A 144179-nucleotide genomic window follows, 5' to 3' on the forward strand; every position below is an offset into this window, starting at 1 on the left:
TTCAGTTCTTCCTCAAGGGTAGTTGTTCCAAGAGTAGTTGTAGATTTATTGTGTCTGTGGAAGGAGGTGAGTGCAGAGTCTCTTATACTGCCATCTTGACACCACTTAACCACTATATTTAGCATGTTCTTAAAAGCCAAATGTTTGAATGGTGAATAAATGAATAAAAACAAACAATAATCTTCCAGAACTCCAAGAACTACATGAAGCCAAATAATCAGTAATTATAAATCTTATGTTGCTTTTTTAGATTTTCCAACTTTCACCTGGAGCTGATGTCAGCACCTGTTAAATGGGAAATAAAAACAACATGATAAAATTCATTCTTTTGGGTCTTTCAGAGAACCCAGAGCTGCATAAAATACTCTCTGGTGTGTTTCTAATATATATGTGTCCACAGTTTTCAGAAACCTACTCGTTATGATCACTATGATCACAAGTCAGAGTTTGAGATCACCTATGTATTTTTTCCCTTATTTCTTTGTCAATTTTGGATGACACATATTTTCTGTCATCACTCCCAAGATTATGTGGATTCCTTCTCTGAGAGCACTACCACATCTCCCTCAAGGATCATTGCTTTGGTGGTGTGGGGCTCATTTTACTTATTGTGATGGCCTGTGACCACTATGTAGCCATCTGTAGGCCCCTGCACTACTTCACCATCATTAGCCCTCAGATGTGCTGCCTGCTAGTGGTGAGGGTCCTGGCTGGGAGGATTTATCTATGCAGTAATATAGCTTCTGTTCATAAATCAAACAACTTTCTGTGGCCCCAATGTCACTGATCACTTTAAATGTGATTTGTTTCCATTGCTGAAACTGGCCTGCATGGACACTGACTTCCTGGGTCTCTTAGTCATCCTCAACAGTAGGGTGATATGTGTGACCATCTTTCATGCCCTCATCTCCTCCTATGTGATCATCCCCTGCTCACTGAAGTCTTGTGGCTCAAAAGGGTAGCATAAAGCTCTCTCCATCTGTGACTCCCATTGCACAGTGGTCATCTTGTTCTTTGTGCCACACATTTCCTTGTATGTGAGGCCAGTGGCCACTTACCTCATAGAAAAGGCAATGACCATGTCTGATTCCATCATCAACCCCATGTTAAATCCATGATCTACAGCCTGAGGAAGGCAGAGGTAAAAAATGCCATGAGGAAACTGTGGGTGAAACAAGAGACTTTGGTTGGCAAGTGACTGCCATGTTGAGAATATCATGTTTTCCATAGAGGCAAGCCATTCTTTCATAAATGTGTGAGAGATAATCATCATATAAAATTGTATTACTTTCAGTTATAAAACATAATGATTTGATATTTGTATATATTGTGAAATGATCACCACAATAATCTGGTTAACATCTGTCACCACATATAGTTATAGAAAAATAATTTTAAAAATACCTCAATTTAAAAATAACACAAAATAAATAAAATTTTTAAAAAATTAAAAAATAAATATGTGAGAAATAAAACTGTCCATTCTCTACTAGTCGCCAGAGGCACCTCTTAAAAATGTAAATCTGATTTATGACTTAGGGTATTTAAAATTTAGGGATTGTTATACTCTAATGTTTTATATCCCTCCTTGGCTTCCCATTGCCTTTACAAACACATTGTCTTGCCCTAAAATTCCCTAATTGATCTTTCTAACACCTCTAACTCTCCAACCACATCTTGAGGGTCTTACCTCTTCCCTCACTATGCATTAGCCATGCTGGGCTTTTTCACTTGCCCTTACAGCTATGCAAGAGTTTTCTCACCTCAGTGCTTTGGCTTCTCTCTCTCTGAAAACAAGCCCTCATCCTGTTCAGGTGGCTGTTTCTCTCTAACTTCTGGCCTTATATTGGGAGATTGTCATTTCCTCAGAGAGTTACCATCATAACGCTATTCAATGATTCTTCCACTCCTGCCATTATTCTCCGTGTCAGGGTATTAATTTTATTAGCAACAATGATAAAAAGTATAACTATTTTGTATAATTATCATATGATTTTTGTTACTTTCCATCTCTCTCTAGACTTTACATTTGTGTGAGAAGGATTTTTGTTTTGTTTATGCTTGGCACCTATTAAGTTTTCAAAAAGTATTTGTTGAGTGACTATAGAACTTAAGAGTCTTGTTTTCCAAATACCCAAATTCAGATGGTTAGGGAAGAAAAAGAGACCTTAAATACTAACTAAAAATAAACAAAACGAAAGTCAGAGAGTGATCCTTACAAAAGAGTTAATGGAAAGAGAAGACTATGATTATTTCATGGAGCTTCCATCATATTGGGTGGTCAGAGAAGGATTCTATTAGCAGTAAAATTTCAGCTGATTTTGAATTCTGTTGAGATGTCCTTAGGAAAAGTGATGAAATATATTAATCAATATGTTTAATAATGCTAAGCACCAATTATTGACAAGAATGATCAGAAGGAAACAGCCATATGAGGATTACAGGGATGAATATTCTAGAGAAAGAAAATGAATGCAGGAAGTACCATGGTATTTTTAAGGAATCGTAAAAGATCAGAGTGAATGGAACACAGTGGTCCAGGTAGAGAATGGTAAGAAGCAGATTCAGAAATGTACACAGTAGTTAGATCCCATAGTGCTGATGTAGCTAGTGTTCCTAAATCCCCAAAGAGAATGAAGTTTGTTTTTATATCTTAAAAATGAGCCAAAGTCACAACTGTTTCAGAATACAGATGGACTCTCACTTCTGTGCTATAGAGGACTTGGGCAACATGGTGTGGAATGCTTTTCTAACCAGCTTCTATTAGCCCTTTAATTTTAAATTGTGGAAGAAACTTCACAATACCCTTTTTAAATATTCTACAGTAAAATACTCCTTTTAACTCTATATTTCTTTATTTGTTGCATATATCATCATATAAGAAAAAATCCATAAAACTGTGATTACTCGTGTCTTTGGAAAAACTTTTGGATGATTTTTTAAAAATTCTTTATTTAAAGTTTGGCCCTGAGCTAACATCTGTTACCAATCTTTTCTTTTTTCCTTCTTCTCCCCAAAGTCACCCTGTAAATAGCCGTGTATATTGTAGTTGTAGGTACTTCTGGTCCTGCTATGTGGGGAGCTGCTTCAGCATGGCTTGCGGTGCCAGGTCTGTGCCAAGGATCTGAACTGGCAAAATCCTGGGCCACATAAGTGGAGGGCCCAAAATGAACCACTCAGACATGGACCCGGCCCCGGATGATCTTTATATCATGTAGAGAAAATACTGGGAAGGACCTTGAAGTGAGGTTCTTTATTTTGTATTTGCGTGAAATATGAGGGTTAATAATTTCATGAATGTCAAACAAAGAAAGAGTGTAATTCTAGTTTTAGTTTTATGTTTTGTATCATTTTGATGAGATTATTTTGTGAGTATATCATCCTGTAATTTAGCGTCACTTGTCAGTTTCTTTGCATCTTTGTTTTTATAAATGACTAAAATTAGTTCTCATAAAATAGGGTGCCTTTATTTCTCATTAAATGAATTTTGTCAAGAAAGGCCTGGGAATTTGTTATATACTGTTTTCTGAAACAAGCTTTGGTTCACTGATTTATGTTACTAGGACTTTCCGTTAATAAAATTATATTGTTTTTAAAAAAGGATATTTCCTAAGACACCAAAATGGGATTTGATAAAATTTAGTTTTAACTATGATTAAAATGCAGCAAACTAAAAGTAAAATGAAATTATTTAATTTTTTAACTTGGTCAAAGGATATGTTCCAGAAACCTACTTGTAAATTAACTGAATTAAATTAACTGACTTGGAAATTTATGGATTAATTTCCGTTAAATTCAGCAATAAGACAAAGCCACTTTTTACACTGCTATTATTATATATTTCACTGATGGTCATAATGCAGAGTTCTTAATCTCATGTAACTACTGTGGCAAGAAAGACAAAACAAGTGATAAAAGCCAAATTGTGCAAAACATTTAAGAGATTTTCAACCTCTGGAAAAGAAGCAAACCCTGCCCCCAAAAGGCTGTGCCATGACGTAGCTCTAGTCTCTTCTTGCCTTGTTGGGAGTGTTTCCAAATTTAACTCAGATTTCAAGAGAAATCAGCATCCATATTTTATATGAAATTTAATGATTTTAATATGTTGATGTCTAATTATGTTTTTAAAACACTATGATAAGTACAAGTTTTGGATCAAACAAACTTACAAGTTTCCAGTGCAGTTTGGTCCAGGGGTTGTCTCTTTGGAAATTCTTTGTCAACCAATGAAATAATGGTAAAAAGAAATAATAATCAAAACTGAAAATGAGATAACAATGCAATATTGGCTGACATGTTCATATACTTAGAAAAACCAAGACAATCAATTGATGAATTTTAATGTTTATTTAAAAAAATTTAGTCAAAAATGGGCATGATGACACTTTCAAATACAATTACAATAAATAGTTATGAAATAAAATATCTGCTCCATAGTAACAATATTGCTACAAAGAACATAGGAAAAGTGTGTGCAGTCTTTATGAGGAATACTAAACATCTTCTCAAAAGGCACACAACTTAATAAAGACTTATAGAATTCATCATGGAAAGATACCATATTTTAAAGTCGTTAACTTTCCTAATTAATAAACAAATTGAGTGAAATCACAATAAAAATTTCAACAAGATTTTTTTTCATGGAAACTAAGAAAATGATTCTAAACTCCACATAGTTGAATATGTTATATGTGAATAATCAAAACCTCTTTTTTCATTTGTGGAGGAGGAGGAAGAAGAAGCAAGAACAAATACATCATAAAGCCATGGTAATTTTGAAACAGGATATACCCACAGAATAGGCAAATATGTTAATACTACAGAGTATTGAGCCTAGAAATTCAGCCACGTCTATTTGGCAATACAATATATGATGAAGCTGGAAGTTTTATCAATGTGCAAATAAAATTTATTATGATAAATGACTATCAATTTGAAAACAAATCTTGGAAGCTATCTCACAAAGTTGATAGAAAAACATTTTGTGACAGAATTTTATGCGTATGGGATACATGAAAAACAAAGAGAGAAAGGATGCAGAATAAGCTAAAAATATCTCTAAAATCCAATTACAATGAGAGTGGGGACACAGGAGATGGTGATGCAAGTAGAAGTGACGTTTAAAGTTGATTATGTACTCACTTGTAATGTTTTCACTTTTTAAGTAAGGAAAGTGCATTAATTTTCATTTCTGTAATTAATTAACATTTATAAATAATATAAAGTAGACGATATATATGTATTTGAAGAAAACATAGTGCTTAACATTTCTGGACATAATGGAGTAACTGGATTTTCCTATTGCTGTAAGTAACTAAAATCTTGACAAAATATGTGAAACAATGCTTTTCAATATTGGCCAACAGGCAATATAGTACTGGGATCCCTTAGGGAAAGGAAACAAATCCAGTGGGCTCTGGGGTAAACACAGGCTTCTGCTAGATATCATTCTGGACCAAGGAGCAGGAAAGGAGACTCCCAGCAAGGCACCCACAGTTATCACTGAGATGAAGATGAAGATCAGAGTTCAGGGTGACTTAAAAGGCTGTTCTCTGTGAAGGAGAGCACTGGAGCAGAAGGAGCTATGCAGAGAAAAAAAATCCAGCTGTCTTCAAAGAGCCCTGTGCAATCTTAGCCAGTAGTTCAATACTAAGAATACTAAGATGTGGTGGGGGGAGTGCAACTCCACAAGAAAGAGTACAGAAATCACAGAGTTGTTTTTCTGACAAGAGCAATGGTTTCAGGGACAGGGACTTTATCCAAATAGAATGCAATCTCAGTGTGTGCCTTTGTTGGAATTACTGGGTAAAACGTCCTTTCTATCCTGAGGGAGTTATTAAGTAGGCGTTTTTATTTTTTATTTTTTTATCTTTTTAAGGAATTAAAGAGTTATTTATAATGTGACAGTGATAATATATAAAGAGTTTTTACAAATCAATAAAAAGAACACTCCAATAGAAAAATGGACAAAGGACACAAAATCAATTGAGAAATATATAAATGGTCAATAAACATTTTAAAAATCATTTTTACACATTTAAAAATCAACCTCAATAATAATTAATTAATGCAAATTAAGACAAGGAAATGCCGTTTTAATACTGATGTCAGGCTAGAAGACCAGGGTACACTTAGGACACAGGACACTAGTATTATTCCTTAGCTAGGCTGTACTTATATGAACACCATCATTCTAGTTTCTGCGATTGGGGTGGGATGCAGAAAGGAGGAGGGAGAGAGATCTCTGCGGTATCCCACAGAATCTATTATTGGCTTCATCTGCTAGGGTCCTACACAGCCTCTTAGTCAGCCAGCTTTTGAAGTGACTGGTGCCAAAATTACTTCAACACTAAACCCATTGTCTGTTGACAGCCTAGTGATGATTTTCTTTAGGATCCTAGAGGTTCTCCGGTATAAGAAGCCTCACACCTCAGTACAAAGATAGAAGAACTGAAAATGGCTCCCTTCACTGCAGAAATCATAAAATTATTTTAGAAGGCTTTCTTAGATGTTTTATGAAGTTACTTTGTAATTTTTATTTCCTGAACCAAAGATTAATTTTCACACTTCCTTTCCTTCCTCTTCCTTTCCCTTTCTGTCACCACTCCTTCCTAAAGTCAGTCTCTGCCCAATTCCCTTTGAAATTTTCTCTGTTTACAGATAGAGTTTAATGGTACAAACTTATCTCCATAAAATTTATCTCTTATGTGAGTGAAGGAAAATGTTTCTCAAATTGGAATAATGTACCATGCCCACCTAAATGAAAATAGATTCTGTTGAAGTCCAGTGTTAATACAAATTATTTATGAATTAACATTTCTTATGTAAAAAGTTGTTAAAACTGAAACGTTGACCAGGCACAAGAGATGTGAGATGGCAAAGTGTGTCTGAATCACCTATGCCTAACTCTAAACCAAAGGAAATGATAAAGGTAAGTCTCCCACAATTATATAAAGGATATAAACCTGGTCAGAGTATAAAGTGGGAGAGTGTTTTGTGAGAACAGTTTTGTGGAAATTACTGTAGAGATATGTCTGCCCCTCACCCCAAACTTAATGTGTGTGTGTGTGTGTGTGTGTGCATGTGTGTGTGTCCATAATGGAGGGGGACTTCAGAGCATTATTCTGAGAACTTGGAATGAGACCTTCTATATTGGTGGGCTCAAGGGACTGAGATCAGAAGGTCTAGGCAAGAAGAGAGACTAGCTCACTTACTGGTGGAATCAGGCGAGGGTGCCTGGTCAAGATCAGCCCACATTAACAGTGTTTCTACATTAATAACATTTCTTAGGGGCAGAGATTCATAGGTGTTTCTCCATGGACAGCCACAGAGGAGTCATAAGATGATTTTCTAGGGGCCATTCCAATAAGGTCAGTTGGAAGGGTGGACAATTTTTAAGGTAACCACTGGCTTTCTGAGGTCTAAGTAAGCAGTCACCACTGAGCACAAGGTATAGACATTTCCTCCTACATCAAAGATGCCAGAATTAGAGGGCCTACAAAGACCCTCTAAAGGAAGCAAAATAAAAACCCTGCCAAGCTGAGAGACAGTAAGGCAGCTTGTTAAGACTTCTGTTCAACTAAGACCTTTCTGTTCCCTGACAGCTTCTCTGATCTTCTCTAATTGAGTTCTTATCTAAAATCTAAGGGATAGTGGGCTCTGTACTATCTAAAAATGAAAAGAAAATTCGTGAAACTTTCTGAGTCTTCATTCAGTACAAAACAGATTTTTCTCCCACTGTATTTAATTTGAAGGAGCAACAAGAGATAAGAATTAAAGTTTTATTTTGTTTATGTTTTGGGAACTTAAGAGCCAATTATACTTCATTTTATAATCTTCATGGGACTAGATTCAAAGCTTTAAAAATAGAACTGTAAAGTATAAAGTTAGGAGTGTTTATTTGGAGGGAGTGTGAAACAAAACTACCACTTGTGAATAGGGTACTGAGAGCTCTGGAAAATGTCTTCTTTGTGTTTTAAACATTTATTCTGCCACCACTTGATTGTATTGGAACTATTGGAAATCTTAGATGTGACATAACAACATTTTGTCTTCAGTTAATGGAAATGCTTCACATATTTATGAAGTTTGTTGTGTTCTTTTCTCAGTAGCCTACAAGACTTAAAGTAATGCTTCTTTCTGCCAGTTTGACGGGAATTATAAACTTGGATACTGAAACAGCATTACAGTACTTGACTGTGATATTTTGAAGTGGTGGTGGTAGCAGTGGGTGTGCATTACACATACAGATTAAATTGTCTTCAAAATGGAAATCTACATTTTAAAATATTACCATATAAAACTAAAAGACCAAACTTGAGAAGCACTAGAGCTGACTTTTCTCCCAAGATAACTGAATTTTGGGCTTTGAGATGCTATTAGGAGCAGCAAAATATATATATGCTTCTTTCCTAATACCAAAATAAACATAACAGCCAAGGAAGCTAAGCCATACTATTTCAATGATATAGGAATATCATTGAAACTTAATGTTTTTCTGCAAATGTTCATATACCCAAAAGTGAATCTCAAAATATAACGAAGATAAAGCTCCTTCCATCCCAACTGAGTAAAATTACCACTTTTCTTCCATCTTTTCTCTCTCTTCATCATGCAGTTATCTGTTCTCCTTTCTTCCCTTTATCCCTTCTGCTGTGTACATCTGCTGCCAAAATCTCTTACAGCCTCTTCCCTCTCCTTTGTTAAGAGCGCTGTGAAAGATCCCAACTGTTTGGTGATATTGCCAATCACAACTAAACATGAGACTCTTTCCTCCCTCACTATTCAGAGAATTTTGGACAGGTTTTCCAGTGAAAGTCTGGGTTTTCACTAATATTTCCAGCTCTTATTGGAGTTTGAGTGTCCATCAATCTAGATCCCCCCCCCAGTGAGGCAGGCTCGGGCACACATTTACAGAGCAGCATTTTCTCAGAGCACCTTCTCTCATTCTCAGGTTGTGAAGACAGCAACCTTGATTCTGTAAGTGTCCAGAGCCATATGGGTTAGCACTTATGACCACATTCATAAGGACTAGAATAAAATCTAAGAAAATAATTGGTGTGGGTGCACACACACTCACATTCTGTCATTTGTTATTGCATTTCTTTCTGAAGAAAAATATGTAAGCAAGATATATTACCATGTGAATATGGCCAAATGTTGATAGAATTCAAGTAAGGGTCATCATAGGTTGTTCAAAATGATTATGGACTTTAAGTAATCATATTCTAATGCAATCACCACAGAATAAGGATAATATATATTATATATTACACACATTTTTATAATATATATTTATATACACCCAGATTTATTAATTATTTGGCACCCAGCAAGAATATTTTATCTTTTCTGCATATGAAACAAAATTAAGGTGTTAGGAAAGTGTACATTAGAATCCCTATTTATCAAATGAAGTCGTACTGTGCTACATCATAACTTTTTCATGGCATTTTTCACTTCTGCAGTCCTCAGTGAATGGATCCAAGGGTTGAGCAAGGGTGTCCCAATTGTATAAAACATAGCCACCATTTTGTCTATTGGAAATGTGGTTGGTGGTCATATGTATCTGAACATACATGGACCAAAAATATGAGAACAACAACAACAAAATGGGAGGTGCATGTGGAAAGGGCTTTCACTTTCCCTCTGCACTATGATTTCTCAGAAAGTATAAGATGACAACATAAGAGATAAGCAGAATTTTGAAACTTGTCATGCATATGGCCCGGCTATTAGAATCTAGTAAACTTATCACGTAAGTGTCCATGCAAGCAAGTTTCAAAAAGGGCTGCAAGCCACAGAAATAGTGGTCCATCACATTAGGGTCACAGAAGGGCAATCTCAAAGCCAGTAAAATCTGTGCTGAACAATGGATACAAGATCCTGCCCAGGCTAGGTCACCAATACACCATAGACTCACCAGCTGGTGATGGTTGCATCTGACAAGGGCTTACAAATTGCCATGAGACCTAAGGCCATGAGGCTGAGCACAGTGATTCCCATGTAACCAAAGAAATGGGCTCCAAAGAACTGAGTCATGCGCTCCTTGTAGGGAATGGTCTTCTGAGAAAGGTCATCCACAATCAATCTGGGAGCTGTGGTTTTAGAGAAGGAGGCATCACCAAAGGACAGAGAGATAGGAAGAAGTACATGAGACTCCCAAGGGCCCTGCTTGTTCTAATAGTCACTACAATGAGAAAGTTCCCCAACAGAGCCATACGCACAAACACACACATATTTTATGTATTATTCATCTTATCTGTGTGCTTTGAAATCTGAACAACACTATTGCAATATAATTAAACACTAATATTGCTGGAGAATCTCACCTGGAGAAAATATTCTCAGTTCAGTTGATTGATTTTTGTGTCCATTATCCCTTGGATGAAATATGCTTTGATTTGACAATGCTTTACCTATGCCTCTTGTGTTTAAGGTCCAGCTTCACTGATGGTCATGATATAACAAATATCTGGATAATATTTGGAGTTTATCATAATTTGAGAAACTAGTTTTTATGTCTTTACTGTACTCTTGAGCTTATCCCATTAGAAGATTGAGCCTCTCACCTATGAATTGGACCTGGTATAAAATTTCCATGTCTATAATGTAAGTAGTGTCTTTTCTCATATATATCCTTCTTTACCCTAAATTCCCCAAGATACTTCTTCTAAAACATCCCATAAGTCCAATGTATACTTTTATCAATTTTCTATTTCACATCCTTGTTCATAGCATATATAGTTTACGTGACTGAAATCATCATGTGATATCATTTTGTTTTCTGATTTTGACTTAGAATTCTTGTAATAGTTCTCCTGTTATACTTTCAATACTTTAATTATCAATTTAATGGTCTGATAATGTATACATTTTTATAAAAGGTATTTAATTAGCCATTTGACCATTGAGATATACTCTTCCAATTTTCATTCTCATAAACAATAATTCTATATATAACTTTGGAATAATTTCTAAAGCGCAATATTGCTGCACCAAATGCTAGAGATTACCATTGTAAGCGATAGGTATTAAAAGGTTTTTCAATATTTGTACCCTTTTATTAACTATATTTTTATTATAGAATGCATCATGATCATCATACAATATTCAAAGTAAACAGAAGGTTGTGACAAGTAAAATTAAAATATCTGTCCCAATTCTTTGAACCTATAAATCTACTGTCTAGAAATAATTACTTTTAGTTTCTTTTTTAAAGATTTTATTTATCCTTTTTCTCCCCAAAGCTCCCCAGTACATAGTTGTATATTTTTACTTGTGGGTCCTTCTAGTTGTGGTATGTGGGACGCCACCTCAGTGTGCCTTGATGAGTGGTCCCATGTCTGTGCCCAGGATCTGAACAGCTGAACTGGTGAAAACTTGGGCTGCCAAAGCGGAGCACATGAACATAAGCACTTGGTCATGGGGCTGGCCCCCTACTTTTAGTTTCTTGTATGTCCTTCCAGAAATGTTCTATAAGTATGTTTGCATATGTGTGTATCTCTATATCAATTTTTTGGCCAGTATATCAGGGATGATGATTTTGTAGAAAAGCCTGATGAACAGCCAAATAAACAAACAAAGATTATCTTAAGACATTATCTTATTATCTCATTTAGTTAATAGGGAAAATTGCATTTTTATTATATGCATATAAGTTTTTATTACCAACCAAGTTTCACATTTTTACTAAACTTTTAATTAAAATATTTCCCTTCTGAGAATATTTTATCTTTTATCAGCTCATATTTTGGAATGTTGGTATTTTATCCAAGATGGATTTTAATCTAGCAAGATAATTACATCTCTTGGCTAAGAATAATGTTGTTGGGGCCAGCCTGGTGTCATACTGGTTAAATTTGTGTGTCCTGCTTCAGAGGCCTGGATTTCACAGCTTTGGATCCCAGGCATGGTCCTACACCCTGCTCATTAAACCATGCTGTGGTGGCGTCCCATATACAAAATAGATTGGCACAGGTGTTAGCTCAGGACCAATATTCCTCAAGCAAAAGTAGGAAGATTGGCAGCATATGTTAGCTCAGGGCCAATCTTCCTCACAAAAAAAAGAATACAGTTGTGAGAGTCAGATGGCCTGAGTTCAAATCCCAGTTCCAGTAGTTACTAGCTGCAATGTCATGGGAAAATCACTTTAGACATAATCACGGTTACTACTCAGATAAAATTAGAAAAGATTTGGCTCATAATAATTAAGAACTATACAAGCTTCAGCCTTTGTTATTTCCACAAACTTTCCTCAATTTTACATATTCCAAGTTATGAATTTCCCCATTTTAATTTAGTCTGAAAATATTTTAAAGTCATGGTATTTATTTATCTCTCCTCCATAATTCCATAATTATCTTTCATTTTAAATATTGAATCAAAGTTATCTGGAGTTATTGTGAGGAATGAGGGAAACACTTCCTGTTCTTAACAATTTAATATGAATTTTAAGATGAATGCAGATAAGATCATTAATTATATGTCACCATGTGATTGGTAGTAGACAAGTAGAAACTGTCTGCAGAGAGGAATAAAAATTCCTAAAGGACAGGTAGTGGTGAAAAATTCAGAATTATATTAACAGATGAAATATAAAGGTAAAAGAAGAGGCAGGTTCTAAACCAGGTTCTTTGAGATGCAAATATTCACAAGCAGAGCTGAGAGGTGGGTTGGCACAGAGATTAGTGCATAAAATTGGAAGCCACACTGAATAGATTCACACACACCCAACTGCCAATCAGGGTGTGATATTCAACAAGTCCTTTGACATCTTTGTGTGTCATTTTCTTCACTTGTAAACATAAATAATAAAAGAATGTACCTTTTAGAGTTGCTTTGAATGTTATGGAATTCATTACGTACAAAGCATCTAGAAGATGCAGATGTGCAGCACCTGCACGTGGAGTGGTTACTTTCATTATGGTTATTAGTATTGGCTTTTCAAGAAGTACTTTTTATTTTTGAAAAATATTAAATTGTTCATTTATCTGTAATAAGGTGGCACAGCTGTTTTAACACCTTAGGTTCCTTTGCCGAGTGGCTGAAATTTTACCAGAACTGTGGATCATATTAGTTTTCTCCTGGTGATCAGAAGCTGGGAATGACAATTCCAAATATCTTTAATAATATTTAAAAGCAAATAAAAAGTGTAAAACAGCTTCAAAATATGGAGCTCATGACGAGAGGAAAGTAGAAATAAAATAGGTCCATGGCTGTGAAAAAGTGTGGTACCCAGATATATTAAAATCAGAGGAGTGAGGACATTTTGGATGAGAGAAATAAAATCAAAGATTTAATGGTGAAGATGGGGCAAATGCTTTATCAGGCTAATAAAGAGAAGATCAATATGAAACTTTTAGTTTAGACAGACTAAAACGTCACAATAGAAGAGCTTGTAAAAGTACATTGTCCTCCTGGCTGAAGACCATGATAACTAGGTTATGAAGTTTTAATATAATGCTATTGGTGAAATATAAAATTTGGAGGCATAAAAACCATGAGAATAACTTTTATTAATATTTCTTCAGTACCTTAGAACAAAAATCACTCAAAGCAGTTTAACAAAATGTAGTCTTTTTTTTTACTAAATTTACTTTAATTGAACTTTGAGGATATCTGTAATGAAGAGCCTACCCACCACCTTCAAAGTGTCAGAATTCCACTGAAGACAACTGTCTTTACATTCTCTGCACTTAGAAACACAGTGGAAAGCGTACAAGTGGATTCACTGTGGCCCCAATCAAATGAAGACTGGGCTTGCAGGCATCCCAAATATGACTCAGTGATGACTTCAGAGTTGTTATTTCCTTTATTAGAGAAGATTGTAGGTGTTCACTCTCAATTAAACTCTGTGAAAAATAGCAAACTTAAGTAACTCTCCTCAGCTTTAAAAGGATCCTTTGTTATTGTGGTTGTTTTTAAAACTTTTTTTGGGGGGGAGTTTTAGATTTGTAGCAAAATGAAGAGACAGGTACACCTACCCTTACACATGCATAACCACTCCCATTATCAACATTACCCCCACCCCAATGTGCTGAATTTGTTATAATTGATGAACCTATATTGACACATCAGAATCAGCCAAAGTCCTCAGTTTACCTGAGGGTTCACTCTTGGTGATCTATTGGTTTGGATAAATATGTAATGACACATATCTATCATTATAATATCACACAGAGTATTTTCACTGTCCTAAGAATGGGATCATTTTTATATAACCAAAATGTACAAGGGAATAATTTCTTTTACACAGTATTTAATGCTCATTAAATTGTAAATAGAATGTCTCACACAATTTAGTGGAAGAAAAATAAGACTTTGGAGTGACATCAGCATAATGGCAGAGTTATTTCCTTTGTCTCTCCCATCTAAGTTACAGCTAAAGGGACATCCATTAACCAGGAGAGGATTCCCTACACAGCACAACAGGACATCTGAGAGATCTATGAATCTATACATCTGAAGGAATGGACTGGACTCTTGGCAAGCTGTGGAACTAGGGGAGTGGCATCCTCCCTCTCTCCAGTGGCAGTCCAGGCATGGATCCTCACAGTGTGGCCAGCATGACTGTTAGTGGAGGCAGGGACAGCCTGGCCCATATGAATGCTTGAAGAGTGAAGGTAGCTAGGCTTGCAGGGGCACCCATCATGCAGCAGTGGCCCCACCTGTGCAAAGCTCCACATCAAGTGGTGGCAGCTCAGCTCACATGAATATGCCCTGCCGGGGTGGAAGCCCTGCTCATGCAAGTACAGCTCACTTGCTGAGCATGGTGGGCCAGCCCACATGAACACAGAGTGACGACCAGCAAAACTATGAGCAGTTGTGTGGGAACAGAAAAAACAACTCCTGCCCCTCCCAACAGTGGCAGGAGGAATTTGTGACCAGAAGCAACAGGAACCACAGAAGAACCAGTTACCCAGCACACAGTAGTGGCACCTCTGATACCAGCTCCACCAGCAGCAGGACTGCATACAAGTCCCCAGGCTCCAAACCCCCCACTAGTGACAGTGACACCCCTGAAGCTGACATTACTGGTATCAGTGCAACCAGCACCCCAAGACAACCCAAGAACAGTAGTGCAGGTGGTGCACGTTACAGCAGCATCTGAGCTCATGGAGAGCCAGTGGAGTAACATGAGACCAGGTGACCAGAACCAAAGTAACAAAAGCTGTACCCAAGTAAGAGAAGGTGATTACTACCAAAATGCACCAGCAGAGGATCAATTCATCAAACAACATGAAGAATTACAGTAACACTGTGGAACAGAAGGAAAACAAAAACTCTCTGCCCAAACCTGATGTCACAGAGGACTACAATCTAACTGACAGAGAATTCAAAATAGGTGTCATAAAGAAACTCAACGAAGTATAAAAAAAAATGGAAAGACAGCTCAATGAGCTCAAGAATAAAATTAATGAAAAGAAGAAATGTTTCACCAGAGATTGAAGCTCCATAAAACAATCCAAACAGAAATTCTGGATATGAAGAATACAATTAATGAGATAAAAAATAATGTAAAAGGACTAAAACATATAGTAGATCTTATGGAGCAGAGAATTAGTGGTCCCAAAGAGAGAAACCTAGAAATGCTTCAGGTGGAGGAGGAGAGAGAGCTAAGATTTCATTTTTAAGATTATATTTTTTTCCTTTTTCTCCCCAAAGCCCCCTGGTACATAGTTGCATATTCTTCATTGTGGGTCCTTCTAGTTGTGGCATGAGGGATGCTGCCTCAGCATGGTTTGATGAGCAGTGTCATGTCTGCACCCAGGATTTGAACCAACAAAACACTTGGCCACCTGCAGTGGAGCGCACAAACTTAACCATTCGGCCATGGGGCCAGCCCCAGGGAGAGCTAAGATTTTTTTAAAAATGAAGAAATTATTTGAGAAATATCCAACTCTATTAGGAAAAGCAATATAAGGATTATAGGTATCCCAGAGGGAGAAGAGAGGGGGAGAGGCGCAGAGAGCTTGTTCAAAGAAATAATAGCTGAGAAGTTCCCAAACCTAGGGAAAAAACTGGAAGTACAACAGCATAAAGGTAATAAAACTCTAATTTAACTCAATGCAAAAAGATCTCCAAGCCATATAATATTAAAACCATCAGAAGTCAATGACAAATAAAAATTATTAAAGGCAGCAAGAGAAAAGAAGATAATCTACAAAGGAGTCACCATCAGACTTTCTCAAGAAAAACATTACAGGCTAGGAAATAATGGAATGAAATATTCAAAATATTGAAAGATAAAACCTATCAGGCAAGAATACTCTATCCAGTGAAATCATCCTTCAGATATGATTGAGAAATAAAAGCTTTACTAGATAAACAAAAGCTCAGGAAGTTCATCACCCCTAGACTGTTCTTATAAGAAATGATGCAGAAAGTCCTTCTACCTGAGACAAAAATGCAAAGGTTTACAAAACTTTGAGCAAGGAGATAAATAGATAGACAAAATCAGAAAATGGAAGCTCTCTATCAGAATAGGCTAGTGAACATTGAATTATAGCAAAAAAGATAAAGGTAATGAAAGCACCAAAAATAACTACAGATGCTTTAATTTAGTTACAAAGTCACAACACAACAAAGAATAACTTGTGACAACAAAATCACAGAAAGGGAAGAGGAGAGGGATGTAACCCACTTAGGCTAAACGAGGTAAGAGGCTATCAGTACAAAGTACTATCTCATCTATGAGATCATTTATACAAATGATCTCATATGGTTACTTCATGGTAACCCTAAAACAAAATATCAGAGCAGAGTCACAAATCATACAGAGGAAATTGAGAAAACCATCACAGAAAACCACTAAACTGAAATGGCAGTCAGAAGTACAAGGGGAAAGATAGAATGTAATTACAGAAAAAACAGAAAACGAGAAAAAATGGCAGTATAAGCCTTCACATATCACTAATCAATGTAAATATAAATGAACCGAATTCACCAATCAAAATACATGAATGGCTGGATGTCTTAGAAATAAGATTCAACAATATGCTGCCTCCAGGAAACATATCTCTGCTCTACAGACAAACATAGGCTCAGAGTGAAGGGATGAAAGACAATACTCCAAGAAATACGCAAGCGAAAAAGCAGATGTAGCCATACTCATATCAGACAGAGTAGTGTTTGAGATAAAAAAGTTAATGAGCGATAAGAATGGGCATTGTATAATGATAAAAGGGACATTCACCTAAAATTACATAATGCTTATTAATATATGTGCACCTAACACAGGGGCACAAAATTATATAAAGCAACTATTAACTAGTAAAGAAATAAAGGGAGAAATTGGCAGCAACACAATAATGGTAGCGGACTTCAACATCTCTCTTACATCAATAGATAAATCATTGAGACAGAATATCAACAACGAAACAGTGACCTTAAGTGAAACAGTGGACCAGATAGACTTAATAGATATATACGCAATATTCGATCTCAGAACAGCAGAACAAGCATTCTTCTCAAGTGCACATAGAACATTCTCAAAGATAGATCATATGTTTGGAAACAAGGCAAGCTTCAGTAAATTTAAGAAGACTGAAATCATTTCAAGCATGTTTTTGGACTGTCCACATGCTTTGAAACTGGAAACCAACTGCAATAAAAAAGCTAAGAAATTCACAAACATGTGGAGATCAAACGACATGCTACTGAACAACAATTGGATCAATGAAGAAATCAAAGGAGAAATGAAAAACTGCCTGGAAATATACCAAGTCTTATTGGATGCAGCAAAAGTAGTACTAAGAGGGAAATGTATAGCAATAAAGACCTGCTTCAACAAAAAAGAAAAATCCCAAATGAGAAATCTTAAACTACACTTAAGAGAACTATGAAAAGGACAAAGCCCAAAGTCAGTAGAAAGAGGAAAATAGTAAAAATCAGAGCAGATGTAAAAGAAATAAAGACTAAAAAAACAGCAGAAATGATCAATGAAACTAAGAGATGGTTCTTAGAGAAGATAAACAACTTGACCAACTGTTAGCCAGACTCACTAAGAAAAAAAGAGAGAAGACTCAAGTAAATAAAATTAGAAATGAAAGAGGAGAAATTACACTGAATACCAGAGAAACGCATAGGATTATGGGAGAATACTATGAGAAGCTATATGCCAACACATTAGATAACCTAGAAGAAGTGGATAAATTCTTAGAATCATACAACCTCCCAAAACTGAATAAACAAAAATGAGAGAATCTGAATAAATGAATCACAAGAAATTGAAACAGTAATAAAAAAACCTCCCCAAAAAAAGAAGTCCAGGACCAGATGGCTTTTCTGGTGAATTATACCAAAGATTCAAAGAAGATTTAATACCTATCCTTCTTGGAATATACTGAAATGTTGAAGAAGACGAGCTGCTTTGTAACTCATACCGTGAAGCCAACATTGCCCTGATACCAAAACCAGACAAGGACAACAGAAAAAAGAAAAAATTTCAGGACATTGTCATTGTTGAACATAGATTGCAAAATTCTCAACAAAATATTAGCAAACTGAATACAACAATGATCATACACCATGATCAAGGAGGGAATATTCCAGCGGTGCAGGATGGGTCTACATTCACAAACCAATCAATGTGATGGACCGCATTAACAAAATGTGTAACAAAAATCACATGACTATCTTAATAGATGCAGAGAAAGCATTTGACAAGATCCAACGTGAATTTTTGACAAAACTCTAAACAAAATGTGTATAGAAGGAAATTATCTCAACATAATAAAGTCCACATATGACAAACCCACAGCCAACATCATAGTTAACTGTGAAAAACTGAAAGCCATTCCTCTGAGCACAGGAAAAAGACAAGGGTGTCCTCTCTTGCCACTCTTATTCAAAATAGCACTGGAAGTTTGGCCAGAGCTCTTAGGCAAGAAATGAAATAAAAGGCATCCAAACTGGAAAGGAAGAAGTAAAATGATCACTGTTGCAGGTGACATGATTCTATACATAGAAAATTCTGTTAAAGCCACCAGAAAACTATGAGAAATCATCAAGTACAGCAAAGTTGCAGGGTACAAAATCAACATACAAAAATCACTTGTATTTCTATACACAAATAATGAACTAGCAGGAAGAGACAAGAATGCAATGCCTTTTGTAATCACACACACAAAAAAATAGAGTACCTAGGAATAAATTTAACCAAGGAGGTGAAATACCTACACACTGAAAACTATAAGACATTACTGAAAAAAATCAAAGAAGATGTAAAGAAATGGAATGATGTTCTACACTCACAGATTAGAAGAATAAACATAGTTAAAATATTCTCATTAACTAAAACAATCTACAGATTCAATGCAATCCCAATCAGATTTACAATGACATTCTTCATGGACATACAAGAAAGAATCCTAAAATCTGTATGGAATGACAAAAGATCCTGAATAACAAAAGATATCCTGAGAAAAAAGAACAATGCTGGAGTTATCACAATCCCTGATTTCAAAATATACCTCAAAGCTATAGTAATCCAAACAGCATAGTACTCACAGAAAAACAGACATGCAGATCAAATGAATAGAATTGAAAGCCCAGAAGTAAAACCACACATCAGTGGACAGGTAACTACACAACAGGACAGCCACATACAAAAGAATGAAAATAGGCCGTTATCTTACACCACACACAAAAATTAACTCAAAATTGATTAAAGACTTGAATGTAAGACCTGAAACCATAAAACTCCTAGAATAAAATATAGGCAGTATGCTGTTTGACGTTGATCTTAGCAGCATCTTTTCAAATACCATGTCTATTCAGGCAAGGGAAACAAAAGCAGACAAAAGGGCCTACATCACACTAAAAAGCTTCTGCAAGGCAAATGAAACCATGAGAAAACAAAAAGACAACCCACCAAATGGGAGAAAATATTTGCAAATCATATATCCGACAAGTATAAATAATTCATACAACTCAACAGCAGAAAAACAGATAATCCAATTAAAACCTGGGCAGAAGATTTCAATAGACACTTTTCCAGATATTTAGATATACAGATATACAGATGGCCAACAGGTACATGAGATGTTCAACCTCATTAATTACTAGGGAAATGCAAATCAAAACTACAATGAGATATCACTTTACACCCATCAAAATGGCTATAATTAACAAGACAAAAATAACAAATGTTGGAGAGGATGTAGATAAAAGGGAACCCTCATAAACTGCTGGTGGAAATGCAAAGTGGTACAGCCACTATGGAAAACAATTTGGAGATTCCTCAGAAAATTAGAAATATCATATGATGTAGCTATATCACTGCTGGATATTTGTCCAAAGAACATGAAATGAATAATTCAAAGATTTTATGCACCCCTTTGTTCATTGCAGCATTATTCACAATAGCCAAGATGTGGAAGCAAAGCAAATGTCCAACAACTCATGAATGGATAAAGAAGACATTGTATATCTATACCATGAAATACTACTCAGCCATAAAAAAGAAAAAAGTTGTGTTGTTTGCAACAACATGGTTGGAACTTGAGGGTATTATGCTAAGTAAAATAAGCCAGGCAGAAAAAGACAAATCCCATATGATTTCACTCATATGTGGAAGATAAACATATGGATAAGGAGAACAACTCAGTGGTTACCAGAGGCAAAGAGGATTGAGAAGTGGGCATAAGGGGTAAAGGGACACATATGTATGGTGACAGATAAAAACTAGACTATTGGTGTAAAAACTAAGCAAGCTGAACGGAAAGTGATAAGTAATAATATGCACCTGAAATTTACACAATATTTTAAGCTAATATGTCCTCAATAAAGTAATTTTTAAATTAATGATAACACTTTGAATGAGATACTTATGTGAGTTTTCCTTATAAGAATTATTATTTCATACATACCACAACATCAGGCTGATATTTTATAAACATCAGTATTACAAATGCTCAATCCTAGAATTCTTAATGTGGATTCCCACAGGCCTATTCTATGTTTCTAAAGAGAAAGGAAAGACAAAATTTCAGATATGCCCTCTTCTCACTCTTTCTGTGTTCTCTCTCTCTTTTTACCTCCTTGCTAGCACTTGAAAAGGAAAAGTGGCCATTTAAAAAATATGATGAATCATAAATATAATAAAATGCTTATGACGGTTTTCAAATGCAAATTCTGAAATACTCACCATGGCTTCCAAAGTCTTCGAACTCTGTGCCATCATTTTGTTTTTCACGTTTTCTTCCCAGTGCTTCTGCTTATGCATGTTCCAACCAAGCCTTACACTATTGTCCCTCATAAATGCACCCAGACCATCTCATACTCTGAATTTCCCATATTTTTTAGTGGCTAAATGACCTTCCTCTGGTATCCATTTCTACCTGTGTATAGAGTAGCCAGTTCAAATGCAGTCTCCTCAGCAAAGCTTTTCATGTTTTCCCAGCCAAATAACTTTCTTGCTAATGGCCTTCCACAGTTAAAGGGTGTGTGTCTGTGCACACGCATGTGTGTATACTGAATCATGCAATCCCTAATTATAGACTTCTCTCATTTTGCTTTACTAGCTGTTGTTCATTTGATTTTGGTCATTTGATATCTCATAAGGCAAGTTCTTGTTGTTCTATTTTGTGCACTTCAGTCGAAGGTGGGAGGCAAAGTTTAACAGAAAGTAGTCATAGAGGAACCAGAAGCAGAACCCAAGCCTTCATGCTCCATGGTGATCTCTCTCTAATGCTCGAGCCGACAGTGTCATGCAAAGCATCAGTCTCCAACCGTCTGGGCAGAGCCAGTATAATGCCAAGAAACCATAAATAGAGAAAATAGGAGACACTGACATGTTCAGTATATGTCCTGACTATCAAATGGATGCAAACTTCAGGATGGGTCAAATGAAGAGATCAGGATTTTACACGTATTTTTGAAAGATAATAATGATGAGGAGAAGATAGAGAAGTTAGGGAATCATGGCAGGTTTCATAACCAAAGGGAAAAATTTGATTTTGAGGAAAAGCCAGATAGGAAGAAGAATCAGGGGATGAGAGAGGGAAAAACCCACAGTGTAAGGGTGAGCAAAGGGCCATGTAAGGGATAAAGAGTAGTTTGAGGATTTCACAAGGGAGTTTTGCTTCTCTCCCCTCTGCTCCTATTATCCCTTACTCCAACCCCAGAAACAGAATTTAATGTTTGTTGTTAGCGTGGGTGACAGTAGGTCCCGGACAGCCAACATTAGCATCGTTAACTTCAGGACCATCAGTATCATAGAAGCATTGTATCATCAGTATGCATCCGTATCCTTCTCCTGCCCTTAAGCCTTGCTAATGAGAAATCTGCAGGTATAGGATCCTATATCCTTGCTCCCTTCAATGCACCCCCTTTTTTGATAAGAATTGTTCCTGAAAAGGGGCTGTGTCAAACAGAGGTCAGGAAAAGCTGTGAACTCTGAAACCTCAGAATCTTTTCATCACTGTGGGAAGTATGTTCCTGGAATTTAAGGCTTCTTAGGAGACAGACTGGATGAGAGCAACTGCCCTAAAATCCAGTCCCAAGAGAGAGGCAAGAAGAAGAAAACAGTTCAGTGGGGCTTGAAAACTTACCTTTTTTTCTTGTAAGAAAGAGAAGATATCTGAAAGAGAGCTCATGGCTTTTGCTCTTTCAATTCTGATTTACTTTGCACATGAATCAGGTGCAGTGTGTTTGCAACATGTAAATTGTACTTCAAACAGATCCATTCTCCTTTCAAAGACTGATATGAAGCTCCCAGTTTGCAAACTGTCTTATACTCACAGTAAATTCTTACTAAATATTACCTATTGATTTGATGGTTTTAATTTTGCTCTTTCTGAATTTTTGACAGTTCACGGCATCAGAAGTGGAATCTGAAGAACCTCAAGGTCTCTGAGGCCAGTGAGGAACCAGGTCCTGGGGCCCTCAGAGCCCTGTGAGCTCACTGCCTTCTCAGTGACTTCAGAGTTTGAGTCTCTCTTGGATCCAAGCTCTGCTATCCTTGCATTTTGAACTCCCTGACTTTTTTGTGCATCCCTGTATTTTGTTTGATAAAGTGTCTTGTTAGGTCACCCTTCTATCGGGAAGGGGAGAAACTCATGATTCCCTGGGTATTAGGCAGGAGTAGAATTATTGGGCTCTCCGTAGATTATTTTCAGGGAATCTAAAGGCTGATATGTGTTCCACCTAGTCAAAATCTCTTTTTCCTCCTCCCCTAATTACTCCTGCCTCTTATATGTATACCCACTGTGGACCAGGATCATTTGCCTCTCTAAAAAAATAAGTGAACTTTTGGATAATTTGGAATTGTAGCAGGCACTTAGGGAAACTTTTATTTAGATAAGGTAGTGTAACTTAAAGGGCCGCCCTGAAAAGAGGATCTCAAACTTCTTGGAGACAACAGAATGCATTCTTTGCTGGGTATGCAGAAGCTTCTAAAAGACTGAATGAATCCAAAAATAGCTTCTTTAAAAGAATCCTTATAGAGCACAAATAAAAAATCTTAAAAACTTGGGCCATCTGACATAGTGACCTTAATTAGTCTACCTGCCAGAAACAAAATTTGGACCCAGGTATTCTTTTGAGTTTCATATTATTATAACCTAGACATGGCTAAAATTCTAAAATAAAAGCTATAAGATTGCTATTTGTGTCTATCTATATGTTTGTGTATATCTATGTATTTATGCATATTATGCATATGTGATATTTTTAAACAGTTCTACTTAATTAGGTTAAAGAAAAATAAGTACTTATATAAATTAAGTATTCCTAAAACTCTCAGGAATATATAATCAAACCCAATGTTTCTCAAGTTCATATGATCAGGATAATCTTTGATAAATAAAAGCTAGTTTAAGTTTGTTAGCTTAATAAAAGCAAGCATATCTTCAGAATTGTTAATATTCTGATGCAAACATATTACTTTACTTACCTGGGTTTACTAGACAAATAAGCTCATGCTATCTCTATGTTACAAAATGTGTCACCAAGAAAAATATCTTAAGGTAATGGTTAGTTATTTGATGCTTAATCTAAAGCATACTCGATAAAATAAACAATTTAAGTAAATATAAACAAGTTAAAAGTTTATATGAAGTTAAACTAAATAAGGGATACTCACTGAATCTCTAGATAATTTGCAAATAAAATAATATACTGACATATTGATTGCTAACCATAAGTTTAAATTTATCTACTTTTGGCTTCTTAATTTTTTATAGAGAGATAAAAGATATTTGGGTCAATTAATAAATATGTATTTCAACACATTAAAGTATTGTACTATGGAAAACTTTTCTCTAAATATGTTTTATAATTATATACTTATAAATTTACCTTTATACTACAGAATGCTAATATGTGATAGTTCACAATTGCCTGCTTCCTAGTTTTCACTGGAAAGTAAAGATTACTAATAGTTAAAATTTATAAGCAATATGTAAAAATAGAGCTACTGGAAATACTAAGAAGGAAAGGGAACAACTTCATATAAAAAGTATGGGAATAAAATTGTATGTATTTTTATATGAAGACTATACAAGGAATATAGGATGTAATTTTTTTAAGAAAAGAAAGTAAAATTGTCTAAAATAAAATGACCAGTTGTTCCAGAATAAGAAAGGAAAAAGAATAAGAGAAAACCTAAATAGATACAGAAAGTAGAGGAGGTTTGAGGAAAAGAAATTCTGTGTTATGAGGTCAACACTGGCTAAAATTGAATAGATTTTTTAGGAGGGTTTTATAATGAGCTCAATAATATACTGATAGAAAATTAGAGTTTAATTTTCTGTTATAACCACAAAATTTCTTAGATTATTGGTCTGGTCTTAATAAAAGACTGTTATTATACGAAAGGTGAAACCTGAATCTGATTATAACCCAATTAAGTTATTTATTTGGTTAAATGTTGGCTTCCAGGATTCTCTGCTCTGGTAAATTTTTCAGTCCTTGACTATTTTTCTCCTTATAGTCATCATATCAATCTCTCTAGAGCATTGTATCCTCGCAAGGGTTTTAAATGCCTTTTGCAGCCACTCACACATCAAATGATGTCCATCAGGATTAGACAACTTAAAGAAGTCAATGCTCTGACCACCCATGTCCATGATGACGATGCAACTGTTGATAACAGTCACCTCATGACCATCCCTCCTGACTACTCAACTAGCAGAATCAACAAGGATATGATTCTTCATCCTGGCTTCATCAACAGTGGTAACCCAGGGTAACAGTATACTATTTGGTCACACTCTCAGGTTGCTGAGACAATCGCCAAAAGAAGGAAATTGTTAAAAGTAAGTGCAAAATGGATACAGCAATTGAGAATTCCCTGAGCAGACAATACCTTTTAAGCCACATAAGCAAGACTAAGTCTAGCTTATTTCATGAATGTAAGTGAAGCTCAACTTAGGTTATTTCTTGTAAGTGCTTCTGAAAATCTTAAAAGAAACTTAAGTCATGTTCCTAAGAATGATATGACATAATCACTTTTAACCTATCTCCTGCCATCTGGAAACATCCATTGTAATAACCAATCATTGTAAAGGTTAACGACTTCCCAATTTTCACTTTATAAACCATCCTATAACTTCATGCTCCTGAGCTTCATATCACTCTGAATTTGGAGTCGCCCAGTTTGTGAACTGTCTTATATGCATAATAAACTCTTACTAATACTATTTATTGATTTAAAGGAGATTTAAAATGTAAATTTTAAAAGTTATCATTAAAAAATCACCAGTCTTTAGTTTAAGAAGCATTCATGCAATCTCTTCAAATCCTGTGAACTCAAGTGGTGGTTTTCATTTTGCTATTTCTAATTTCGACACCACTTACTATGTGCCAGGTGCTATTCTAGGCACTGGGGATTTAACAGTAAAATATCTTTAAAAAGACACAAATCCCTACCTTATGTAAATTGTATTCTAGTATATATACAAAACTAAATAGATAACTAAATTGTATGACATGTCAGAGAATGGTAAGTGCTAAGGAGCAAAATTAAGCAGAGATGTAAGAATAGGAGATACAGAATGTTGGTGGGAGTTGCATTTCTATGAAGTAGTCAGAAAAGTCATTATTGAGAAGACACATTTTAATAATAAACCAAAGGAAGTGAGGGGGTAAGCCATGCATATATCTGAATGAAGAATAATGAAGACACAGAAAACAACCTGTGTGAAGGTCCTTAGGCAGGAGTATGCCTGATGTCATGCAAAAAGTTGGCAGGAACAAAGGTATATGTGTTACAGTGGGGTAAAGGGATTGTTAAAGTTTGCAATTAGAAATAAGCTGGAAGGCCTGGCCCCATGGCCTAGTGTTTAAGTTTGGGATTCTCCACTTTGGCAGCCCAGGCTCAGTTCCTACACCACTCATCAGCAGCCATGCTATGTTAGTGACCCACATAAAAAATAGAGGGAGATTGGCACAGATGTTAGCTCAGGGTGAATCTTCTTCAGCAAAAAAAAAAAAAAAAGAAAAGAAAGAAAGAAAGAAAGAGCAAGAAATAGAAGCTGGAAATAATAATAAGATGGTTTGAAAATTTGTGAGTCAAAATTGAGATTTTAGAACGTTTTAAATTATTCGTAATTACAGAGTCTAAGGTATGACTATGGGCGTGAACAACTGAGATACATTAAAGGACAAGATTCCTGGGGGAGAAAATGGTCAATTGGTAGGTTTAGAAGCCAGCATATTGGAAGGATCATCTTTGTGCGTGTTGGTGCAAAGATCCTAGAAGCAGTAGATGACTTTTATAAAAAAAAAAAAAAGTGGCTTATAGCATCATCTGATGGAGATTGAAAGCTAAGAATAATCATGGATTAAAGAGGGAGTAGAAACTAGAAGTAGCAATGATAGGTAATCATAACAAAATCTCATCTCCAGGCCTTTGACGTGAGAGATGTGGGAAAAGACACAATCTTTACATAACTGGAAATGCATATAGAGAGAAGAGCTAGGAAAGCAAGAAAATATTCACATAAGAGATTGAACATGTAGGAGATTCTGCTTGTTGTTGACCTAACATACAGAAGATTTAATGAAGGGAGATTCAGTGTTATGTGAGTTTTGATGTAAAAAGGGAGTTTATAGTGCTGTAGGAGATTTAAAATGTAAATTTTAAAAGTTATCATTAAAAAATCACCAGTCTTTAGTTTAAGAAAAATTCATGCAATCTCTTCAAATCCTGTGAAATCAAAACTCCTGGACTTGCTATTGGGCTTTTTGAAATAGCATAATCCACAAGAACATGAGCTGTGAAGACAGGGATTTTCTTTTTTTTCACTGCTACCTAGAATAGTACTGGGCAATAATAGGAAGTCACAAAATATTTGTCACATCAAATTAAATTTTCAGTAAAAAATGTTTCTGTGGATGTGCCAGGTGCCAAGTGCCTGTGGTAGAGGCTGGTATTTGTCCACCAAAACCCATTCTCCCTTCTTCTGCAGTAACAGAGGGCACCTGTGTTCATGGCGACCTGAGCACAGCTGACATTCTCCAGCCCCTTTGCATCTAGGTGCAGCTCTGTGACTATGTTTTTGTCAATTGGATGTGAGGAGAAAGGATATGTTAATTTCTAGGCAGAAATCTAAATATTGGACTGTACTCCTCAAGTAGATTTCCCCTTTTTGACATGTGAAACTAAGCTGGTGGTGTCACAACTGTAGATAACAGTGCTCTATGGCAATGCTTCTCAACCTATAATCTGCATATGAAACTCCTAGAGTTAAATTCAAATCATGATTCTTCAGGTGTAGGATGAACTTTAGGATTCTGCATTTCTAACAAGCTCCCAGTGATACTAATATCTGCATCATATTTTGAACATGAAGACCTTAGGAGATGACCAATCAGCTGCTTGGGAGGAACCTCACTTTCTGAATAAAAAGGAGGAGATGCACCCCTCTGCCAACCTGGACCATCTATCTGCAATTGCTATATCAAATAGAATAAACTTCCTATATTTTAAAGCACTGGGTCTCTCTTTTATAAAAATCTATCCTTATTCAATATATAGGAAGAAAATCTCAAAGAGTACCTGCTAGAGTTGCATTTTCTTTTCTTGTTGTTGTTCCAGCATTATTGAGATATATACTTGACAGATAACATTGAGTAAGTTTAACGTGTACAATGTGATGATTAGATCCAGGTATACATTATGAAATATATACCACAACGTCAGTTAACACATCCGTCACCCTACTCTGGAGCAGCTATTTGTCAGGGTCTGACTTTTAGACTTACAGGCAACACTGAACTCTGTTAACACCCAGAGATGGGCAGGCTCTCATGGACTGGCTCATTTTGATCAAACACAAAAGTGCTTGTGATGTGAAGCAGAATGTGAGTTTAAGAATTTCCTCAAGCTCACCTCTGCTCACTTCTTAGCCTTCAGTCACAATGTAGCAGTATCTGGGGCCACCATAACAGTAATCACACTCTGGCATGGAAATTGTGTGGTTACAACTGTATATAAGTTGGTCATAAGATGACCCAGAGTATACTCACATGAGTTTCAAAATTATCATTTAAATGAAAACGCGAAGTGAAGCATTCTTATAGAAACCAGCAAGTCTTAGTATTAGGATCTCTGGTTTAAACTCATCAAGTTCTAAGCACTCAATTACAACAACTACCCCAAATACATGATGAATTTCTGCTATGATTAAAGCGCTCTACAACTGGCTTGGTATATAATCCTAATAAAATGGACAAAAATCCATGCCTTCTTGGAGCTTACATTCTAGTGGGGACAGACAAGAGACAATGAATACAAGTGAGTTCAGTAGTATGTTAGATGATAAATGCTATTAAGAAGGAAAAAAAATAGAGTAAGATAAGAGATCAGGAACACTGATGGGAGTGCTGTGTTTACTATGGCATAAGGGAAGCCTTATTGAGGAGAAACTAGAATAATGCCATAAGCAAGTGAAGCTGTTCACCAAGCACCTTACTGGAAAAGAATTCTAAACAAAGAAAACAGCTGAGGCCAATGCCCAAAAGTGAAGCCTGCCTAATGTGGTCAAGGTTGCAAGGAAGCCAGGGTGGCTGGAATCAAGGGAGCAACTGTGGAAGTACCAGAAGAGGCCAAGGAGGCAAGAGAAGGCTAAATAATTGTGAAGATTTTTCCCTTTTCTCTGAGTGAAATGGGACCACTGCAGAGTGTTAAGCAGAGAAGTCCTGATTTGCCTCTAGTTTCAAAAGGAGTGTCAGTCTGCTGTGCTGGAAGTGGACTCAGCAGAACAAGAGTAGAAGTAGTCAGCATTATTAGAGTTTATGGCTGTGGTCTTAGTGAGAGAGAGTGGCCACTCAGGCCAGGATGACAGGAGAATTAATGGGAAAATATATCATATACTGCAAATAGTTTAAAGGCAAACTTTTTTTTCTAATAGGTTAAGTTTGAGCTCTGATGTCAACTTTTGTGACCATTTTTTTTGCCTGGGAAACTGAAAAGATGGAATTTCCTGGGGAAGGCTACAGGTAGAGTATATTTAGGTTGAAAACAGTCATTAAATGTGAAAATATCTATTAGATATATAAAGAAAGATGTCAATCAAGTAGTTGAGTATACAAGTCTGGCATTCAAGTGAGAAGTGTGAGATGGAGATATAAATGTGAAAGTCATCAGCATAATGATGGTATTTAAAGTCACAACAACCCTTGATTTTATTTTAGAGTTTTAATATAACATTTTAATGAAACTTCTCTGAGCTTTGGTGTCCTAAACACATGCATCTTCAGAGAAATCTCAGCGAATCACAATTAATGGAAAAAGAAAAAAGCTTCCTCATAACCAACGACCTTCCACAAACACTTTTACCGAGAGTATTTGGGCAAAACTCAAAATGAAAAGCTTTCTCCCCTCCATAACCTCATCTCCATTACTACTTCCCCTTTCTCCTTTGCTCTTTTCTTCTTTTCTGTTTATATAAGGTTAAACAATAGCAATTAATAGCAATGCTAAATTTGTGGCAAAACTGGCAAGGCAAGTAGCTTATCAATGCCTTATGTTACAATTCAGGAAAATCCTGCTTCATCATTTGCAGGACTTACACTTGAGAGAGTCTCCAGTAAAGAGTAAGAGATATAAATAAATCTTCCAAACTTGTATTATCAGAGTGTGAAGGTCCATCAATGTCATTATCCCCATGAGAGGTGCTCATACAAAATTTCTCAGAGAGGCATTATATGAGTTCATTTGCCACAATTTAGGGTCCAGTCTTCAGATATGTAGAAAAATAAACATGATTATATTTATTCTCAGAGATAGATCCATCAGTCACTCCCTCAGGCTCCTGTTCTCCATATTCATTGGTTAACATAACCTGAACAGGAATGTAAATTTAATGAGATACACTAAAATGTATAAATCAAAACACCAAAGTGCTTATCCCAGTCACTGGTCAATATCTTTCTCTCCAGGAAGGGAAATCTCCATAGGAAGCCCAGTTTGACATACAAAGTTTGCTTGATAAAGCTAGAACTTAAGTAGTCGTAGCCTGAGACATTTCTTCTAACCCAGAAGTGTACCTGCCGGGCAACTGGCCAGTCCTACACACAAGTCAGTGAAACACTTCTCTACACTAGGACTATATCTGATAACTAATGAGGGATTTTGCTTCCTTAATATATTGTTCTCTGTATTTCCAAGCTGGAAAACTCACTTCTGTGGACATCTTCTCCTTTTGGATGGATTATTATGACATTAGCTCTATTTTTTTATGTCAGTTGTTGCCTTTTTTATATACATGATCTCATCCATGAGGTGTTGGATAGATAATTCTCAAATTGTTGCCAGTCCATCAATCAAAGTTTAAGGAAGTTTCCACAGACTTAAATTACAAAAATAGGTATGTATATAAAACTAAATAGTATGCACAAAAAATAATTAACATGATAAACAGAAAATTTTGTTACAGTACATGAAGAAAAATTATGAATCAATACAATGCATATATTTGTTATAACTAGAATTGTCCTTATTTGAATAGAAGACCATGAATTATCTCCTCGTACGTGTTCAACAGGCAAAGGAAAGGCCAGTTTTTACGGCTGTTACAGAGGGAAGACAAGCATCAATTAGGGACTTAATTAGCTGATATATATGCTCCCTTGGGATCATAAGTTTCTGGGCTATTCACCGTTAAGCTGGAAAAGATAAGATCCAGATTTAGTAGATTCCGGAACTGATTCACCAACAAAATGAATGTCAAAATTGGGATCAATTTTTCAACTTAGATCAGAAACATGGAGAAAAGAAACACAAACCAGAATAACATACAGAGGGAGGTAAAGCCATAGATACAACAGGATCTGGCCCATAAGCTGCAATGCAGAGATCAGAAGTGAGGAGTGGGTTGATCCTCCCACAAATACTGCTCTTCTCAATATGCTGACACTCTTTGTGATATTGACTCAAAATGAAATGTGTCTGTGCTCTGTGATAATTTTTCCTATTTCTCAAAACATCCCCCTGGAAGAGGATTAGATTGCCCACAATGGAATGACAACATTTTCTCTTTTCTATTAATCCAATTTTATTTAAACTTTTACATAATAGTCAATTGGAGTCTTCTGTTTTTGCCACCTAGAGTCAGTTTTTGCACCATAACTTTCTCTCAGCATTTTTAACTTCTTCATTCCTCAGAATGTAAATGAGGGGCTTCAGTAAAGATGCCCCAATAGTGTAAAGCACAGCCACCACTTTTTCCACTGGAAATGTGGTTAGAGGGTGAGAGTATGTGAATATACATGGCGTGAAGAACAAGATGACAACAATAATGTGGTAGGTGCAAGTGGAGAGGGCTTTCCTTCTTCCGTATTCACCGTGGTTACTCAGAGAATATAAGATATAAATATAGGAAATAAGCAGGATCACAAAAGTCACCATGCATATAGCCACACTATTAAACACTATGTTGATTGATGACATGCAAATTTCAACAAACGTTGCATATCACAGAAATACTTATTGTAACATTGGGGCCACAGAAGTGTAATTTCCAAGCCAAGAGACTATGTTCTGAGGAATGGATACAAGACCCCACCCAGGCCAGGTTCATCAATGCACCACAGACACGCTGGCTCATGATAGTTGTGTATCACAGGGCTTAGAAATGGCCACATAGTAATCAAAGGACATGAAGATGAGCACCAAGATCTGCATGCACCCGAAGAAGCGAACTGCAAAGATCTGGGTCATGCAGTCATTGGAGGAGATGACTTCCTTCTCAGACACAGAATCTATAAGCAGCCTAGGAGTGGCAGTTGGTAGGAAACACATATCAGCAAAGGATAAGTAGAAAAGGAAGAAGTGCATGGGCCTTCCAAGCATCTGGCGATGTCTTGGTCATCACAATAACTAAATTGACTGACAGAATTGTGAGGTAGAGAAACAAGAAGACCACAAACATTATTTTCTCCTTTAGTACCTCCTGTGTTAACCCAAGCAGAATGAACTCATTCAGACTATTTCAGCTCCATGGTTACAGTGAACATAGAAAGGACGCAGATGAGAAATTGTTCATCTGCAGAGAACATGAGGAAAATGGTGACTTGGCAATAGCAATGGACTTGGACTCTGAATTCCAACTTTACAGTTCTAATTCCATTAACACATATAACTCAGTGGTCCTCAAAGTTTTTCATGCATTATAATTGCTTGGGAAACTTTTCTTTTTAATGCTGATGTCCATGCTTTAACCATGGGTATTTATTCAAGGTTTTCCTATGTGGATCATGATTTTTTGGGGAAAATAATAAGCCTACAAGTGATTGTGCCCTCTGCCAAAGTCTGAGGACTAATGACTGTGCTGCATGATCTTGATCAAATCACTTTATATTCTTAAAACTTTTTCTTCATATGAAAATTAGAAATTCTAATAGACATTTTATTAAGTATATGTATATGATGTATATGCACATATAATATGTATATACACATCTCAATTACTGAAAAATAACATCCCTATATATTTTTAAAATAATTCATTTAGAGAATCCCTCTTGACAAAACACATTTCTTGGTTTGGACACCAATTTGCATCCACTATTCCTGACTCTTAAATATCTTGGGTGGATTATTCTTTAAGAGGAAATTATTCCTCCAAGTTTAGGCTTTTAGTGGCCATAATTTTTCCTTCAGTGTCAGTCATGGCACATAAGATATTTGAGTAAATCACTGAGGTGGGCATTATTGAGGAAAATTACTATATATTTGACATAACATATTACTCATATAGGATGCATGGTATCAAGTTCCACATCCCATGGATCCAGGGTGATGTGCCACTTGTTATATTTCTATAAATTGAACAATGTCTTTACTCATATATGATTCCCCTGCTACTATATTTCAGAGATTTGTATTCTTCCAATTTTTATCTCTCTGAAAACATAATTCAAAAACTGTTTCAAAATTTTAACACACAGATATTTCCCAGTATTCTACTGTATTCTTTGTTTATATGCATACATATCTATAGAATTTCAATCGTCCTGTAATATTATACTTTTTATTGTCATTTTTGATTGTTAAAAGTCTTTCTGCATGCAGTTAAAGAGTATCTGTAACACAATTGTCCATTTTAGCAACTGTAAGTTAACATATCAACATTTCATAATATAAATTTTGTAATTTATTTTTATGTTACTTGTTTTCAAATGTCCACTCTAATAAAAAGCTTTTGAATAAGCCTCTTCTCATTTATAACCTTTGCTTATTTTTAATATTTTTTTCAGAATAAATTTCCAGGAGGGTGCTGACATGTAGTATGAAAATTCTCATAATTATTAATGGCCTTTTTATTTGATTGTTTCAATATTTATTAGAGAAATTTTAATTATAAAACAAAAATATTTTCATAATAAAATATCCAAAGTTAACAGTAGATTATAGGGTAAAAAAAGGGCCCTTGAAAAATGTATAATTAACCAATTCCATACCTCACAATTAACTTACTTTCTTACCCATTCTTCCAGGTTTCTCAGTGTTATACTTGTCTGGTTAAATATCCCCTCTTATGTAAAGACTGGATCATTTTCTATTGTTTCAAAGATTATAAAAATATGGAATAGATTCCTAATAAAAATTTGACTTGGGGCATTATCTTATTTACTTGGTTAATAGCATTAAAATTATGCTATATATTTCTTTGATTAATGATATGGTATAACACTTTATATATTTTTATGTCTTGTATTTCATCTTTTCTGAATTATATATATCCTTTGTAGTTTTTTTTCTTCTTTTTTTGCCAAGGAAGAGTCACCCTGAGCTAACATCTGTTGCCAGTCTTCCTCTTTTTGCTTGAGGAAGATTGTCCTTGGGCTAAGATCTGTGCCAACCTTCTATTTTTTGTATGCAGGTTGCTGCCACAGCATGCCTGATGAATGGCATAGGTCTGCACCAGGGATCTGAAACCATGAACCTGGGCTGGCAAAGTGGAGCACTCCAGACCCAACTGCTGTGCTATGGAGCAAGCCCCTGTAGTTAAGTTTTTGATATCTTTACATTTTGAACTCTCTAGTTTTTGTTTCATTTTTATATAGTCAATCTATCAACTTTTCTCTCCTTTCCAGTTTAGTCTATTACTTCAGTTGGGGAGTTATCATCTTTACTCTGTCTGATAATATTTCTATAACTTTTTAAAAATACTAATGACAAATGATATAGAATTTATTTTAGCATGCATTTCGAGAAACTCTTCCTCCTTCTCATTAATCACCAACCCATCAATGAATTAGTAACACCATCAAGTCATCATATATGCACTAAGAACCTACTCACATCTACAGTCACTGTAGTGCATCATGGAAAGATGTCCTCAACCTCTTTACATTCAAGTTGGAAGAGTAACATGCCTCTAGATAAGATAATTACTTGCATAAGAATTACACACAACTGTATGATAATACCAAATCAGTTTTGATTCCAAAGGTAGAAAGATCCCTAGAGAATAACCTGATTGGTCAGTGAAGATTCAAAAGTGAGAAAGAAGTGGAATTATAGCTTCAAATGTGTTAAACTGTAGTTTCCAATGAGTTTCTCTGAAACTCAAGTATTCAATAAACGTAAGCTAGGTTTCTTTATGTAGAATTTCAATAGTATTTTTGAATATTAGATTTTCAATATTAGAAATTCAAATTGTCAATTTACTTCTAATAAACACAAACATCTAAACAAAACTTTAAGTTTCTTCACAATTCAGCGGAAACAATATTACTTTGGTGTGATAAACTAGAGATATTATAAAACTACAAGCTCTGATGGGCAGCTCCAATCATCTCTCACAACTGCGAAAGGGAAAATGAATTAATGATTACTTAGTTTCAATATATTAGGTTCATACAGTGGGGTAAAGACAAAAGGGAGGGAGGTTTTTGTTCTTAAGAGAGGAGAAATTGGGTGAGAAGAGTGAGTAAAAAAAATCATAAGAAGGGGAGAAGCAGTCATTGCTTCAGGTAAACATAAAGATGATCTCTGTAAAACAACTCTCATTAAATTAAAGTTGTAGGAGGTATATTTGTGGGCAGATAATGGACAAACATGAAAGTGAGATCACGTAATTCTATTTTGTTTTATTTTAAATAAGTAAAGAGAAAGCATTTGGGGACGTGAGTACAGAGAAGCAGCACTTGACAAAGTGTATGCATTAAGTCAGATCAACCCCACCTCAGAATCTGATCATTCAATTCAGTTATTATATCCTAACAGTCCTGGACAAGCCTACCTCTCTGATTTTGGGGTCATCAGAGTAGTGGAGCATGCTGGTTTCCCTGCTTTATTCCTTATTTTTGTCTTTTACCTTCTGAAATGTTAACCAGTTCACTTATATTTTGTACCACAGTTCTTCTCTTTCTTTTCTCATAAATAGATGTCTGGTTCTATCTCCTATGCTCCTATACTGCTATATGCTTTATTAAACATATACATTTCATTCAAAAAGACAACTCTAGATTATATATTATTCTTGTTCTATAACCTAATCTTTTAAACCAATTTTCATTTTTTTAATTTCATTTGATCTGTGCATTTTCTGACAAAATAAGTCTGGCTATTTGCCTTGGTTTTTGTCTGTGTACAGAGTTTGAGCTCTGATATGGAAAGTTTTACCTGGTACAGTTAGGCTACAACTTGAGTGAGATGCTACTGGATAGCATCTCTCTCTAGCATTCACCTTCTATGTCATATAAAACATCAAATCCCAGTCATCATGTAGATTGCATCCCAGAAAAGACAAATTCCAAGCCATCAGAGAAAGATGCCAAATGACACCTTACCCTGTTCTGACTCCAAATCAAGTTCTGTAAACTTCATGATGAGACAAACATCAAAGCAGAAAACTAGACTAAAATTATTAGAAAAGTTAGTTTGACCCAAGCTTTCATCCCAGAATTCAGCTTCTTTCTCCCTTAACACTGCACTATCACTTGCCCCCAAACCAGAGAGGGGGTGCAGTTGTGGGTCACGAGAAAGCGTTGTCAAGGATCTTGAAAGCCCAGGTGTGCATGAAGTGCAGCTCTATGTTATCCTCTGTCCCACAAATATCAGCACTGACCTTAAACTCTTCAAATGATTGGACCCCCGAGAAAGAAACTTCTGCCACGTGGTCCTCAGGGCCATGGTGCTGTTTGGTGCAACCTTTGTGAGCAGAGATGCTTTTGAGAGGTAGTGTAGCTTTGTGCTGAGGCCGGGGAAGGATTAGGAGCCCTGGACCAAGATAACACTTCATTGGGGGAAATACTCTCCAGTACCCCCACCATTTGTTGGAAGACACACTGAGAATAGATTCCATCAGGTTAGTCTAAAGGAAGCACATAAAGAAAATATTTCAGACGGACGAAAAACTTACCTCTTTTCTTATAAGCAAAGAGATGACTTGCAATAAAGTATATTTTTCATATCTACCACTTTAATTTACTTAGACGGTGAATTATATGAAGCCTGAATGAAACATGCAACCTATACTTTATTGAGATTTACAATGCTTTCTATCCTAGAGGTTATGGGGTGTAGGGAGTTTATGGGGAAAGGGGCTGCTGCATGTGGCTGTGCTTCACATGGTTCCTGAGCAGATGCACTAGGTTAGACAAAACCACACTTCTACTGGAGCAGGGGAGAGCGTCATGAAAAACAGGGGAAGTTGCTTAATTTGGTTCTTGGAAAGTTTTGGAGAAAACTGTCCCTGCGCTTTGAGAGAGAAATGCCTCTGAAGAGCTAGCTTCCCACAGTTTCTCTTTTGGAAAAACATGAGTTGTGTTTTCTTTATACTGCACTGGATATTTATAGTAATTCCCACAAAAGTTTGCAAATGCCTAAGGCAGGCTCTTAGCCTCAGGAGCTCCAAGGAAACCATTACTCCCAACTTTGTCCCAAAGGATGTCCAATGAGATACTTAGCTCAGACAGTCCAAGGGCAACAGTAGACTTTGGGAACAATTAGTTAATATATAGTCAACTCACTATAACTTGCAGATGAGGAACCTCTGTTTGCTTCTCCATGTGATTTGTTCAGCCCATCTCTTCTAGAGGCATGGAAGTCCCTGAGATCAGGTACGGCTAGATAAATGAAATATGTAAGGTAGACATGAGTCTGGGCCTCACTACTTATCTGCTTGTGAATTTAAGCGTTTCTCAACCTCTTTAAATTCATATTTTCTCTTTATAAAAAGCTACAAGTAATAATCTTTATTTATTTATTTTAACATTTTTAATGTTCTGTTCTCCCATTTCTAATCCTATCTATGCTTATCAATCAGTGTATAGAGGAAGACAGGAAAGAAGGAAAAGGGAAAATAATCCTTGAATACTTGTCTTACATTTTTTCTTTTTTGTTTTAAAGATGTATGCACTTCCACTTACAGGAAAGACCGGTGTTTGCTTTTAAATAGTTGCAACCTATTAAAGATTGGAAAGATTACATTACAAAATTACTTTGTTACCTGGCAAACCATGTTACTACCCAGCCCTCTGGTGTAAGAATAACCTGCAAGATATGACATTACAAGCCAGGTGCCTTAAATGAAGATGAAGTGAGAGGTCCAGAGTAGGCATGGAAGGAGAAAGATGGGCGATGGAAATTGAGGTGGAAGAATGCCATGAATAGATGCTACCTTGCTCTGCACTTTGCTGAAGTGTCTAGTGGCAAGCAACAAGCCCATGTGTCTCAGAGAAAATCACATCCCAACATCTGGCCTTTTTAGTTACAAATGGACTAGAAGAATCCTGAGGAAGGTGTTTAGGATGTTGCTTAAAGTCTTTGAGCCTCAGATTCTCCATCAATTAAATGAGAATATGAAAACCTACTTTCATATATATATATATATATATATATATATATATTGCTGAGGAAGATTTGCCCTGAGCTAACATGTGTTGCAGTCTTCCTCTATTTTATAGGTGAGGCACCATCGCAGCATGGCCACTGATAGATGAGTGGTGTAGGTCTACACCTCAGAACTGAACCTCAGCCACTGAAGTGGAGTGCACGGAACTGAACCAGTAGGCCATTGGGGCTGACCCTGAAGATCTACTTTAAAAAAAGACTCTATAAATACTGAAATATATAACATATGAAAGGAAAGAATCCTTGGCTCAGAGAAAGTGCAGAGGAAATATTTCTGCTTTTGTTAACCTTCCTTAGACACAAGAAGCTGAAGACTAAAGAAATGAAATAACTCGCCTAAGGTCATGTTGCTAATTAGTAACAGAACTGAGCCTAGAATCCAAATCTCTTAAGTACAAGTCCAACTCACTTTTTATTTTAATAAGACATACAGTAATGCCATAAGATTTCTTGGCCTGGAAAACAAGAACAGTCAAAGAATGAGTCCATGCATTAAACTTCCCAGTCAAAAAGCCCTAACTTAACTCCATATGTTTGAGGGAATAATTAGGCTTCCTAGTTCTTGTGAAAACACTTTGCAGAAGCTAGTTTCAAAGGAGACCATTAAACTGGCCAAAGGCAAGAAGCTGAGTCACTGATCTCTTGATGTTCCTTCCAGCTCTGAAGTGAACTGACCCTGAGGGCTCATTAAAATTCACTGTAGACTGAATGACTGGATTACCTAACTGTACTCCATGTTCTGTCAAATCAATGCCAGGGTTTTACTGAAGGCAGTTGACTACAGTCATTCATTCCTTGAGAGATATGTGGATATGGAATTATCTGTAGTAGCACTATTATAGCGTCGAAATTACTATATCATTGTAGATTAAAAAATCATTGTTTTCTTGGAATGCTTCTGGAGACAGGGGGCTTAATCCCTGAGCAACCTTTCTTGATTTCACCTCCCCTTCCCTGAGCAAATCATCAGCGTCACCCTCAGCACCAGCACCAAAACCATCCTTGTAGGCAGAGCCATGCACAAATAATGTTTGTGCTTTTGTCTGGGGAAACATGAAGTATCATTAACTAATCAAAACAGAGAGAAAATACTACATGCTTTCTTTCTCAAAAGTGATTAGTAGAAAAATAAAGGTTAAAGGAAACTAGTACAAGAGGAAAGCAGAAACATTTAGATGCAATGCATATGTATAATACACACACACAAAAATGTTGCATGAAAAAAGGGAAATAGAAATCTCTCTGAAACTCTCCTAGACACGCCAGAGAGTCCCATTCCTCCCGGTCCTAAGGGAACATCTCTGAAACATAAACACAGTGTTTTATTTGCAAATCTCATGATCTGGAGAGAGGCCAAAAGGTAGACATCTACATTTTGATAATTTGTCAAAAGAAATTAAAGGAAAAGAAGCTAAAAATTGTTGTTAACTGAAAGCTCTCCATTCTGAGAGCACAATTTGTGTATACAGATAAAATAGGTGAACTACTGACATTTTATGTATAATATAATTATGCACATGTAGGTGATTCAGTTATTTCAATGATTTCAAAATAGTAGTTTAAATTAAAAGAACATGTTTAATACTCAAGTTTTTAAAGTCACCTGCAAAACTCAGTCTGATGACTTTTCCGTGACCTCCAAAAGCCGGTTACCTGACGGTCCCAGGAAGTAGAAGGTGGATATTGCGTAAGTAAAGTTTCTGGGATCAGCAGGGTCACCAAAACTCTGGCCCCATCCAAGATGTACTCACATGGACTTTTATCTTCAAAAGAGCAGGAAATCATGACACATTAGAGTTTCAACGTAGCAAATCCAAGTGTGGAGGCAAGAAGAACTGCACTGGAAAGAAATCATCCAACCAGTCACTGGGAAGTAATTTTAATAGGACTAGAGTTTCTATTGATTTTAAGGAGAGATTTAAAACACATGCTCTAAGTATTCAAGGACTTAAATAGAACACAACCCTTGTGGTTGGCAAAGGAATTTAAATGCCATCAAAATAAGGAAGGTTGCTAAAAAAGACAGCCACTAAGCTGTTTACAAAATCATTCACAGAACTGTTTCTGCCATTTGGCTGCACTTGGAGCTTAATTTGTAAACATTTCCCAATCCACATTTTAGAAGAAGAATAATAAGGCATTCCCCTTTGGGTAATAGACCTGAGCCAAAAGAGGACAGAGTGCCATTTTCAAATGACACAGAATTTCAAAGTGTGCATCATTTTGTCCAACTGCATCCTTTTGAGGCTGTGTCTCTACTGACTGAGGAGCTAATCACCATACCAGTGAATTCCCACCTACCCCTGCAATGATCCACTTTTCCCAGGCACAGAACATCACTGGAGCTTGGAGAAGGTGATGCACCACAAACACAAAACCAGATCATGGTATTCACCATTCAATTATTTGCTCCACAGCTAAGCTCTCTCCTTCAGTAACAGAATGGCCACACAATGCTCCAACTGCCCTGATAATATAGATGAAGAAAAGTCAATAGGATTTATTGCCACCTAGCAAGCAGCAGGTCCAAATTTTTCTATCAACTAATCGGAGACTCTTTCATCTTTTTTTTTTCCCTAAGGATTGCCACCTGAGCTAACAGCTGTTGCCAATGTTCTTTTTTTTTTCTTCTTCTTTTGTCTCCCCAAAGCCCCCCAGTACATAGCTGTACATTTTTAGTTGTGGGTCCTTCTAGTTGTGGCATGTGGGACACCACCACCACACGGCCTGATGAGCAGTGCTATGTCCATGACCAGGATCCGAACCAGTGAAACCCTGGGCCGCAGAAGTGGAGCACGCAAACTTAACCACTCAGCCACGGGGCTGGCCCCAAGCTCTTTCATATTTTGAGACTATTATTAAAATTGTGTCACATCTAACTGAAGGACAGTTGCTATTACTAAGTATTAAAAAATGTACTTCAGCCAGAAAACATAAGGACAAAATTTTTTCTCATTCCTTAACAATTAGTTTTCTCAAATGACAAGTTTTCAATTCAGAAACGTTTGGAGTTATAGTCTTCATTTCTTTTTCCACCTTTAATAGTAAAAAATATCAATATCCTACATATGCAATGTATTTTGGAGATTATAACTGGTTCATTAACGTATTTGACCATATACCTGGGAAGTCTCCTGAGAAGAAAAAAGCCTCTCGATTTTCCCAGATATGATCCTCACAGGTGATGGCCCAACATCTGTGCTTGGATTGTCTTTACCAACGTGCTGACATCACACCATGTTCTTATCTAACCATGGGCTAGGCAGTGCTCCTCAATCTTTTCTTGTCATTATTGCCCCCTTAAGCCTCTTTTTTAGACATTTCGTTCCTGTAATCACCCACCCTAAATTTTTAACATCATAGATTTTTATTTATGTACTTAATGCATTTCTGTGATTTATATATTAAAAATTGTCATATTTTCATCTCTCAAGAAAGTGTTTTTACCTACCAGGGAGAGATAGCATCCCCATTGCAAATGCATGTGTTAGAGTAATTTACTCGTAAAAAGAAAGGCGGGTAAACAATTAAGTTATGTAAACTTGGGCCTAACTAAAATTCTAGCTGTACTTCAAACAACTACACAATTCTTCTCTTCTGTATCACCCCCTTGATTAAACATGTTTATCATCCTTATTAGTAACACAGTTACATTTTTCATTTGTCACCTTACTTATTATCCACATATTCCCCACTGGAATTTAAGTTTCATAAAAATGCAACCCTAGCCTGTAGTATTCAACATTGCATTCCCAGTCCCCAGAACTTTCTAGTACATTGTAGGAATTGAACAATATTTTTTAGATAAATGGAATCAGTGAAAATCTCCTGAACTTAAATGACCGCGGAGCCAGTTTTCAAGTAATAAATATTGACACTATGGGAAAACAATGGGAAAGGCCCTATAGAAACAACATTTAGCTCTTTAGGGTGCTACCCTCCTGCCCAAACAGAGTATCACTCTCCTGAGTGACTGAGCTATTTATTCTTTCCCCAAACATCTCTCTCACTCCTGTGTCACTTTCTTTGAAATTCATCCAATTTAATTTCATTTCTTTAGCTCATTGCATCACACTTCACATGATGCACATAAAAGGGAATACATCTGTGGAAATGAGATCATCAGATGGCTTTTCTCCAGCATAAGAAGAATCAAGAGAGTGCAAGTAACCTAGGAAGCAGAAGTAGAGGGACAGATGAAGGGAAGAAAGTGGTCCCCCAAAATGAGGGAAGAATGCCTCAAGGGCAGTCTGTACAATGTGGCCAACATTGGTTCTGTGTTTTGATATTTTCACATCCTACTAGCAAGGAGTATTGCAAAGTGAGAAGAGTAGAGAAGGCAGAGTCTAAAAGATTTGATATTGTTGCTTAACCTCATTGTCTAATTTTCTTCTTGTATAAAATGGAGTAAAGTCCTTTCTAATAAAGAAAGTAAAGCCTCTTACTTTCTAATAAAACTTCTTGCTACACTGAGAGTGTTAAAGCATGTAGAGAATCTAGCAAAATGTGTACCTCATAGTTGGCCTTCAACAAGCATTAGCTCACTCCCATCCCTTAATGCCTAATATTTTCATTGAATGAAAATGTCATAAAAACCAAAGTGTCCTCATACAATAGATCTAAATATTATTTATCTTATTATTTTTGTATTAAATATACTCATTTCCTCATATGTTGTTTTAAGTATCAGAAAAAATCAGATAGCAGTTGGCTTTCATGAGAGAGTCCTGATGATGAGTGCAAAGAAACATCTTAACATTTCCTTAAAACTGTTCATAAACCAGCAAGATTCCACCTACTGAGAATATAAAACTGCCTCACATTTCGTCCTTCAGTTCTTACACCTTCTGGGTTTGCCTTGACAATTTATAATTTGTGTCTTGTTAATCTTATCACCCCTCCACTGAGCACTCACAGTCACGCCTAAGACAAATCATTGGCCTTAGTTTCCTCTTCAAGTCATCTCTTTTGTCTTAGAGTAGAAATGACACTTTTTCCTATCATTACACCTGGCTTACATTCCTCTCCTGACAGTCAAAATGAACCACATCATTTAATCTAGGTTCTGTTGAAATGTTTAATTTTCATCAAAAATTGCGAACTTGATCATTTTGAATAGATTAAGTGCTGTTTATATTATCTTCTAGGCTTAGACTTTGTGAGAAAATGTTCTATATCTTATGAACTTTAGACAGTCAGGTATAAGTTAGAACACACAATCACCCCAAAGAACAGGTATAATATGCGCTGGCATCACTGTATAGTCAAATTACATAGCTCCGTATGACTAGTGAATTTGAAAAAGGACATTTGTGAGAAGTAACACAAGTTGGAGTGTTATAGTTACAGAAGCTTTGATTTATAACATATTATATAGTAATGTAAAATGACCTGACATGTTCCATATGCATAGAGCAGCATTACCACTTAAAGATATTGCTACATTTGACATAAGGCTACAACAAATTTTACACCATCTTTCTTGAAGGATAAAGTGAATCATTAAGACTGCAGAAAAGTTCCTTTCCTATATACAGCAACATACCACAGACAACTGTGCTTTATGTGAAAGAAAGTAGGACTGAGATTTAGAAGACTTGGAATCAAATTTTGTAGTTGAAACTCCTGGATGTGTGACTTGGGGCAAGTAAATTAGTAAATCTCTCTCGACTTCAATTTGCTACTCTGTAAAATGGGGATAGTAATAATGGGACTACCAATTTGCTACATGCATAAGTCACCTAAACGAAGTGAATATGCCTGATAGATAATAAAGTGCTCATTTAATGTAAATATATGTATCACATCTACAAAGCGATAGCTTTGGATCCTGGCCATATGCCTCTTTGCTCAGATTAAGTAAAAGAATGTTTATCTTTCTTCCTTCAAATGGCTTCTCAAGTCTTGGTAAGGGAAAAAAAAACTTCTTCTATATTCAAGAAAAACTGTGAGTCATAAGGATATTTAAGAAAATAGGACCAAATTAAGAGTAATTTCAAAATTTATGGCTTAATTTTTGTGCCAAGGAAAAATAGCAGAGATCCATTATAAATTACCCTTCTTCCTTTTGTGTGGCCCTCTTTTTGCTTTTGATAAATTCATAGTGTCAAAAAAAATCTTCAGTGATTCCTTCACTCCCCAGCAGTCTCTGCCCCGTACAGAGTAGTAGATATCAAAGAATATCTATCCTCTTTCTTGCTTTACCAAAGGCTAAGCCAAAAGAAAAGAAGTTCTGAGATCAAGATTCTATGGAAAAGCCAACTCCATCCCAGTCGCATACATGTGAACATTCCGTAAAGGAGCAGCGAGCCTGGAGGAAGCATCCTCTAGGATCATCACACTCTGTGTTTATGGTTGTTCTTCTGTTACATCGCCTGAACCTATGCACATGAGCATTGGTGCCATGGTAACGTACCTGTCAGAGCACCTGTCAGAGGGCTTGGCCACTATTAATTACTCAATGAACATTAGTATCTGGGACTTCTTTTTCTGTCACTGATCTTTAAAATTTGTTGATTTTCTTGCACAGTTCATGACAGATATAATCCTCCCTATTTATATACATCATCACCTTCTTGGGGTGAACAGCCTAAGATATTCTCATCTTCAACAAAGTCCTTGGGACATTTTTTTTTTTTGCCTTAAAACAATACAAATTTATTCTCTTATAGTTCTCTTTAGAAATCAGAAATGAGTCTTATGGGGCTAAAATCAAGACATTGACAGAGCTGATTATTCTGAAGCCTCGGGGAAATAATTCCTTTCTTTACCTTTTCAACCTTTTAAAGGCCACCTGCATTCTTGGCTCATAGCCCAGCATCACATCACATGTTCTCCTTCTGCTGCTGTTGTGACATTGATTTTTCCTTCTATCATCAATTCTCCCTTTGCCTCTCTCTGGTTTTTTTAAATTTATTTTGTTGGGGATATATTGGCTTATAACATTATGTAAGTTACAGGTGTACATTATTATATTTCATTTACTTTATTGGCTCCATCATATTCACCACCAATAGTCTAGTTTTTATACATCACCATACATGTGTGCCCCTTTACCCCTTTCACCCTCCCTCATTCCCTACTCCTCTAGTAATCACTAATCTGTTCTTGTTATGTATGTGTTTGATTACCTTCCACAAATGAGTGTAATCATATGGTACTTGTCTCCCCTTATGTCATGTTTTACCTCCGTGTTTCTCATTCTGTAAATGATAGGATTTAATACGGCAATGAGGACTGCAAAGAATACAGTCACTAACTTGACCACAGGGTAGGTGGCCACAGGACACATGCAGGTAAATATCCAAGACACAAAAAGAGTACAGCTACAGTAAAGTGGGAGCCACAAGGTGGGAGGTATTTGTGTCATCCTTTGGAGCCATAGGACCTGAGGGAGGTCAGGATGGCTATGAAAGAGATGAGCAGCATGGAAAAAATAAGCAAGCACATGGCCCCACTGTTGGTTACCACAACCATTCCGAGCCTGTAGGAGTCCCTGCAGGCAAGTTTCAGCAGTGGAAAGAGATTGCACATGAAGTGGTCAATGACATTGGGACCACAGAAGGGCAAGTCAAGCATGAAAAGAATCTGCACAGTAGGGTGCAGGATCCCCCTGATCTAGGCCACTACCACCAGGAGGTGGCACAGCCCCTGTTGCACGAGGTCATGTGGTACAGAGGCCTGCAGATGGCCACATAGCTATCATAGACCACGACAATGAGGAGGATGATCTCTGATCCTCCAAGAAAGTGTTCTACAAAGAGCTGAATCAGGCAGTCCCTGAAGAAAATGGTTCTTCTCTGGCACAGCCAGTGGATGTTCATCTTGGGAGTGTTGACGGGGGATAGGTGGCATCTATAAAGGACAAGTAAGTAAGAGAGAAGTACATGGGAGCTGAAAGTGTGATGCTGAGGGAGATGGTGATGACAATGCGCAAATGGGCCAGCACCGTAAATAGAAAAATGAACAAAAAGACAATGAAGAGTATTTTCTGCAAGTCTGGATTCTGTGTGAGTTCTAAGAGAATAAATTCAGTCATATTGTTGGGAGGTGTGAGGTGATCCATTCAGGAAGTAACACCTTCCTGCCGCCTACATTATCTACAAAGAGAAAAAAAAATCCCTAATAATCATGAAGGGATTGTAGTCTGTATTTCACAGTACAAAAATAGAGTAGTCACTGTAAACATGGAGCATGTCCTTGGCACTCTTTGCCCCAGTAATTGTTTCAATTCTTTCTCATTACCTCCACGTTGCTTTCAATCTCTTCAGACACCTAGTACCTGTCACCTATAAAACCTCTATAGGGCAACATTTGACACGTGGTTTACTGAGAAAATACTATATATCTGACATCTAGATTTTCCTGGTTCCAACTCTATGACCTTTTTTTGTGTGTGGAAGTTTTGCCCTGAGCTAACATCCGTTGTGAATTCTCCTCTATTTTTTTTTTTCCCTTGAGGAAGATTAGCCCTGAGCTAACATCTGTGCTGATCTTCCTCTATTATGTATGTGGGGTGCCTCCAGAGCATGGCAAATGAATGGAATACCTCCGCACTTGGGATCTGAACCTGAGAACCCAGGCCTCCAAAGTAGAATGCGTGGAATATTAACCACTTGGCCATGGGGCTGGCCCCCTCCAACTTTGTGAGTTTGCTTAGTTATTTTGATGTGCTGTGCTTTCAAACCCTCCTCTGTGTCTGTGAGCTTACAAATCACAACTCTCAGATAGATTTTGTAAGGTAAAAGTCATTCCCTCTTCCAGGAGAATTTACATTTGAACCCACGGCTCTAACTGGAAAGAAAGATGTGGTCAATAACTATTTGTCAGAAGTAGACAGATCAGGGAAAAAAATAAGTCATGGGTGACACACACTCCCTAGTACCTACCAAAACACTATGCTATTCACGTGTGTTTGCTTGCTGTGCCTACCACAGTGCCTGGCATAACATCTGCAATGCCTGGCACCTATTGGGTGATGAATAAATGCTGGGTGAATTATCACACTTCCTACACTTTCATTTGTAAAACTATGCACGTTTCCCCAGCTATGAACCTAGGAATTCCAGCCTTATCATCCTCCCACTCTATTTATCACTACTCTCTACTTTATGAGAAACAAACTTTTGAAAGGAAGCTGCCTTCCAGTTTAATAGTTTCTGACACACTTTATAGGGTAAGTAGGAAAATATTAATTGCCTTAAGGAAAGAGTATGTTATTGGGTCATTTTTACATTTATGATAACTATAGTGTCTGTTAATTAATAGTTTTTATTCTTCAAAATAATGTTCCAAATACAATTTAACATAGTGACATTCAGGAAATTTCCAGCTTCAGTAGACAGGGATAAAAAAAATTCTTGGGTAGGTGTTCAATACATAAGGATCTGTCAAGCAAAGGAAACTCCTAATTTTAAACCTGTAAAAATAGAAACTTAGTGTGGAGAACAGAAAGAAAGAGTCTGCTAAATAAAGTTCTCTACATATATACACACAGACACAAACACATTTAAAATCTATTACTTACCATAAGTACCTATTACATGTCCACTCAGTCAATTTATTAGACACTTGCTATATATATTAATCTATATATGTCCACACAAAGTCTTAAAAACTGTTCCTGTTAAATACCTTTGGAAACCCCTCCCCCAACATTTTATTACAAATGGCAGCAGGCCGTCCATCCATGAGATCCTCTCACTCCTTTGTTTGTCTGCCATATGCATTCTCACATCATCTTCTCCCAACCTCCATAACATCCATCATCCATCATTCCTGGTTATAGGAAGTTATTTTACTAATAGAATGAGGAGATTTGGGGACATAAATTTCCCAAAGGAAAGAAAAGAGGAAACATAAATATAAGAAATTGTACTCTGCAAAAATGTTTCTTTTCCTTTCAAAGATAGTGGAAAAGAACATTACTATTTAATTATCCAAAATAGAGATCTTATACTTATGTGAGAACAAAGTGCATAGCTTTGCTGCATTTTCGTATTCTGAGGTGAACTCTCCAACAGATCAGAAAAGAGTATAGTGACATAAATTAAAAATAAGATATAATTAATAAAAGTGATTTAGAAATAACTATGAAGAAATACAAATTAATTTCTCCTTTTTCTTTGACTCCACAATAACCTTTCTAGGAATAAACCTTAAAGGAAAATATTTTTTAAAGAGAAAAAAATATGTATATATATTTTAAATACAATGATTAAAAGCTGTGGAAAATGAGAAACTACATGGAAATTCCAACATTAGAGAAATGGATAAGTAAAATATAGTGAATATATTTGAATAATATGTAGTTTTCAATAGATATTTTTTAAAAATTATGAGATATCACAGCAAAATTTTTATATTGTAATATTAAGTGGGGAAAAACTTGGATGCAGACTTGAATACGTAATACGATTCTAACTATTTTAAGTATATATCAATAAGCACAAAAGACCTCAAAATATTTTTACTCCTAAGTTGGTAGTACTGTCATTTATTCTATCTTTCTTGATACCTGACATGCTGAAGAAGAGATTTAAACCTCAGATTGGTGGGGGTGAGGGGTAACTATATGACTTGTAAGATCCATTGAAATCTCAGATTCTATAATTAAATGACCTCCTGGAAAAAATAACCTCACTATGAACTTGTCTGATGTAGCTTCATGGCCAGGGACCCAGGGAGCTGTTACTTCACCAAGAACAAAGTAAAGTTGTAAGATTAAAATGCCAATTAGGGGCCGGCCCCATGGCTGAGTGGTTAAGTTAGGACACTCCACTTCAGCGGCCGAGTGTTTTGTCGCTGGTTTGGATCCTGGGCGTAGACATGGCACCACTCATCAGGCCATGCTGAGGCAACGTTCCACATAGCAAAACCAGAGGCACTCACTATCGTATACAACTATGTACTGGGAGGCTTTGGGGAGAAGAATAAAAAAAAAAAAAAAAGATTGGCAACAGATGTTAGCGCAGGTGCCAATCTTTAAAAATAAATAAATAAATAAATAAAATGCCAACTAGCTGAGCTAAAATAAGCATCTTTGTTGATTTACAAATGGCACCTCTGGATACGGCCCTTCTCTTCAGCCTTACAAGTGCTAACATATATCCTCTTAGTAGGTAAATTCTGTGAAGTTTCTTAGCTATGGCTAATTAGACCTCAGGGTATTTCACCAGCATTAGCAGATCTTGCCAACAACCCAATTATTTCACATCACTTAACCAAACATCAGTTAACTTATAGCACTCATCTTTAATTTTTTAACTCCTTCCTTAAGTCTACATGAAGACAAAACACCATGAAAAGAGAAAAATTAATGCCAACCACTTATGAACTTGTATCTTTGATAACAAACTTAATATGTAGTCTGGATATTTGGATGCATAAATTAAACATTTAGGTGGGTCATTATCTGACTCTTACATTTTTCATTATAATATTTTTAAATCAATCTACCATTGATAGAGATCGTAATTTTTTTTAAAGATTGGCACCTGCACTATCATCTGTTCCCAATCTTCTTCTCGTTTTTTCCTTCTTCTTCTCCCCAGTCCCCCCAGTACATAGTTGTATATTCTAGTTGTGAGTGCCTCTGGTTATGCTATGTGACACACCACCTCAGGATGGCTTGATGAGTGGAGCCATGTCTGTGCCCAGGATCAGAACCAGCAAAACCCTGGGTTGCCAAAGCAGAGTGCATGAACTTAACCACTTGGCTATGGGGCCAGCCCCAATCATAATTTTTAAATATTGTTTTCAGATGTACATTAAGTGATTGTTGTGAAACCTATTGGTACTATGCACCACATAAAGTTTACAGTACTTTTTCAAAGTAGTTGTTTATTTTGCCAATTCTGGAATTAGATTAACATGATAATTATGAAAATAGTACAGGTACAGTGGTGGGTAGAAACATTGCTTTAGAACCATACATCTGTCTAGTCTAGCTCCCCAAGGCCTAGAGTAGTGTGACAAAGGAAAAAGAAGAGTTAGGTCTAAATCAGTGTGTTGTCCATGAAGGTAGTTTTTCAAAAGAAGAGTTCCCAGAGCTATACCAGAAAACTCTGTTTTCACAATACAGATCCAAGGGCAGAGTGGTTTAAAACCCTGGAGAGACAGCAACACAGATTTTCAAACTGGAGGGGTAAGCCAGAATGAAGGCAGAATAAAAAGGAGGTAAGTGAAAACTTTTCCCAAGTTAACTCAAGTTGTTGGTTGGAGAAAGTGGTTATGCTGTGTATTCCATCTAAGTGGGGTCTTCTTTTTAGGACTGTCCCTAAAGAAAAGGAAGATGGAAGTTGAGGAATTTTATTCTCTGCCCTCCTTCCAGGACATCAGGAGGAATATAAACACACCTTCACATACTCACATACAATGACACTGAGTGAAGAGATTCTAGACTGGAAACATAATCTGATGTTTTCTCCATTTCTTGAACTAATTTTTAAGTCAAAATATCACCTTCCTGAACTTGCTGTTTTTGTATTACCTGACCAGAACAAAAAAAAAAAAAAACTGAGTTATTTACCTACTTCATAGTTAAAACAGGAAAATTCTCTTCCTAATGTTCTAGGCTGATAAGAAGAACTAATTTATGGTAAACCCAAAACAAATCCAAAAGTATCACCTTATATACTGAGCAGAGATAGTTCACTGTCTTGATTCCCCAGGATCAGCTCACAGGTATATTGATTCAGCTCTCAGCATTAGGGTGACAATTGGACAGGATGTAGAAATTAGGATTAGAAATGTATCAATATCATAAAAAGGTTTAACTTAGAATATTTTCGTTCTTAAGGCTTTGATTTTTTATGCCTTAAACGAGGAACCTCAAACTCATAGCACATCATTCTGCCTCTTTCCAACTCATAATATTCCCTTTAGATTGTATCTTCTCTGTTAAAATGCGTATTCAAGTATTTTGTCTATTTTAATGATTGTATTTGCTTTTCTATACAGTCATGCAACACTTAATGAAGGGGATAAATTCTGAGAAATGCATCACTAGGCAATTGGTCATTGTGCAAACATCGTAGAGTGTACTTACACAAACCTCGATGGTACAGCCTGCTACATACCTAGGCTACATGGTACTAATCTTATGGGACCACTGTCTAATGAATATGGGGTCCCTCATTGAATGAAACATCATTATGCAGTGAATGACTGTACCTTAGTTGTAAGTATTCTTTATATATTATTGATGTAAAACTATCATCAGATATATAATTTGTACTTTTTGTTTGTAAATTTAGGTCTATGATCCATTTTGAGTTAATGATGTGTTTGGTCGGAAATATAGGTTTTAGTTCATCTTTTTTGCATGTGAGTAGTCAATTACTTTTTACTATTTATTGCGAAGAGTATCCTTCCCCAATAAATAGCCTTGGTAGCTTTGACAAAAAGCACTCAGCCATTACGTGTTTATTATTGGATCACTGATTCTATTACACTGATATATTTGTCTACGTTATACCAGTACCAATTAACATGTTTTGTAATTTTCAGGATTAAGTACTTTTCTTTCATTAAATTCAATTCTAAGTATTTTTATGTTATCATGAATCACATTGTTTTCTTAATTTCACATTCAGATATTATTTTGCAACTATTTAGAAATAAAATTGTTTTTTGTATAATGATTTTGTATCTTGTGACTGTGATGAACTCAGTTATTCTAGTGGTTTTTGTGTGTGTATGTGGAATGCTTATGATTTTCTACTTATAAGATCATGAAGTCTGTGAATAAAATCAGTTTTACTTCAACTTCAGATGACTGACTGATTTATTAATCTATCATCTATCTACCCATCTATGTATATGTCATCTATGTATCTATCTACCTTTCTAAATATCTGTCTATCTATCATCAGTACTGAGAGTGGACATCCAGCGTTATTTTTTTACTTTAAGGGGAAATCACTCACTCCTTAAATATTCAGTGTGGTGCAAGAAGAATGTTTGGTAGGTTGAACTAACTTTCTCTATTTCTACTTTGCTCAGACTTTTTTTTTTATCTTAAATTGGTGTTGGATTGTCTCAAACAACTTTTTCTGCAATTATTGAGGTGGCTATATGGTTTTTGTGTTTTATTTTACAGAATTGATGTGTTACAGTAATTGCTTTTCGTTTGTTAAACCCACCTTGCATTCCTGGGATAGATCTTACTTGGTTGTGATTTATTACTCTTTAAGCGCATTATTGGATTTATTTTGCTAATATTTTTGCTGACAATATTTGTATCTACAAATGTGAGAGATATCATATTGTGTTTTCTTTCCTCATGTTTCTTTTTTGACTTTGTTATCAGGGTAATACTGGCTTAATAAATAAATTGAAAAGAAGATCTCTCACATGAGTTAATCAACAGTTGCTATTATTATTTATATAGATGTTTAGTAAATTTAGGTAGTGAAGCCATCTGTGTCTAGATATTGGTAGGAGTGAAAAATATTTTAATTACAAATTCAATTTATTTATTTTTATATGTCTATTCAGATTTCTATTTCTTCTTTTGTCAATTTTGGTAATTTTTCCTTTTAGGAATTTGTCCTTATCATCTAAGTTGACTAATGTGTTTGCATATGTTGTTTATAATATTTGCTATAGTCGTTTTAATTTCTACAAGGTCAATATGCCTCCTGATTATATTAATTTGTATCTTATCTGCTTTTTGTTAAATTCTAGATAAAATTTTATAAATTTTTCTGATCTTTTCAAGTTTAAACTCTGATTTTCTCCATTGTTTTTCATCTTTCTATTATTGGTGTGTGTGCCAGTCTTTATAATATGCTTCCTTTTCCTTTTTGTTTGTTTGTTTTTAGTTCATCATTCCTTTTTCTAGCTTCTAAATGTGGAAGCTAAAGTTCTAGTTTTGAGATATTTCTTCTTTTCTAATATAGGTATTTAAGACCTAGATTTCCCTCTAAGTACTTTAGAAATATCTTTTAAAATTTTATAGATTGTGTTTTTATTTTCATTCAATTCAAAATTTTCTACAATTTCTCTTGTTTGACCTTTGGCTTATATAGAAGTGTGTTGTTTAATTTTGAGAGTCTTGTCTATATTCTGCATACAAATTCTTTATCAGATGTGTGCTTGGAAAGACGTTCTTCTATTGTATGTCTAACTTTTCCATTCTTTCAACCGTGGCTTTTGAGGAGCAAAGTTTTTAATTTTGATGTCATCTCACTTACCATTTTTCTTTTATTGATTATGATTTGGGATTTATATCTAAGAAATGTTTGTCTAATGTAAAATTACAAGGAATTTTTCTCATGTTTTCTCCTGGAAGCTTTAAAATTTGATTTTACATTTAGTTCTATGACCATTTGAGTTAATTATTTTATGTGATATGATTTACCAACTGAAGCCCATCTTTTGCACATGGGTATTTAAGGGATCTAGCGTCTTTTGTTAAAAGACTGTCCTTTCTCCAATGTACACACTTTGCATCTGTGGAAAATGATCTGATCATTTAGATGTGTGTCTGTATTTGGATCCGCTGCTCTGTTCCATCGGTCTATATGTTTATACTTTGAATACCACATTGCCTTAGTTACTTTGTTTTATAGTAAGTTTAGAAATCAGGTAGTGAGGGGCCGGCCCCGTGGCCGAGTGGTTAAGTTCGTGTGCTCCGCTTCGGCAGCCCAGGGTGTCGCCAGTTCGGATTCTGGGTGCAGATATGGCACTGCTCATCAGGCCACATCAAGGCGATGTACCACATGCCACACCTAGAAGGACCTGCAACTAAGATATACCACTATGTACCACGGGGCTTTGGGGAGAAAAAAATAAAATAAAAAATCTTTAAAAGAATTAAGAAATCAGGTAGTGAGATTCTTTCAATGATTTTGTGAATTTCAATATTGTTTGTTTTTTCTAGTTTTGACTGTATATAAATTATGAATCAGCTGGTCAATTAATAAAAAAAGTCTTATTGAGATCTTGGCTGGGATTTCATTGAATCTGTTAATCAATTTAGGGAGTCTTACTATCTTAACAATATGTATTCTTTCAATCAATACATTTAAGATTGCTATGAATCATGGTGAATTGACTTCTTCCTTATTTTATGCCCTCCTTATCCTTAGTAATATTTCTTGTTCTAAAGTCTACTTTGCTTTATATTAATATATTCATGAATATTTTATATCTTTTTATATTTAACACAATATGTCTTTACAATTAAGAAGATTTATGTAGATAGTCCGGAGTTTTTTATGTGTCCAGTATGACAACCTCCATCTTTAAATTGGGTGTCTAGTCTATTATGGTTAATGTAATTACTTATATGTCTGAATTAAATCTACCATCTTTATACCTTATCTCTATGTGTTTAATCTATCCTGTGTCTTTCATTTTTGTCTTCTTTGGAAAGAATTTTTCTATGATTCCCCTTATTTTCCCTCCTCTATTGACTTCATATTTTTATTTCTTTAAAATCAAAATGGTTTTCTAAGAGCTTACAAAGACCTTTTTAAAATAAATTATAGGTCTTCTATGGACTTAAAGAACAGTAAACTTACAGGTTCTCTTATCATGCTACTATTATATATTTTACTTGTACAGACTCTGTAAATGTCATTTTATGCTACTTTTTCCCTTCAGACAATCAGATGCCTTTTAGAACAATAAAAATAAGAAAAAAATACATTTATTCATTGTGCAATTACCAGTGTTCATTTCCTTGTGTAGCTTGAATTTCCTGTCTGGTAGTATTTTCCTTCTCCCTGAATAACTTATTTTAATATTTCTAGCAATACATGCCTACAGGTAATAAATTCTGTCAGTTTCTGTTAGTCTCAAAAAAAGTTGTTTTGTCTGCCATTTGTGAAAGATATTTTCACGTGTATACCATTCTGGAGTGACTGATTTTTTTGTTGTTTCCCCTTTCACATTTTCAACTTTCTGTCCATTTATTCTGACTTTCACATTTTCTGCAATGAAATGTGCTATAATGCTTAGCTTTTTCCTTTAGATCAGCTGTTCTAAAGTAGAATCGGTTTTATACTCAATTGCATCCTCCCCATCCCAACAAGCATGAAGAGGACATCTGACAACACATGGAATGTCTTTAATTTTCCCAACTGCAAGGGAGTACTGCTGGCATCGATAGTGAAGAGGTCACAGACACTGCTAAGCAGCATACAATGCACAGGAATGTGCCTCACAACAAAAATAACCCAGTGCAAAATGCCAATATTTCTGAGGTTGAAAAGCCCTGTTCAATATATGATGATTCTTGTATTCAATATTTTTTCTTTTACTTTTGTTCTTTTGCGTTTTATTGTGTGTGTGTGTAGGTTTTCTTTCTGCTTGGTATTTTCTGAGCTTTCTTGATTTGTGTTGGGTATCTTTTTTAATTTCGGAATGTTCTTAGGCATTATCTCTACACATATTCCCTCTGCCCTAACCTCCTTCTCTTTTGCTTCTGAGTTTCAAATTATAGTATTTTTTACTATTTGATATTGGTACCCAACTCTTTGATGGTTTCTTTGATCGTTTTTATTCTTTGCATGTAATTTTGTGTGTTTTCTATTGTTCTATCTTTAATTTCACTAGTTCTTTCCTCATCTAGGTTGAAGCAGTTTTTGTGCCCCTTAAAAATGCCCTTTATTGAACCTTCCTACACTTCTGATGGGAATGCAAACTGGTGAAGCCACGATGGAAAACATTATGAAGATTTCTCAAAAAATTAAAAATAGAAATCCCATGTGACCCAGCCATCCCACTACTTGTTATCTATCCAAAGAACTTGAAATCAGCAATGCCAAAAGTCCCATGCACCCCTATGTTCATTGCAGTGTTATTTACAATAGCCTAGACATGGAAGCAACCTCAGTGCCCATCAAGTGATGATTGGATAAAGAAGATATGGTATATGTACACAATGGAATACTACTCAGCCACGAAAAAGGATAAAATTGTCCCATTTGCAACAACATGGATGGACCTTAAGGGTCTTATGTTAAGTGAAATAGGCCAGATAGAGAAAGACAATCTCTGTATGACTCCACTTTTATAAGTGAAGTTAAACATGTAGACAAAGAGAACAGATAAGTGGTTACCAGGGGAAAGAGAGGTGCAGGATGGGCACAAAGGGTGACATGGTGCACCTAAAACACGACTGACAAACAATAAAGTACAACTGAAATTTCACAAACTTGTACACTATCATAATCTCAATAAATTTTAAAAAATATCCTTTATCTCTGTTATTTTTCATTTTTTCCTAACACCTTTATTTGATTTAGTTTCATAGTTCCATGACGTTGCTGAAATCCCCGTCTATCTGTTCATATTGTCTACCTTTTCACCAGAGCCCACAGGAGTCATATTTATTTTAGATTGCCTGTCTGTTACTTCTAATGTCTAGGTCATAGCTGAATCTAATTCTGTTAATATCTTTGTCTTTTTGTAGTGAGTTATTTGCTTCCACTTATTTGTGTGCCAGAATGGTTAAGAATGGATATGGTTTTTAGAACAATAGATACTGAAGTAAATGATAGTTATGCCTGGAAATTAACTCACTTTTTGCATAACGTTAAGTGTGGGAGTTGAGCTGGGCTTCAGTGTGGTTGATACGCTGGCTACTTCAATGTACCAAAATATCCAAATTCCTCTAGTGTTACCTTATACTTAGGATGGGGCTTGGCCTACAAGATATGTTTAATATCTAATTAACCTTAAGTTGTAAGCCTTCTCTTTGCACATATATCCCAGAGAGTCTCCTGATATTTCCCCCTCCCCTAGCAATGGAATGCTGTTACTGGCAACTCTACGGTTGTGTTGGTTAGTTGCACAGTGACCCAAGCTATCCAACGGGTTTCAAAAATGTTTTCAATTTGCAGAATGTCTAGCTTTTTGTACTGTAATATTGAAAGCAAATCTCTTTCTGGCTTGCTACCTCCTACACTTAAGCCAAAAGCCTAATAATATTGACTTAAGAAAAATTCAACCAAGTGAAACAGTAACATATTTTTAAAAATTGTTCTTTAATAAATCATACTAAAGGCTTTTTCATAAATTTCTGAGAAACTAAACAAGTGAATTTCTCTAATGATTGCACAATTCCATTTCAAAACTAGAATATTAACAGATGCACCTTAAATGACAAATGAAATGGATATAATTATATTTAGTAAATTGTTAAAATATTCATTAATGATAAGTGTTTAGAGGTCTTTTGACTTAATATGTTTGTGATGTTAAAAAATGTGGAGTGACAGCCCTATTACTCCAAAAACCACAGCTGTGTTCCCATCCTTCTTTTTGTAAGATGATCAAATTTATGTATACTGAAATCTGTATTATTTTAGTAGTAAAAATACTCATCCTTGGATAATTTTAAATTGAAATAAAAAAGTAAAATTCATCTCAATCAATACCATTAAGAGATGCATTTCCAGGGACATTTTATAGTTTACTTTTGAAAATTTTACAGAAATTTGTAACATAGTTAAGTTATTGAATAGGACCAATATAATGATCATTATAATGACAGGTCTGTGTAGACAAAAATCACTTACAACTTTATTAACAAATGAAATAAATGGTCAATATACATATATTTTGGGTGCAAAGTAATATGCTAGTGTGATTATTAAAGGATACAATTCTGGAGAGTGGGTGGATTTAAACATGATTCCTGGGACAAAAGAAATGACAGGAAATCTGATGATCTGTATATTTCAGATTAATTATTATGAACATAACATAACCACAGTATGCATTCGACATTAGATTTTTCTTTTTCACTTAAACTTATTATAAGTTATTTTTGAAGTCATTTGAAAATTCTGAGATTTATAAATTTTAAAAATTAACTTAAGAAGCACATGAGTTAAAAAAGGTTGAATAAAACTAATAAAAGTCTAGCTCTATAGCAGCTATAGAAGTTACCAAAGATAATTTGAAATTTAAAGTTAGAAAATGAAAGCATATGAAATTTTATATCAGTATTTAATGAAATGTATTAAGGCCTGCACGGTTGAAGTCTCAAATTATTGTCTTGATTGTGTCACCTATTAATTTTAAAACAGTTGTCAGAGAACTTAAACAATATATATCTCCATTTCCTCAGAATAAAAGTAAGGGGATTGTGTCTCTGACTTCACAAAAATTTAGTCATCCTTTGCCAAGATAGAAAAGATTTATTCTCTGAAAATGGATTGTTTATCATTGATTCCCAACAAAATTTGTACAACTTTTCTGCTAGGTAGCCATCATTGTTCTAGTTTATTTAAATATCAAATAAATGACAATGTGTAGAAGAAGACAGTTTATTTGTGAATACAGAAAAGAATGTTGGATATTTCTTCTCTAAATATCAACAATAAAAAGATGATATTAATTTATCATTTTAAGTTTAAAATCATACAATCATATTAAATTATTTCATTGAACCAACATAAAATTGTTGCCTAGTTTTAATTTTACCCTTATAAAAACTGCTAGAATTTCTTTTCTCAATATATTACTGACTAAATTTGAAATTTTATTCAGACACAAAAAGTATAAAAGGGAAAACTGATGTATAAGAATTTCAAGCAAGGGGCTGGCCCCGTGGCCAAGTGGTTGGGTTCTCGCGCTCTGCTGCAGGTGGCCCAGTGTTTCGTTGGTTTGAATCCTGGGTGTGGACATGGCACTGATCATCGAACCATGCTGAGGCAGCGTCCCACATGCCACAGCTAGAAGGACCCACAACAAGGATATACAACTATGTACCAGGGGGCTTTGGGGAGAAAAAGGAAAAAATAAAATCTTAAAAAAATTTCAAGCAAAACTGATAATAGAAGAGATAAAAGATCAAAATGATGTAATAAAGTGTCCACATTAGATACCTGTGTCTATGATGGCATCTTATAATAAATATTACACTGTTACTAGGAAAATTAATCCTCCCTCATACACACAATAATCTGGATTTGATTTTTTCTTTGTTTAGATTATAATTAAAAATTAGAGTTAATTTAAAGCAACATTCACATTCCAGGAAAGCAAACAGCTCTCAAAACTTACAACAAATCAGTTGAATTACTTTATGAAGACTGCCTAGAGAGTCCTGATGGAGAAAACTAAGATATACTCATGGTCAAGCTGCCATAATAGCAATAATAATAACAATAATAATAATAATATATTTACAGTGATTGGTAGGTGATATAAAGGAAGCATATAATATGGAACATGAATATATTTTCTCTTTTTGTTCTATTTCAAGAAACAAGCTAATACGCCAAAATCTCTCATAAATCTTTTCATCCTATACACTGGAACACTTTTAGAGATCATTTAGAACAGTAGATAAAAGTCATGCAAATCTTCATTCTTTTAAGCACCTACCAATATACCCTGTATGCATAGAGCATACAATAGTAGCTCAAAATATTTGTTTAGTAATTGAGATTGTTATATGCACTTATCTCTTGAACGTAGTTCATGCTCTTTACTCCTGCATAAAACTAGTATCTTTCTCCTTTGTTTCTCTTAGTAACTTTCTTATCCTTCAGAGTCAGGTAAAGGAGGCATGCAATTATGAAACAATCCCTCTCACAGCCACAAATGATTTTACAATCTCTCTCCCCACCAACACTTTTATTATATTTACCAACAACTCTGGATGTGAGGTTCTTGAAAGTGAGACTACATCTTTTCCTGTTATCTATGTCACTAAATTTAAAACACAAAATTGTTTTCCTATTTAGCACCTATAACTTTTAAATTATCAAGGAAGAAATAATAACAGAACTAGCATTTATGGCACATATAGTATATACCAGATATGTTGTCTATTATTTATTTTGTTCCACATATCACTTTATGAACTAAGTCATATTACATCATTTTTTTCACTAAAGATGGAGTCAGGACAATTGATCTTCTCTGGTTTATACCATCAGATTTGGTCTCTTTAACTTAAAATTCATTGTCTTTTCATTGTAAATGTTCTTTCTTTTTGAAAATCTAAAGTGATTTTTAAAAGTCAACTCTTGATACAAAGTTCATTACAAAATCAGAAAGATGTTCTGCAAAAACTGAAGTAAATATTTACCAGTGTATGCATTTGAAACGACGAAAATGTTTTCATTATTTTGCTGATGGTCTCCTTGACTTCTTTATTTCTCAGACTCTAAATCAGAGGATTCAACACGAGGATCACTACTTTGTGTAAAACACAGAGGCCATTTTGACTGTGTACCTGGAGTTATTGGAGTTGAGTACCTAACGGAGGAAGAGAATGGCGGCATGGAAGATGGTGATGGTGGTCAGGTGTGAAGCACAGGTGGAAAAGACTGTGCAGCATCCACCAACTGAAAGCATCTTCAGGGTCACGACAGGGCCCTGTGGGGCCGCCCTGTGCCCCACGTAAGACATGAGAATGATGAGCAATGTACTCACCTCATTAAAGGTGGCAACAATAAAGAAATAATTGGTTGAGATAAGAATCAGAGCAAGAAAGGGAAATCAAGGAGGACAGCTCAGAGAAGTGATTGATTATATTGACACCTTGAAAAGATAACTTAGCACAACATGTCAGTAGCAAAGAATATGCTACTCCCCATGCATATGCAACAAGTACTAGCACAGCACAGAGTTTCTGTGACATCAAAACTGTGTAGCACAGAGGGTTGCAAATGGTCACAAAGTGGTCATAGGCCATCACAGCAAATGGAATTAATTCAGTCATCACAAAGGTGCAAAAGAAAAAGAATTGCCCCATATGTTCCGAAAACAAAATGGTTCTGTCTTCTGCAAGTAGGGTCACCAGAATCTTGGGTGTAATGATGGAGGAATAGCAGAAATCCACAAATGAGAAATAGCTTAGAAAAAAGTACTTGGGGATGTGTAGTTTGGGGTTAGTTTTGATAATCACAATCATTCAAAGATTTCTTACCACACTGAGGCTGTAAATGACCAGAAACATCACAAAGAGGGGGGTTAGCAGTTCTGGGAAATATGAGAAGCCCAAGAGGGAGAATACGGCCCCGGCAGTTATATTTCTCTGTTGCAAATATTTTTCCTGATGGTAGGATCTGAAAATCAGTCTTAGAAATAATACATTATGGAGAACAATTGGCACGTGAAGCATGCTTAACTTTCTTCTGTGTAGAATATAAGGTGAGACAGAATAGATGTGTTATAATCCTGATAGGTGTTAAGTATCCAAGACAGAAATACCTAATGATTCAGAAAAGAATTCCTAGTTAATTTTACTTTTTCAAACATTATAAAACAACTCTATTCATGTTCTGAAATATAATTCTAAGACTTAAGAATGTAAATATGAACTCAAGAATTTAAATAGTGGGGCCGCCCTGTGCCCGAGTCGTTAAGTTCGGGCTCTCCACTTTGGTGGCCCAGCGTTTTGCCAAGTCAGATCCTGGGTGCAGACCTAGCACTGCTCATCAGGGCATGCTGAGGTGGCGTCCCACGTAGCACAACCAGAAGGACATAGAATTAGAGTATACAACTATGTACTGGGGGGCCTTTGGGAGAAGAAGAATTTAAAAAAAAGAAGATTGGCAACAGATTTTAGCTCAGTTGTCAATCTTTAAAAAATAAAAAAGAAGTTAAATGGTAACATGTAATTAAACCCTCATGTAAGGCATTCTGATCTTATTGAATTCATGAATTCTGCAAAGAAAGGTCTAGCGAAATGAAAAAAATGTTTTTTCATTCCCACAGTTACTAATGAAAAGCAAAGCACTTGAAATCACTTGTATAATTGGAACTAATTTATATAAAAATATGTGCATATATTGTGATATGAAGAAATAGTCTGTTTACTTAATTATATCTGTATTTGAAATATCAGTTTAGCACTTTATCATTCCTCTTTGTGACTAGCTACTTCAGATATCAAAGTAAATAGTGATTTATGTTTTTTTAATAAAGAATGTCTATTGAATTGCCTACCCTATGCATTACACCATGTGTAGCAGCATCTCTGGCCTCTAACTCGATGACGATACCACCCAAACGCCTTTTCCTTCCATTGGGACAATCAAAAGTGTCTCCAGACATTGTCAAATGTCCCTTTGGGAGAGGAGAGGGATATGTGATCACCTGTAGTTAAGAACTATTGCCTTATCCTGTAAATTTTTACCTTCCTTCTGTCTGAATTCAACTGAAAACTAATTTGCAAATTAAATATGATTGTTTCTTATCTCCCAAACGATGTTATTATATTGATTAAAAATTTGTATTATTGAATCTTTGTATACAATTTGTATTATTGTATAATTGTGTCTTTAAATCTGGGAAGTATGATATTTAAAATCTTCTTTCTAATTATTTCTTCCTTTTTTTTCTTTTTTCTCTTGTGAGCCAATATATTTTTTTACCACACTTTACAATCTTATTTAGAGTAGGTTCTGTTTATTACATTTCCCAGAAGCTTCAATTTATATCTTTCAATTCAATTGTATTTAACATTTGCCTATTCTCCCTTGTACAACTCTTCCAAAATGTCACAGAAGATCACAGACATACACTTGAAAGCTCTCAAGGTCCTTCCATTCTCCCACTCCCTGGAAAAAGTTGTACAGACACTGGTGTGTAGGAGTTCAGCTAAGTCAGACCGTCTGTACAAAGTTCTGTAGCAAGAGGGCCCTTCCTATTCCAGAGACTTAATGTTTACAGTGGCTCAAAAGTTTCCCCTAATGATTTTTCCCATGAAGAACTGACTAAACCTAAGGCATCTTCTATATACCTTACATGAAAAAAGAATATCCATATTTCTCAGAGCTACAAACAAACCTGCTGGTGGAAAAGGCAGCCCTTGTCTTGCCTCTGGAGAGCTAGTCTGGGGGAGACTCTAAGATTCATATCTACTTCCACTCCTTGTACCCCTAGGAGCCTAGAGATCGTTGCTTGCCTTATTTTCCAGAGGACTTAAATCAAGCAATTAAAATTATCGTTTTCTGATGTAATTCTGGTTTCTTGAAAATCTGAATAAAAACAACAGCAGCTTTAGAAACATTTTATATAAAAGTTAATAAAGTTTGAATGTCTTCTCCTCATGCACCATGATCATTCTCATAGTCTCCTCAAATTCAAATTTCTGCATAATAAAAAGTCATAGCAGAAGTTATCTTTTTTATTTACTCAACAAATATTGCTCTCTTTTTAGTACATTGTTTTATTCTTTTTAAGTTTTTTCTAGCTTTATTGAGTTATAATTGACAAATACATATATTTAAGGAGTACCACCTGGTGTTCTGATATACATACGCCTTGTGAAACAATCACCACAGTCAAGCTAATTAACATATCATCACTTCAAATTACCTTTCTCTTTTTTTTCTGGTGAGAACACAAGTTCTAACCTCTTAGCAAATTTCAAGTATGTGACACAGTATTATTAAATATAGTCACATTTCTGTATATTAGATCTTCAGAATACAGTCAGCTCTATAACTGAAACTTTGTACCCCTTGACCAACATCTCTCCATTTCCCCCTCCTCAGTCCCTGGCAACCACCATTCTACTTTCTCCTTCTGTGAATTTGACTGTTTTAGATTCCACAAATAAGTGAATCATGCAGTATTTGTCTTTCAAAAATATTTCTTAAGTATCTACCACGTCCCTGGGCTCTGTAAATCATTACTGCTCCTGCTTACCTAACTGCATTGGGGGAGTGGAGAGATCCTGCTCATGACCCTCAGCTACTTTATTATGTTCCTTCCAAGGGTAATAGGGACAGGGCATCTGTTCCTGTATACCAATTATAGGACTACAGGTAAGAATTGGGTTTCTCGTTGTCTCAGAAGGAAGCTATGCCTGGCTAGAACCAGTGTATTAGCGTTTCTAAAGTTATTGCAAACATCCTGGATACCTGATAAAAAAATATAGTGTATTCACAGCATGATAACATATTTGCTTTCAATTAAAATATCACATTTCCACAAAATTTTTGATTCTCTCATTTCTATATAATGACAGGACCAGGAAAAGAATTTGCCACCCCAAAATATGCCTCTTTGACATAAGGGCTATTTTGAGCTGATGGTTAATAAAAAATAGCAGGTGCAGTGAAAGCTCTGAAAACCTAGTAGAAGTTACCCTTTTGTAAGGGAAATTTATAAGAGAAATCGCCACTTGTAAGGGTGCCTCCCTCTCTCTGCCAAGAAGAGAAGGATGACTCTAAATCTCTAGAAACTCTTATTAGTGGAGATAGCTTTATCTGCATAACAACTTTACCCTGGTTTACTGTTCTTTTCCTGGTAACCTCCTGTAATTGACCCTATCTCCACAACAGGGTGGTAAAGGTATTTTTCAGGGGCAAGGCAGGAAGCCAGCCAGGATCATCCACAGAAGAGGAAATTTTGATTTTCCAGTGGAAACTTATCCTGTCAGCATTTCTGCATACCAGCCAGTCCTCCCTGATCCCTAAAACCTTACTCCATACCTTGGACAGGTGAGACAGATTTGAGAGCCTGGCCTCTTGTCTTCTTACCAATTAATTTCACAATAAAGCCTTCCTTCATTCAAAGACTGATATACCACAGTTTCAGATTCTGTGAGCGTCAGGTGGCAAGCCCTTGCTTGGTAACATCTATCATCATTGACATTTCTTTAGGTTACATTTTTATTATTTCACACTTACTGTTCAATAGCCTCCAAATTGGTCTTTACGCCTATAGATTCACCATCGTATATCTGTCTGCCACACTGCCACTAAAATAACTGTTTTCAAATGAACTTAACTAATATTTACACATTTGGTTGAATATGCATAAAATATCTCTGGAAGTGTATATTAGGTATTTTTCACTGGCTGAGGGAAAAGAAGTGAACCATGGGAATATATCAACTATTCCAAAAAATACATTAAGAATAAACTAAATTAAAATAAATAAATGAAAACTATAATGAGCAAGTCAGTTGTAGGATTGTAAATATGAGTGATTCATACTCACTTATAGGTACATATCCAAGTTCCTAAAATTTCCTCCCAGGTTTTCTCTGCTACATTTACCCGTCTCACACTTTCAGTACAAATTTCAGTCTCTATAAGTGTCTGCATCTATATTTATTTATGTCTATCATCTATATATCTATCCATCTATCTTTATTCTGTTTTATATATCTGCACATTTATGCAATGTCTCATCAATCTGGATACCCTTAACTTACCGCGTATCTCGTTCATCAACAAAACACTGCTAAGTTATGAACCCTTCCATGAAACCTTTCTAACTCGTCCAGACAAAAGTTATTATTCTTTGAAAGTCACAATTTCTGTGAATCATCCTTTGTTTAGTTATTGCTTGCGTCACAGTGTGCTGTAATTATCAGTTTATATATTTACATGGCTTTCTCTACAGCTAGAGTGTGGGTTCCTGGATATCGTGCACAACCTCTCTTTCACTTGTGTATCCTCCTCACATATTTCTATGTCTACCCAAGAGTAGAGGGATACACATATAGGTATTATTGAAGAAGAACCCTTAGCTTTATTTTCTTCATCTGAAATATTTGGAGTAAGTCTGATGCTCTTCACATCAGAAGTGAGAATGTACTCACTGTTCAAGTCCATGTATTTATTGCAGCTACCAAACTTGGATCTCAATTTTATCATCGAGTCTTCTGATCCTTCTTCTATACTATACTGACCTTCAGCCTTTGATGCAAGGATCAAATAGTCATGGGTTGGAAAGCCTGATTTCCTATTAAAATTAAGTTTACAATCTATGATGCAGTATGAATTCAATTATTTATTATTTTTCCTGACAGAATTCTAGAGAACAGCATTAATATCCAAAACTCTTCAGATTAGGATGTGGACATCCTTTGGAGGTCTTAATCCCGCCTACTACAAGTTTTTTTCAAGGGCATCTTATTCTATGTCATTCAAGAGACCTTATATTTAAAAAAATGAATATAGAATTTCTCAAACCCTCTAGAGTGAGTGAGAAATTAACTTTCAAAATTTCATGCAAAAGAGATTCTTGATGGATAAAACCTAAATCTACCTACACCTGACTCTAACACAGAACCGCAGTCTTGCTACTTAAAGTGGAGTCCACAGACCAGGACCAGCAGCATCAAGAACACCTGGAAGCTTGCTAGAAAATGCAGTCCTTGAGCCCCGTGGAGACCTGATGAGTCAGAAATTACATTTGAAGTACAAACCTTAGTGATCCGTATGCACAATGACATGAGACAACTGCTGGATAGAGAAGGCTTTCTCACCTCCTCACTGTTCACCTTTGGGGCTGGACAAGTGTTTGTGCAGGGTGCTGTCCTGTGGATTACAAGACACGGATTTGTTCAGACATTGCCAAATATCCCCAGGGGCAAAATTACCTCTTGTTGAGAACTGTTGTCCCATATTTGAGAACTTCAAGTATCCTGACAGAATTTCAATCCCTTATTTGGGATCCCTTATTTTCAAAATATTATTTTATTTTCTTAGTGCAGTAACATTGACTTATAACATTATATAAATTTAGGATGTACATCATGATACTTGAATTTCTTTGTAGTTTATATCACGTTCACCACCCAAAGACTAACTACAATCCATCAGCACACACACCTGCCTGATCACCCCTTTCACCCTCCTGCCTCCTCTCTTCCCCTCTGGTAACCACCAATCCAATCTCTGTCTCTATGTGATTGTTTGTTGTTGTTTTTAACTTCTACTTATGAGTGAGATCATATGGTATTTGACTTTCTCCCTCTGACTTATTTCACTTAGCAGAATACCTTTATGGTTCATCCATATGGTCACAAGTGGCTGGATTTCATCATTTCTTATGACTGAGTAGTATTCCATTGTGTATATATATCATACCTTCTTTATCCATTTCTTCATTGATGGGCGCTTGGGTTGCTTCTGATCCTTGGCTATTGTGAATAACGCTGAAACGAACATAAAGGTGCCTGTATCTTTACGCCTTCATGTTATCATGTTCTTTGGATAAACACTCAGCAGTGGAATAGCTGGATCGTATGGTGGTTCTATTCCTAATTTTTTGAGGGATCTCCATACTGTTTTCCATTGTGGCCGCACCAGTTTGTACTCGCACCAGCGGTGTACGTGGGTTGCCTGCTTTCCACAGCCTCTTCAACGCTTGTTGTTTCCCATCTTGTTAATTACAGCCATTCTGATGGGAGTGAGGGGGTATCTCATCATACTTTTAATTTGCATTTCTCTGATAGTTAATGATGTTGAACATCTTTTCATACGCCTGTTTACCATTTGTATATCTTCTTTGGAGGAATGTCTGTTGAGATCTTTTGCCCATTTTTTAACTAGCTTATAAATTTTTGAGCTGCTGAGATGTATGTGTTCTTTGTATATTTTGGATATTAACCCCTAATCAGATATATGGTTTGCCAATATCTTCTCCCAATTGTTAGATTGTCTTTTCATTTTGTTGATAATGTCCTTTGCTGTACAGAAGATTTTAGTTTAATATAGTCCTATGTGTTTCTTTTTTCTATCATTTCCCTTGCCTGGTCAGACATGGTACTTGAAAATAACTGCTAAGACCAATGTCTAAGAGTGTACTTCCTGTATTTTCTTGAAGAAACTTCATGGTTTCAGGTCTTACAATCAATTCTTTAATCCATTTTAAGTTGATTTTTGTGTATGGTGTAAGATAATGGTCTACTTTCATTCTTTTGCATGTGGCTGTCCAGTTTTCCCAACACCATTTACTGAAGAGACTTTCCTTTGTCCATTGTATGTTCTTGGATCCCTTGTTGAAAATTATCTGTCCATGGATGTGTGGGCTTATATCCAGGATCACAATTCTGTTCCATTTATGGGAGTATGTGTGTTTTTGTGACAGTACCGTGCTGTTTTGGTTATTATGGCTCTGTAACATATTTTGCAATTAGGGAGTGTGCTACTTCCAGCTTGGTTCTTTTTCCTCAGGATTCCGTTGGCTAATTGGGGTCTTTTGTTGTTCCATACAAATTTTAGGATTCTTTATTCTCTTTCTATGAAAAATGTTGTTGGAACTTTGATAGGGATTGCATTGAATCTGTAGATTGCTTTAGGATGTAAGGACATTTTAATTATGTTAATTCTTCTAATCTAAGAGCATGGAATATCTTTCCACTTCTTTTTGTCTTCCTCAATTTCTCTCAACAATGTTTCATAGTTTTCACAGTACAGATCTTTGACCTCTTTGGTTAAGTTTATTCCTAGGTATTTTATTCTTTTTTTGCAATTGTAAATGGCATAGTATTCTTAATTTCTCTTTCTGATACTTCATTGTTAGTGTATAGAAATACAACTGATTTTTTTATGTTGATTTTGTATCCTGCAACTTGACCACATTCATTATTTCTAAAAGTTTTTCTGGTGGATTCTTTAGGCTTTTCTATACATAAAATCATGTCATCTGCAAATAGTGACTGTTTCACCTCTTCCTTTACAATTTGGTCCTGTTTTATTTCTTTTTCTTTTCTGATTGCTTTGGCTAAGATTTCCAATACTATGTTAAATAAGAATGGTCAAAGTAGGCATCCTTGTCTGGTTCCTGTTCTTAGAGGGATGCCTTTCAGTTTTCTCTATTGAGAATGATATTAGCTATTGGTTTGCTATATACGGCCTTTATTATATTGAGGCACTTTCCTTCTACATTCATTTTATTCAGAGATTTTATCATAAATGGAGGCTATGTCTTGTCAAATGCTTTCTATGCATCCATTGAGATGGTCAAGTGACCTGTTTTCTTCATTTTGTTAATGTGCTGTACCACATTGATAGATTTGTGGATGTTGAACCATTCCTGTATCCCTGGGATAAATCCCACTTGATCATGGTGTATGATGTTTCTAATGTATTGTTGTATTAGATTTGCCAGTATTTTGTTGAGAATTTTTGCATCGATGTCCATCGCTGATATTGGCCTGTAATTTTCTTTTCTTGTGTTGTCCTTTTCTGGTTTTGGTATCAGGGTAATTTTGGCTTCATAGAAGGAGTTAAGAAGCTTCCTCTCCTCTTCAATTTTTTGAAAGAGTTTGAGAAGGATAGGTATTGTGTCTTCTTTGAATGTTTGGTAGAATTCACCAGGGAAGCCATCTGTTCCTGCACTTTTATTTTTGTGTAACTTTTTGATTATTGTTTTGATCTCCTTACTGGTGACTGGTCTATTCAAATTCTCTATTTCTTCTTGATTCAGTAATGAAAGGCTGTATGATTCTAAGAATTTACCTATTTGTTCACAATTATCCAATTTGTTGGTGTAGAGCTTTTCATATTATTCTCTCATGCTTTTTTGTATTTCTGAGGTGTCCATTGTATTGTCTCCTCTTTCATTTCTGAATTTATTTATTTAAACTCTTTTTTTTTTCTTGGTTAGTCTATCTAAAGGTTCATCAATTTTCTTTATCCTTTCAAAGAACTAGTTCTTGGTTTCATTGATTTTTCCTAGTTTTTGTCTCTATTTCTTTCTGCTCTGTTTTTTATTATATCCTTCCTTCTACCGATTTGGGGCTTTGTTCTTCTTTTTCCAGTTCCTTTAGGTGCACTGTTAGATGGTTTATTTGAGATTTTTCTTGTTTGTTGAAGTAAGCCTGTATTGATCTAAACTTCCCTCTTAGAACCACTTATCCTGTATCCCATAGATTTTGGCATGTTGTATTTTCATTTTCATTTGTCTCCAAGTATTTTTTGATTTCTCCTTTGATTTCTTCATTTACCCAATCGTTGTTCAGTATCATTTTGTTTAATCTCTACATATTTGTGGCTTTTCCAAGTGTCTTCCTGTAGTTGACTTCTAGTTTCACACTGCTGTGGTCAGAAAAGATGTTTGCTATTATTTCAATCTTAAATTTTTATAGACATGTTTAGTGGCTGAATATGTGATAGATCCTGGAGAATGTCCCATGAGCATTTGAAAAGAATGTGTATTCTTCACGTTTTTTTTTTTTTAGGAACAATAACCCTGAACTACCACCAATCTTCCTCTTTTTTGCTGAGGAAGACTGGCCCTGAGCTACCATCCATGCCCATCTTCCTCTACTTTATATTTGTGATGCCTGCTACAGCACAGCTTGACCAGCAGTCACAGGTCTGCATCTGGGATCTGAACCAGCAAATCCTGTGCTGCTGAAGCAGAATATGTGAAGTTAACCACAGTGCCACCAGGCCAACTCAAATTCTTCAGTTTTGGGATAGAATGTTCAATATACATCTACTAAGCCCGTCTTACCTAATGTGTCACTTAAGGCCAATGTTTCCTTATTGATCTTCTGTTTGGATTATCTATCCATTGGTGAAATTGGAGTGTTAAAGTCTCCTACTATTCTTGTGTTACTGTCTATTTCTCCTTTTATTTCTGTTAATAATTGCTTTATATATTTAATTGCTGCTATGTTGGCTGCACACTTATTTACAAGTGTTATATCCTCTTGTATTGTTTCTTTTATCATTATATAGTGCCCTTCTTTGTCTCTTATTAAAGTTTTTGTTTTAAGTCTATTTTGTGTGCTATAAATATTGCTACCCTAATTTTCTTTTCTTTGTCATTTGCATGGAGTATCTATTTCCATCCCTTCACTTTCATTTTTTGGGTGTCTTTAGGTCTGAAATGTGTCTCTTATATGTAGCATTTACGTGGGTCTAATTTTTTATCCAATCAGCCATGCTATGTCTTTTGAAGGAGCATTTAGTCCATTGACATTTAAAGTAGCTATTGATAATTATGTATTTATTGCAATTTTGTTACCTTTTTTCTGGGTGTTTTAGTAGTTCTTCTCTGTTCCTTTCTTCTTCACTTGTTCTCTTCCTTTGTGGTTTGATGCCTTTATTTAGTGTTATGTTTGGGTCCCTTTCTCTTAATTTTTTTCTGTATTTATTATAGGTTTCTGGTTTGTGATTGCAATGAGATTCATATATGCTAATCTACATATATAGCAATGTATATTAATTTGATGGTGTATTTAGTTTGAACTTTTGCTAAAATCTCTACTCTATTAGACAATCCTCCCAGATTTTATGTTTTTGATATCATATGTAACCTCTTTTTGTATGTGTATCCATTACCTTCTTATCATGGAAATAGGTAATTTTAGTAGTTTTGACTTTTAACTTCAGATCTTCAATAGCTGGTTGATTTGCTACTTTTACTGTATCGTTGCCTTCACCAGTGGTTTTATTGCCTTTTTATTTTTGATAATTTTCTTATTCTATTTGTGGTTTTCTCTTTCCCACTTAATATGTTCCTTTAACATTTCATGTAAGACTGGTTTCTTGGTGAAAAACTCCTTAATTTTTGCTTGACTGGGAAACTACTTTTCTCTCCTTCCATTCTTAATGATAACCTTGCTGCGTAGAGTATTCTTGGCTGTAGGTTTTTTCCCTTTCACCACTTTAAATATATCATGCCACTACTTTCTAGTCTGTAGAATTTTGGCTGAGAAGTCACTTGACAGCCTTAGGGACTTTCCTTTGTATATCACTGGTTGCATTTCTCTTGCAGCTTTTAGGATTCTCTCTTTATCTTTAATTTTGGACATTTTAATTATAATGTGTTTTGGTGTGGGTCTCTTTGGATTCATCTTGTTTGATGCTCTCAGTGCTTCCTCTACTTGGATGTCTATTTCCTTCCTTAGGTTAGCAAAGTTTTCAACTGTTATTTCTTCAAATATATTCTCTACTCCTTTCGCTCTCTCTTCTCCTTCTGGGACCACTATAATACAATGTTAGTGTGCTTGATTTTTGTCCCAGAGGTCCCTTAGACTGTTTTTGTTCATTTTAATTCTTTTTTCTTTTATCTGTTCAGCTTGGGTGATTTCCTCTTGTCTTTCATCCAGCTCGCTGATCCATTATTCTGTATCATCTACTCTACTGTGTGTCCCTCTAGGTAATTTTCCATTTCCATTATTGTATTCTTCATTCCTGATTGGTTCTTTTTCATATTTTCCAATTCTTTGTTGAAATTCTCACTGAATTAATCCATTCTTCCCTGAAGACCAGTAAGCATCCCTATGACTTTTGTTTGAACTCTTTGTCAGGTAGTTGTTTATTTCTGTTTCATTTAGTTCTTTTTCTGGGATTTTGTTCTGTTCTCTTACGTGGAACATATTCCCTTGTCTCCTCATTTTACCTCTTTTTTTTTGTGCTTATATCTATGTATTATGTAGGTCAGCTACATCTCCTGATCTTGGAGAGGTAGCCTTAGATAAGTGATGCCTTATGAGGCCCAGCAGTGTGCTTCTCTTGTGACCAGTTCCAAATTTTCCAGTGGTGACCTCCATTGGCTAGATGATTCCTTCTATTTTGGCATGTTTACTTTTGCTGCAGGGAGGCCAGTCTGTCCCCTTGGCTGGTTGGTTGTAATGCTCAGCTGCATGTGGCTACTATGGACCCTCCAGTCAGTTTATAAGGCATGGAGAGCCCCAGCACAGTTGGATAAAAGGTCTAAAGACACACTCCTTTTGTACTTTTTCTGTTAAGTGAGTAGACCCCCAGTGTGTCTAGTTGGTAGGCTCAGGGGCTTTCAATTGTTGTAGGCCTCTGTCCTGAAAGTCTGTCATCAGCTCTCTCAGGATTGCAGCATAGTGGGGCTGGCCCAGGCATGGGAGCACCTGATTGTTTCAGGCTTTGGAAAGTGGAGCCAATTCCCTATGTAGCTGTTTAAGAAGCACAAGTCATCTGCAGCTGATAATGTCCACAGGGCCACACACACCATCAACACAGTCCTGCCATGTGTGTATGTCCTGACCCCCTGAAGCAGACCCACTCACGCCACTGCAGAGGCCGCACACACTCCCCCAATGCCCCACACACTCTGCCCACTCCTGGCACATGCCCTGCCACACAGAAGAAGACCCACTCTCCTGCCTGCAGAGGATCCAGGCACCCAGCATATGCAGGCTGACAAGTTGCCCAAGGGCTTACTGTTGGGTGGGGTTGCTCTCTAGGGTGGGCTGCTTGACCAGGCTGAGATGGATTAAATTGGTGTTATAATAGGTGGGGCAGACCCTGGGCTGACTGGAGTTCTTCATCCAATGGCTTCTGTTATCATCTGTGTCAGCACACCTGTGCTAGGTCACAACAATGGTTACCACCAATTTCTCAGTCCCTGGAGAGATCTCACCTCTCACTGAGATGCAACCAAAGCCTATCATGTGAGTCTCTTTTTGCCAAAGGACTGTGCACCATTCTTTCTGGTGACTCCAGGTTGCTTTCTGAAATGGGTAAATTTGTGCATGGGCCCTTTAAGAGCTGGATTTTTTCCACTTATGTCCAACAGGTTTTCTAGAGGGATTCCCCCATTGTAGTTAATAACCAGAAAAGCTAGTTATTATGAGGCTTGTCTCAGTTGTGCTGAGTCCAAAGGATGCTTATAGTGGTAACCTTCCCCCCTCAGGTTCCCCACTCCTCCAGGGAAAGCTGTGTACCTTAGGGTTGCTCCTGGCCAGCTGTGAAACACTGTGGCTTGTGAAGGCATCTTCCACCTTAGTCTGGATTGTCTCTTGTTGCAGGGGTAATTTTTATCCAGTTTTCAGTTCTCTCTCAGGGGTAATTGTTCCAAGAACAGTTGTAACTTGGTTGTGTTTATGGATGGAGATGAGTTCAGAGTCTGCCTACACCACCATCTTGACATGAACCCCATGATCAATGTTCTTATCTTAAGGTCATCTGATTAGCAATCTTAAATCTATCTGTTACATTAACCATCCTATTCAAAGATTCTGGGGATTAAGATGCGGACATATTTAGGAGGCTGTTAGTCTACCTGAAGTATATAGTTTTTAAAAATATGTTACTTGGTGTCACTCAAGGATCCTTATATAAAAGAATCAAACACAGACTTTATCACAGCCTCTGGAATTATCGAATACAATATACTTTCAAAATTACATATGGATGCAAAATTTGATTCAGAAGATTTAAAACTATCTACACACCTGACTGTAACACAAGACCACAGCATTGCTGCTCAAATACTGGTCCACAGACCGGGACTTGCAGCATCAACATAACCCAGGAGCTTGCTAGAAATGCAGAATCCTTTTGCCCTCCAGGACCTGCTGAATGAGAATCTACAGTTGAACTAGAATTCTGGGTTACTTATATGTATATTGGAGAAGTGCTGGCCTAGAATAGATTTTCTCACATTCTCACTTTAACATTTGGGAAAGGATAATTATTTGTGTTGGATGCTGTTTTGTGTATTGTAGTTATGTAGCAGCATCCCTTCAGACACTGCCATAAATCCCCAGAGGCAAAACCATCTCTGTTTGAGAACCATTGGCTCAGAGTTTGAAAATCAAAAGCATTCTGCCAGAATTCCAATCAATGCTTATTCCTTATTCTGTTTATAATTTTGGGCAGATCACTAAACTCCCACAAGCTCCATTCCTGTAACAGGGAATGGAATTCATAATAGTCCTTCTTCACAGAATGGAGTTTCCAAAAATTAAATTAGACAATGTTTATAAGGTGCTATGTTCAGATTATATAGCATACTATTTTATAAATACATCTCATAGTTCACAAAGTTTTCATAATGTGGGGCTAAAGACAGTTCTTATCTTCTAAGTATGGAATTCTTCATTCATTTCACAAATATGCCAGGAAACCAAGGAGTATAGTGCCCACAGCTTTAAAGCAACACAGTTCTCTCCCTAGTTGATGAGGGAAATAGTGACTTCCTGAATATGTCAGGAGTTGTGGCCCACCACAAGTCCACACTTTGAAGATCCGAGTCCCTAATCCAGACAGTTATTTCCTCAATCTAGAATCTGAGGAACTTGAGCTTAGTGTTGAGATAGGATGCTTGGAGGTTAGACCTCTGAAAGGCAGGAGACTCCATGAAGAAGGAGTAACAAAATCAGGATTCACTTAATTTCTAACATGATTATTTGTGAAGAGAGAATCAGCAGGAAAAATTTCGTTTCTGTCCAGACCAGTGTCCCACAGGGAAATCGTGTGTTCCTAGGTGTGAGTAACAATGAAAACAGTGTCAAATGAGCAGATATAGGGAGCTGTAAATATCTCCTTTGCTGTAGTCCCTCATGTATGCATCCTTGGGCTGGACAGGGCATAGCTGTTTCTTTTGGAGTCCTAAATATGGCTCAGAGACTAATGTTTGACTCCTTCCTATCTTGTGGGAGGACAGAAATTCAGTCTCCAAAATCAACCGTCCAGAGAGAAATTTGGACTTCTACACAGACTTCTCCCTCTCAGAGACTTCACCCAGGGGAGTTTGAGAGCACAGAAGGTACTGCAAAGATTGAGAGAGAACAGAAAATGAGAATTTTTACCTGATGTCACCTAAACATTCTAGCCCAGAGACAAGAGATTTCCATGTTTGTTTGCTTGATTAAATACTTAATTTATAATGAAATTATATAATATTTAAAGAGAGAAATGACTGTTGGGCTCAGCAATACAAGAACCATTGTTGATAATTAAGTGATGGGCATGGAAGTCCATTTAGGTGAGACTGAAGAAAGAATGCAAGGCATAAATTACTTCCAGTGAAATTAGGACATATCTGAGGAGTTTTGCAGCAAAGTGTGTAAGAAAACAAAAAAGTAGGTGTGGAGGGATTTTCAGTAAAGTGAGAGTCTTTAAAATAATTTTAAGATGTAGTTTATTTAAATATGTTTTGTATTCATTAAAAAGATCCAGATCAGTGGAGGTCGATATTACCTTGCAACAGCAGGTTATGAGACTTACATTTCACAGAATCTTCTTTCACACTGAGTACTCACAAAAATATTATTTAACACATGACGAAGAGTGTTAAAGAGTTTTAATTTGCAAGTATTTTATTACTACTGGGGATGCATATATATTTTAGGTTTGTCAGACTTTAATTTTATTGAAAATTGAATGTGTCAGTTCTTCACACAGTTTATATACTTGAGTCTGTGTTTATTGTTGTTTTTGATTGCATACTTTCAAACAAAAATTGGAATTTTTTTCCACCAATTTTGCTGTTTGGCATTGAATTTATTTATATATGTATAGTTACATTTGGGGGGAATTATGACAATTTATAAATTTTGTGTGGTCAAATCTATCCGTCTATCATATTGTGCTGCCCTTCATTACTTTTTAAATGTGGAAAGTTCTATATCTTCTCTATCTGGAGAAAGACATTCTTTTGCATACAACTAATAATCACCTCTATCATGTTCATAAGCATATTTAAATCTATCTGTTTATATGGATAGGAATTACAACTTTATATATTGCTTCTTCCACTACTTTTCAAGAATTATCTTTTATATTTTCATTTCCAGGACCTTGCCCCTTTATCTTAACTTAGAGAGACATGTCAATGTGATTAAATTATTGTATTTTTCAGCTTTTATTTTAGAAGTTACTCTTAGACTTTTATTCAGTTTTGCTTAAGACTGTTATTTGACTCCACTCGATTTAGCCAGGTCTTATTTTCCCTGCCATTGTTTTTATTTTACAAATTCTCCATTTCTTAAAATGTTTTTCTGTATAAATGCACAAATTTATGAAACCACAAAAGATAATAAAATAAATGAAGTCCTGAAAATGTATATTTTACATCATAATGCAGAAGGCCTAGTACGATGAAATAAATGTGGTATGATGTAGTGATCTCAGGGTTAAGTACCTGAAGAAGGAGGATAAATAGCTGTGGCAGGAGTAGGATTCTATGGTATATCTAGGGAAGCCTTTGCCTACTGGACTAGGAAGAGAACCAGGACTAGTCTATTCATTGGACGTGTCATAAAACAGATCAAAACTTAAAGCCAAACAATAACAAAGGACAGAATGCCCCCCAAAAATGAGAGAAAGGCCAGTCTTATCCACTATCACACCATATAAAAATAAGTGTGGTCAGATACACATGAGATAGGTACAGGGATAACAATTAGATCAGGGGCCATCAGAGGTGGATGCCATGGTGAAGCAAGGGGAACAATAAGGTTACAGCCCCTTGACTCTGGGGAACTTCAGCACCCACTCTGGGTGCCTGTTCTCTCTGGACCCAGCTCTTCTGCTGGGCTCTTCATTCATATTGTCTTTCTCTCACTAGCAGGTACTGGTGTTCTTTTAAAACTATTGCTGCATTTTCTGCAGTGGATAAGAAACTTTTTCCCTGTGTCCCAAATAAGACATGTCTTTTACATTATGATCCAGCATATGTGCACACACAAACACAGAAATAAACACATATGCACACATACACACACACTCAACTGAACAAAATGAATCATGAAATAATTTGGTATGTACTCCTATATGTTTGATATACTTTGATATTTTCTTGTGTGCTTTGTTTATTCTATTTTAAATTCTTTAAAAACATAGTCTGACACCTAACTGGGTCCAGATCTCAGAATATAGGAAACATTCCTCTCTTGTCCTCCGTATCAGCATTCCTATGTTTCTGTTCTTTCTCCCATCATCAGCAATTTCTCTGAGAATACAGTCTCTCATTTCTTCATGCAATATGTATTTGTTGAGCGACTACTGACAACTGAGCTAAGTCTACTTGGGGATGGAAGAGTGATACGTGTATGTAACATTGCTACTTGCCTCAAGCTTCTCACAGTCTAACAGGAAAAAAAGACATGAAATTTATAAAAATTAATGAATGACGACGCTTACAGCTAAATTAAGTGCATGAAGAAGAGCCTCTTCTGTGGAAATATTTTTTAAAAAGTTAACCAAGGAGATGATCTACATAGTCTCAAAATGAGATGGAGCTTTGAAGATGGAGAGGGAGTGAAAAGTTCCAAATAGACCAGTGGGTGAGACTCTAAGCAGAGGAAGGTGGTGCATAAAGATAGCAAGCATTAAACCTGTGCTGTCAAGTGAAGCTGCTAGTCAAGTTTAATGCTTAGAAGATCAATGTGGCAAGGGTACAGCAGCAAGAGGGTGAAGCTGGCAGAAACATTACTGAGAGCTGAACCTCATGTTTGAAGCTACAGAATTTTGGCTACATTTTTCAGGAGTGTCACTGATGTCAGTCGACAGTTTCGTGATCAGCTTTGTAGAAATATCTTTCTAGGTCAATGTGAATATCAATTAGAGGGGTGTCATCCTGTGATACATAGGAGAGATGACAAGGAACTAAAATAAGTTTGTAGAATTGGGAACAGAGAGGTGAGGAAGCATTAAAGAAGTTATAGAAGCAGAATAAAAAAAATCAGCCAAATCTCATCACTAGTGATATCTGTTTACTAAGGTGAAGGAACTATGCCAAGACTTTTGTGTATATTATTATCTCCACCAACCACCTTAAGAGAATGGATAGGGCTTTTCCCTGTGTTTGAGTGAGGATATTAGCATTTAGAAAGATTTCTTTGGCTCTCCAAGTTCAAATAGTGGTAGATCCAAGTTTCAAAAGTTGGTTTTCTGATTCCAAAAGTTTTGCATTTAGTGTCAGTTAGAAAAGACTTCTACTATTTTATCTTTAAAATTCCCCCCTATTGTACATTGTATCTTTGCTGATGTAAATTGTGGGTTTGCTTCCTTTGCTCATTTTTCTAATGGGATGATCAATGTGTGAGTTGTCTTGACATCATAAAAATTACTGCTCTTTTCTCTTTGGCGTGAATTAGTTTTTGCTGCTTCATTAGTTATTCTTGTCTTCATGGGAATATAACTGGGGTTGAAATGCTGTCAGAAGCAAGGAAGCTTCCTCCGCATCCCAACCTCTCAGGGGTCACATGAGCTTACTAGATCTTTTGTTCCCCTCATGTCCATTACTTTCCTCACTCTGTAGGTTTTTAATAGAAATTATATATATATAATTTCTTCAGTGGGTGCTGAAGTTCCCCATCGTCAAGGGGCTGTAACCTTATTGTTTCACCTGCTTCATCATGGCATCCACCTCTGATGGCCCCTGATCTAATTGTTATCCCTGTACCTATATATATATATATATATCTTTAACTGTAGTACACAAAATGGTCATACTAAAATGGAGCCCCTTGTGTACATGTCCATGGCAGGATTATCAACTGGAATTTGAATCCTATTTCTACTTATTTAGGGGAAAGATAATCTGATGTTCACAGCTTATCTTGTATCATTTCTTTCCTAATTATTGTGGCTGGAGGTGTGAAGAGCCTGATCGTAAAATGGCCCCTGGAAGTCATAGTACACTGTGTGCGCATGAGTGTGTTGTGAATTATGAACATTTTTAGAGTGGGGATACCTGAGTTGATATACTCCAAAATGTAACTCCCAAAATACAAATGCCAGAATATTAATCAACAGATGAAAATAAAGTGGAGATCTATTTCTAGGCACAAGATTCCTTGAAAACAATATTAATCAAGTGGGAGGAACAACATGTGAGGGAAAGTCTCCTTGTGTCTTGAGTTTCAGCTGTAGTGGGGAGGCCATCTCAGTCCTCAACATCCTCTGACACTATCTCTCATCACTCTCTGTTCAGCACATTCTCCTTACATATGACTTCCTCTTGAGCTTTGATTTTCTGAAACAAATACCTTTCTCAGGATCTTTGCAGTGGCCAATTCACCCTCAGGGCTGACTTTGCCAGACAACCTCACCTCACTCAACCTCTCCTATTGCAGTCTTGGTTCAAATGTTACCTGTTTGCCAGCTGTGCCTGAACATCCAGTTAAAAATAACACCCAAATCCACCCTTTCTGTACTTTTTCATAGCACCTGTCAATATCTGATGATATGCAATTTTTGTATTTTCTTGTGTTCTTTCTCCATCATAGATTGTAGAGACTTTTGTTACTCAGCACTCTATACTCTTTGCATAGGATATGATCAGTCCTAAATTTATATTCCCCAAAGGCATGACAGAATTTCTCATTAAAAGCATAGAATATATGACCACTTGGGGGAAAGGCTGAGGGTAGGATAGGAATTACTAATCAAAGATGGCATGGGAGGTTCCATAAAAAGGAAAAATTCCATGCAAAAATTAAAAATACTAATTTATTGCATACAAAATGTAAATTCTAACATTTGAACTATGTTAGTAATGCCCATTGGTGTGAAAATTAGTCATGGTATTTTTTCTTTCCTGGTAGTCATCTCTAACACATGGAACCAAGAAATAATACACAAATTTCAGAATTTCTTCTTGAATTTTGAGGAACCAGAATTTCAGTCACTCATTTTATAGATTCTCCTCTCCAGGTACCTGATCACTGTGTTTGGAAATCTGCACATTTTCCTGGCTGTCAGCCTAGACTACCACCTCCACACACCCATGTCCTTCTTCCTTTCCAACCTCTCCTTTGCAGACATCTATTTCGTCTCTATAACTATCCAAAAGTGGTCAGTGAATATCCAGACCCGGTGAAAAATTATAAGCTATGAAGCCTGCATTGCACAGATGTATTTTTTCATTCTTTTTGCAGTTTCAGACATCTTTCTCTTGACCACAACTGCTTCATGGCTACCTGCCATCCACTGCAACACACAGTCATCATGAACATTTGGCTGCATGGACTGCTGTTCGTTCTGGTTACCCGGGTCATGAGTTCTTGAATTCCGTGTTTCACAAGAATGCTGTTGAGACTGTCCTTATGCACAGACTCGGAAATCCCCCACTTTCTCTGTGAACTCAAGCAGATGGACCAACTTGCTTGTTTTGACACCTTTTATAAATGACAGAGTGCTGTATTTTGCAGCTGTGCTGCTGGATGGCGAACCTTTTGTTCTGAAAGCACGCTTTGTTAAGAAAACTTTTCTAAAAGGGCCAATTGTCCTACAACTGAGGAAGTGCCCATGATTGCAGAGGTCAAAGCCTCCAAGTCAGAAATTGTCATTCTTTGATCAGACATTGAGAGTAGAACTTACTCCTTTTAAGTGTTCCCTTAAGTTTTTTTTCAACTTCTCTATTCAAATTAAGTAACTCACTTTATGAAGATTTCTGGTCTCTCTGATATCTACCGTTTTTTCCCCTGTTGTTTTCCTACTTCGCAAACTTTATTTCTAACCTTAAGTTATAAATTTATGGAAATATCCATTTACCCAGTAATACAACATGGATTTTTTTTCTTTTTCTTGAAGTAATTTTATTGGGATTATAATGGTTTGTAACATTGTGTAATTTCAGGTGTACATTATTGTATTATCACTTCCTGAATAACTTCATTGTGCTCACCCCAAGTAGTCTAATTTCTATCCATCACCATGCATATGTGCCCCTTTGTCACTTTTGCCCAGCCCACAACCATCTTCCCCTTTGGTAACCACTAATCTGTTCCCTTTATCCATATATTTGTCATCTTCCACATATGAATGAAATCATGCAGCATTTATATTTCTCTGTCTGGCTTATTTTGTTTAACGTCACACCCTCCAGATTCATCCATATTGTTGCAAATGGGACAATTTGGCACCAGGGACCATTAACAGATCTACCCAGTGGGGCAGCCGCTCTTCAGGGCAGAGAGAGCATTCGTAGGACTGCTGAGCCCTGGAAGAGTGATTGGGTCCTGGGTGGCTGTGGAGAGAGTCCCAGCAGCCTTGAGCCTGGTGGGTAGAGGGAGCTCATTGTGCCCCTGCGGTGCCTACAAGCAGCTCTAGCTCTGGTCCCAGTGAGGAAGCCCCACCTGCCTGCCAAGCACAATGTGGATTTTTAACAACATTTTTTTCTCAAATGACATATATCATACCAAATAATTTTGTTTGTTTGTTTTATTAAAACAACAGTCATGAGTTGCACTCCTGCTATGGAAAAAACTACATTTGGCAACTAAGGTCATTTATAAAATTTTAAAGTAGAAGGAAATCTAAGACCACAGTTTTTCACTTATGCGTACATTAATCCTTTATATATTACTACCTTAACTGCTCTTCAGAAAATGTAGACATTAGCATATAATGTATTTAATAGCTGATCATCGGGGTTGTTTACTTTTTTGAGGAAGATTAGCCCTGAGCTAACATCTGCTGGCAACCCTCCTCTTTTTGCTGAGGAAGACTGGCCCTGAGCTAACATCCATGCCCATCTTCCTCTACATTATATGTGGGACACCTACCACAGCATGGCTTGCCAAGCGGTGCCATGTCCACACCTGGGATCCGAACCGGTGAACCCGGGCTGCCAAAGTGGAGCCTTCACACTTAACTGCTGAGCCACCAGGCTGGCCCCTGATCATTGGGTTTTATTCTCCTTATTAGGAATTTGCTCTCCTATTCAGCTCCCTTATACAGTGTCCACAACGCCAACCATAGTCCCTATGGAAAACTGATTATCAAACATATGTCTCCAGGAGGAGGCTTCATTGAAAGACAAATTTTAATAAATAGATTGACCTATGTGACCTTAGAGCTAGAGATGACCTTTTATATGATGGAGCAAAATTTAAAGTCATATAAAGTATTACTATGCAAAACTATTTCTTTTTCATGCTATACATCTACTCATTAGAGCATAGAGGATTGGTGTCCATGTGCAAAGGAGTTTAGACATATGAGTGAAGAGTTGATTGGTTTTTTAAAACATTTTTATTCAATTAGATTCCTGTTTCTGCTAGAAAACTTCCCGTTCCACAGATAAGATGACTCCTTGCATTGCTCTAAACAAAAAATCTTCTGCTTCTAAATTTTTTCATAGTCACTAAAGGGGTGGTGAATGATCATTATCATTATCACCCACTATATAGCTCCATTATGCTCAAGAATCTATTTTCCTTTATTGTCAAAGAGTGACTCAAGAGAGACATTTAATTCTTGTCCAGTTTTGTGAATCAGGATCACCAGTTTTTCTATACAACTATGCAAGTAGTTTCAACCTCTCCTGGTTACCTAGAGAGAACCCCAATGAAACACTTTTTAAAATAATTGTCTGAAATAACAGACCATGAATGCTGTCTTCAAATATAAGAACAAATGCCAAAGATAAGCAGCAGCTGATTATTATAATTGTCCTCACTTCTGTTAGCTTTGATTATTGCATCAGCTAGCCATTGTTGCATGAAATGCCATCCCAAAAGCAAATGAAGGGATTATATGGTAGGCCTCTGAGCCCTGCTGGTCCCCGCATGAGTCTATAGTCAACGGTGAGTCTCTCCAGTATGTTTCTAAGGCTCTTCCTTGATGTGTGGCCATGGTGCTCTTCTCACTTGAACCAATATACGATCAGTTTACTCTATTTCTGTATCAGTTTTTATCTTCTGTTTTACCAAAAAAAAAAAAAGAGTATCAAGTGTGAATTGCTTTAATTTACTATTATTATGTCTATATTCATCTAGGACACTCTTCTTTTTCCCAGGTAGAAGAGATATCTCCTACCACTGCTCACTGTGAATTGGCTACCAGTGCTCTAGATTCCTCTTTGATCCATGCACCCTAGATTGTTTACTTATAACTAATTTATTGAAGATAATCACATACTATATGCTGCATATATTTAAAAAGCACACTTTGATTAAAGAAGCCATACAAAAATTACAATAGATGTTGTATGTTTCCATTTGTGTATCATTCATAGAAGTACACAATATGCTTTAATGGTATTTTATGCAATTGTTAAAAATTTAATGTCTCTGAGCCTCACCTTCCTTGTTTCTGAAGATAATCTGGGACAGTAAACATAACTTTAGATGCATGTTGCAAGATATAAATGAAATATATGTACATATTTCGTTGAGTCTGAAAATATGTTCAAAGATAAAGTTGTGTGTGTGTACACACACGTATACATTTGTACACATTTATATTTCAAATGAATATATGCACACAAACACAGGTTCATTTCTAGTCATATTTTATGTTGAAAGTAAATGAGAGAAAGTTGGAGAAGATAGAAATGAAAAGAATGAATGTTTGAATTAACACGAAATTAAAAGGATGTAGAGATTTAGACACAAAGATTTAATGAAAATGCTATACATAAATTTAAACAATGAATTGCTTTTCATATCTTAATGTCTGAAAGTCATCAAAGACTGAATTACACTTTCTTTTAAGAAAAGGGAAAATCTTCACCAGGTAAAGAGGCTGAATATATCCAAATAGATTTTAAATTTCTTCTTCTACTTTAAGTGAGATTATGCAAAACACATTTGCACGGGGAAACTAAATGAATGCATCAAGAAGCTTAATCTCAGTTTCTTGAAAAAAATTTTATTTGGTAAATGTTTGTATTTAATTCCTAATGTTAATGCAAAATTACCACACTAGTGATTTAAAACAAACACATTTATCCTCTTACAATTCTGAAGGTCAGAAGTCCGAAATAGGTCTCACTGGGCTAAAATCAAGATGTTTGTCAGAGTAGATTCCTTCTGAAGGCTTCAAGGAAAACTCTGTTTACTTTCCTATTCTAACTGAGATTATAGTGCAAAAAGTACAAATATATGTCTTATAACTAACAAATATTTCATAATAATGGACTATGTGGCAGCTCTTAACTTGTGATAAAAGTATGAAATTCCTAATTGTTTTTGGCAAGTGTGTTGAAACATAAGTGTGCTGTGCCCAAGGTTTATGTCAAGGAAACTAAAGTTCTCCCTCTTTATGAAGAGAATAGCTATTTTCCACAGACATCAAAGGCTGCTTTTCCACCACAAGTCAATATGTTGAAGATTTAAGGCATCTAATCTAGACAGAATCCTCACTCCCAAATTTGTAGAAAATTTTAAATCAGTGTTGGGATAAGGTGCTGGGAAGTTAGTCCTCTGAAATCTAGCAGAGATCATGAGGGGGGACTAAGAAAAACTGCATTCACTTGATTCTAACCTGATCTATTAGGAGCATAGAATCTGCAGGAAAACATTTCTTTCTGTCCAGACTAATATGCCACAGGGAAATCAGTGCTTCGAGCTTTGAGGAACCAGAGTGAAATGTGCCTAATGAACAGACACAGGGAGTTGTAAATACCTCCTCTGCTTGTCCTTTTTGCAAGCTTGGGCTGGATGGGACATGGTTGTTGTTTTTGGAATCTTAAGTTTGGCTGGGAGACTAATGCCTGACTCCTTCCTGCTGCCTTGTGTCGAGACAGAGCTTCAATCTCCATCATCAAACATCCACGAGGAATTTGGACTTCCACTCGGTAAGCTTCTCCTCTGAGCTCCTAACCAGGCGAGTCGGAGAGCCCAGTGGGGACTGTTGAAAAGGCAAGAGAGAATCAAAGCAAGTACACACACCTGAGGTCAGTTGAGAGCCACCAGCCTAGGCCAGAGCCAAAACACTGCTACAGTTGTTTGCTCACTTGATTAACGAATTAATCAATTTATTTATCACGCTAAAAATAGAAATGAGTATTGAACTCAGCAATGCATAGGTGATTGTTCACAATTAAGTGATACACCACAATTAGAGAAGGGAAGGAAAGGCATAAAGTGCCTCCAGTAGAATAGAACATATCCAAGAGGTTTTGCAGTCAAAGGGAGTAGGAAAATATGGTATCATGCGAGGAAGGATGTCCAGTGAAGTGAGAGCATCTCCTTTTTTTTTTAATGGGGCGTATTCAACTGTGTCTTCATATTGATGAGAAAGACCCAGACTAATGTGTTACTTGCAAATATTTCCTTGCAACAAGAGTTCATAAGACATTTCATAGTATCTTCTTTCCCTCTGGGCATTCACATTAAAAATAAAACCACTTTGACTTGATAAATAAAAAGGGGCATGCTAAATAACTTTACCCTGCAATTATTTCAAATGTGTGGGCTGAAGATACTTGTAGGTTAGTTATTCAACTGTTTTCTCTATTGTAAATTGTACAAGTACTTTATACATTTGTGAAATGAGGACAGAGTGATTTTATCCTTGTTTTTGATTGCATTCTTCTAAACAAGGAACTAGAGTTTTTTTCACTAATTTTGTTCTTTGTCATTGAATTATTTTATGTATAGATGAATATGTGGGGAATCATATTTATTAGTAATATGGGGTCAAATTTATCACTCAGTCATATTGTGTTTTTTCTATTGCGTTTTTGGGTTTTATTTTTCTTCCCAGAAGTATTTAGCTCTCACTTTTATATTCTTCACTTGTGAATATTTGATATAAACAAAAGACAAAGTAAATTTTCTTCTCTACACTTAATGCTAATGTCACCCTTTATATATATTACCAACTAGTTTTTACATTCTTTTCATTCCCTCTTGTTCCCTGCAGCCCATTTTGGTTAGATCTATTTCTAAGAGTCGCATTATCTTTGACCATCAACTGAAAGACATTCGTTTCTACACTTGATTAAAGGTTAACTTCAACTTCCATAATGATATTTTAATCCACATATCTTTATATAAGAAGAAATTATAACAGATACTGTTCTTTGAAAAGTTTAAAAGCCATTCTATTTTATTCTTTTATTTCCAAGTCTTTGGAAATTTAATCTGGAATTACTAACCCATGTTGATATTAGTAAATTATTATTATTTTATGTCTATATATGTTAGTTTTAGATTCTTATTCAATTTTGCCTCATACAGCTGTTTTTAAACCACTATACTTAACCTAATTTTATTCCTCTTGACAATATTTATTCCATAAGTTCTTAGTTTCTTTTATAATTATCTTTCTATGCTATGCACACATACATATTCATACTCTTTTAACAAAATCATGAGTAGCATCTTGTGCACATAATAAATCCTCTTTATGTCTTAGTGAAATCTTGTTTTCTGTGTTCACTCTTCCTTCTTACTCAGTAATAGCTCATGGGCCTATATCCAATAATTAGTGCAAAGCCAATTAATTATTTAAATGTCTGCAAAATGTTATGGCTGTGCTATTCACACTTACATATTCTCTCTCAATACATTACTATTATAACAACTATACAAAAGTATTTTGAGATTGTTATATTAAAATTCTACTTCTTCACCAGAGGCAATATTGTTCCCCCAAAGACAAGAACATCCAGAGGACACTGAGGAACAGGCAAAGACATATTTGGCGTCACATGAGGGGCTGCCAGTAGAAGCTGAGGACGCATCCTCAGCATCCTACAATGCATGGGACAGACCCCACAACAAAGAATTACCTAGCCCAGAATGTAAATAGTGCCAAGAGTGAGAAATAATGAGTTAAAAAAATCTATATTTTGATACTTATAGCTGGCTTCAGGTTGTTTTCCCAACATGTAACACTTCACACATTTGCCAGCAAAATTAGAGAATCCTATTTTGCTACCTGTTTAGAAATTCCATCTCCAATCAACGTGAAACATCTTTAAAACTTGAAGATCTCACAGGTTGAGGAATGTGAAAGAGATTTCTTGTTTTTTTGAGACAATTATTCAATTTGAGCAAATATTCATATCCTTGATCCCCATGGTCATTATTATATACCATCTCTATCACATTGTCTTTATTATTCCCCTTCTCACACTTGCTTCCTTTTTTGGAGGAATAAATGAAGTGGTATAATCCTCAGGGCCTTTACAGTAGTTGTTCCCTCTGCCAGGAACACACTTCCCCAGGTATGCTCTTGGCTCCTGCCTTCTCTTCATTGAGTTCTCTCTTCAAAAGTCACCTTATTTACTGGTGTTTACTGAACACCAATTAAAAAATAAAACTCCTACCTGTTCTCTATACTGGCTTTTCTTTTCTTCATAGTACTTGCCATCATCTGGTGTATTATATGCTATTTTTATTTGTTTTTATTCTTTCACCATCATTGGATTGTGGTTGCTTCTGTCTCTCAGCACTCTATACTCATTGCCTGTAAAGTGCTTGGAACATGTTCAAAACTTAATAGATATTTCTCAAATGCATGAAAGGTATACTCAGTAAAACAGTATAATGCATGACCTCTTGGGGGAAAATACTGAGAATGGGTCAAAAATGCCTAATCAGAGATTAACAGGGAATCACTTAAAGAGAACAAATCCATGCATAAAATACTGACATTGATTTTTTGAATGCAAAATATAGAAATCGTAGCATTCCAACTATGGGAGTAATGCCATTTGTGTGAAATTAGTAATGTCATTTTCCTCTTTCCTGGTACTCAGTCCAGCCACATGGAACCAGGCAATGGAACAGGCATTTCAGGATTTCTTCTTCTGGGATTTTCAGAGGAATCAGAATTGCAGTCCTTCACATTTGGGCCTTTTCTCTCCATGTATCTGATCACTGTGCTTGCAAACCTGCTCATCATCTTGATTGTCAGCTCTGACTCCCACCTCCACACACCCATGTACTTCTTTCTTTCCAACCTGTCATTTGTAGACATCTGTTTCACCTCTACCGCCATCCCAAAGATGTTGGTGAACATCCAGATGCAGAGCAAAGTCATAACCTATGGAAGTTGCATCACCCAGCCGTACATTTTTGTAATCTTCTCGGGGCTGGACATCTATCTCCTGGCCGTGATGGCCTATGATCGATTTGTGGCCATCTGTCACCCCCTGTACTACATGGTCAGCATGAACCATCAGCTCTGTGGAATCTTGCTTCTAGTGTCTTGGATCACAAGTGTCTTGCATTCTTTCTTACAAACTTCAATGGTGTTGCAACTCTCATTATGTACACACATGGAAATCCCCCACTTTTTCTGTGAACTCAATCAGATGATCCAACTTGCATGTTCTGATGCCTTTCTTAATAATATGGTTATGTATTTTATAGATATGATGCTGTGTGGTGGTCCCCTCGCTGGTATAATTTATTCTTACTTTAAGATAGTTTGCAGTATATGTGGAATCTCATCAGCTCAAGGGAAGTATAAAGCATTTTCCACCTGTGCATCTCACCTCTCAGTTGTCTCCTTATTTTTTTGTATAAGCCTAGGAGTGTACTTCAGCTCTGCTGCTAGCCAGAGATCACACTCAAGTGCAATAGCCTCAGTGATGTACACCCTTGTCACACCCATGCTGAATCCCTTCATCTACAGTCTGAGGAATAAAGAAATAAAAGGGGCTCTGAAAAGATTCTTCGGGATGGCAAGTACAAAAGGACCAGTTATACTTGGGCAGAAGAAATGCCCAGGATTGCAGGACTCAAAGCCTCAGAGTCAGAATTGTGCTTCTTTAATCACATTGCAGAAGTAGAACCTGCCTTTTTTATTTATTTCCTGGAATTATCACTTTTTCAACTTCTTTGTACAATTTAGATACTTTATTATGCTTTTCTCTCTCTCTGAAATTTTACAGGTTTTTTCCTCCTTTTTTTCCTATTTTCCTAATTTATTCCCAACCTTTGATATGAAAACAATTGGAAATTTCCATTTATTTCATGGCATAACTTGATTATTGTATGTGTTAGCTGTTACTGCATAACTACTCAACACAAAATAAAATGGTTTAATATTATGTATATATTATCACATTGAATGGTATGGTGGGGAGTTGTTCTAAGCTCTATGGTGCCTCATAAATTGGTAACTAGGTGTGATTCCCCATGCTGTGTTTCTAAGGCTCATCCATGAATCTCTGCACTGCTGTAGTGTTCTTTTTAAACCAAGTTAAGGTTATTTCATTCATTCTTATATCTATGTTAATCTAGTTTACAGAAAAAAAAATTATCAAATTAATTCCACTGCACTATAGCCATATGTAACACTTTTCTTTCTTCCCAGTTTGATGTATCAAACATGCTTCTTCAGAGTGACTCAGCTACCTGTGCCCTAGACCCTACCCTGAGTCATGTGTCAGTAGAAATTTTCCTTTTAACTACTTCATGAGAGTATAATGACTTAAAATAAACTGCACATATTTAAAAAGTTCAGACAATAGAGGGAGTAGAGAGACTTTCCAGGGTGACACCAACAAGATGGCAGTACAACATTTTCTAGTACCTGTCTGCTCCCAGACACATCAAATTAAACAGCTATCCATCCACCAAAATACCTTTGCAGGAGGCAAGGATTCCAGATGAGTGACTAAAGCACCTTGGTGGATCAAATTAATAAAAAAGACACATTTAAGAGAGTGGAAAGGACATTTTTATGTTACCCCTGTCATGCCTACGCCAAGCCTGTGTGGCCCGTTGTGGAGAGAGACACTCTCTAAGTGAGGACAGTACAGTGAAGTGAGCACCTGACTTCACCTCAGACCCCAGTGCCAGACCAACCCCAGTGCCAGGCTAACTCCTCTGAGTCTAGGCTCCAGACCAAGTCCTGCACATTCAGTTCCTGGTCTGCTCCAGCACCAAGCCAGGACTTATGATCTCAGGCCCCAGGCTGGCTCCACCAATCCAGGCTCCTAGCCCACTCAAACACCAGGCTGGACTCTGATGCCCAACTTTCTGACTCGACCTGGCACCAGGCTGACATATGTGTCTCCAGCCTCTAGCCAGCTCCCATGAACTGAAGATTCTGCCCCCCAGGTACAGGCCATCCCCACGGACTGGATTGTCAAGTCCATTCCCAGGTTCCCTGGCACTTCCTTGGCTACTTTGGACTCAGAATCCAGGCCTGACCACACAGACCAAGGTCCCATGCCCTTCATTGCAGATTCAAGAGCAAGAAATGTCCCAGTGACTCCAGGCTCCAGACTCTACCCCTAGTGATATCAGGTGCCAAACTGGACCCCAGGAATCCAAGCACCAGGCCTGTCACTTCCTGACTAAGTCACCAAGGCTGCCTACTAGAGCTCTCCAGAAGCAGCCTTCTGGTGCACACAGCACCAGAGAGCCCACGCAGAATCTTTGACAGGCTGACTTTTGAAGGGCTTTGCCTGCCAAAGCTAATCTGCCAAAACTGGAGATGTCTTTTTCCTCAAACGTGCAGACAGAAGATCAAGGAAACAAGCATCATGAATATTCAAGGAATATGAAACCACACTCCAAAATAAAAAAGTTCTAATGACTGACCCAAGAGAAATAGAGATCTATAAACAACCTAACATTGCTCTTCAAAGAATTAAAAAAATATAGCAATGTCCAAATTTTGCAGAAATGAGATAAATATCAGCGCAGAAATAAATAAAATAGAAAAACAATAGAAAATATCAACAAAAAAAGAGCTGGCTTTTTTAAAAGATAAAGTTGGCAAAGCTTTAGCTAGACTAACCAAGAAAATAAAGAGATCATTCAAATACATAAAATTGGAAATGAAAGAAAAGACATTACAATGGCTACAATAGAAAAACAAAGAATCAAAGAAACTACTACAATTATACAAAATAAATTGGATAACCTAGAAAAATGGATAAAATTCATGAAACAATGCAACTTACTAAGATTGAATCATAAAAGAAATATTTTTTAAAAACTCAACAAGCAAATGAAGAGTAAGGAGTTTGAATGAGTAACCCACAACTTCCAAACAACGAAAACCTAAAGACCAGATGATTTCACTGGTGAAGCTTACCAAAACTTTTAAAAAGAATTAACACAAATCCTCTCAAACTCTGCCAGATAATTTAACAGAGGGGATCATTCCAAAATTTATTTCATGAGGCCAGCTTTACCCTGATTCCAAACCCAGACAAGGACACTACAAGAAAGGAAAACTAACTACATGTCAATAGTCCTGATTAATATATGCAAAAATTAGCAAGAAAATCTCACAAACTGAAGTGAACAACACAATGAAAGGATCATACATTATGATCAGAGGAATTTATTTCTAGAATACAAAGTTTTTCCCTGTAAGCAAACAGGTAAATGTGATACATCACATTGATAGAATTAAAGGTAAATACATATATATTTACCTTTATATATATATGTATATGATAATCTCAATAGATGCAGAAAATGCTTTTGGGAAACTCAATATCCCTACATGATAGAAACTCTCAACAAATTTGGTATAGAAGGATGATACCTCAAAATAAAGAAGAACATATATGAGAAGTCACATCTAACTTAACAGCGAAAGGTTTAAAGCTTCTAAGATCAGGAACAAGACAAGTATGCAAGTCCTGCCTCTCCTATTCAACATACTATTTGAAGTCCTAGTTAGACAAGTTAGATTTAAAAAAAAGAAAGAAAGTGGTGCAAAATGGAAATGAAGAAGTAAAGTTGTTTCTGTTTGAAGATGATAGCATCTTATGTATAGATGCCTAAAGACTCCACAAAAAACCTTCAGAAGTAATAAATAAATTCACTTAAGTTTCAGGATAGAAAGCCTAAGTCCAAAAATCAGTTGAATTTCTATACACCAACAATGAACAATATTTCTGAAAAAGATAAAGAAAAAATTCATTTACAGTAGTATCAAAAGCAATAAAATACTTAAACATTAATATAACCAAGGAAGTGAAAGATCTACACACATAAAACTATAAGATATTGATGAAAGGCTTTGAAGCATACACAAGTGATGGAAAGAAATAAAAACTGTCCCATGTTCATGGATTAGATTTAATATTAAAAGGCCTGGATACTGAAAGTCATCTATAGATTGGATGCAATCCATATCAAAATTCCAAAGCCATTTTTCACAGAAATATAGAAATGATTCTAAAATTTGCATGGAATCACAAAAGATCCTGAATATCCTAGATAATCCTGAGAAACAACAAAGCTGTAGGCATCACCTTTCTCAATTTTGGATTTTCTTATCAAGCTAATTATAACAGTATAGTACTGACTGACATCAGCATCATGGCAGAGTAAGCTCACCCGGGACTCTCTCCCCTCCGACATACAACAAAAAGGAGTAACCATATTCCAACAAAAAAGTTCTAATAGCACAGGAATCCTCAGAGACCCACAGAAGCCAAACGACAGAGGCCGGAGAGGCTGGAGCCCACCTCAGAGGAGATGGAATGGGGTGAGAGAGAACTTTGCTACCTCCATTAAAGACTGGGATAGCTGCCACTGGAGGCTCCATGAGGGAAGGAGCAGGGGAGGGACCGACTGTGAGTACACAGGATCACTCAGGAGTCCCACACCATGCAGCCTAGAGGGAAGCTCTCTAATGGGGTGAAAACTCGCATGGAGTGACCTCATCAAGCCAAAACCCCAGGAGACCAGATAGCAAGAGCTGATCCGGAAACCTGGACTGTGCTCAAGAGAAAGTGCCCCTCCTTGCCCAACCTGCACTGTGCACCACCATCTCAGCTGAAGGCAGAGGGCTCACAATACACAGCTCTCGACCCCCATCTAGTGGCGAGAGGCTGTAACTGCAACTGAATAATATCACCATGGGGAAGACCCATGCTTCTTCCAGCATCCATCAATTCATCAAATCTCAAGACCACAGGGAAAGCAAGCATCCAGAATTATGCCCTGAGGACTCAGAAATAAGTAAACTAAACTACAATGAATTCAGAATAGCTATCATCGAAAATCTCAATGAGGTAAAGGAAAACAATGAGAAACAAATCGATGAGTTCTGGAGCTACTTCACAAAAGAGATTGAAACTATAGAGAAGAATCAATCAGAAATATTAGAGATGAAAAATACAATGGAAGAAATAAAACAAAATGCAGAACCCCTGAATCTCTGTGTGGATGCCATAGATGAGCAAATCACTATAATCAAAGATAGACAGGTTGAATGGCTCCAGACAGAATAAAAGAGACTTAAGAATAAAAAAGTATGAAGACTATCTCAGAGGAATAGCCAAGTCAATGAGGAAATGCAATATAAGAATAATTGGAATCCCCAAGGGCTATAAAAAGGAGAATGGAGCAGAAAGTGTGCTCAAAGGAATAATAGCAGAAAACATCCAAAATCTAGAGAATGAGAGAGAAATATTTGTGGAGGAAGCTTTTGGGTCTCCTAGATGTGTCACTGTAAGAAGACCTACTGGAAGGCATATAGTAGTAAAACTGGCAAAAGTGAATGACAAAGAAAGAGTACTCAGGGCAGCAAGGCAGCATAAAATAACCTACAAAGGAACCCCTATCAGACTTTCAGCAGATTTCTCCACAGAAAACATACAAGCTAGGAGAGATTGGAATGACATATTCTAACCCTTAAAAGATAACAATCTTCAGTCAAGAATACTCCATCCAGCAAAAATATCCTTCAGATATGAGGGAGAAATTAAATCTTACCCAGACAAACAAAAGCTAAGGGACTTCGTAGCCACAAGACCCCCTTACAAGAAATCCTCAAGAAGGCCCTCATACCTGAAAAAAGAAAAAATGGGAGAAAGGGATCACAAAACACCAAGTAAGGAGACAAATAGACAGCATCAAAATAGGATAGCAAATATACAACTATAGCAATAGGATAAAGGGAAGGGAAATAGCAAAAACAAACACAATCTTATCACTTTAACCACAAACACAACACAAGTTGGAATAACAGATGACAATAATTACTTAAGAAGGAAGGAGGAAAGGCACTGAATCAGTTTAGGCTAAGGAAATAAGAGGCCACCAGAAAATGGACTATGTCATGCATGAGATTCTGAATACAAACTTCAGCATAGCCACTAAACTTAAAAACAGAACAGAGACACAAAAAATAAGTAAGGAAATAAGAAACTCCAGATGTCAATGGGTAGTCCAAAACACACAGGACAAGAAACAAAGGTGATGTAGGAAAATCAGAAAACGAGTGACAGAATGACAGCATTAAGCCTCATGCGTCAATAATCACCCTCAAGGTAAATGGATTGAACTCTCCAATAAAAAGACACAGAGTGGCAAGATGGATTAAAGAACAAGATCCAACAATTTGTGGCCTCCAGCATTCACACTTCAGCTCCAGTGAAAAATACAGGTTCAGAGTGAAAGGGTGGAAGATGATAATCCAAGCTAATGGCAAAAAATAGAAAGCAGGTGTTGCAATACTTACATCAGACAAGTAGATTTCAAGATAAGGCAGGTAAAGAGAGACATAAAAGGTCAGTATATAACGATCAAAGGGACACTACATCAAGAAGAAATAGTGCTTATAAATATCTATGCACCCAACACAGGAGCACCAAAGTTCATAAAGCAATTGTTAACAAACCTAAAAGAAGATATTAAAAATAACACAATAATAGTAGGGGACCTCACATCATTGGACAGATCATCCAGACAGAAAATCAACAAGGAAACAGAATTAAATGAAAAGCTAAAACAGCTGGAATTAATAGACATATATAGAACACTCCATCCAAAAACAGCAGAATACACATTCTTCTCAAGTGCACATGGAACATTCTCAAGGATAGACCATATGTTGGGAAACAAGGAAAGCCTCTATAAATTTTAAAAAAATGGAAATAATAACAAGCATCTTCTCTGATCATAATGCTATGAAGCTAGAAATTAATTATAAGAAAAAAGCTGAGAAAGGGACAAAGATGTGGAGACCAAACAATATGCTATTGAACAAGCAATGGATCATTGAAGAAATTAAAGAAGGAATCAAAAAACATCTGGAGACAAATGAAAATGATAAAATGCCATACCAACTCATATGGGATACAGCAAAAGCTGTATTAAGAGATAAATTCAATACAATATAAGCACAAGTTAACAAACAAGAAAAATCCCAAATAAGTAGCCTCAAATTATACCTAACTGAATTAGAGAAAGAACAAACAAAGCCCAAAGTCAGCAGAAGGAGAGAAATAATAAAAATCAGAGCACAAATAAATGCTACTGAAACAAAAAAGGCAGTAGAAAGGACCAATGAAACAAAGAGCTGGTTCTTTGAGAAGATAAATAAAATTGACAAGTCCCTAGCCAGACTCAAAAAGAAAAAAAGAGAGAAAGCTCAAGTAAACAAAATCAGAAATGAAAGAGGAGAAATAACAGCAGATTCTGCAGAAATACAACGGATTTTAAGAGAATACTATGAAAAACTATATGCCAACAAAATGGATAACCTAGAGGAAATGGATAAATTCTTAGACTTTTACAATCTCCCAAAGCTAAGTCGAGAAGAAGCAGACAGTCGGAATAGACCAATCACAAAGAAGGAGATTGAAACAGCAATCAAAAGATCCCAAAGAATAAAACCCTAGGTCCACATGGCTTTCCTGCTGAATTCTACCAAACATTCAAAGAGGATTTAATATCTATTCTTTTCAAGTTATTCCAAAAAATTAGGGAGGATGGAACACGTCCTAACACATTCTACGAGGCCAACATCACGTTGATACCAAAGCCTGATAAGGACAGCACGAAAAAGGAGACCTTCAGGCCAATATCGCTGATGAACATAGATGCAAAAATTCTCAACAAAATTTTGGCAACTTGAATTCAGCAATACACCAAAAGGATCATACATCATGATCAAGTGGAATTCATATGAGGGACTCAGGGATGGTTCAACATCCGCAAATCAATCAACATGGTACACCACATCAACAAATTCAGAAATAAAAAACACATGATCATCTCAATAGATGCAGAGAAAGCATTTGACAAAATCCAACAGCAATTTATGATAAAAATCATGCACAAAATGGGGCTAGAAGGAAATTACCTCCACATAATAATGGTCATATATGACAAACCCACAGCCAACATCATACTCAATGGGCAAAAACAGAGCACCAGCCCCCTGAAAACAGGAATAAGACAAGGATGCCCTCTATGACCACTCTTATTCAACATAGTGCTGGAGGTTTTAGTCGGAACAATTAAGCAAGAGAAAGGAATAAAAGGAATCCAAGTAGGGAGGGAAGAAGTGAAACTCTCGCTGTTTGCAGATGACATGATCTTACATACAGAAAACCCCAAAGAATCCATTAGAAAACTTTTAGAAATAATCAACAACTACAGCAAAGTTGCAGGATATAAAATCAACTCACATAAATCAATAGCATTTCTATACAATAATAATGGACTAACAGAAAAAGAACTCCAGAACACAATACCATTCACAATTGCAACAAAAAGAATAAAATACCTCAGGGTGAATTTAACTAAGGAAGTGAAGGGCCTATACAACAAAAACTACCAGGCTTTCCTAAAAGAAGTGGAGGATGACATAAAGAGATGGAAAGACATTCCATGTACACGGATTGGAAGAATAAAATGTCCATACTACCTAAAGCAATCTATAGATTCAATGCAATCCCAATCAGAATCCCAATGACATTTTTTACAGAAATAGAACAATGAATCCTAAAATTAATATGGGGCAACAAAAGACACAGAATTACTAAAGGAATCCTGAGAAAAAAGAACAAAGCTGGAGGCATCACAATCCCTGACTTCAAAACATGCTACAAAGCTACAGTAATCAAAACAGCATGGTACTGGTACAAAAATAGGTGCACAGATCAATGGAACAGAACTGAAAGCCCAGAAATAAAACCACACATCTATGGACAGCTAATCTTTGACAAAGGATCTAAGGGCCTACAATGCAGAAAAGAAAGTCTTTTCAACAAATGGTGCTGGGAAAACTGGAAAGCCAGATGTAAAAGAATGAAAATTGACCATTCTTTTTCAACATTCACAAAAATAAACTCTAAATGGATCAAAGACCTAAAGGTAAGACCTTAAACCATAAGGCTTCTAGAGGAAAATGTAGTCAGTACACTGTTTGACATCAGTATTAAAAGGATATTTTCGGACACCATGTCTTCTCAGACAAGGGAAACAATAGAAAGAACAAACAAATGGGACCTCATAAAACTAAAGAGCTTCTTCAAGGCAAGGGAAAACAGGATTGAAACAAAAAATAACCCACTAATTGGGAAAAATATTTGCCTGTCATATATCCAACAAAGGGTTAATCTCCATAATATAGAAAGAACTTACACAACTCAACAACAAAAAATCAAACAACCTGATCAAAAAATGGGCAGGAGACATGAACAGACATTTCTCCAAAGAAGATATATGGATGGCCAATAGGCACATGAAAAGATGTTCACCATCACTGATCATCAGGGAAATGCAAATCAAAACTACACTAAGATATCACCTTACACCCATTAGAAAAATTATTCCTCATACACTGCTTGTGGGAGTGCAAACTGGTTCAGCCACTATGGAAAACAGTATGGAGATTTCTCAAAAAATTAAAAATAGAAATACCATATGACCCAACCATCCCACTACTGGGTATATATCCAAAGATCTTGAAGTCAGCAATTCCAAAAGTCTCATGCACCCCAATGTTCATTGCAGCATTATTTACAATAGCTAAGACGTGGAAGCAACCTAAGTTCCCATCAACTGATGATTGGATAAAGAAGATATGGTATATATATACAATGGAATACTACTCAGCCATAAAAAAGAATAAAATTGACCCATTCATAACAACAAGGATGGACCTTGAATGAATTATGTTAAGTGAAATAAGCCAGATAGAGAAAGACAATCTCTGTATGACTCCACTCATATGTGGAATTTAAACATTTAGACAAAGAGAACTGATTAGTCGCTAACAGAGGAAAGGAGGGGTGGGCACAAAGGGTGAAGGGGTGCACCTACAACGTGACTGACAAACAATAATCTACAGCTAAAATTTTACAAGATTGTAAACTATCATAAACTCAATAAAAATTATTAGTAAAAAGAAAAACAGTATAGTACTGACATAAAAAGAGCAACATAGACAAATAGAACCCAATTGTGAGCCCAGAAATAAACCCATGTGTATATGGGCCACTACATTTATAAGAGAGCCAGAATAATCAATGAGGAAAGGACTGTCTCTTCAATAAATGGTGCTGGGAAAACTGGATAGTCACATGCAAAAGAATAAAATTGGACTCCTATCTGACATCTCTCACAAATACTGGCTCCAAATAGATTTAAAACTCTAACATAAGATCTGAAACCATAACAAATTTAGACCAAAATATAGGGAAAAAATCTCTTTGACATTGGTTTGAGCCATAGTTTTTTGGATATGACACCAAAAACACAAGCAACAGAAGTTAATGTAAACAAGTGGAACAACATCAAACTAAAATTCTTTCGCACAGCAAAAGTAACAATCAACAAAATGAAAAGGTAGCATATGGACTTTGGGAAAATATTTTCAAACTTTGGATCTGATAAGGGGTTAATAACCAAAACATATAAGAAACATACAAATTAATAGCAAAACACAAATAATCCAATTAGAAAACGCACAGAGGAACTGAATGGACATTTTTCCAAAAAGACACATAAATGCAGAAGTTACATGAAAAGATGCTCAACGTCAGTAATCATCATGGAAATGTAAATCAAAACCACAATGAGCTATTACTTCACGCCTGTTAGAATGTCTATTATCCAAAATCCTGGAGATAAATACTGTTGGCAAGGATGTGGAGAAAAGTAAACTTTTTGTGCACTGTTTGTTAGAAGGTAAATTGATACAGCCACTATGTGAAACAGTATGAGATTTCTCAAAAAAATAAAAATAAAAATAGAACTACCGTGTGATGCTGCAATCCCACTTCTGGGTACATATCCAAAGGAAACTAAATTGCAATCCCAAAGAGATGTCTGCTCCCCCATGTTTATTGCAGCATTATTCACAATATCTACAACATAGAAAATACCTAAGTGTCCATCATTGGATGAATGAATAAGGAAAATGTGATATATATACATACATTTATATGTGTGTGTTTGTGTATAAATATATATAATGGAAAATTATTCAGCCACAAGAAGACAATCCTGCCATTTGCAACAACATGGAGGCACATTGAGGATATTATTCTATGTGAAATGTCAGACAGCAAAAGAAAATACTGTATGATATCACATGTATGTGGAATCTAAAAAATTAAACAAATGCAAATAAGTAGAATACTCATGCTCAAACTTTCAGCTATAAAATGAATACATTTTAAGGATCTAATTTACAGCATCGAGGCTATAGTGAGCCAAGGTGTACTACATACCTAAAAGTTGTGAAGAGAATATATCCTAAATGTTCTAACCCATAGAGAAAAGACTGAGTCCCTGAGGTGATGGAGGTGTTAGCTCACCTTATTGTGGCAATCATATTGCATAATGTGTCTATATCAAATCATAACATTGTACCCCTACTCAATGTTACATGTCAATTATATCTCAATAGAGCTGGAAAAAGATAAAATTAAATAAAATGTGTAATTTGCAGATTTGAACTAGCCATACAAAAGAGGACAGCACTTAGTGCCTGACTCTTTTTGCATATATCCAAGAGTATGCACAGTAAGCTTTCAATGTCATCACGTAATTCCTAAAATTTTAAACTCCCTAGCTTCAATTTCCTCTTTTCTCAATGTAATATGAGATAATAAATATAACTTTAGGTAAATGTTTAAAGAAGTAAACGAAATTTGTGGAAATACTTTGTTGAGTCCCAAGAAAATGTTCAAGAGGAAGATGTGTCTTCATGTAGGGGTGTGTTTGTACATATTGTCTTTCAAATAACCACATGCACACATATGTACATACCCAGGTGCATGTATTATCCCTTCTTTAATGCTTACTGGCAACTTGAAAGAAAATTGGAGGGTATAGGAATGAAAGGATGAACATTTAAATTAACATGACATTAAAGAAATGTAGAAATTTAGATCCAGGATTTAAAGTAGACTAGGTGACCCAAAATTTAAAAATGAATTACTTTTTCTATCTTAGTGTCTCACAAACCTCAAAGTCAGAACCACATTTTCGTTTCTAAAATATGAAATTCTCTGAATCAGATAATGAGGATCAATATCTCCAAACTGATTTTAGATTTCTACTTCTACTTGAGGAGGAAAACCAACACCAAATGATTTACCCGAAGGAGGCTAAATAAATTGAGAGGCTTAAATTCAGGTTCCTTAAACAAAATTTCATCAGATAAATGAACGTATTAGATTTATTTTGCTGCTATAAAAAATTACCACACTCGTCAATTTAACAACAACAACAAAATTTCGTCTTACAATCCTGGATGTCAGAAGCCTGAAAGGAGTCTTACTGGCGTAAAACAACGAGGTCTGCACATCCTGGTTCCTTCTGGAGGCTCCAGGTGAGAATCAGACTGCTCTTCTCTTCCAGGTCTAGCGGCCACCCGCATGCCTCGGCTCATGGCTCTTCCCTTAACTTTAAAACCAGCAGTTAAACAATTTCAAGTCTCTCTCTCACTTTAATTCTTCTGTCTCTCTCTTCTGTATTTAAAGAACCGTGTGACTAAGTTAGTTCCACCTGCAAAGCAATGCTAATATTTTTAAGGTCAGTTTATTAGCAACCTTATCCAACTTGCTACCTTAAACTCTCTTTGCTATAAAATAACATATTCAAAGATCAAAAGTTCTTGGAAAGACTTTCCTTTCTCCATTGCATATTCTTTGCTCCTTTGTTGAAAATTAACTGTCCACAGATGTGTGGGTTAATTTTTGGCCTCTCAATTCTCTTCCATCAATCTGTGTCTGTTTTTGTGCCAGTTCCATGCTGTTTTGATAACTATAGCTTTGTAGTAGGTTTTGAAATCAGGGAGTATGATAACTCCAGCTTTGTTCTTTTTTCTTAGGATTGCTTTGGGCTTTCAGGGTCTTTTCCTGTTCCATATAAATTTTAAGATTCTTTGTTTTATTTCCATGAAAAATGTTGTTGGGATTCTTCTTTGGGGTTTCATTGAACCTGAAGATTGTGTTATGTAATATGGACATTTTAACTATGTTAGTTCTTGCAGACCATGAGCTTAGAATATATGTCCATTTCTTTATGTCTTCTTCAATTTCATTCAACAGTGCCTTATAGTTTTTAGTGTACGGGCTTTCACATCATTGATTAAATTTATTCCCAGATATTTTATTTTTTAATTGTAACTGTAAATGGTATTTTCTTCCTATTTCCTCATCACCCCCTCTCCTTTGTGACATTGGCACTTCTCTGTGCATCCCTGAGAGGCCTGGCAAGCCCCTCCTCTTGGGAACTGTGAGTAATAGATACACTTCCCCAAATGCACACATTCCAGCAGTGAAACAGCCTTTGCCCAGGTAGGGGGTGCAGTTGCCGTGGTGCCTTGCAGTGTACAGAAGGCAGATCCCCAAATTTTCCTGACTCTGCTCTTCAGCTTCTGTTCCAGTTATATGATGTCAAGTCCACCCAGCGCACTCCAAATTCAACACCTGGGAGTCACCCTTAGCCTCTCTTCTTGACCCTGCGATCACTGACCACATGGGTGAACGTAAACTTACATGAACTGATCAACTGCTCTATTTCCTATGTAATGGGATTGTATTCTTGATTTGTCTTCCTGCTAGTTTTTGTTAGTGTGCAGAAACACAACTGACTTTTCTATGTTGATTTTGTACCCTGAAACTTTATTCATTAATTATTTCTGGCAGGTTTTTGTGGATTCTTTAGGGTTTTCTATATATATAATCATGTCATCTGCAAATAGTGATAGATCTACTTCTTCTCCAATTTGGATCATTTTTATTTTTTTCTTGCTTAATTGCTCTGTCTGGAACTTCAAATACTATGTGGAGTAAGAATGACAAGAGTGGGTATCCTTATCTTGTTCCTGTTCTTAGGGGGGTAGCTTTCAATTTTTTATTTTTAATTACAATTTTAGCTATGGATTTGTCATATATGACCTGTATTATGTTGAAGTACTCTCCTTCTATAGCTATTTTCAAAATAATTTTTAGCATAAATGGATATTTAATCTTATCAAATATATTCTCTGCATCTATTGAGATGATCATGCAATTGTGTTCTCTATTTTGCTAATGTGGTGTATCACATTGACTGATTTGCAGATGTATAACTGTCACTGCATTCCTAGAATAAATCTCACTTAACTGTCATGTACGACCTCAAAGGTTCTTGAGATTTGAATGTGGGCATCTTTTGGACACCCTTATACTTCCTCCTCCAAAGTAATTTTCAGAATTGCTGAAACTCAAATTTTCTTGTATAAAGAAACAAATAGAGATTTTATCACAAACTGAGGAGTGCATGAATACATCTTTCTTTAAAAATTACTTGCAGAAATACTTTTTCATGGGACAGTCCTAAACCTACTTACAGCTTACTCTCATAGAAGACCATGGCAATTTTACTCAAATACTGGTGCACAGATTAGGATCTGCAGCATCAACATCACCTAGATGCTTGTTAGAAATTCAGAGTCTCTGCGACCACAGGAGACCTGTTGAATCAGAATCTACATTTGAACTAGAATCCCTGGTGACTCATGTGAAGTTAAAGAAGTGCTGGTCTTGAATAGATGTCCTCACCTCCACCATTGGCATTTGGGACTGGATAATTATTTGAGTTGTGTGTTGTCTTGTGCATTTTAGGTGATTAGCAGCACTCATTAAGATATTGCCAAGTATCTCAAGGGGAAAATCACCATTGATTTAAGCATCTCATGACAGTGGTAAAAGAGATATTCCTGTCTTATGTGATGTAGGGTCTTTGCTCCAAGATGGTCTATAACCACCCTGTACACCCCACTTCTTTGGTGCCTTTCCTTCCCTGGGGAGGGAAGGCCCCTGGTTATAGTCCTCAGACTTAGCTCATAATAAACTCACCCCAACTTTGATTTGTATATTGGTTATGGATCATTTGCAGTGACACCTGGAAGCACTTTACACTTCCTATTTTCTCTTCAAGTTGGGTCTTCATTAATATCACCTAATTGTCAACATGGGCACTTCCATTGCACAGTGATATGTTCACTTTTGTGTTAATATCTTTGATAAATACTCTAGTTGATTGATTAGCCAGCAAACATCTGTGGAGGCCTCTGATATCTGGACTAACCTGGGTTTTCTCTCAGTTGACTTCAGGTAAAAGTTTTTGCTCCCATTTTCTTGATCCCACATTCTGTGTCTGTTAGTTTCTCAGACTCACCTAGATGGGAACTCTGAGTGGGAGGTCTCCATGCGGAAGTCAAAATTCCTTCCCGGATTGTTGATAATGGAGACTGAAGTTCTGATCCCAGACAAGACAGCAGGAAAGAGTGAAGCACCAGTCCCTGAGCCAGACTGAGCTCAAAAGAAACAATTACGTCCCTTCTACCCTAAGGTTGCACAGACTGAAGGCTGTGGCAGAGGAAATATTTACAGCTTCCTATATCTGCTCATTAGACACATTTACTCTTGTTACTACCACTTCTAAGTACATAATTTTCCTGCATGACAGTGGTTTGGACAGAAAGTAAATTTTTCCTACTGATTCTCTGTAACTAGGAGAGGAGGCTATAAGCCAGCTGAACTCAGTATTTATTGCACCTTCCCTATTAACTCACTATCCTTCCAACAATTTAAACCTCTTAGCACACTTTCCCAACCCTGAAGTAAAGTTTTCTCCAAAGTCTAAGAGTGAGGAATCTGTCTTGATGAGGCCCTTGGATCATCAATGCATTTACTGGTGATGGGAACACAACCCATGATATCCTTAGAAAATTCACATTCCTCTCTTATAAAAGGGTCAAATTTTCCTTTAATATAAACTTTGGGTACTATTCTTCTTGACTTCCTGACCCTTTTGCAAAAACTATCAGAAATTTCACTGTTATATCTCAGGTTAAAAGCCTCATTATAAAATATTTGTTAATTATAAAATATATATTTAGATCTTTTTATGCACCATAATGTAGCTTATGTTACTGAACCAGGTTCGTTTTTGCCCGCTGCCCAGAAACTCAATCACTGAGACGACGAGATTGCAGCAAAGAGAGGATTTGCTCACAAGGCAGCCACGTAAGGAAACAAGAGCATGAGCCTCAAATTTACATCCCTAAAAATAGGGACTCAGAGATATTTATGGGATGGGGGCAAGGTGGTCCAAAATGAGGAAAGAGATGGTTGGAGGTGAGTTAATTGATGATCTGTGCAAGCATAGTCAGACTCCATGCCTCTTCACAGGACCCATGTTCACAAAATGGCATCATTAGCATGATAGGAGGGTGGAGTTTTTAGCCTCTTGACATCAAACGGTCGCCTATCAGACATCTGTGAGGGCCTGGTGGATGAGTTGGTGGTCTCAACTGGCCTGAAGTGGACAAGGAGTTCTGATTCCTGAAAAACAGCTGACACCCCCATTACCATGGTGATCCAGACTCCAGGGAGATGTTATCTATAGGAAACCAGCGGGAGTCAGATAGCATATTACCTAAGCACAGTTAACAATGGGTGAGTTAAACAGCTAAAAGCTATAATCAGTAATTGCAAAAAGGAGAAAACTTTAGTACCTAGATACTTAATCATCAATGGCTGTTTGCCGGTTTCACTTAGAACATTTTAGAGCTTGTCTGATTTAATTTTCAGAAATATTTGTTCTAGGCTGTAGTACTACTATGTACTCCATTCTCAGGAATAAGACTCAGAGGGATTTAATGTTCTGCTCAAAGTTATAAACTGAGTACAGAATGGAGCCTTGTTGGGAACTCTGCTAGAACGCTTCACATTTGCAAACTCTGAGACAGAGATGATTTTGCCCATGGGGATATTTGATAATGACTAAAGGGATCCTGCCAAATAGCTATAATGCACAGGTGCAAACTCAGCAGAAAGATTTATCTAGCCCCAAATGTTAAGAGTAAGGAAGTGGCAAAACTTATTCTACATAAGAGTTTTCCAACCTCATTATGCATACAAATCCTTAAGGATTTTAGTTGAAATATAAATCCTGATTCAGCAAGTGGCTCCAAGTACTCTGCATTTATGAAAAGCTCCCGGGTGGTATTCATGATACAGATTCTGATCTGTGGATCACACCTTGAATAGCAAGGTATGGTCCTGTGTTAGAGACATGTTAGGTCTTGTCCACTAAAAATTAGTTTTTCATATAAATTTAAAAGAAAAGTGTTCCACTCATTGCAGAGACTGTGATAACTTTTGTGTTTGATTCTTTCATTTAAGGGCACTTAAGTGTCATCAACTAGTATACATCTGAAAAAGACTGTAGTAGGCAGAATAAGAGCCTTGAAAAAAGTGTCCACATCCTAATACCAAGAAAACTTGAATATGGCAGTTTACAGAGGAAAGAGGCATTGAGCTACAGATGACGTAAGATTGCTAATCACTAATCTTAAGGTTAGCCTGGATTATCCAGGTTGATGTAATATAATGACAATGACAATGCTCCTTTAAATATGGAAAGAGAGGAAGCAAATTGGAGTCAGAGAGACCATTGAAAATGCTATGCTGCTCACCTTGAAGAGAGAGGGAGGGAATAAAACAAAGGAAGCAGGTGGCCTCTTGAAAGTGATTTAAGAATGAAATGCATTCTCCCCTGGAAAGTCCAGATGGAATGCAGCCCTCCAGATATCTTGATTTTCTCTTATTGAGACCCATTTTGACTTCATATCTCCAGAAATTTAAGATAAAATTGATCGTTTCTTAAGCCTAAAATGGTAACTTGTTACAGCAATAATAGGAATCCATTTCAGACATTTACCCAACAACATTTTGTTTGTTAGAACTGAATTTAAAACTCTCAGTAAATTCTTCTGGTTTCCCTTGGCTAAAAATATTTTGGGTTGAAATACCACCTTAATAGTGTCAATGAAAATAATCCATAACCAATCTATAAACAAAAATTTGGGTGAGTTTATTCTGAGCCAAAACATGAGCATAGCCCAGAGCCTTTCTTCCAGAAGGAAAAAATGACACCAAAGTTGCGGGGTGTACAGAGTGGTTATATACCCTTAAAGAGGATGTTTCACATAGGATTGAAATGTCCCTTTTACAATAGTCACGAGACTGCTCTGTCAAAACAGAGATTGGTGGACACAGCAGGTAGCTCTGCTGTCTCAGTGGACACAGCTTGGTGGCAGGCCTGTTCTCTCGAGCTGGGTGGTCACAGGGGATCACTGCAATCAGTTCCTGGCCTAAGGAAAGATGCTTATCCTTAAGGAAATGCCATTGTGAGGGGGACGTTGCACCTTTATCTTAAGGGCATTTGTTCTTGCCATATGAAATGTTTAAAGCAGATATACAATGCATGCTCAATGGCCATGTCAGACCCTTTTGGAAAAACAAAGTCAGGCTGAATTAGGTTTACACCAAATGTCTTCCTCATATACTCCTATTGCTTGCCATTTCTATCTGTCATTAGAAGAAGAAATTTAGTGTCAATTTGGAGATTTTTGGTTCCATCAGCTAATACAGTGAATTCCCCATTTCATAAGTGTAAATATGGTTCTGAATTTGAAGCATTCATATAGGAAAAATAACATCATTAAAATTTATGTCACCCATTCTACATTAAGTCTTTTGGTCCAAATTTCTACGTTTCCTTGAATTTCATGTGAATTCTAATGTTCACTTTTTCCATTTCTTTATCTACCAACTTTCTCTAAAGGTTCTTTCAATGTAATAGATGGGATTACGAATGATTATATATGCATGTACATATAAGTGAAATAATGTGGTTCTTTGAAACAAAAATGTATACAAATACACACATATGCACACCCAGTTTTTGTGTGGTAACATATGATTTAATATTTTGCCTCATCATACTTGAGATGAACTCTGACTCTAAAGCTATATTGTGTAAATCTACTTATTACTATTCATGTTTTTCTGTTCAAGTAGCTTGCAATTGGAGACCTGTATTTCATTGTCAAGTTTTGCTAGTGACCATGGTAGGCATGATAGACAGTGATGTGAATAACAAAAAAAGATCCTAATGAGTATTAAAAATGCACTGTCAGTTTAAAAAGCAGGATGTTAAGTCTGCACTATGAGGAACATCAGTTAATGTAGTGATATGCAAAGGAATGATGTTCACAAAAGTGAGAAACAGTTGTCAGCTTTTCCTCTTTTTAAACTTATATAAATACCTGTGGTTGCCAAGAGTAGTTTTCTCCATAGGAATAGCAAAACCCATCTTAGTTAAACAAAAGAAACAATACTCAGTATGATATATTTTATTTCAGAAGAAATTGCTTTTAAGAGATTCATGTAGTCCCTTGAAATAAACGGAAATTTCCAAATATTTCACACTCAATGTTAGGAATAACACTGCAAGAGTAGGAAAACGACAAAAGGAAAAACTCTTGGATATCAGGGAGATCACAAATGTTAATCATATAGTTAAATAAATTGTACAGAGATGTTGAAATCAAAGAAATAAAAATTCCAGGGAAAAATGACAGTGGTATGTTCTACTTCCACAATGAGATAGGAATCACAGTTTCTGGCTCTGAGTTTCGAACCCTGCAATCACAGGCACTTCTTAAACACGAGGACAATTGGTTCTCATATACCTGCTATCCCAAAGAATGTTTTCTGAGCCCTCTTTATGTCTTTGTCTGTCATTTCATAGGATGAAAGAACACTTTACTGAACCCAGCTTGCAAGTAGATATTTAGGAACATCTTCATATAAGTCTAATCAAACATTTCAGTGGAAGCTGCACAGAATGGCTATCACTTTCATAAAGTGAAATAAGACTGTGCTGAACCTATATTACAAGTAACTGTTTAGGAACATCTTCATAAATGTGTTTTGAAATATTTCAGTACTGGCATCACAGAATATCTATCACGTTCATTCACTTACAGAACACTGTGCTGAACCCATCTTGCAGTAGCTGTTTAGAAAGATCTTCACATGTCTTTTCAAATGTTTTGCTATATGCTGTAGAGAATTCCTATCATTATCATACAATGAAGGAACACATGCTAAACTTAGCTTGCAAGTAGCTGTTTAGTAACATCTACATTTGTCTCTTTTCAAACATGCTAGTATATGCTATACAAAATGTCTATCACTTTCATACAATGATAGAGCACTGTGCTGTACTCAGCTTGCAGGCAGATGTTTAGGAACATGTTCATAAAAGTCTTTTCAAACTCTTCACTATTCACCACTGAGAATGGCTATCACTTTCACACAATGAAAAACACTTTGCTTACACAGCTTGCACGTAGTTGCTAGGAATATCTTCATATAAGTCTTTTCAAAAGTTCAATATAAGCCATACAGAATAGCTGTCACTTTTATACAAGGAAAGAAAAGTATGCTGAACCCAACTTTACACTACCCACTTAGGAACACCTTCATATGCTTTTTCAAACATTTCACTGTAAAGACACTGTGCTGAACCCAACTTGCAAGTATCTGTTTAGGAATATCTCCATATAATTCTTATCAATCATTTCAATATACAATGTATGGAATGCCTATCACTTTCTTATAATGAAAGAACACTGTTCTGAACACAGCTTGCAAGTAGTTTTGGCAACAGCTTCAACAAAGCTTTTTAAACATTTCGCTATGATCATGAAAGAATGTCTATTACTTTCATTCAGTTATAGAACACTGTGCTGGAATCCAGTTTGAAATTAGCTGTTTAGGAAAATTTAATATAGGCTTTCCAAAAGTTTCTCTATACGTGATTTGGAATGGTTGTCACTTTCATCCAATGTAAAAAATACTCTACTGAACTCAGCTTGCATGCAGCTGTGAGGAACATCTTCATATAAGTCTTTTCACATGTTTAACTATGTCATAAAGAATGGCTATTACTTTCATTCAATAAAACATAAATCTACTGAACCCAGCTTGCATGCAGCTGTTTAGAAACATCTTCATATAAGTCCTTACAGAGATTATAGTATATGCTGTACAGAATGGTTATCACTTTCACTCACTTAAAGAACACTGTGTTGAACCACACTTGCAAGAAGATGTTTAAGAATAGTTTCATAAATTTCTATTCAATATTTCACTATAAGTTGTAGAGAATATCAATCAGTCTCAAATAATGAAAGAACATTCTGCTGAAAAAAACTTGAAGCTAGATTTTTAAGATCAACTTCATGTAAGTCTTTTCAAACATTTCACTATAAGCTGTCCAGAATTGCTATCACTTTCATACAAGAGATCTGTGCTGGACCTGGCTTTCAAATAGTGGTTTTAAAATACCTCATATAAGTTTCTTCAAGCATTTCAGTATATGCTCTCTAGAAAGCCTATCACTTTCATTCACTTAAAGAGAACCCTGCTGAATCAATCTTTCAAGTAGCTTCTTAGGAATAGCTTCATGTAATTCTTTTTACACATTTCACCTAAGCCATTCAGAACGGCTGTCACTTTCATACAATCAAAATGCTGTGCTACACACAGCTGCAAGTAGCTGTTAGCATCATCTTTGTATAAATCTTTTAATCATTTCAGCACATGCTGTAAAGAATGGTTATCACTTTCATTAAATGAAAGAGCTCTGTGCTGAACTCAGCTTGCAAATAGTTGTTTAGGAACAACTTCATGTAAGTCATTTCAGATATTTCACTAAACCATATGTAAGGGCTGGCACATTCATACAATGGAGATCACTGCACTCAACCCAGTTTGCAGATGCTGTTTAGGAACATCTTCATTGTATGTCTTTTCTCAATTTTTCCTAAATCCTATAACGAAGGGATATCATTTTCATAATAGAATAAAACTGTGCTGAAACAGCTTGCAAGTGGTTGTCTAGAAACAGCTTCATGTAGTTCTTTAAAAACATTTCAGCATAAGCTGTACACAATGGCTGTCACACTCACAGAATTTAAAAACACACTATTGAACTCAGCATTGCCTATAGGTGTTTAGGAACACCTTCCTATGAGCCTTTTCAAACATTTTAGTATATGCCATAGAGAATGGTTATTACTTTCATACAGTGAAAGATCACTGTGCTGAATCCGGTTTGCAAGATGCTGTTTAGGAACATCTTCAGGGCAAGTCTTTTCAAACATTTGACTATATGCCGTAAAGAATAGCTAACACATTCATGCAATGAAATAAGACTGTGCTGAACTCAACACGGAAATAGCCACTTAGGAAAATCTTCATATATGTCATTTCAGATATTTTGTATAAGCCATACAGTGTGGCTATCACTGTTATATAATGAAAGAGCACTGTGCTGAATCCAGTTTGCAAGTAGCTCTTTGGGAATATTTTCATATATCTTTTCAAACATTTCACTGTGTGTAGTACAGAATAACTATCACTTTCATGGAAATGAAGAACAATCTACAGAAGCCACATTGCAAGAAGGTGTTTAGGATAATCTTCCCATAAGCCTTTTCAATCATTTCAGTATACACCGTATAGAATGGCTATCACTGTCATACAATGAAAGTCTTGCCTTTTATGACAACGTGGATGGACATCAAGGGCATTATGCTAAGTGAAATATGTCAGTCACAAAAAGAGAAATACTATATGATCTCTCTTATTTTTGAAATCTGAAAATGAATAAATAAAGTTTATAGATACAGAGAACAAATTGGTGCTTGCCAGAGGTGGGGGATGGGAGGAGGGAGAAATGGATAGAGAGGATAAAAAGTTTAAGCATAAGACAAAATGAGATTATTAAAGTAACAAAATACCAAACTGCTTTATAGACATTAAAAGCTAAGCTAAACATACATCAAAAATGATATATGTTATAGTGATGTGATGATGACAATGATTATTAGTAGCAGGATATTCAACAATGATAGAATGTTCATATATAAAAAAACTTTGACACATCCATACAACATAACACTGCTCACCAATAAAAAGGAACACATTTTTGATATTTATAACAACTGGATAGATCTCAAGAAAATTGTGCTGAGTTAAAAAAGCCAATCAGAAAACTATACACTATATATGTGTATTCAAATTGATGATATTGTATTGATGGAGAATAGATCATAAGTCTCTAAGGTTTAGCATTGGGGAGAGGGTGCGACCACTAAGAAATAAGACAAAGGAGTTCCTTTATGGTGATGAAAGTCAGCATTATAATTGTAGTGATGTTTACATAAATTTAGACATGTGGTAAAAATTCATAGAACTCTGTACTCAAACACACGCATAAATTTATATAAAAACTTGTAATATTCAAATGAGGTCTGTACCTAAGTCAATAGTACTTTACAAAAGTCTCTTTACTGGTTTTGATAATGCTCTGTGGTTACATAACATATAATCATTCAGAGAAGCTGAGTGAAGGGCACATAAGAACACTTTGTACTATTTTTGCAACTGCATGTGATTCAAACACAAAAATACATCAATATAAATTTGCAGTAAGAAAATTTTTTTAAAAATATTACAAATAAAGTGTCATTCCTCCCTAAACTGATGTAAAAATCTACTGAAATATCAATAAAATAGTCTCAGAACAATTTTGTGAGTGAAGTTACAAGCAGATTCTAAAAATTTTGTCATCAAGATTGTAGAATAAGTGGCTCCTGACTTCATTCCCCATCACAAAAAGACTAGCAACTATCCGTAAAAAAATGAAAAACTTTGTGAAAATCCCAGAACCTGGGGTGAGGCTCAAGAAACACCTTAGACCACAGAAACAGAGAATTACCAATTTGAAAAGGTAAGAAAAACACTTTCAGTTTGACTATTTTGTGCCTTCCCCAGGCCAGAAGAGCCTATCCCATAAGGGTTCACTACAGTTTCTCTACTGAGAAAAAGAGAGCTAAAAATGAACATCCAGCTTCCCAAGAGTTGTGAAACACTTATCAGAAAGCCTACTTGGATGTTGTCCCACGAAGATTGCTGGAGTATCAGCAGGGCTGGACCACAAGGGGTCATATAAAGAGAGAGAGTAGGGGGCTTATAGCAACAAACATACAGATATTGGCAGGCTGAATTCCTGCAGGTGTGGTGCTGGAGCAGAAATCTCAACCAGCAGCTCTGCTCATCTCTACAGAGCCAAGCTTTTTGTCCCTCTGACCAGGATGTTCACTCAGCAGCATTGTCTCTTTTGGGACCCTTGCTTGTAGTCATGACCAATCATGTAGTCCAACCAGAGCACTACTTTGCCATGGAACACAGTGTGCTACTCTGTCTGACTAGAGGTGATTGAGAGCACACATTGTGGCCCCATTTGACCTTGAAGCACAGCAGCAGGCCCAACTCAACATAGAGCACAACCATCCATTCAAGTCCTGCTTGAACATAGAGCCCAGTCAACATTCCTTCCTCTGACCTCAGAGAACAGGCAGAGAACTTATTCAACTAAAGACTCCAGCAGTATGCCCTACATTCCTGTGGATGTCACCAGAAGAACTTTCTAGAAGACCAAATTTACCCGAACAGTGAAGGTCTTTTTCTGCTGAAACACATCTGTAAGGTATGCAAAATAAGACAACTTATTCAAATGTGCTGATGCCAATGCAATAATACAAGTATGAGAAAGATTCAGGTAAACGTGATACTGACAAAGGAAAGTAATGAGCTCCAATAACTGACCCTAAAGAAATATAGATCTATGAATTGTCTGGTAAAGAATCAGAATAATCCTCTTAAAGAAGCTCAGTGAAATACAAGAATGAATTGATAAACAACTAAACAAAATTAGGAAAGAAATGCATGAACAAAATGAGAACTTCAACAAAGAAATATAAACCATCAAAGAAACAAACAATTCTAGAGCTAAATAATATGACTGAGCTGAAAAATTCAATATAGAGCTTCAAATAACATTCTTCAACAAGCAGAAGAAAAAATCAGTGAACTTGAAAAAAAAGCATTTAAAATTATATAATCAGAGTGGCAACAAGAAAAAATAGAATAAAACAAAGTGAAGAATGCCTACAGGACTTATATGACCCTTCCAAGCAAAGAAACATTCATATTTTGGGAAACCCAGAAAGAGAAGAGAGAGAAAGGGACATTCAGATTCATGAGGACCAAAAGTTCCTAAATATGTTGAACCCAAAAAGGGCTATACAGACATACATTATAGTTAAATTATCAACAGTCAAAGACAAGGAGAGTATTTTGAAAGCAACAACAGAAAAGCAACTTGTCATATTCAATGGATTGTCAATAAACCTATCAGCAGTTTCTCAGGAGAAATTCTGCAGGTCAGGGAAGAGTATGATGATATATTCAAAATGTTGAAAGAAAAAAGAAAGGTCAATGAAGAATAATATATTCATGAATCTGGCTTTGACTGTATACTTACTTTTACCAGTGAGTTTGACACATTCATATGACTTTATATTGTTAATTAGGGTCTTTTCATTTTACTTTGGAGAACTTTCTTTAGCATTTTTTGTAAGGCAGGTCTACTACTAACGAATTCCCTTAGCTTTGGTGCATTTGGGAATGACTTTATGTCTTCTGCATCTCTGAAAGACAGCTTTGACAAGTATAGTATTGGCTCAGAGTGAAGGGATAGAACATGATACATCAGGCAAATGGCAAGCCAAAGAAAGTGGGTGTAGGCATACTTATATCAGACATTGTGGACTTCGAGATAAAAAGATAATGAGAGACAAAGATGGTCATTATATAATGATAAAAGTTACATTCTTCAAGAAGACATAATACTTATTAATACCTATGCACCAAACACAGGAGCAACAAAGTGTATAAAGCAAATACTAACAGACCTAAATGGAGAAACTAACAGCAGTGAAATAATAGTAGGGGACCTTAACATCTCTCTTATATCAATGGATACATCATCTACACAGAAAGTCAACAAGGGAACAGAGGCCTTAAATGAAACACTAGAGTAGATGGACTGAATAGACATATATAGACCATTCCATCCAAAAACAGCAAAATACACATTTTCTCACGTGCATATGATATATTCTCAAAGATGACCATATGTTGGGAAACAAAGCAAGCATCAATAAATTGAAGAAGATTGAAATCATATAAAGCACCTTTGCTGGAAATAATGCTATGAAACTAGAAAGAAGTACAAGAAAAATGTTGAGAAAGTCACAAATATCTGGGGACTAATCAACATGCTACTGAAGAATCATAGGATAAAAATCCTATGCTCTTCTCAATAGATAGAGAAAATAATTTTTTAAAAATAGCATTCTTTCATGATAAAAACTCAACAAAATGGGCAAAGATATAATATACCTGAATATAATAGAGGCCATGTATGTCAAGCCCACAGCTATTATACTCAGTAGTGAAAATTTGAGAGCTTTTTCTCTAAAATTAGGAACAATTAAAGGATGTCCACTTTCATCACTCCTATTCAATATAGTATTGGAAGTCCTAGGCAGGAAAATTAGGTAAGAAAAAGAGAAAAGTCATCTAACTCAGAAATGTAAAGTAAAATTTTATGTTTACAGATGACATATTATATATAAAAATCCTAAAGACCCAACCAAAAATCTCTTAGAATTAATAAATAAATTTGGTAAAATTTCAGGATACAAAATCAATTGACATATAAAAACATCAGTTTTATTTCTATGCACGAACACAAAATTGTCTGAAAAATGTAAAAAAAGAAAACAACACACTTACAATACCATTAATAATAAAAAAATATTTAGGAATAAACTTAACCAAGGAGAGGAAAGGTATATACACTGAAAACTATAAAACATTGATGAAAGAAATTCAAGAAGACAAAAAAAGTGGAAAGATGTTCTATATTTATGGATCAGAAGAGTTAATATTGTTAAAATGTCAATACTATCCAAAGTGATCTATATATCAATGCTATCAAAATTCAAGTGTTGTTATTCATAGAAATAGAAGAAATATTCTAAAATTTATAAGAATCACAAAAGACCATGAATATCCAAAGCAATCTTGAGAAATAACATAGCTGGAAGTGTTACACTCCCTGATTTAAAACTACAATACAAACATGTAGTAATCAAAACAGGATGTTTCTGACAAAAAAATAAGTGCAGAGATCAATGAAACAGAATCGAAAGCCCAGAAATAAATCCATGCGTATATGGTAAACCAATATTTGACAAAGGAGCCAAGAATACCTAATGAGGAAAAGATAGTCTTTTCAATAAATGGTGTTTGGAGTACTGGCTATTCACACACAATTGAATAAAATTGAACCCCTATCTTACATCACTCAAAAATTAACTGGAATTGATTAAAGACTTCAATGTAACACCTGAAACCATGAAAGCCCTAGATGACAATATAGGGAAAATTAACTTTGACATTGTTCATGGCAATAACTTTTTGGATATGACACCAAAAGCAGATAGATGATATGTTGGGAGACAACGCAGGTCTTGACAAATGTAAGAAGATTGAAATCACATGAAGCATGTCTTCTGATTATAATGCTATGAAACTAGAAATAAACAGCAAGAAAAAGCTGAGAAAGTGACAAATATGTGAAGACAACAGAGCACTCTACTGAACAACCAATGGATTAATGAAGAAATTAAAGGATAAATCAAAAGATACCCAGGGATAAATGAAAATGAAAACACACCATACCAACTCATATGGGATGTAGCAAAAATGGTCCTAAGAGGGAAATTCATAGCAATACAGGCTAACCTTAACAAAGAAGAAAAATCTGAAAAAATCAATTTTACCCTACACCTAAAAGAACTAGAAAAAATATTAAAGTCAAAAGTCAGCAGAAGGAGGGAAATAAAAATTAGAGCAGAAATAAATGAAATAGAAACAAACTAAAAAAACAGTAGAAAGGATCAGTGAAACTAAGAGGTGGCTCTTTGAGAAGATAAACAGAATGTACAAACTCTTAGCCGGACTCACCAAGAAAAAAGAGGGAAGTCTCAAATAGATAAAATTAGAAATGAAAGATGAGGAATTACAACAGATACCACAGAAATACAAAGGCTCGTAAGAGAATACTCTGAAAAACTACATGCCTACAAATTGGACAATGTAGAAGAAATGGATAAATTCTTAGATTCATAGAACCTCCCAAAACTGAATAAAGAAGAAATAGAGAATCTGAATAGACAAATCACAAGTAAATATATTGGAATAGTAATCAAAAGCTTTCCAAAAAAATAAAAGTCAAAGACCAGATGGCTTCTCTGGAGAATTTGACCGTTCAAAGAAGATTTACTGCCTATCCTTCTCAAAGTATTACAAAAAATTGAAGATGGAACACTTCCTAACACATTTTATGAGGCCAATATTGCCCTGATCCCAAAGCCAGAGAAGGACAAAACAAAGAAAGAAAATTACAGGCCAATATAGCTCATGAATATAGATGCACAAATGCTCAACATAGTATTGGCAAACCACATAGAGTAGTACATTAAAAGGATCATAGAATATGATCAAGAGGGATTTATACCAGGGATGCAGGGATGGCTCAACATCTGCAAAATCATCAATGTAATACACCACATTAACAAAATGAGGAATAAAAACTACATGATCATTTCAATAGATACAGAGAAAAAATTTGACATGATTCAGCATTTTATGAAAAAACTCTCAATAAAATGTGTATAGAAGGAAAGTACAACAAAATAAAAGCCACCTGCATCACCATCTTACTAAGAGAGTGGATAAATGAGATGGCTCAACCTACACCCTTTATCAGTAGGAAGAAGCTGGAGCAGTCATCTCCCTATGTCCTTCAAGACTGAGAATGAAGAACAAAAAGGGGGGATTTGTAAACCACAGGCCTCCAGGATCAGTTCAAGTGACCCCATCTCTTATCCAGAAAGTTATTAAGAATTGTCTTTCAGAAAAACTGCAGTCATGTAGCCAGAGCACCCATGAAAGAACAAATCGTGACCTGAAATGACCACAGAACTAAAGATCTTCCTCCCCATGGAATCCTGGGACGCAAGCATGATCAGAACTTGAATGTTAGACTCTTATCAGAAATGAGGGGTCCCTCATTCAGGAAGATCCAATGTTAAAACTCCTCCCCCAACCTGTCATAAATGTTTAGAACCTTACCATAAATGTTTGAAGCCTACCAATCAAAGCCTATACCACCAGCATTTCTGCATGCCAACCTGTTTTCCCTAACCTCTTAAATTTTGCCCCAAATCCTCAGTTGGGGAGACAGATCTGAAGGCACATGCCCCCTGTCTCCCTGCTGATTGATCTTGCAGAATAAAAGTTGACTTCTCCCCCAAAGGCCGATGCCACAATTAATTGGCTTGTTTATGGACATCAGACACGGAACCCCAATTTTGCGCTGTAACAGCAGTGGGGCCTTTATCAAGTTGCTTAACTTCTCAGAGCCTCAATTTCTCATCTGTGGAAAGGGGATGTTATTAATAATAGTATTGCTGAAGTGAAACGAATATTTTATCATATGTGAGCATGTATAATAAACTCTGTATAAGGGATTATTCTTGCTTTTTTCTGTTTGGGAGCTAAGGACAATACAGTAAGACATGCAGCTAATCAAACTAGTCCGTTATATGGTGTAACAAGCTGTATTCCCATATGCACCAGTGTTCATGAGCTTATCCTTCCAGTCATTGTTGTTTGGAATTTGTTTTATAACCATCCAGAAGGATTCCAGAGGAGAGGTTTAGGTCATATTTTAGGAGCAGAAGGGTGCTGTAGAGAAAGAGCTTCTGTTCCAAGTGCTTTGATAGAAGCACAAGCACTGCCAAGTTCTAGGAAACCAAAGCAGCCTGTCCAGGTGGAGTGTGTGATGGAAAAGCAATTCTTCCTTTGATCTATTCTCCTCTCTAAGCACCCTTCTATGCCTTGGGGGCTGTCTGTCTTCTGTTATTGCTCCTTGAGGGTCCCTGCCTTTCACTGATGTCTAATTAGGCCCTGGACATTCTTAGGAAAAGCCCCAGGATCAACCCACTCGCACAGCATAGAAATGTCTTTTGTCCCTTTCTCTCAAGGGTTTTTCTTGTATTCTAAGCTGATCTATAACATACATATTAGCATAGCTTAGCTCAGCAAGTGAGAGAGGGCCAATGTATTATGTCCCCAGTTACCCTCTAGGTTTTCTGACAGATGTCCTCCAAAGTCTAAGCGATTTGAAGGCAAGGTGGCAAGCAGTAAAGGAAGGCTCTGAAGGTTGGTCACTTTTGTCTTCTCTTAAATTTCAGCATGTAAATGGCATCCTAGTGATTTTCTGCATACTGCTGCTTGGAAGTAGGACAGAGAGGACAGAGCTTGGGGACTTCGTGTCCTTGGGCTTAATCAACGTCTCTGTTCAGAAGACATGACATACTTGTGGTAAAGAGGTGTTCATGAAAGAGCACCTAAAATGAAGATGCATGTTCTGACCCAAGGAAAATAACAGACAAACATTTGCATGTGGGCAACAAAATCCTTCAATCCTATAACTTCTCTTGGTCTAGATCACCACTGGCCAATAGGACATTATGTTTTGATTTTAAACAATTACTAAAAATTAAGTAAATATCAAAAAAAAAAATCTGTTTTGTGGTCACCTTAGCCACATTTCAAGTGCTCAAGTAGCTACATGTGGCCAGTGGCTACTATTTTGGACAGCACAGGTTTAGATTACACACCTGTGAATGTAGGATGGACATTACTGTGCTCGTTTGATCCAATAATCAATATCTTGAGGCAGATAAGATGTCATAGACTCAAAGGCCTTTAGGAGCCAGACAGATAAAGATGTGCTATGGGAATGGTGGGGACGGGGTCACACTGAAGAGTATATCTTTGTCCAAAGAGTGGCTGTTACTCAGATTTAGCCAGTTGCTGCCATTTGGAAATGCAAGCCCGCAGGTATCAGATCTTTACTCTTTTTTTGTTGCATTGATAATGGATTTTTTAAAACAACAATATAAAGGCTAAAAACCAACAAAACCCAAAAAACCTCACAACAATCTAACCACATTGGAGCCTTGACGTAGTCCACGAACCATGAAATTTCAAATCCTGCAGATGAACCAAAGTATTGCACCTGAAACAGCTTCTTTTTGGAGAGAGGAGCTTGTAGGAATGTCGGCTATAGGTGGCCAGACTTTGGGCATGAGCTTCCAGAAGTGGGCAGACTAAATAAAGGAGATTGTGGTAGGAGTAAAAGAAAAAACACAAAATCAAGCTGCTTTTTTTTTTTTTTAAGGGTCAAAAGTCAGAGAAGTTCCCAATATGTGCACAGGCTGATAGAGAATGATAGTAGGGATTGGCCTCCAGATGTGAAAGAGCCCTAATAGAGAGAATGATTTTCCTCAATGATCCTAAGTGTTACGTGTCAACATGTCATCCACAGGCAAGGGAGAGGAACGGTGTTTCCACGCCCCAGTGCAGACAGTTGTTAGTTGACCCTCAAGTCTTCATTGTACAACTCCAAAATCATAGCATGGGAAGACATCTCAACAATACAAACATTTTAACAACAGGAATGGATGAGGGGAAAATACTTAAGTTTATAGAGACATCAATTATCTTAATGAATAATCATTGGGCTGTTCTGTGATGAAAGTTATTGCATATCCAAGTCAATCCATTGTTCTGACTTATAAGGATTAGAGACAGCTTTCAAATTATCAAAAGTAAAGAACATCATTTAGAAATACCTGTTTTACTAATTCAATACTGCAAAACAAATTGCAATATCTTAAAGTTGAAGTCTATTTAACCATCTGTATTACTAGATTGCATTTACTGTGTATTTTTGGTTCAGATACTTCAAGAATAGTTTATTTGCATTTCAAATTCCTGGGGTATGTCTTAGTTATGACTCAGATGTTCTGCTGATTGTCTCAAGACTGCTGTTTTATAATATTTTTCTGACATGATGCCAAGAATGTTGCAAAAAAAAAAATCCAGATTGAGAAACCTGAATCAAACTGAGGCAAATGAGCAAATTTCATCCAAATGAAAATAGAATTGGCAGTTTTCAGCAAATATTTCAAATGGCTGGGTATTTGTTTCATTAAATTTCACCGTGTAAGCCAACATTTATTGACTGACTATTGCATACCCTCTCTTAAGTGCCCTAGGGTTGGGATATAGGGATAAATTCAACACCCGCATTCTTACTCTCAGGAGGAGTGAAATTCAGAAATGCAGTCATTGGTATTTTCTTCTGAAGTTCAATTGAAGTTGACAAATAATATCCAAGGGCCTAGTGTGTTCTAGACAACATGCTAAGCATTTGAAAGTCACTACAGGATGAAAACAGGAATACATAGCTTACTGAGTAGTACAGTAAAATACCTCCAAGGTGTTTACAGATACAAGAATTAAATTCTCTCCGAATACGGATGTTTTCTGGAAAGGAAATGTTGTTGAACCACAGAGATGCTATCCTCTTTCGATCATGGAGTGCCTTTCCCCTTGGAGCCTTGGAGCATATACTGCATTTTGTTCAAACCATCAGCGAGTTTGTTGAGATGTGTCTTTCCCAAGGGTGGTCAGCCCTTGGAGAACTTGCATTAGCTCATGAATACGTTAAATTTTAACAGGCACCTCAGCAAAGAGCAAGACTTTTCCAGGATCCAGGAGCCTGGCCTTCTGTATTACTCTGCTTGGGCTGCCATAATGAAATACCACAGACCAGGTGGTTCAAACAACAGAAATTTATTTTCTCAGAGTTCTGGAGGCTGGAAGTCAAAGATCAAAGTGCCATCAGGTTGATTTCTGGCGAGGGCTCTCTTCCTGGCTTGTAGAGGGCCTCCTTCTGGTTGTGTCCTCAGATGGCCTCTTCCCTGTGTGCTGAAGGAGAGAGAGATTTTGGTGTCTCTTCTTCTTCTTATAAGGATACCAGTCCTATAAGATTGGGGCCCCATCCTTATAACCTCATTTAACTTAAATCACCTCTTTAAAGGTTCTGTCTCAAAATACAGTCACATTGGTGGTTAGGGCTTCAACATATGAATTCAATGGGGGACAAAATTCAGTCCATAACAACTTCTTCTATTTTACATATCAGATAATTTCATCTAGGAAATAGTAGAGCCTGTACGTAACTGTCCCCTACCCCCAAATTTGTGAAAAAACAATAATTAGATCCTTCCAGGTTAACACTGGAAAGAGAATTTCCTGGAGAGGAGAAGCAGCTGGATCCTACAGTCTTATTGTCTGTCCCCCATGTTCTACTGTCCTGTGGGAGATCTCTCCTATGTATCCCTGCCATCACCTCCATCCTTGGTGGGATAGGCGTGGGAGTGGGGAGTAGCACTTTCCTTTTAACAAAACCGGCCTAAATAGGAAGCATGACTCTTCCACTCCTGCCCTATAGCACAGCCAAGCAAAGATTATGTCATCTAAGAGAAGCTTTTCTAAGAGCTAGCAAGTGACAAAAGGCTGAGAAGTACTGACTGCAATAGGAAGCACAATGATCCTTTGGCTAAATCTTCCTCATTTGTGGTCCACTGGAGGAGCTACCTTGCTCCCTACTTCCTGGGGCATTAAAGATGCCTAAACCTTCCAAGTTCTATCCCGAGAGAATTCCTATTTCCCATTTTCCCCCTAGCTGGTTACCCGAGCAGTGACCACCGATCTGTAGAGGAAGTCATAGAGGCAGCAACCCAACAAGATAACCAAAGGAATGCCGCTCAGCATTTTGTAACAGGATGGCCATTTGCTGAGAGTTGTCACCCCTTTGTATCCATGGGTAAGTCATCTTTATCTTCCCAGCTCTCCAGATTAAGAACCAACATGTGCTAGTCACCCTTTGTGGGATAAATTGCTTACACGTCATCTTTCTATCTGGGTCCTAGATGATCTCTTCTTTATTCCCTCTGTTCACTCTTGTGTCATCCTTCCTTCCAAATGACAGACATCCAGTGCCCCCACTAAAGATGTCAAAAGGGTTCAGACCACTTAATTATATCAGATCTTGCTTGGAGAGTTACTTTTTCACAGTTACTAACCAAGCCCAAACAAAATGAAAACCCATCCTGAAATCCCTCTAGGCTTCCCCATAGTTTCACAGCAATGATAAAAGAACTGAAACCTCTATTTACACCTATGAGCATCTAATCTTTAAGACGACATTAAAAAAGTACTGTTTTTCATATGTGCATTTTATCTACCAAATAAAAAGTTGATAGAAATTGTTTTACTCTAGCAAACGAGAATTTTAGCAGCAAAAACCAAGGTTTCATTTGTTTTCCTAAATCAGTTGAACCTGTAATTCTCAGCCTTCTGCCGTTGCTCCTCAGAGCATGTCCCCCATGTGAGATATGGGAGATGATGCCAATTCCACATTCAGCTCCTGACTCTCAGTGTACAGGATTCTTTGAGCATTCCCTTGAAGAACTTAACCCCTGTTCCTTAAAGAGAAAATTACAGAAAATTAGAGCACTGGTGTTCTGATCTTAGTTGAGACAAATATTCAAAAGGATTTTATTTTAAAACAGACAATGATAGAAAAGGCCAGGAAGACAGATTCAATTTTTCCCTTGAAAATGTTTAATTTCCATGATTCCAATTTTGAATATTTGGTCATGGCCATACCCGTGAGCAAAACCTTTTCAATCCACGGATGTCCTTGAATTAAAACAAGCCTCTCAATCATTCACTGATACAGCAAGCATTTATTGAGGGCCACCTGTATGCATAGCAGTACAGCAGGCAGTTCTTGAGGGATGGAGAAGGGGAAATTGATGCCCTTCTTGCCTTCTGAGGGTTTGCAATCAGGACCCACGGGGGGTAAACGGTTCCCTCAAGGAGCCCACTTCAGTAGCACAGCCAGCTTGGTGGCCTGGGTGGCGAGAAGGGTGGCTGCTAGGTGTAGAGCAGTTTGGGACAAAGTGGGGTTGTCTGTCTTTTAGGACCTGAGCCGCTGGCCGATTCACAGCTATACAAAGTAGGATGTGAGGGGAGAATGCAGCTGCATGGCTCCCTGGGTTCAGTAGGAGATGTCAGAAGGAAAGCTATTTAGATGACTCAATAAGAAGAAGAGGTAGGAACCCAGGCTTCTTGATCAAATATGGCTCATTTGCAGGAGGATGTGGCAGGGACAGGAGAAAGTGGGGATAAAAGCATGCGTACGTACATCAGTGCAAATGCAGAAGAGTCTAAAAGGCAAATGGAATTGACTGGAAAGAGAAGACCTCAAGGTAAATGCCATCGGAATGAGCTGAAGAATATAGAAAGGCTCTAACACAGTACTCAGTAGATTCAGAATACCTATCCCGGAACAGACTCAGAGGACTTTGTGACATTATGAAATCCATTTTTATTGTCCATAATACTCAATAAGGCTTTTCAATCTCTGTGATCTCCCTTTTGCTATTAATCTCCCCTTCTCCCATCTATGGGAATTTCCACCCCCGCCCCCTCATTTAACATTCCTTTGAGTCTTCAAAGCTTAGCTGATTCTTATTTTATCTGTAAGGTGGCAGTGTCTAACACAGTCAGTAGATGTCACTGTCGATTAGTTAAGGTGTCCATCCAAAGAAGCCCTTAAATCAGAAGCTTCACGTTCCCTTTGATGGATTTACTCCCTACTTGGTTGGCTCTGAAAGGTCTAACATCTGTGCATAGTATTTACTGAAGACAGAGATGTAGCCACTTCTCCATTTCAGACATGACATTCAAGACGTGATTTGCCTGGGGTCTGTGATCACTGGCTTTCACTGGCCTCCAACTGCACCACATTGCCTCATGCTCTAAGAAGCCACACTTGCCCTTCAAGGCTGATTCAATGGCATTTAATGGTAACTAACCCCTGCCCACTGCCCTCTGGACTTAGATCTTTAAGTTGTGGCCAAAATCTTAGCTCTGAGGATGGAGACAGCATCAGGTACCACATGGTCCTGAGCACAGGAGCCCGTCTGAATGTGTCCTGTCACTTGATAGCAGACAGACACTCTTCATCACCTACTCAGGACTCCAGGTGCCAAGAAGTAAGTTGAGGTCAGGGAGTTTGTTTTATCTACTGATTTGGAAAAATATTTAGCCACCCTGGAACGGGGACATGCATTCCGTGTGCCTGAAGCCATGAAATTTGGCAAGTCCCATATCAGATGCCTAAAACTATTATACAATTCAGTCTAATTTAGATTGTAAGGCTGCCAGAGGGAACCAGGTCTCTTCCTTGGTCCAAAAGTCTCCTCTGACAATTCTTAGGGCCCAACGATTAATATCAATGTATAATAATAATAACAATAATAATATTCATTGTCCAGATTAGACCTACAGTTCAAGACACACAGCTTTGAATAATCAGAAGCTAGAATTTGGCCTGGCGGGGGACATGTGAGTACTTGTGCAATAAGTTGGCCATCCTACAAATGGAGACAAAGGTACCTGACAGTGTGAATTAGAAAGAAAACATCTCCCAAACTTCTTCCACAATCAACTCTGGCAACCAGAAAAGAGAAGCCATCTTTCTTGTAACTTTTCAAAGATGAGGCCATTGCATGTCTGATGCTTTTTATTCCAAATTGTCTTAAAAATAATTTAATTCTACTTAATTTTGCCTGGTATATATGAATGTGCAAGGATAAGCACTGAAAACTTTGTTCTCCGGGAAAGTAACACTTAAAATGGAAAAGCAAACTCAAGATCAGTATGTCTAAACATCCAAAAGATTAATGATATCGGTGTTGTGTTTGTGTATATGTGTATGGAATGTGGAAAGAGCCTACGTTTAGATTCAAATAGATCTTGATCCAACTTGTTACTCAGCAGATTCTTCAGTTTTATCATGTCTATCTTATCACTCCAAAGTGTGTTCTGTGGAATGCTAGTTTTGTAGAACAGGAAAGAAAGATCACAGGAAAAAAAAAAAAGGAGAACTGAAGTTAAATAAGTTTGGGAAGTGCTAGGTTGAATAAAGTTCAGCTGCCTTTTTAATTGTAGGGTTGCTCAGAGCCTTTAATATATTAAAATATAATGAGACTATCAAAGAGGGGAGCAATATATAAATTAAAACACAATGAATATCCAAGAGTTGCCCAAAAATATTTATGGTAACATTTACTCCTGGAGCATCTCATGGAATTCAGGAATTTAGGGAAATAATGACTACATTCTTCAGGACTCTCCAGGTTGCAAGTCATAGAGACCCAACACTAGCTTAGGTAAAAAGTAGAAACCATTTGCTCGGGTGACCAAATCAAAGGAGGGCCAAGGGTGGAGAGAGCCTACTGGACAACTAGAGTAGCTTATAATAGTTAATATTTATTGTGAGACAACCATGTGCCAGGCATTGTTCAACGTGCTTCACATGTATTAATTTGTTCAATTACAACAGCCCCGTGAGTTAAGTGCTATTATTATCTTCTTTTTACAAAAGTGGAAACTCAAGTTGAGAGAGGCTGTTTCCCAAGGTTAGCTAAGCAGTCTGACTCCAAGTCCACACATGAAAACACTATGCACAGTCTGTCTCCTGGGACTTAAATGCTGTCAAAGTTTACCTTCTCTGTGTGACTCTTGTGTCCTTGGGTCTATTTCATTCTCTTCAGCCAACTCTCCCCATGAGAGTAGAGAGCTGGCTCCTACCTCTTAGCTTGTCCCCTCACCTGCTTCCCAGGAAAGTGCTCCTGCCCCTTAATGTTTTATGAAAACCATTCTGGAGAAGGACTATGATTAGCCCCTGACTTGAGGTCATCTATTCAATCTTGGTGGGCTGGTGAGTGGGGTTTTCTAACCAGCTCAGCTCACTGCCACTACTGTGGCCGGGAGAGTGGACAACTATGATTAGCCACATCCACCATATCAATATAGTCTTAATGGGGTGGTGGGGAGCAGTTTTCTGAAAGAAAGAAGGTGTATTTTCCAGAAATATATGCCTGGGGCACTGATATTCTGAGCTTTGATATACCCTGGGATCTTTTAAGATCTAATGGCATATGTGTATAGAGCTTGCCAACACAGTTCCTGGCTCTGGAACAGGTTGTTGATTCATGGTGGCTTCTCCTCTATTCAGGTTGCAGAAAAGAAAGACCCTCCTTTTAATGTGGGGATGCTAAATTAAGCAGGTGGAAGAACTAGCTAGAAAGTGTGCTTTGTATAAAAGTCACAGAATTAGAAAAGGCTTGACTGTCAGGTCAAGATGTAGGTCTCAGAGGTCAGGGCAAGCTGGAGGACAAATAAAACCAGGTCATAAGTCCAGGCAATTGGAGCAGTAAGATCTAGATTTGTTATAAAGCACACAGACACTCAGATGTAACAGGCCAGAGGTCAACGTCCAGAGGTCCAATCAAAGTGAGAGGGCACAGACAGGGTTCTAACCAGGAGGAGGTGCAGCCTAAAGTGAGGTCTGCACGTACCTACTCGGGCTGGAGTGTAGGATCCCAGCTGGATGGAGGTCAGGGAGCAGTCCTCAGACACAGAACAGGGAGACAGAGAAGAATGTCTCGGATTCTAAAATCAGGGATTGACTAGGCAGCCAAGTGATGCCAGAAGGAATTTCCTCCAATCCCAGAAGGGAAAGTCAATACAAACAGCACGTTGATTTACTTCAACCAACTATACCCACACATTCTAAAGGTCAGGCTTCATGTCAGCCAGCTTTGTTCTCAGGATCCATAAAGAGTGCTGTGCCTCCACTTTGTGATTATCCACAAGGTGGGTCTTCATTCACCTTTGGCATTGTTCATTTCATACTCCTGTTGTAACAAATTACCACAAACTCAGTGACTTAAAACAGTGTGAGTTTATTATCTCACAGTTTGGGAGGCTCAGAAGTCAAAAATGGGTCTCCCTGGGTGTTGGAAAGGCTGTGTTCCTTCTGGAGGCTCTAGGGGAAGATCCCTTTCCAGCTTCTAGAGGCCTCCTGCACTCTTGGTTCATGGCCCCTTCCTCCAGCTTCAAAGGCAGCAGCCTAGCATCTTCCGGTGTCTCTCTAACTCTGATCCCCGTGCCTCCCTCTTATGAAGACCCTTGTAACTGCATTGGACCCCACTCCTCTTCCAGATAATCCAGGATAATCACCTCTTCTCAAGGTTCTTAATTTAATCATAACTGCAAAGTCGCTTCTGCCATGTGAGGAAACATATTCACAGGTCTCAAGGATTAGATGTGGAAATCTTTAGGGGACCACTAAGCAAGGCACCACCGCTGTCGCGTTCACCTTTAAACCTCCGAAACAGCTTTGGCTGTTTGTCATATGCATGTATCCTTTCCACAATGCTCTCATCAGTCTGTTCCAGATTTTATAAGCACCCGCCTGGGTATCTGCAGGGTGAGAGCTGCATGCCCTGCATGTACTAGCTCTCCTTGAGGAGGAGGATGGGGCTGGAAGGTATGTGCTGTTCCCCCAAGTGAGGCGGGCTTCTATAAGAGCCGGTGCATGTGGTAGAGGCCCAGCTCACTCCGAGACCCCTTCCCCACAGTTAGATTTTCCTCCACAAAGAGAAGAATTTCTCAGCAACCTCTGGCGCTAGCTACAGCTATACAAATCTGTCATACTTAAGCAAGCTTCATAGAAGAGCAAACGGAATGGATAGATCTCTCTGGAAAAACTGTCATACATGTGCTTCAGGAAAAAAGCATGAGAATATTCATCACAGTCTTGTTTGTAAAGGTGAAAAACTGCAAAAAACTAAAATTTCCTTCAGTAGCAGAATGAGTAGGTAAACTATTGACATACCCTACAGTAATCGGCATGAATGACTTAGAAGTATGTATATCGATATAGAAAAATATTACATATATAATGTTAAGTGAAAAAAATCCCAAGTTATAGAACTATGTTGTTTATGTACATAGCAGGTAAAATTATAAAAACATGCTTGGAATGAAAAGACTCCAGCTTCCGAATTGTGGTTTCTTCTGGGTCTGAGCGAGGGAATGGCATTGGATGAGGCCATGTAAAGGACAGTGGCCACATTGGTAAATTTCACTTCTTTAACAAAAAAACTGAAGTGAATATGGCAAAATCAAAATATTTGTTACAGCTGCATGAGAGGGATTATGTGTTTATTACGTCATTCTCTATACTCTTTCACATGATTTTGAAATATTAATAATAAAGCAATAATTAATTAAAAATCTCAGCATAAGACATAATGGAGTTATTTGGATTACTGTTAAAAAGCAACTTTTTAAAAAGAATATAACATTAAAAAGAAATTCGAACTAGTCTCCTTATCTAGTCAAACCACGTGGTGAGCCAATGAGCGATTTACAGTTTTTCAATACTGTACCTTGACTTAAAACTTGATTTGGCATGCATACTTTGACTCACTAAACATTATATAATTAGTAATTTGTCTACCTGTCTTTCTGAACAGGCTTGTCAGTGAGAATATTGTCTCTTGCTTCCTTTTTTACAAAATTCCACTTGAAAAGGGGCTAAGGGGAATTTTCCACCAACACTAATTCTTACTAAAAGCCTCTGTAGTATGACACCTCCAGCATGAACTTACTTTAGCAGGAGAAAGTCATTGTTCCAGAATTTTTTCCCCCGGGGACTTACGCAACAGATATTCATTTTCTCTGTGGAACTAGATGGAAACATAAGCTGGGTAAAATTTTTATAATGAGTACAGAATTATCTCTTCACTGTGGTGATATTAAATATGACTTTACCCAAATAATGGTAAGAGAATCCACCTTCACGAGTTCTACACTTCTGCCTTATGCAAAATGTTACAGACAAGTTTAAAGTCACTGCCATTTAGAAATTTAAGCCAATCTTCTTGCCTGTTCTTTTCTAGTCACCTAGTTCTCTGTACGTGCTTAACTCTGCAAGTATCGTGTTGTACTGTTTCTCCAGTCTTCCAAGATTGCAAGGATGAGGTTGCTGACACCCTACAGGGAAGGAGAATTTCTGGGTGAAAAACAAGATTTTAAAGAGTTGAGGGAGTGGAGTCAGAAGTGAACATATCAAGGTTCTTATACAATTTTTTTGTTGTTCACTAAGTTAGAGCAGTACAGATAATACGTTCAGGGCTGCAGCTGGGCCATACAGCACCTCCGTGCAAAATTTAAAATACAGCTCTTTCTCTGGGTGGACACAGCCTTAATCAGCCAGGTGCCCTTGCGCAGGACACAACAGGCCCAACCACACATGGCGGCTCTGAGAGGGATTATCCATGGCATTGTACACATCATAATATAGTAATATGAATATGCTACAAAGAATTTATTTATTTATTTATTTTGAGGAAGATTAGCCCAGAGCTAACATCCGTACCAGTCTTCCTCTACTTTATATGTGGGACGCCTGCCATAGCATGGCTTGACAAGTAGTGTGTAGGTCCACATCCAGGATACAAACCAGTGAGCCCCAGGCTGCTGAAGCAGAATGTGTGAACTTAACCGCTGTGCCACAGGGCTGGCCCCTGCTACTAACAACTTAAATGTGCAACCCCTTGCTTGATGCAAACATTTTCAGGTCTCTCTCCTCTGCACTTGCAACAATATGCATGCAAATTTGTTTGGCTTTGCTGAGATAGCGTGTACAGTAAGAAGCATTTTCCTTCCTCTGAGTCTGTGTGTCTATTCAAACAGTCTGCGAGTCAGGACTGTTGAGTCATTTCTCACACTCAGCCATAATTCCAATTATGATGCCCACAACAGAGCCTGGGGAGGGATGGTGGGAGCAGGGATCTGGGGCTTAAGCAGCAGAGGAATACAGCAGTACAATGGTAGATTGGTTCTGCCCACAGACAGCACCCTTGAGGAGAAATAAAGTAACTTGAGGGCCAAGCCTTGTCTTCCAAATATTTTTTCAATGCCCACATGCAGTCTCATCCAGTTTGAAAGTCAGCAGTCCCAGGCAACTGGAATTCTGAAACTGAGTGAAGCCTGGCACGGGGACCTTCCTGTGGAGGGAATAAATGATGGATTTCTTTTGTTATTGAATACCCCTCCCAATAATTGACCAGGATTAGAAAATTCCAAAAAGAAAGAGCTACAAGAAAAGCTGGAAATGGTTTTTTGAATTTTTCAGACCACTGACTCTGTTTCAATCAGAATTAGTATTTCTACAAGAAGTTTTCAAATACATATATAATTTTGAAACAATCACACAAAAAAATTGCAAGTGCAACACAGAGAACTTTTTCACCTCTGAGACTTGTCTTTTCCCCTTTGTAATTAGTAAGTATTATCTGGGGAGAGACTCTGAAACTATGTGTGTATCTTGTATGTCATTCATCTTACAATTCATTGATTGTTTTCTCAATATGAATATGGGCTCATGTGTTTGGGTAATAATCAATTACTACCATAATTTATCTTGATAAATTGTTCTTGTTTTTGGCCCCCGGTTCAGGCTGGCTTCTGTGTTCTTTTGCCATGTCCCTCACTCTGTGAGCACTCGTTGCTTTCTGGCATAACATGGTCCAGGCTCATCTTTACATTCCCTGCCCCAGGGTGGAGTCAGTCATTTCCTCTCAAGGAGCCCTGGTTCCTTTGAGTGGAGAATGGTGTTTAGGATTCAAGATCTGGGTGCTAAGTGTGCTCATTGTTACTGGTGTATTGTTGCTCCCAGGCCTTTTTGGTGGATGGATTCTCCCCCTCTTGATATATGTATGTATACAAACACACTTATGTCTATATGTCTCTACCTATATCTATTGAGAGCCATGACTTCACACCAATACCTCCAATTCCAATCCATCACCATAGGGTTCAGGCATTCCTTCCCATATGTGTACCTCTCTTCTGCATGAGAAGCCTGGCTCCATTATCTTTATTTTATTTCCTCTTTTGATCAGTTCTCTTGTATGTAACCAATCTAGCATCTCTGCTGCCATCCTTTCCTCTGCCCAGATGCCCTCCTTAGTCCCAGAGTGCTGACAGCCCTTGCCGGGCTGCCTTTCCACAAAGACATCCTCTCACCCTTGCCCCAATGCCCTACCTGGGGCCTCCCCTGTGGGGGTGCCGTCCTCCTCATGCTAGAGTTCTGATGTGTCCTAGTGGGCTGTCCCCATGTGTGACACTGTGCTCTCCTTGTGAGCTCCGATACCCTGCTTGGGGTTATTATGGCTCTTCCCCCAAATGGTGAGGAAGCCTACCTTGTCCTGCTTCACCGGATAGCTTTAGGACTGAATTATTTGACAAGGGAAGCAGAAGAAAGAGCAGGAGGAGGAGCTGGAGGAGGAGGAGGAATTATATGCACTTTCACTAATAAAAAGCCCCTAACCCTAACCTCACTAAATACATGTTGAGCCATTTTTAAAAATAACATTGATCTGAAGAAGTGCTACACTGTCGGCCTTCCCAGGGTGCCTTGTGTCTCTGCTCAGCCCTGTCTGTCAAGCCCTCTTATGGATGTCTCAGTCCCTTGCTTCTGTACGATCCCAGAGTACAATCCTAAGGAAGTGGCCTTCTCTCAGCTTCCTTTATCTTCCTGAGGATTCATTGCAGAAATGCTCTACGATTTACCTTCATTTTCTATTATCAACTATCCCACTTCCACCCCATTCCTCCTTTTCTAAATATGCCTATCAGGAATGACTTCGGCTTACTGGGATCAACACTCTTGGGCTTGACAAAGAGATGTATAGCAGTAAAGGTTTGTTGCTAGAGTGTGTTTATCAGGATCTTGTGACTGAGTTTCTGTACATGTTTATTCCTGAGTCTGGAGTCCTTTTTTCATAATTATTTTTGTCTTTTAAGACTTGGCATTGTACCTGGCACTTAACGGGCAATCAGTGTGTGTTTGTGGGGTTGTAACAAATGATCTTGACCGATATTATAGTCCAAAGGTTGAACACTTGGTGAGCTGAAACTTGAAAAACTTGTTGTTTTCAGTCTCCTGAGTTTTAATTTGTTGAGTTGGCTGTTCCTTTGTTCTGGGGGAACTAGTCACAACAGGCTTTAGTAAAGAAAGGTGGAGCAAAGACCCTCTTCTGGAATGGAGAGGTATAAACTGAACCATTTGTCTAATTATGTACACAAGGACCATCACTGTGGGCAGAGCGGTCTTACCACCCATTATCTTTGCTTCAGTGGGGCTTTTCTAGGTCCACATCTGGGCCATGATGTTTTGCATGTCACTGCTCCAAACACTGGAACAATATGTATTCTTGCTCCCAGGTCAGGAGCAGAGATCCCAAAGAGTCTGGGAATACACACAAGCCACAATCTTCTCTTTCCTTATTCTGGAGCAGAGACAGAGCCAAGGAAATTTGCTTGGAGCAAAGGGACCTGGATGGGATTGTGGCTGACCCCACGTGGTGTTATTAAAGATTGAATAACCTACTTGGCAGACCTGCTGATATAGAAATGTGTTCTGATGTCTTTTGGGGCTAAAGAACAAAACTACACTCCTAGGGGGTGGAGGTTGGAGTTTCCCCTGAAAGGAACGGACAGTCTGACCACCAGTCATCCTGGAAAGAGGTCAGTCCCGGGAAAGGAGGTGGGAGCATAAGAGGTGGGTCTTAGCAGAGGCAGAGGAAAGACCGTCTCTTTTCTCCAATGCCTCAGGTCAGTTAGGCCTGGATGCTGACAAGTGGAGGTGTTCAGAACCCACATGTGGTGGTGAGGGGTGCTGGGCCATGTGACGTAAAGGCAGAATGGGGGCACCCAGAACAATATGTAACATTTTAATCTATTCTCTATGTTGTACTTTTCCATGACTTTTGAAATACACACACACACCTGGAGCTATGAGTAGATTTCATCTGTAAAATGAGGAAAATAGGACACATCACATAGGATTGCTCTGTGGATTAAGTGGGATAACCCATGTCAGAGTACCTGCAACTCTGCTCATGAAATGTGGGTTTCCTTTACTTTCCATAGTGAGCACTTTAGGAACTATTTCCAGGGAAGCTTCTGTCTCACACGCTCTGAGACTTGCCTTGAGCCCTTTACTCCAACCCAAAAAAAGCCAGTTCTTTATTCCACCATCCTTCGTTTTGATAAACATGCTCATGTGTGGCAGGGTGGCTCATAGCATTTAATTATCTACTTCATCCTTCGTAATTGTAAGGAAACAATGACATAGAGTAAAATGATGAAATGTTAAGGTGACAAGGACTTCAGAGATGATCTAATTGGGTTTCACAACAGGGCTACGTTGATTTTCTGATGGAACAATTCTCTGTTGTATGGGACTGTCCTCCCCCTTACAGGGCACTTTACGTTCTTGATTCCCTTAGTTTCATGACAATCAAGAAACACCACACACACTTCCAGATGTCCCCGGATGGGAGAAAATCATATTCCTGTGGAGAACCACTAAGACCTTCATTTTCACTCAAAGATAAGTAGGCCTGAAGAGGTCACATGACTTGCCAAAATTACAGAGTAGATGAGAGAACCAGAAAAGAAACTAAATCCTATAACTCCTACTGGTAAATCTTATTATTCTCTTTACCCAGATTGAGAAACTGAAATTCAGAATGATTAAGAACATGTCTTAGGTCAGGCAGTTCACGAATGGCTAATCTTGTGTTCAGCCCCAGACCTGGTTGTACTCAAAGTCCACCCTTTATGCTCCATCACACGATGCTCCTAAACTAGCCCATGTCCAGTAAGAAAATGAAGACCTGGCATGCTTGGAACTTTCTACAGGACATTTCCTCCACCCTTGACTCAAACCAACAAATGGATAATTCATAGATTTGCTGAGGAACTCAATGCGACAGCTCGTGCGGCCATGGCCTGAGTTGGTAGATGGGAAACAGGAGTGAGCTGGAGCTGAGCTCGTGGCAACAGGGCCTAGTGGAGTTATGGTCAAGGCAGATGGAGGTTCTGCAGGCAGAATGGAGGCCAAAGGTAGAGTGTGCTGGGTCAGAAGAGCCAGGGAAAGTGCTGGATTCGTGGTGAGAGGAGCACCTTCCACAGGCTTCCCACATGGCTGGTGGACTCTAGCAGACGCTGTCTCGCATGCTTCGCCAGCGGAGTCTTGAGATGACAAGCGATGGAAGCATCTCTTACAAGACAGCCTCCCCAGGTAGCTGCGGGAAACAAGATGCACAAGCTGTAGCCATGAGCAGAGGGCCCTGGGACTGCAGAGCAGGCCACGTGGGGGTGTCCCCTTGAGACCCATGGCCCACCCTGGCCCTACCTTCACTTCACCGAATTCTCCTGCTGTCCCTCACCCCAGGCCTCTTGCCACCCTCTGCCCCATGGCTCACCTCCCAGCTCAGCCCCAAGCTGCCTGTAGCCCTGGGGCACATCAGAGACTCTGGGAGGAAGAAGCCCAGGAAAGAAGGGCAAGATTCCTTACCTTTGTGAAAGGGACATCAGACCGCCCAATTCTGCCAGGTCCTTCCAGCCAGCTCTGTATTCTAGAAATTAGGACACTGGGTCACAGCGCTGAAGGGGGGGGCCTAGGGCTCTTACAGGAAGCTGCGTGCAAAGTGCCTTTAGGGGAGACTGTTTGAGGTCAGACTCTAGTGCCCAAGGCCACGGGATCCCTGATGCGGATGGCAAGGCTGCTGACGGGTTGAGGTATGTCATTGACCAAGTGCTTCAACCTCCACCACAGCCCACATGCCCCTGCTGGGCAACACCCATTTCCAGATGCCTGCTGGCCTGGGCCTTAGTTCCCAGCACAGAATCTGGTAAGTACTTAGGTTTTCATCTCCTTCCCGGGTGCCTCCCTGAGGGCTCTGTTTCCTGAGGGACAGGCTCTGTCCCTGGCATCCTCGAGCCCATGGACCTGGGCGCTCAGAGACAGGAGATGGAGGCCAGCTCTGGGGCATAGGGCTGAATGGCAGAAGCTTACCTTTCAAACCTCCCCTTTTCTTCCTCCTCCTGCTGCTCCTCCCTCTCGGCTCCACTTGACACTGAAATGAGAGAAAAATCAAGAAACTGTGGGGGCTGAGACCCAAGGCTCCCTCTTCTCTCTCTGGACCAGCTGCAGACCCACAGCGTTTGTGAGCAAGATGACTGTCTACACTGAACTCCTGGGGCTCTGGGGTGTTTCCTCCCTTTTACTTACTTTTGAAGTGGATAATTGAACACAAAATGGAGACTTGCTGTCTTCCTTCTTTGAGGATCATAAGAAGGTCCCCACGTGGGACCAGCATGGATCTTCTCTCACTGTTTCTCTGCTCAAGAAACACACACATTCTCAGATGTACGAAATCTTATGAGCTTCCTCATGTGGACTTTGCTTGCTTAGGCCAGAGCCCCACTCCAGGTCCTGCTTAGAGGCTCTCGGGGGCTCAGCACTGCCCTCAGATCAGCCACGATAGAGGAAATGCCCCCCTGAGACACCTGCCCCAGGAAGGCTGCTGGGGAACCAGTGCTCAGGGCCTGTCCTCCCACAGATCCTACTCAGCATCCCATCCTTGGCCACTGGTCACTGGCCTGGGGACTTTCCCTGGAGCCCTCTGCCACACCGGGAGTCCTGCTCCAAGATCTTTGGATGGAAATCTTCGTGCCCACCCTCACCCCTGCCCACCTAGCCTGGCTTGTCCCTAGAATGATGATGTTCTATTCTTTCCCATCCCTGGAGTCCCTCTAGTTGATTCAGAGAAGGGGAAATCATAGTAAAAGAGAAGAGAGACTCATCTTCTGGTGGGTCTCAGTCCAGGATTTCTTACCTTCCTGACATTTCTCCTTTTGTAAGGTGGTTGTAAGGGCAAATTCCTCTGGAGGGAGGGAAGGAAGAGGAGGAAGAGCCCCAGTCCACACAGGTTGGGGATGATGGTCCCAATCACCCAGGAAGTGGAACTGGAGCTCAACCAGGTAGCAACAACGCTTTTTAGATATAAGATAGGAGTTTCCATATCTCAAATACAGTTCTACTCTCAGGCAACTGAGCACTGGGAGTGACTTGGAGATTAGAACCCCACGCCCTCATCATGGAACTGTGGCCGTGTCACAAGGGCTCCTGAGGGGCGAAGGGACAGCAGGGAAGCAGATTGAACCATAGGCCCTCCCCCACCAACTGGCCTACAACTGCCTCCCTCCACCCTCCTGGTCCTTCTAGACCTTTGCTAGTTTTCTACTCCTTCCAATTGGAAGCCAGATGTCACCCGGTTCCTTGCGTCTCCTGGATTCTTGGTTTGAAGCCAGGTATCTCATGGCCTTTGAAAGTCTGAAGTTCTCCCAGGAATTTGATCTAGTTCCCAGGGATTCAGACCCTGATTCTCCTCTGTCCTCAACTCTGATTGTTGTTTTCACCTCACTTATTGACTTTGTGTATCTGTGAGGACACTGAAGTGCTGCTCTCTTAGCTGATCTCAATTACACAATTCAGTGTTCTTGACTCTAGACACCACATCAGACATGAGATCTTCAGACCTTCTTGATCTCAGAGCTGAAAGTTCGTCCCCTTTTACCTGCCTCTCCCTATTCCTCCCACCCCACAGCTCTGGCAACTGCTTTTCTACTCTCTGTTTCTATGAGTTGACCTTTCTTTTATTGTTTTTCGAGTTCACATGTCAGTGACACCTGGCAGACCTTGTCTTTCTCTGACTGGCTTGTTTCATTGAGCATAACGCCTTCCAGGTTCATCCATGTTGTGCAAATCTCAACTCCATTTGTCCACATAGTAAGTTTTTCGTTTCGTCATTCCAGAAGTCGAACTTTAGTGTATACTTTATTTAATTTTGGATATTAATATTGTTATGTTTTCCATCAACATTTGCCATCTTCACTGAGAACAACTGACACAAACATTCAAAGTAGTCATTTATTATTTAAACTAAATATAAGAAAAATGTAAGTAAGTAAGCCTCCCAGTACTGTGTTCTATGATAGTAGCATTTATACTTATGAAGTTAGAAAAGCTTCACAAAGACTTATGGGACATGCTGGACATGTACACACACACAGACATACCTACATATTCCCACACAGACACACATTTGCACAGACTAATTCAGTATTTTCAAACCCAAGAATTAAGAATTTTCTCATTTTCTTTAATCTCTTATGCTGTCTTCACCCAATTTCTTCTTATTCTGCCTAAAATAGTCTGTCTTAACTCTCCAGAGTTTAGACGCCTGTGTGGCCCACCCAGAAGCCCGGTGTGGGGCATGTGAGCTGAAGTCCTGATTAGGTGGGTTCCTGAATAGCTCCAGGATGGGTACTGGGCAACAGAAAGACCAAGTCATGAGTAGACACTGGGAATTTTTTGTCCCACCCTCTCATTCCTTTGTCAAGGGAGAAGGGCTGAAAATGGAGTTAATATTGACCATGCCTGCATAAGGAAGCCTCCACAAAATCTCAAAAGTACGGGGTTTGGGGCACTTCCAGGTGGGTGAACACATCTGTGTTCCAAGAGTGATGCACTCCAACACCATGGGAGCAGAAGCTCCTGTGCTCAGGACCCTCTCAAACCAGGACCCACGTATCTCTTCATCTGGATGTTCATCTGTACCCTTTATAAACTGGTAAATGTTAATTTAATGTTTCCCTGTGTTATGTGAGGTGCTCTAGCAAATTACTGGAACCCAAGGAGGGGGTCCTGAGAACCTCCAATTTGTAGTGAAGTTGGATGGAAGTTGTGGGTAACCTGGGCACCTACTATTTGTGATTTGTGTCTGAAGTAGGGTGGGAGCAGTCTTGTGAGACTGAGCCCTAAACTTGTGGGATATGACATTACAGTGTCAGAATGGAGGTAAACTCTAGAGCACTCAGCTGGTGTTGTGGAGAATTGTTTGGTATGGGGAAGAAACCCCACATATTTGGTGACCGTAAGTGTCAGAAGTGAAGTGATCTGCGTAAATGTAAAGGAGAAACACACCTGAAGTGGAGAACTGAGTTTTTCCATCCTCGGGAGGGAAAGACAGCCTTTTTCATACACAGACTCCTACCTGGTCACTGCTCTGCCAGGAGGTGAGTTCTGTGAGGGGGAAAAGGAGCTGGAGAGCTGTGAGTGTGGCCACTGTAGCTCCATAGTCAGGTCAAAGATTTGTTTGAGGACCCAGCCTTTCCCAAACCTCTGAAGTTTGTCTAGAGAACAAACGGGATTGCGTGGTTCTAGTGGGGTTGTCTGAGACACTGTTTTTCTGTGTGCGTGTTTTCCTCAACACATGCCTCCATCATAGACTTAACTCTGCTTACACAGATCTTAACTGCTGTCCATCCAACTACTCATCCGGTGTGAGTAATACAAAGACAGTGACTCTTCCCTGGGTTAGCCCTTCCCCCATTGGTGCTGCAGATGAAATGGACCCTTCCCCACACTGCTCAGCCCATCATAGCTCCCTGGGGGCTATTACAGGCTGGGACACCCTCTTTGAGGTAACTCTGCATCTCGTCCTAGGTGGGCAGAACTGGGTGCCTTTTGGCTTCCTCGTTCTTGTCACTCCAGAGTATTCTATCATTCACAGCTAATCCTCAGAGTGCCATGAAGACACTTCTTCCTGTATTGAACATGACCCCGGTCCTTGGGCATCTCTAGGGTCTTGGAAATTTTCCTGGGATCTGGTGTGGGCTTGAGTCACAGCTTTGCTCTCCCACATGTTTTCATTGTTAGGAAGGAGAGGAGAGAAAAACAGCCTCAGAAAGGGGAGAGAGACTTGATCTCATCAAGATGGTGATGTTGGCAGACTCTGAACTCATCTCTTCCCATGATCAAAACCAGGTTACAACTATTTTTGGAAAAATTATCCTTGATAGAAAACTAAAAACTGGATAAAAAGAACCCCCAGAGAAAGGGACAGTCCCGAGTAAGGTAGAAGAGGTAGAAATTCCTTGTGGAGAGGGAAAAAGCCAACTTCAGGAGCAGTGGAGTTCCTCATCTGGCCAGGCAGGAGCCACCTTAAGTTATGCAGCCATCCCTCGAGGAGTGGGGTCCAGAGTGGGGGCCAATAGTGCTATAAACATCCTTCAGACTCAACACAACTGAGATGAGGGTCTTACTATCTGGCTTCACCGGCTATTAAGTGCAGCAAGGACACGTGCAGAAAAACTATCAGATGGAAGCTGAAAAGACCCAGCCCTTTAAGGCCCAGGCACAAAGTCATCCATCTTAGCAACCTAAAATCACCAGATAGAAGGTTGACAGTCCTTTGGTGAAAAGAGACTCACCTGGTGGGCTCTGGGTGCATCTTGGTGAGAGGTGAGACTTCTCTGGAGACTGAGACATTGGTGGTGGCCATTGTTGTGACCTAGTCCAGGCGTGCTGACACAGACCCTGGCAGACACCATTGAAGTTCTTCCACTGGTCTATTAGCCTGGGGTCTGTCACACCCTTTAAAGGGCAGATTTAATCTCTTCAGTCAGGGATGGCACCCCACCCGAGGGACTGGCCATGCCCCAAAACAAGCCCTCAGGCTACTTGTCGGCCTGCATTGACAGGGGGCCTTGATCCTCTACAGACAGGTGAGTGTGTCTGCCTCTGTGGAGCAGAGTCTGTGTGAGGCCAGGTGAACTGTGGGTGGCATTGTTGGAGAGGTGGTGGCCTCTGCAGTGGGGCATTGCGTTACAATCCAGGGGGATGGGAAGTGTGCATGGGCCAGGACTGTGTTGATGGTGTGTAGTCCAGTGGGGGTTGAGGTGTATCAGTGGCAGAAGACCTGGTCTTCAGAAATAGCCATTAAAAAGATCAGCCCCACCTTCCAAAGCCTGACACAATTGAGTGTTCCTGTGCCTGGGGTCTGCTCCACTCATCTAGACTCCTAAGAGAACTGACAACAGCCTTCCAGGTCTGAGGCCTATAGCAACTGTAAGCCCCTGAGCCTAGCAACCAGCTACACTGGGTACCTACTCAATTAACAGGAAAACTGAAACAGCAGTGTGCTCTTAAGCCTTGTAGCCAATGGTGCTGAGGCTCCCCAAACCAGATTTAGAAACAGCTGGCCAGGGAAGGAATGACTAGACCTCCTGGGTACCTGCATTAAGAGCAACCCTGCCACAGCAGAAGGACACAAGTAGCCCACAAGGAGGTCACTCCTGTACCATTTAGACTTGTGATGAGAAGGAAGCATATTGCTGGGCCTGCAAAGGCATCTCTTACCTATGGCACTTCTCCAAGATCAGGAGACATAGCTGACTCACCTAATACATAGACATAAGCACAGAGAAAGAGGCATAATGAGGAGACAAAGGGATACATTCCAACCAAGGGAATAGGATAAAGCCCTAGAAAAAGGACTAAACAAAACAGAAATAAGTGACCTACCTGACAAAGATTTCAAACAAAAAGTCATATGGATGCTTACAGATATTGGGAGAAGACTGGATGAACACAGTGAGCTCATCCACGAAGAAGTGTAAAAAATAAAAAAGAACCAATCAGAAATGAAGAATGCCACACTGGAAGTGAAAAATTCACTGGAGGTCTCAATAGCAAAGTAGAGGATACAGAAGAACGGATCAGCAAGCTAGATGAAAGACTAGAGGAAATCGCCCAAGCTGAACAGAAAAAAGAAAAAAGAATTAGCCAGAATGAGAACAGTCTAAGGGAACTCTGGGACAATATCATGCACAGTAACATTCGTATTATAGGTGTCCCAGAAGGAGAAGAGAGAGACAAAGGGTCAGAAAATGTATTTGAAGAAATAACATCTGAAATTTTTCCTAACGTAAGGGAGGAAACAGACATTCGAGTACAGGAAGCACAGAGAGCTCCAAACAAGATAAACCCAAAGAGGCCCATGCCAAGACACATTATAATTAAAGTGTCCAAAATTAAAGATGAAGAGAGAATCCTAAATCCAGCAAGAGAAATGCAAGAAGTGACATCCAAAGGAAAGCCCATAAGACCATCAATGTATTTCTCAGCTGAAACCCTACAGGCAAGAAGAGATTGGCATGACATATTTAAAGTGCTAAAAGGAAAAACCGACAGCCAAGAATACTCTATCCATCAAGGTTGTCATTCAGAATGCAAGGAGAGACAAAGAGCTTCCCAGACAAGCGAAAATTGAAGGAATTTATCACCAAGAAACCAGTTCTACAAGAAATGCTGAAGGGTCTCGTTTAAATGGAAAAGCAATGACCACAAATAGGTATAAAAAATTATCCAAAACACTCCCCAAAATACCAGGAAATAAAATCACTGGTAAAGGGGAAAATATAGTAAAGGCAGCAGATCAACCACCTGTGAAGATAATATGAAGGTTAAAAGGCAAAAGTCATAATATTACGTATTTCAACGATAAGAGAGTAATGGACAGACACACACAAAACAAGAGAAGAGATATGATTTCAAAAATATAAAATGTGGGAGGAGGGGAGTGAAAAACTAGAGCTTTTAGAAAGAGGTTTAGCCAAAGAGTCTGTCAACTCAATATAAACTGTTATATACATAGAATATTATATAGAATCCTTATGGTAATCACAAATCAGACACCTATAATAAGTAAGCAAATAAGTAAGACAAAAGTAATCAAACATATTACTAAAGAAAGCCCTCAAACCACAAGGGAAGAGAGCAAGAGAAAAAGAAAGGAATAGAGTAGAGCTACTAAAACACCCAGAAAAAAATGAACAAAATGGCAATAAATACATATTTATCAATGGCTACTTTAAGTGTGAATAGACTAAATGCTCCAATCAAAAGGCATAGGGTGGTCAACTGGACAAAAATCCAAGACCCATATAAATGCTGCATACAAGAGACACACTTCAGACCTAAAGACAGCCACAAACTGAAAGTGAAAGGATGGAAAAAGATATTCCATGCAAATGAGAACGAAAGAAAGAGGGGGTAGCAATAATTCTAACAGACAAAATAGACTTTAAAAGAAAAACTGTAACAAGAGGCAAAGAAGGGCACTACATAATGATTAAGAGAACAATCCAACAAGAAAATATAACATTTGTAATATCTATAGACCCAAACCAAATATATAAAGCAATTATGAAGAGACATAAAAGGAGAAATAGAGAGTAACACAGTAATAGTAGGGGACTTTAACACTCCACTTACACCAATGGATAGGTCATCCAAACAGAAGATCAATAAGGAAACGCTGGCCTTAAATGACACATTTGACCAGATGGACTTAGTGGATATATGCAGAACATTCCATCCACAAACCACAGAATACACATTCTTTTCAAATGCATATGGAACATTCTCCAAGACTGACCACATGTTAGGCCACAGAACAAGTCTCAATAAATTTAAGAAGATCAACATAATACCACACATCTTTTCTGACCACAAATGTATGAAACTAGAAATCAACTACAGGGAGAAAATCAGAGGAGTCACAGAAATGTGGAGATTAACCAAAATGCTACTGAACAATAATTATGTCAATGAAGAAATCAAAGGAGAAATGAAAAAATTCCTGGAGACAAAAATAAAAGAAAATTACAGGCCAATATCAGTGATGAACATTGATGCAAAAATCCTCAACAAAATACTAGTAAATTGAATACAACAATACATTAAAAGGATCATACATGTTGACCAAGTGGGTTTCATTCCAGGGATGCAGGGATGGTTGAACATCCGCAAATCTATCAATGTGATACACCACATTAACAAAATGAAGAATAAAAATCACATGGTCATCTCAATAGATGCACAGAAAACATTTGACAAGATACAGCATCCGTTTATGATAAAAACTCTAAATAAAATGGGTATAGAAGGAAAATACCTCAACATAACAGAAGCCACAAATGACAAACCCAGAGCAAATATCCTTCTCAATGGAGAAAAACTGAAAGCTATCCCTCTAAGAACAGGACCCAGATAAGGATGTCCACTGTCACTACTCTTATTTAACATAGGATTGGAAGTCCTAGCGAGAGCAATCAGGAAAGAAAAAGATATAAAAGGGATCCATATTCGAAAAGAAGAAGTGAAACTGTCACTGTTTGCAGATGACATGACTTAATATATAGAAAACCCAAAGAATCTGCTAAAAAACTTATGGAAATAATAACTGAATATAGTCAAGTCACGGGATACAAATCAACATACAAAAATGGGTTGTGTTCTATACACTAACACCGAAGTATCTGGAAGAGAGATTAACAATACAATCCCATTTACAACTGCAACAAAAAGAATAAAATACCTAGGAATAAAGTTAACCAAAGAGATGAAAGATCTGTACACCGAAAACTGCAAAACATTGTTGAAAGACATCAAAGAAGACACAAAGAAATGGAAAGATATTCCGTGCTTTAAGATTGGAAGAATTAACATAGATAAAATGTCCATAATCCCTAATGCAATCTATAGATTCAGTGCAATCCCTATCAGAGTTGCAACAACATTTTTCTCAGAAATAGAACAAAGAATCCTAAAATTTTTATGGAACAACAAAAGACCCCGAATAGCCAAAGGATTCCTGAGAAAAAAGAACAAAGCTGGACGTATCACACTCCTTGACTTCAAAATATACTACAAAGCCATAGTAACCAAAACAGCATGGTACTGGCCCAAAATCAGACATATAGATCAATGGAAGAGAATCTAGAGCCCAGAAGTACACCCACACATTTATGGACAGCTAATATTCAACAAGGGAGCCAAGAGCATACAATGGAGAAAGGAGAGTGTCTTCAGTAAATGGTGGTGGAAAAACCAGACAGCCACATGCAAAAGAATGAAAGTAGACCATTCCCTTACACCATGCACAAAAATCAACTCCAAATGGATTAAAGACTTGAATGTAAGACCTGAAACCATGAAACTTCTAGAAGAAAAGATGTGCAGTACACACTTTGACATCAGTCTTAGCAGCATATTTTCAAATACCGTGTCTGACCGGGCAAAGGAAACAAAAGAAAAAATGAACAAACGGGACTACGTCAAACTAAAAAGCTC

General features: G+C 37.4%; 1 protein-coding gene and 6 pseudogenes across 1 annotated transcript; 2 read left to right on the plus strand and 5 right to left on the minus strand.

The window, feature by feature from the left end:
• Positions 293 to 1198, plus strand: OR4C220P (olfactory receptor family 4 subfamily C member 220, pseudogene; annotated as a pseudogene).
• On the minus strand, positions 9352 to 10238 carry OR4C221P (olfactory receptor family 4 subfamily C member 221, pseudogene; annotated as a pseudogene).
• Positions 31562 to 32441, minus strand: OR4C219P (olfactory receptor family 4 subfamily C member 219, pseudogene; annotated as a pseudogene).
• On the minus strand, positions 45492 to 46379 carry OR4C218P (olfactory receptor family 4 subfamily C member 218, pseudogene; annotated as a pseudogene).
• On the minus strand, positions 60408 to 61331 carry OR5D141P (olfactory receptor family 5 subfamily D member 141, pseudogene; annotated as a pseudogene).
• Positions 80313 to 81007, minus strand: OR7AQ2P (olfactory receptor family 7 subfamily AQ member 2, pseudogene; annotated as a pseudogene).
• On the plus strand, positions 88205 to 89233 carry LOC100061246 (olfactory receptor-like protein OLF4). The gene has a single exon (XM_001493265.5). The coding sequence runs from the start codon at positions 88205 to 88207 to the stop codon at positions 89231 to 89233; it is 1029 nt and encodes a 342-aa protein (XP_001493315.5).
• The last annotated feature ends 54946 nt before the right edge of the window (positions 89234 to 144179 follow it).

This window comes from Equus caballus, chromosome 27, assembly GCF_041296265.1.
Source record: "Equus caballus isolate H_3958 breed thoroughbred chromosome 27, TB-T2T, whole genome shotgun sequence".
Classification (NCBI taxonomy): Eukaryota; Metazoa; Chordata; class Mammalia; order Perissodactyla; family Equidae; genus Equus; species Equus caballus.

Bases quoted from the DNA above. Each gene is read 5' to 3' on its own strand.
- LOC100061246 (XM_001493265.5), top strand. From the start codon at position 88,205: ATGGAACCAGGCAATGGAACAGGCATTTCAGGATTTCTTCTTCTGGGA.